This window comes from Ascaphus truei, chromosome 4 (assembly GCF_040206685.1).
Source record: "Ascaphus truei isolate aAscTru1 chromosome 4, aAscTru1.hap1, whole genome shotgun sequence".
Classification (NCBI taxonomy): domain Eukaryota; kingdom Metazoa; phylum Chordata; class Amphibia; order Anura; family Ascaphidae; genus Ascaphus; species Ascaphus truei.
Window position 1 is genome coordinate 31625096 of NC_134486.1, and position 144179 is coordinate 31769274.

Sequence of the window (144179 nt, forward strand, 5' to 3'; positions counted from 1 at the left end):
AAAACATGATACTTTTTCAACATTTATTTATCCACAAATGATTCAACATTCAATATCCATGTGTGAAAAAGTATGTGAACCTTTAGATTCGGTACCTGGTGGCGCCCCCTTGAGCAGCAATGACTTCAACTAAGTGTTTCCTGTAACTCAAACAGGAAAGAAAAAGAAATTAGGTGGAGGCGCAATAGCAAATGGAATCAACTTTACATTCACCTTCAGAGTGAGTGGTCAATAGTATTGTAAATAATACATATATAGTGCACTGCTAATACAAGAACATACATTAAAAACATAAACAAATGTTAAAAGTGATATTGCTGAATATCATATATGTGAACTGGTAATAGTGTGTAAAGATCAGAGTTGCCTGTGAGTACGGTGGTTGCCTTAATTGCTGCTGGCTGTCAGCTCCTGCATGTTCCTTCCTCTGTGGGGTTAACACCTGGACAGTCCTGCCACAAAGCTGGATCGGGCGCTCACACTGCTGGGACTCACTACCTCCGTGAGTAGGCGGGGGCCGTGGGTCTCCTTGGTGTGCGCCGTCAGATGGGACCGTCCTGGGTGTCTTCCAAATTTCCTCCTCAGGTTCACCTCCAGAGTCACCGGATTACAGCTTGGAAAGGTAGCAGACTGATCAACTTGCTTTGCAGCAAATAACAAGATATTCCGCTCACAGCTTACAGCTCACAGGTCATGGCTTCCTCTGTGTTCACTTCACACTCTGCTGACTCAATGCTGGCTCCTCCTACGCGTTTCTCCACGTGATGTGGCTCGTCAGTCTCTCACATCGGTTTTGAGGAATTGTGCTCCTTTCCTCCTTACAGAATTGCTTCAACTCAGTGGCATTTAAGGACTTCCTGGCATGGACAGCTCGCTTCAGGTCCTGCCATAATATTTCGGACTTTGAGTAGACCATTCTTAAACGCGGAATTTCTTCTTCGGCAGCCATTTTTCTGTAGATCTGATTGTATATTTAGGATCATTGTCTTTTTGCATGTCCCACTTTCACTTCAGCTCATGATCGGATGGTCTGACATTCTCCGCTAGAATCTTCTGATACAATGCAGAATTCATGGTTGTGTCAATGATGGCAAGTTGTCCAGGTGCTTAGGCAGAAAAGCAGCCCCAAACCATCACCTTCCCACCACCATGCTTGAAAGTTGGGATGAGGTTCTTCTGTTCAAACGCAGTGCTTGGTTGTCACCAAACATAATGTTTCTCAGTGAGACCAAAAAGTTCCAACTTTGGCGCGTCTGTTCCAGATGTCTTGTGGATCATCTATGTTTTCTTTGGCGAACTTCAGGCGGGCAGCAATGTTCTTTTTAGAGAACACTGGTTTCCTCCTCGCTATCTTTCCATGAACATCATTATTGTTCTGTCTTTTTCTGATAATTGAGTCATGAACATTCACATTAGCCAAGGCGAGCGTGGCCTGCAGATCCTGGATGTTACTCTGGGGTTCTTTGTGATTTCCTGGATGATTTGCCAGTTTGTTCTTGAAGAGATTTTGGTAGGATGACCACTCCTGGGTAGAGTGCCTGTGGCCTTGAACTTTCTCCATTTGTAGACAGTGTCTGACAGTGGATTGGTGGCACCCCAAATCCATAAAAATGGTTTTGAAACCCTTTCAAGTCTGATGAGCATCAGTAATTGCTTTTCTGAGGTCAAAACATACACAGCGAGTAAATGGTATCCGGGCAGAGTACGCTCATGCCGAGTCCACTGGGACGGTGTCAGAATTTGCCTCCCAGTGGGCATTGGATGGAGTGCTCTCCACGGTGTCCCTTAATCTGGATTTATTTATATTCACCTCCCTTATTTAGTGCACTTTATTTATTTTACAGTGCACTTTGACAAGGTTTATTTTATATTTTAGTTTCACCGGTTTTTCTTTTTACTCGTTGGATCACCAACGAGTAAGTTTGTTCCTCTGATTGGCCGGCGAAGAAACCGGTCGAAAATAGGCTGTTCATAAAGTGTCACATGAACTAAGTCACCAATAGAGAACCACACATCACACACGGTGTATGTTTTGATTTAGATCCCATTCTCTTACATTCAGAAACGCCTATCTTGAGCTTTGTGCGAATCGCCTGTGGTACCAGGATCTTTTCCAGAGCTCAGAAGGAAATCGGTCTCGTCTACCGTCTTCTTGTCACTCGGGTGCATATCACGGTGAAGATTTCATGGTACTAACTCCGTTCTCCTTTCCACGGAGTCCCGTTTGAGTAGCACCCATAGACGGGCCAAACAGGCGGTCCTATCATGATCGGTTTGTTTCCAGTAGGTGGGTCACGTGTGCTCCGTGAGTATGTACGCGTGAAAGTGTGTCCGCGATTGAGAGGCAGAGCTTGGGTATGCATGCGTGGTGTATGCAAGTCACCTACGGTGGCCTCTACAGTCCAACGCAATGCGCTTAACCACTAGGCTTTAACCCTGAGGAGAAGAACTTGGGGCACGGGGTAAGTCTTTCCTTCCAAGCCCCCTCAATCCTTAAATGATATTGATTTTTGTTTACAGCATGGAAATGAAGTTGTCCACAGGCGTTGAACCACATAATTTTCAGCTCTGGGGACACCCCAGTTACCCAAGACATTTATCGGTGTAGTTACTGGTATAGTTACCAGTGTCTCCCTCAAGGGCAGTGTTTCCCAACTCCAGTCCTTAGGGAACCCCAACAGGTCAGGTCTTAAGGAAATCCCTGCTCCAGCACAGGTGGGTCAATCAGCGGCTCAGTCATTTTGATTGGAGCAGGGATATCTTTAAGACCTGGGAAATCAAAATGGGTGCCAAATTCTGTGGGTCCTATGGACCAATAGGAAGTCATTTGATCATCAATTCCACATTCCTATTGTACAGCCATTTAAATCCCTTAAAAAAAAAAAAAACCAGGAAGTAACATGAGTAACTTCATCAATAAGAATCTCTGGGACTCAGGGGTCTCTAGAGCTGAAAAAGAGTGCAACTAAGTCCCAGAGAACCCACTGGTTCCCATGCTCTAAAAAAAATGGGGTTGCTTAGTTGAAACTTAAATGAGGACCCTGATACAGAATAACATACAAGGCAGACTTTTTCCATGATGGACTAATGCTATACGTATAACACGCAGTGGGTGCACTGAGAAATCTGATAAACTATTTACTGTATTAGAGAATCATAAATCCTTTCACAGCACCTTCCGGCAAAAATCCCCATATAATATATTTATTTTTTTCTAAAAGGGGATTTACAATATAGCTATAAAAAAATATTTCCGTTCTTTTAACACAACTATAGCATTAAACCTGTGAAGATGCAAAAAAAATCCTGTGGCCTGCTGCATTATCCCCTTGCAGAGGCCAGCTCCCTGATTCCTGAGGCGTGCTGCCTTCTCTCCTTGCAGTGTTCTGCTTCCTGGTGCCTGCTGCATTCTCTCCTTGCAGAGGCCTGCTCCCTGGTTCCTGGGGCCTGCTGCATATCCCTATTGCAGAGGCCTGTTTCCTGGTTCCTGTGCTGAAGCGCTGAATCCGCAGCGCTAACCTTTGCGCAACTTCATTTTCTCTGCCGACTGCATAGGCAGATGCTTGAGGTGCAGATTGTAAAATGGCCAGTAGATTTTGGTCATTTGAAACCCAGTGTCCAGCAATGCGGAGGAGTAGATACCCTCCACTAGTACTCATACTATGGTTGCAGGTCCTACTCGTTTTTAGGCATCCGATTGGAGCTCCTTTTCGGGGCAAGGCACAGGGGCACTATCCGAGGATGTGAACAGCTGTTCCACTGAATGCACGGTGAAGGCCATGGCTCCTGGGGTGGAAGTGTCTGACTTCGGACAGTCCCGTGCAAAGTGACCTTCTTTGTGGCAGTTAAAGCAGCGGTTGCTTTGGTTCGCATTGGAGCCAGGGTTAGGAGCCAAGCTCCGAGGCATCTGGGGTTTCCGGCGGGGAGGTTGCTGGGGGATGTTCTCCTCGGGATTCTCCTTTGCACTATGCTTCTTGGATGAGTTTCCCTTGGGAGACTCTCGAGATGTCTTGGGAGTGTGGAATCGCAATTGGACCTCATGCGGCCCAGCAACTCCATGAAGCTTGGGGTTTTCTCGGCCAGAGGGGCACCTCACATCATAAGAACTATAGGGTGAGAGGGTAGAGATCCTTTCATAAGTTGCTTGAATCGGTACTCATCCACGACTGTTGCAGGAATGTTTCTTTGAGAGTAATTCCCACAAAGATAGTTGTAGGCGTCGGACAAACATGAACAGGTCTTCTCCCTCCTTCTGCCGGAGAGCACGAAACTGGGCCAAGAGTTTATCTTCACCATACTCTGCACTATAGGCCTGGTTGAGGAGTTCGACCAACTCTTGGGCGGTGGCTTCCCCCTCTGTCTCGCGGTGCATTCTCACAATTTGTGCTGCTGGGGACCGTAGGCATTCAACTATCCGTTGCCTCTTCACAGATTCGGAACAAGACCATTCCTTGAGCACTTCCAGGGTGTGGTCTCTCCAAGTCCCAAACTCTTCTTCCCCGACGGGGGTGGGTGATATCCCAGAGAAAGCTTTTAACTTGCTTTAGTTGTGTGACTGTGAGGACTGCACTAGACCGTCCACCAGTTGCTTTATTGCTTCCCCGAAGTCTGAGCCTCTGGTTGAACGGCAACTATGGCAGCCAAACCGGCAGCTGTGAACGTACTCTGGACTAGCGTCGTCCTTTCTGGGGCTTTCGGAGGGGTATGGGAGTTCAGCCTCAAAAGGTACCTCGGGTGCTGGTTAGGGACTGAAATCCCTAATCTGTATCGGTAGGTCATTTTATATATTAACGGGCAACCCGTGGGCAGGGCTTCTGGAAAATGCAGGGCCCGGGGGTCGTCATCTTCACTCAATTCGTTGCCAGCGGTGGCTATGACTACACTCCATCGGTATGCAGGATCCCACTTTCGGCCTAGAGGCCGGGCTCTAGCTAAACCAGGAAACCACCTTAGGGAGGTGCAGACTTGATGTGGGATATGGCGGCCGGGACGTCCCCGACAGCGACCATGTGGCGGAGAGAGTCTTGGAACTCCACGGCCTACTCTTGTTTGGAGGGTATGAACATGGTTCCCTAAATTTGGTTCTGCTTATCTCGGGCACCCCAGGTCTGAATCTCAGCAGCACCTCCATCCATCCAACTGTGAGGTAGCGCTACCCCCCGTAAATGTTGGTGCACGTTGGGTACCTGCCTGGGTACCCAACAACAAAAATGTTTAGTCTATTTACACTTGATTGGGTAGACGCCACGAAAGACAAAGAAAAGAAAATGTAGTGTTTTTTCCAAACTTGGGTAAGCTTCATTGCCACACAATCAAAGGAGACAAAGTTAAAAATCCAAGAAAACTTTCAGCATACAACATGGTTTGCAACACACACACTAACCAGAAATCCCCCAATAAGAATCTAAATATTACACTACCTCAACAACCAGAGACCTGGTGCGTGGGAGGGTACCCAACAGGACTATTGATGGTACTATAATATTTGTGAAATTATATATTTTTTAATATTAAACTCAAAACAATATTATTAATAATAAAATAAAACTTATTTTTTTTATATATGTAACAGTGTTTCCTCCACCCGTGGGAGATTTGGCCATTACTACGTATGTGGTACATGATACCTGCTGGTAACAGGAGGCCTGAGTCGTCCGCCGGTGGTAGTGGGGACACAGGACTAGGCTTCTAGGGTTCATACCCTACATTTTCTTTAGCAGTGCAGCGCCTCCATCTGCCGTAGGCTCCAGGGAACTGAAGGTGATCTCCTACGGTAGAATGATTACCTCTCCTCCCAGTAAGGTCACGCACCAGGCAGGCAGTATGACAGGAACAGTTTATTGTCTTCATTGTACAGCACAGTAACAATGCAGAGTTCTGCCTAATGCAGTCTCTCAGCTACCCACTGAAGGATGGTCCCTGGACCTTCACTACAGGCCAAGGGCACCGCAGCAGTCCCAGCTCTTCCCTGCCCCTCTAGCAGGGGCAGAGGTATGGTACACACTCACTCTCCCCCAGAGGGAAGAGGACCAGAGAAGGCCCAATAGTCAGGCTCTTGGTTGTGTGACCTGCCTCTCTCAAGTGTGAAGAGGCACTACTGAATTTGGAGCAGCACTGCCCTTAAGTACAGCTAGGAGGAGGGCACCAGGTCTGTTCCATGATTGGTCTTTCCCAGACCAGATGTCACCACCTCCCGCTGTCACTCAAGTGCGGCTCCTCAGAGGGGGAACCCCCCATATAAACTACTGGCAACCTGATTGTACCAGGACTTGCTGCCAGTTCAGGGCAGAATAGTAGCCATCAGGTGACCTGGCTACATATCTATATTATGTTATTATTATGGTGTTAATGTGTGTGTGTTTTCAGTGGCCTTAAAATAGCTGAATATAGAGAATAAAGGGGAAATAATAGTAGCGCCAACCGTATTAGGTATTAGAGTAAAATTCAGTTCCACACAAAAATGAAGTCCTGCTGCCAGAGTTTCTTATAGGTGATTCACCAACCTCTATAAGTAACAGTCATAAAAAGGGGAGGGATCCTCCGGCGCGTGATTCCACTCGTGACTCCAGGACACATGAAATTAAAAAGAGAAAAAAAACACAATCAGGAGTGGTTAGGTACACAGCAGAATATATAAGATGGGTCTTTGTAGGAAATACACTCACATTAACCAGTGATTCCTCAGTAGGGATAAGGAGACTTCCTGATGTTACCTCAAATTAGGAGAAAAGGGAAATATAGTGTGTAGCCCTGCTTCCTATCACTAGCAAGCTGCTACTATGTGCTGTGTTACCTGCTGGCTCACAAGGCCTAAGTCTCTGCCACGGAGAGCCTGGGGTGCGCGCAATATATATATTAGGTGCAGCGCCTCCACCTGCGACAGATCCCGCCAAAGGGGGAGTGAGTCTTCGCAGGACGTATATGCAAGAATTACACTTAAACAACCAAGTTCTAAAACCAATCTCTTTTACTGGCAGGTCAAACTCACGGTACATTACATGGCATGACAGTCCGGTATACAGGTACACATTATATAATACGCCACGGCGGAAGTCACCATCACTTGCGCCTCGGCGGACGCCAACAATAACTTGCGCCTCGGCGGACGCCAACAACAATCCCCCAATCCCGCCACCGGGTGAGCCCACCCTGTGTCCAATTATACTGCTCAGTCCTCCCGCTCACAACAGGCCCTACAGTATGTGTGTGTATGGGTGACTGCGCAGCCACTATGTCTTGGGTGAATGAAAGATACAGTTGGTGCACTTGATGAAATACCTGCCGAGCACTCCGGTGCTCGGAACTGCCACGATCTTCGAAAAGGGTCTCTGGGTGTCGACACCGCTCTATCTCTCTCTTTTCGCCCTAGGGTCCGGGGTGCTCCCTCTCGGACTCTGGCACTCCCAAGGGGTCTGAGTCCAGACCTTCCTCTCGACAGAATAGTCCCGGTCAAAACTAACAGTACGGGGGCAGGAACCTTACTAAGGCAGTCCCTAGCTCAGCTTTTCTCTAAAGTGACTCAGGGCTAGCTGGGCCTGGGGCACCTGGCCTGCACCGTGGTGGTACAACCTCCCCTCGCAGTCTCTCCGTCTCCTCGTCTCTCCAATCAGCTCTGACTCCACGTGCGCGCAACCACTGCCTATATATCTGGCAACTCCTCCGCCCATAGGCTAGACGCTCTCACCTGACCCTCCCCGCAGGGCTGCTGGGTCAAGGGACTGCTTCTCTCCCGCCAAATACACTTTCCTCCTTCGCGGGCTTTTGCAACTACTCTGTGCAAGCGCAACCTCCCGCTCTTTGGGGTGAGTTAGGGGTCACGGCTATAAGTGTAACACCATTTATTAAACAAAAAGTAAAAAGAGAGATTGAAAACTCACAAACAGCAAACAGTTTATGGCAATGTGAAAGAGTTCATCCAGACTCCACAAGTCGTCCTCCATAATTCCTGGCTGTCGGTGTGGGTTCTGCTCCAATTTTCAAGATGTTTTGGTCCGCAAAGATGTGTCAGCGACGGGGGCTCTTCCGGTACTTGTGCACAAACCGGTTCCTCCCTTCACTGTCCTCTTTGCCGCAGCTCCCGCTCTCACTTCTCGCGCATGCGCATGCGCATGCGCGTCAGTCGCAGTGCTGCCTCCAAGCCGGATGAAGCTACAACTTCTCAGTGCGGTGGCCTGTAGTGCCCAAAATTTGTCAGACGTGTTTTGCCCTTAGCTTCTTCAGTGACAGTAATCCACATGATGTAACAACAATATATATACACTTTTAATTACATAATTGATTTAAAATTCCACATTTAAGTTAATTCTATGAATCCTATTATACATTGATTTTGATGTCTATCATCTTTCACTGTATTCTAAGTAAAACGAAGTTTATCTTAAAATAATACATTATATACTCAATTAGAATTTACATATTTAGCTGTGTTTGTCTGTTTTGTGTCAGTGGGGATAAAAGCCTTCTTTTAAGCATGATATATTCATACAGTACTGTTTAAAAGGATTTACTTCAAATAAAAGCAGTTCTTTCCATCTCTATATGTAACCCCTTAGGTGCTAGGGTTTGAAGGGTGAAAATCCAGAAAGATTCTCTTTTAGATATTTTTGGAATAAAATCACCCCGTCCCCCCCTCCAATCTACCTTTACTTGCTCGATGCCCCAACATTTTAAACATGCTGGGTCCTTATTGTGTTTGTTCTTTTAGTGATTAGATACACTGTGTGTTTCTAGACCATTAGTTATATTCCTAATGTGTTCGCCTATACGTGTTTTTAATTTCCGGGTGGTTTTCCCTACATATTGGAGATTGCATCTACACTGCAGAACATAGATTATCCCTTTACTATTGCACGTAACATGTGATTTTATGGGGTAGTCAATTAATGAGACAGAGCATTTAAATGAAACTGTTTTTGTGTCCAGCTGTGTATTATTTGTAATCTCTACGGGGCAGGGACGGTGTCTGTAAAACGCAATGTAATACTAGCAGCGCTATACAAGAACAAAGAACAGGCTATTATTCTATTATTATTCCTTTCTCAGCCATTGTTTCATACAAAGTTAACTCATGTGCCCCTCATTCTCTCACGAGAGCTGACAGGGCCCTATCTCTCCCTGTCTCGATGTGTCACTTGTAAATACACTTGGACACCAGGGTGTATAGTACATGCTGATGGTCCTTTAATACGCAATCATAGGATGAGTCTCCAGAGAGTTGTATATGGAGCATGCTTTCTAAATGGAGGTAGAGTGAATGGATTAGATGTGACTAGCTGAGCCATTCTCTTCTTCGCTGACATAATAACAGTCTTACAGACTTGGTTAACCTTGGATTTCCTTTTGAAAGCATTAAAATATGATGTGGTCTGCCCCACAAACTGTATTAACACCGGAGCTGAATGCCACAATCTTACTGTTCAATGAAAAATGCCGGTTGATTCATAGCATTTATTTTATTATAATTATAATTATTATAATTATTATTATTTCTGCTTGCTGTAGATCAGGGACGCTCCACTCCAGTCTTCAAAGTCCAGAAGCCCCCCAAATAATATAAAAGAACCCCCCAAATACATAGAAAAGAAGCCCCCCAAATACAAAGCCACACACACCCGAAATACATAGAAAAGAACCCCCCACCCCAAATGCATATTTTTAAAAAACACCTCCCCAAATACATATAAAAGAAGCCCTCCACCCCCCAAATACATAGAAACGATGCCCCACCCCCCACATACGTATAACTCCCCACCGCTCAAGTACATATAAAACAACACCCCACCCCCTAAATGCATATTAACCCCTCCTCCCCCCAAATACATTTATCAACCTTCGGGATGGTCAGGCGGGGCCCGACCGGCGCTGCAAGTTGGCTGGCTCACGCCGGCCGCCCTCTCATGCCGGTGTGCATTGGAAGCTTAGCCCGGCGCGCACCAGCATCAGAAGCTTGGCGTTGGACAGAATGAGGGAGGCCTGCAGCTGGGGAAAGCCTGGGCCCGGCAGCGAAAAGACCGGCAGCCGGTCGCAGCCAGAGGTCGGGTCCAACTTGCACCTCTGGCCAGCCGAGCCCCCTGCAGCCACCTGGCCCGGGTCCCGGCTTTCCTCCCTGTCGGCGGACCTGGCTTTAGCACAGGTGGCTCAATCAGAGGCTCAGTCTCTGAGCCTCTGATTGCGTAACTGTAGCCCTCTTACCCCCACCCTAAGTGAGATTGGGGTGGGTAGGTGTATCTGACTACTTATCAGTGTGGTGCGGTACCTGTTTGGCAACCAGGAGGGCTGAGCTTCCGCCACGGGGAACCTGGGGTATATACTTACACTCGGTGCAGCGCCTCCACTGATGAGGGATCCCAACGGGGTGGGAGTGTGGCCTCACCAGAACAACCATACAGTAAATACACACCGTGTGAATAAACAGTATTTACTGAGCATGAACTGTAACTTCAATGACACTCTCTTTGCATAACATCAATACATCATCATTACATGAATAACATTGCATCACCCTGAATGCGTACCATCCCCTTACCCACATGTCCATCATCACATCACCCTCAGTCTCTTGAGTGTCCACAACAATAAAGAAAGTGTGAGTGTGAGGGATAGCGCTTCCCTGTGTTGGGGCCCGGTGGTGCACGTAAAGCTGCAGTTCAGTCTATATCCTGCATGTGTGTTTTTTTTAATAAATCAGTTCTGTAGTAAGAAAAAATACTTTTAGCATTTTCTGTTTACAACTTTGAAAGACCAATTTTCTTGTATTCTATTTTAACAGCCATTTGCTAAGGCACTGCCCCTTCATGTCCTGTCACAAGCCCTGGCACACCCCTTTGTCAGCCCTGCCCTCCCTCTAGCACATGTCAGTGCAGAGGTGCACATGAATATTCATGAGCTTCCACTGAGAGACAGAAGCAGAAGAAAAACATATGCCAGCTCTAATTATGTCACCAAATTTTGCCTATCAATACATGGAGAACGAATTGACCTGCAGCTATACAGTTCTTTAGGTAATTAGAGATTGCACACATAAAACTATTGAAGTAAAAAAAGAAATAAAAAAAAAAAAAAAAAAAAGACTGAACTGCAGCTTTAATATATACTACCTCCCTGATCAGGCCTGATCAGGAAAATCCTTGGAACTCAGCAACACCGCACAGTGATCCCACGCCGTGCTGCGCTGCTCTCTGCAGGAATGGATACACATGCTGACTCCACAGGGGAGGGATTTCCAGCCGGAATGATCCTTAATCACAGTCTCTGCTACACGCTGTACTGACAGTCAGGCACTGTCAGGCAGCATTCCTCTTCCTCTGAGTATGGTGAAGGAGTCCCTGTCCTAAGGCCGACCCTATACCATACAGTTTCCCTCTGCAGTCAGGCACTGTCAGGCAGCATTCCTCTTCCTCTGAGTATGGTGAAGGAGTCCCTGTCCTAAGGCCGACCCTATACCATACAGTTTCCCTCTGCAGTGTCTCCGGGGACTAACTGGGCCCTGGGGTATAACTCTACCCTAGTCCCTGCATGCAGTAGATCTCTTCCTGTGGATTCTGTCTGATCCCAGACTCTGGCAGCTCACCACATACAACTGGCACTGGTGATATACACACACTGAATACCTTAGAAAACAACCCCCCCTTCTTCCTATGAGGGGAATCTCACTGACACAAACAAAGCTAACTGCTGTGGCTGCACTACAAAGCCACACTGTCTCTTCTTGTGAGAGCACACAGCACTGCAGCTGTGTCACTGACAAGACTTACACACACCTAAGGGCAGGGTCCCTACCTAAGGGGCCTTCCATAAGAACTTACCCACTAACCTAGTGGGGAGTGAGACCTACCTGGGGCCTGGGGGTAACCTGGCCTAGTGTAAGAGCCTTGCTCCTTACACACTTCCTCCCCCTTCCTGCTCCCAGCTCTAACTGACAAGCGTGGTCCCTGCAACATTGTAGCCTTCTCCCACAGGAGAAGCTGCAAACAATATTTGCTGGCTGGCTGCACGTGATGTGGGTGAAAGGGCAGTCCCCAGAGGCTGCTGGGAATTGTAGTCCACTCAGGACCTCTTTAGCATTGGGACCGCGTGCGCTATCCTTACTGCGCCTGTGCGAAGCTGTAATGGCCGCCGCTATGCTTAACTGCGCTTGCGCGACCTCTAGAGGGCCTTCCTGCCTCTCTGCCTTCTCAATGGTGAACCGGGGAGCCAAAGGGGACCTGGCTACACAACCTATGCTGAAGCTGGGATACACTGAAAACCTGACCTGTTGGATGGGCTTGAGGACTGGAGTTGAGAACTCGTGCTATAGATAATGCACCATCTTAGTGGCCCTTTTTTTTGTGTGCATAATCTGCAAGCATATTAGCCCCAATATATATATATATATATATACTATACATATACAGAACCAGTGCACGAGTATTCTGCCCCCTAGGCAACCTTCAGCCCTGCGCCCCTCCCCACCCCTTTTGGAATTTAGTTTTTAAATGTTACACAGTAGCCCCTCTCTTTCACACCAACACATTTTTTCTCACCTCCTTCTCTCATCCCCACCCCCTTCTCCTCCTCTCTCACCCCTTCCTCCTCCTCTTCTCTCACCCCTCTCCTCTTCCCTCACCCCTCCTCCTCTCACCCCCTCCTCCTCCTCTTCTCTCACTCCCATCCTCCTCCTCTCTCACCCCCCTCCTCCTCTCTCACCACCCTTCTCCTCCTCTCTCACCACCCTTCTCCTCTTCTTCTCTCACCCACCCTCCACTTCCTCTTCTCTTACACCCCTCCTCTTCCTCTTCTCTCACCCCCCTTCACTTCCTCTCCTGTCACCCCCCTTCACTTCCTCTCCTCTCACCTCCTCCTCCTCCTCTTCTCTCACTCCCCTCCTCCTCCAATCTCACCCCCTTACTTCTCCTCCCTCACCCCCTCCTCCTCTCTTACCCCCCTCCTCCTCTCTCACCACCCTCCTTCTCCTCTCTCACCACCCTCCTTCTCCTCTCTCACCCCCTGCTCCTCTTCCTCATCTCTCATCCCCCTCCTCTTCTCACCCCTCCTCCTCTCTTACCCCCCTCCTCTCTCACCACCCTCCTTCTCCTCTCTCACCACCCTCCTTCTCCTCTCTCACCACCCTCATCCTCCTCTCTCGCCCACTCATCCTCCTCTCACTCCTGGCTCCTCTTCCTCTTCACTCTCCTGCCTCCTGTTCCTCTACTCTCACCCCTCCTCCTCTCACCCCCTCCTCCTCTCTCACCACCCTCCTTCTCCTCTCTCACCCCCTCCTCTCTCACCACCCTCCTCCTCTCTCACCACCCTCCTTCTCCTCTCTCACCCCCTCCTCTCTCACCACCCTCCTCCTCCTCTCTCACCCCTCTCCTCTTCTTCTTCTCTCACCCATATATATATATATATATATATATATATATATATATATATATATATATATATATATATATATATATATATATATAATGTAGCCAGGTCACCTGATGGCTACTATTCTGCCCTGTACTGGCAGTAAGCCCTGGTATTATCAGGTTCCCAGTAGTTGATGTGGGGTTTTCCCCTTCCGAGGAGCTGCAATTGAGTGACATCCGGTGGTGACATCCAGCCTGGGCATGACCAATCATGAGACAGACCTGGTGCCCTCCTCCTGGCTGTACTTAAGGGCAGTGCCGCCCCAAATTCTGGAGTGCCTCTACCTATTTGAGAGAGGCATGTCACACAACCAAGAGCCTGACTATTGGGCTTACTCTGGCCCTCTTCCCTCCGGGGAGAGTGAGTGTGTACCATACCTCTGCCCCTGCTAGAGGGGCAGGGAAGAGCTCAGACTGCTGCGGGTGCCCTTGGCCTGTAGTGAAGGTCCAGGGACCATCCTTCAGTGATAGCTGAGAGACTGCATTGGGCAGAACTCTGCCGTGTAACTGTGCTGTACAGAAGACAATTAACCGTTCCTGTTTGCAATATACCTCCTGCCTGGTGCGTGACCTTACTGGGGGGAGAGGTAATAAGTTCTAACGTGGGAGATCACCTTCAGTTCCTGGAGCCTACGGCGGATGGAGGTGCTGTACTGCTAAAGAGATATGTGGGGTATGAACCCCAGAAGCCTGTTCCTGTGTCCCCACTACCATCGGCGGACGACTCAGCCCTCCTGTTACCAGCAGGTATATGCACCGTACACCGCAGTAATGGCCAAATCTCCACACAGTTTTATATATATATATATATATATATATTTGTTCGACAAACCTATACATTTGCTCGCCCCGGGCGAGTGGATTTAACCCCCGGGCGAGTAAATATTGGCCCAAGCAGCACACGTTTGGTACTAGGTGGCGAGTAGATTTTTTTGTGTGGCGAGTAGATGTTTTGGTGATTTGTCAACCACTGTATATATATATATATATATATATATATATATATATATATATATATATATATATATATACACACACACACACCCCTCCGGATTCCCTATGTGACTCGTGACAATCCTCCGGATTCCCTATGTGACTCGTGACAATCTGGTGCATTATGAAACTGTACAGTTAAAAAAAAAACATTTAGAAGACTACACAAAATGAAGTAAACGTATAGCAACCTCCACAACTACTCCCCCCTTATTTATTAATGAACCCCGCTATTTCTAGCCTCTAAGGCTTCGTCCTGGGTGGCGCTGAGCTGGTGCGGGCGCTTACGCTCGCCACGATGAGACACATTGCAACAATGTGTGTGGCCTGCGTGATCGCCCCCCTGCTGCGCGTGCCCGTGAGCTGCAGTCGGAGCTCAGATTCAAGAGTTTCAAAATTTTTAATCTGTAGCTACGATTTCAGATCACATGACTAAATTTACCCAATCAGAGGACAGCAATGCAAAACCAATGCAATACAAGCATTGGGTGCTTGTATTGAATTGCATTGGTTGCTGTGCTCTGACAGGGAGGGGTGGAGGCACACAAAACAGGGTGGTGACACGAAACGGGGTGGGCACATGATACGGGGGGCACACAAAACAGGGGGGGCACACAAAACGGGGGGCACACGAAATGGGGGGGCACATGAAACGGGGGGGCACACAAAAAGGGGCGGCACACAAAACAGGGGGGCACACGAAACAGGGGGGCACACGAAACAGGGGGGCACACGATCGGGGGGCACACGAAATGGGGGGGGGGCATGAAACGGAAAACGGAGAGATGTGAACGGGGGGGGGGGGGTTAAAACGAAGTGGTGGTGTGGGGGGGTGGGGGTAAAACGAAGTGGTGGTGTGGGGGGGGGGGTAAAACGAAGTGGTGGTGTGGGGGGGGGTAAAACGAAGTGGTGGTGGTAGGGAGGGGGGCAAACAAAGTGGTGGTGGGGGGTGGGGGCAAACAAAGTGGTGGTGGTGGGGGGGGCAAACAAAGTGGTGGTGGTGGGGGCAAACAAAGTGGTGGTGGGGGGGCAAACAAAGTGGTGGTGGTGGTGGGGCAAACAATGTGGTGGTGGTGGTGGTGGGGCAAACGGAGTGGTGGGGGGCAAACGGAGTGGTGGGGGGCAAACGGAGTGAGGGGGGTTGGGGGAGAGAGAGGAGGGAGGGGGGAGAGAGAGGAGGGAAGGGGGGGAGAGAGAGGAGGGAAGGGGGGGAGAGAGGAGGGAAGGTGGGGAGAGAGGAGGGAAGGTGGGGAGAGAGGCGGGAAGGGGGGGAGAGAGGAGGGAAGGGGGGAGAGAGAGGAGGGAAGGGGGGAGAGAGGAGGGAAGGGGGGAGAGAGAGGAGGGAAGGGGGGAGAGAGGAGGGAAGGGGGGAGAGAGAGGAGGGAAGGGGGGAGAGAGAGGAGGGAAGGGTCGGGGAGAGAGGGGGGAGGGTCGGGGAGAGGGAGGGGGGAGGGTCGGGGAGAGATTCGGGGAGAGAGAGGGGGGAGGGTCCGGGAGAGAGAGGGGGAGAGTCGGGGAGAGCGCGGGGAGGGAGAGAGCGCAAGGGAGAGAGAGCAAGGGGGAGAGAGCGCAAGGGAGAGAGAGCGCGGGGGAGAGAGCGCGGGGGAGAGAGTGCGGGGGGGGAGAGTGCAGGGAGAGAGCACAGGGGGGGGGAGAGCGCAGGGGAGGAGAGAGAGCGCGGGGAGGGAGAGAGCACATGGGGTGGGAGGGAGAGAGCGCAGGGGGGGCCAGAGAGAAAGCACGGGGGGGAGAGAGCGCGGGGAGAGAGCGCAGGGGAGGAGAGAAAGCGCGGGGAGGGAGAGAGCGCAGGGGGGGGCAGAGAGAGCGCAGGGGGGGCAGGAGAGAGAGCGCAGGAAGGACGGGGGTGGGAGAGAGGGGGAAGGGGGAGAGAGAGGGGGGGAAGGGGGAGAGAGAGGGGGGGAAGAGCAGGGGAGAGAGAGGGGGGCAGGGAGAAAGCAGGGGGAGAGAGAGGGAGGGGGAGAGAGAGGGAGAGGGAGAGAAAGAGAGGGGGAGAGAGAGGGGATATATATCCATATATATATATATATATATATCCATATATATATATATATATATATATATATATATATATTACTGCAATAGATGCCCCCCCCCCCCCCCGTCCCACTGACACGCCGCTCGCCGCTCGCAAATTTCCTCTAGCAGGACAGGATTTGTCTCCTGCTTACATGCAGGTGACGTCACTGCTCATGGGCGCCAACTCGCTCGCTCCGCTCTTCGCTTCACCCTGGACGAGGCCTAAGAGATTGAACTTTTTTAGCTGCTGGTATTCTCCCTGTAAATGTAAAGATGGCCGCTTCGGTCATCGAATAGGGAGCTGAACTGTCGCCCACCGATGATGTTCCTGCTTCCTATTGACTAATGTTGATTTGGCGGCCATTTTAATTTCCCAAATGGGAGCAACAACATCTGTAACTAGAAAAGTAAAATGCTGTATCTTGGGGACCAAAGGTTATCAAGGCATTAAAAATACCACAAGATACTTTCAAGCTCCAGAAAACACCCTATAGCCCATTCGTTTGAATAGCCTGTAAGGTGCCTACCGGCAACATAAGGTGTCTCTTGGAATAGCACCTATTAGTAAATATGAGCCAGGTCACTAACCTCCTACTACTGGAAGCGGTATATATTTTATACGCCATTATATATGTAACCCATATTCCCCCCCTCCCCAGACACAGATAGCATATCTAGGGTGTAGTGAGGGCTGGCTACATGTGCTTTGGTGGTGCATACCTGCCGGTAACAGGAGGGCCTGAGCTTCCCGCGGTGATGTTGGGGACACAGGACCAGGCTTCTGGGGTAGTTGCCTCCATTCTCTTAGTGATGCAGCGCCTCCATCCTCTATAACTTCCCAGGGATGTGGGGTAGGACCCTTATAGAAGAATAACCCTGGTCCCAGGGTGAATGCTCCAGAATAACACAGTCTTATGTAAAATCAGCAGCGTCTTTATTGTCTCTTTCTGGCACACAGCAGCAGTAGTACACGACAGGTCATATGCCCAAGCACTCCAAATGTACACCAGACCTCCTCCTCCTCTCCTCTCCTCCAGACTGTACTCCTGCAGGATGGTCTGTGGGGGGCCTCAATACCCCCAATGCCCACCTCAGAGGGTATCCTCTGGGTGGGGGTAGATCCTCCCCCTCACCCCCTCAGTAGGGTGAGGAGGGGCATTGGTCCACTCTAGCTCAGCTCACTCTCCAAACTCATAGGACCGTAGCCTCTCTCTCCTGGTCCCAGGGCAGAACTTCTCTCCTCCAACTCCCACATAACAAGCCCACGTCCTCACAGGAACTGGCTACTAAATAGTCAGCCCCACCCCTCATGATGTCAGCAGGACCTCCCCTCTGTCTCATGCCTGCAGCAGAGTCAGGGGCCTGCATCTATCACTCAGGGCAGGGCGTGAAGGGGGAAAACCCATGATTACTACTGGCGCCTGCCCTTAACAGGACTTACCACAGTAGGAGAAAGATATATAGCCCGTTCTGTTTACAGGGGGCTACATATACTTATTTTATTGTGCCTATTTCCTGAGTCTGTAAACTAATAATCATACCTTCAACCATGAGACTAATGTTAAAAACAGAAGGAAAGCTGCTATGTGGGTAAGAGCTTTCACCTTACTGCAACTCCAATGAAAGTGGGACTGTGAATTGCAAGAATTCTCATGGTTCCTGTAAGAGATGTGTGCAGAGGTACATTTAATGGAGACCGATTAGGGTGAAATGAAATCCTGGCCTTATTAAGCCTGTTCCTTTAACAAGGCAAAACATACAAAAAGAAACAACATAACCAAACATCTACTCCTATTCAGGAGTCTGACTAAACATTTACTCCAGCCCTTTCTAACTGGGTGGGTAGCTAAGCTGGTTACCACCCCAAACATGGATTCATACAACAGTCCAACAAGAAAGTCTCTTATCTATTTCCGTAGGGGAAGGCCTCTCTGCTCTCCTGGGTGAGCACCCTGGTGTGCTATGGGGTGTCTCTCTGCTCAGTCCTCTCTCTCCTCTGTCAGCACCCGTGTGTGCAGGAAGAAATCTTCCTCTCTGTTTCTCACGTGAGGCTTTTTTTTTTAGAGTTCTAATTAGCCAGTTGGAGTTTGGTTAATTGCCTGGCTGCAACTAACCAGCTCCCTGCTGGATTTAGAGGCAGTTTTTCTTAAACAGGGATAAGTCCCTGTTACAGCTCCCAAAACTGTTAATGAATGGGACTGCACCTTTAGCCTTTATTGCTACCAGTTGAGCAAATGATTGTACCCTATTTAACACATCGCAGGGCTATCTGGCAGAGAGGGGGTTTAATAGAAGTTACTTATTATGCGTCGGATGCATAATGCCAGCAAGATTGCAAAGGACAAATGTATATTGTACACTGCATAATGTTACAGATTCAGAGAAAAGACGACTGGCATCTCGCTATCTACTGAACCATATGATGAGTCAAATGTTCCCAACCAGAGATTGCAGGTAAGCGAGAATTGCTCATTCCAGGCACAACCTTCTGAAATCTAATATTTTTTTTTTCCAATGAGGAACACTCTTCATAAAAAAGGAGGCCTGTCAAAATAAAGAACTCTAAATGACAGATAATGCACATATTATGCCCAAGTTAAATATAAGAACCCACTTCTAGTCTTTGATGTACTGCAATAATACAATGGATGCTGACACAGAAAGGCATTCATCCAATCCAAGGAGTAACGAATATGTGTCCCATGTGGTCTTAATGGACAATAAACCCGCCAACTGGAGGTGGTAACCATGCAGAATGTTTAATATTAAACTGCCCCAAGGTATTTTAATAAGGTTCCCCGTTTGGAAAAGGGAAAAGTTGGACGCTTAAAAAAAAAACATTCAAACTTTTTCTGGCGGTGCATAACAAGATGCAATTCCTGCTGCAGGTATCCTGCTGATTCTTCTCATATATTAGTACATAAAGCATAGGGTGATTCTTTTCAAGGTCACAAATGCTAAACGTTGATGCAAGTTCCAAAGCTCCAGCTCTTGCTTGAAATGTTGCTGTCATTTTACCAGAAGCGATTAACTGAAGGTTTTGTGGTCATTTTTTAGACCGTATTTTGTAGTATGCACCAGATGGTTTTTTTCATGCAAATCTGTAAAAACTTCCGGGTTGAACAGCTGGGGCGCGCTCCTCCCCGGCAGTCCTCCTGTGCCGCCCTGCTCCACTCACATGGTCCTCCGTCCTCTTCTTCCACCACCTGACGTCCTCCTCCGCTGCTGCCCTTCTCCACTCCTGCCGTCCTCCAGCTCTCCCACTGCTGCCAGCTGTCCTCCTCTTCCTCCACTGCCGCCGCCCTCCAGAAATGTGCCGCTCTAGGCTACCGCCAATGTCGCCTAGTGGTAGCACCGGACCTGCCTGGGACACCAACCTCAATCTCCCACCCGCCGTACCTACCTGATGACATTTAACACCCTCTATCTAACAAGGCGTACAGACCTATTAGCCAACCTTGGCTTACAGGCCTGCAGGACCAAATTCACTACAGACAAAAACATTGCCATATAAATGTATCCCCCCTGCTAGGGGTAGTTAAGAGGTTAAGGACCCTAGAGGGTTACCTGTTTGGGGTCACACACAGAGTTACTGTACTTGCCTCCTCATCATGTGATGATATCATTTATATTATCCACTGATCTAGCCCTGTGTACATGGTTAGATGTACAATCATGCTCATGCATTGTTGCCGCTCCATTGGTGATTATCAGTAATGTTTGTGTATATAAGTTAGGTTCTTATTTTCCTATCTTTGAATGATTACACTCACTGTTGATTTCCTCCATTTAGAGACTGTAAAAAGAGAGACTACAAGTCTGAAAGAGGAAGTTTCAGATTTGGCTGACCAGGTCAGTGAATGAGAAGCTTCACGAGCTAGAAAAAGTAAAGAAACTATTTGAACAAGAAAAGTCAAGGACGCAGTTAGCACTGGAAGAAGCAGAGGGCGTCTTGGAGCAGAAAAGAGTAAAGTCCCTATGTTTCCAGTTAGAACTTTCTCAGATCAGAACAGACTCTGAAAGAAAGAGGAGAAGTATTCTAACAATTCAGAAATACTACAGATTTATTATCCAGGGACGGAGGGAGAAATGTATCTGTGCAAACGCTTCGCAACTGTCTTCATACAGGCTGCCTACAGAGGGACGAAAGCTCGTCAGCTTTACCGCCGGAATAAAGCAGCCTGAGTTCTGCAGTCAGTTTGGAGGATGCAAAGACAAAGGAAGATGTATGGACATGTGAAGCAATGTGTGATTGCACTCCAGTCGGGCTACCGTGCCCACGTGATCCGAAACATCTTCCTTACTATGAAAGCAGCCACTATAAAGATTCAGCCTGTTACTAGAATGAGACAGAAACACACGCGCTATCTCATGCTGAGACGGGTGCCACTGTTTGTCCAGTGTGCTATCGTCTGAATAAATTAACGCATCGCAAAAGAGAGGCCCAAGACTACATGTCTGCCGAGTGCCAAGGAAGGATGGATGCCACGGGGCACAGTCAGAATTGTTGAGAACTCCGTCAATGTTGAGGTGCTGGAGATTAATGGTGCTGAGCTAAAGTTAGGGAGGGTACATTAAAAGGTGTTGAAGGGAAGTACCTTAGACCCACCTGGTCTTTGGGAACGGACAAGAAGAAGGGGTTTACCCTCCTAAACTTTGCCCCCCTTACTCCCCTTTTTTGCTTTTTCCCTTTTCCCCTCTCTCCCCTCTCATCGCACAGTATTTATTGACTTTACGGCTGTCCCTGTTTTACTTTTATTAGTGTATTTTGTATGTTGCGAACCCATTTCTTATACATAATAGATTTTGGGGCATATCCCATTTCTCCTTTTGTTTTCTTTGAGTGCCGGGAAACGCTTTTTTTTTTTGTCTTATTAATGTCTCCAGCCTGGTGGATATGTGCAGTAATGCATCCAGAATGCACTTCCATGAGGATAAGACCTCTCGATTACATATCTTAGCCAAGCGCCGACGAACCGGTCTGACACAAGTCATGTGGTGTGCCTATAAGGAAGAACACTGCGAGAACTCGCGAAGTGCTCAGAAGCACAGTGCACCGTGGCTACATGAAGGAATCCAACAGCCCAGTTTAACACAGAAACAGGACCCCTTCATGCAGTGAAACGGTCATCAAACCACATGCAAATGGATGGAATAACTCCCTACAGACACAAACCAACAGATGAACGGATATTTATTGTATTTTTTATTGCACTTTTTTTTATCGAATGTAAAAACCAACTAGGCCTCCGCTCAGCTAATATACATGTATGTACTTTTTTTTTTTATCTGCGAAGAAAATCAATATATACTGTATGTATACCTTCCTCTGCGCTCTCTGACTTTTTGGATATTTTGCATTTTGCACAGCTGCCTGTACTTTAGATGCGGGGAAAGAAAAAAAAAGCTCTTCCTTCAGGGATTTCATTTATGATGAGTCCTAAGATGACAGACTAAAAGTGTGACATTTCAATAACTGAGCAATGAGGCGTGACATTACTTTCCCGTCGGGTTTTCCCTTGGTGGTATCTTGAGCAATAAGAGGGGTCATTTAAATCTCTCCCCTCTAACCCTCTATTGCAAGCTGGGCCAACAACCCAGTGCCGGGCAGTGATCATCAGTCATTAAATAGTTTAACAATTGCCTTTACTTTGACAGCAAATACAAAATCTTACCTGCGAGCACAGGCGCATGTCTCAGACAGGTCGTCGCACAAGTAATATTTTGTACTCGCTGTAGGGTGGAGGGGTTTTTGTCACTTTGTCACTTTGTCATCCACCATAACTTAATGTGTCTTTCTTTTTAGAAATTAGCAATGGTTTCTCACCTTAAAAAGTTGTTTAACATTGAAGGGGCTCACAAGAAGCTTTAGTATGCTCTATTAAACACAAACCTGGTTTAAACTGATGTTCCCTGGAGTGAGATTCAGGCGTAAGAGTGAATTGCAAATTTTATGTGTTAATGTCTGTTTTTCGTTTATAGGGACAAGAGAGATCTAAGAGAACAATAAATCTCTGCCTTGGGAGTGTATATGTAATGCCTATAAGGAGGTATATGTATCAAAAAGGCTAAATGAGTACAATGCAGGTTGTCAGTAAAATATGATATCACTAAGTGGGCGATTCACTAAGCAGTGCTAACTGCTTTTAAGTGTGACAAATGCCCTTTAAGTGCGATAATGCCGGCGGCGCGATTCACAAAGCAGTGATAACAGTGCAGTGTCGCACTTAAAAGGCTTTTTTTCACCAAAAAAAAAGTCTGTGAAAAAAAGTCGTCTGATTAGACCAAAAATTGCAAACCCGCCGGTTTTTGCCGGTCAGCGCGATTCACAAAGCAGTGATAAGTGAATCGCGCTGTTAAAACCCAGCATTTCTTTTCACCAGCTAAAGGCTGGCGCAAAAGAGATGGAGCCATGAATAAAAGCATTGTATATGTTTTTTCAAGCACAGAATTCATACAAGAGGCTGGCGGGTGGTCCCCGCGGGTGTCTGGGGGACTTCAGGTGGTCCCCGCGGGTGTCTGGGGGCCCTCGGGTGGTCCCCGCTGGCTTGTGGTACCAATCCTGTGCCCAATAAAACACAACAGCCAATACTTTCAAATAAATACCTGCCTCTAGAAACCGTATGTCAAGGGCTGAAGTGTCAGCTCTTGGGTCTAGTTGTGCGCCATTTTACAGTCCCCTGCAGGAATGTAAGCTAGGGGTGCCGGGTGTAGTTAGGATCCCTGTTAGGAAATTGCTGCAAGACAGGGACTTTGGGAGCAGGAGATTTAGGGTGGATATTAGGGAGCAACTAAGGTTAAAAAGTGTATTAAGTGTTGCTGACCGGGGTAGCCGGTAGTACTGTTATGTTACCCGCAAATAGTGTATAATTTGCAGGTACCCGTCTGTACATAAGGATGGGGTGGGCTATGGAAGTCCAATGTAAGCCTATGGGGAATCTGCGCTCTGCGACCATGTTGTATTTTCAGCCAATGTTAAAGCAGAGTAAAAAAGTGACCTGTTTTGAGGCTTTTCGTGTTCCCAGTGTCCTAGAGACTTGAAACTTCGGGAGTGTAAGTTTTAGGTGGGATATTTGGGTCAAAATGTATTCCTTTTGTTTGCATGAGTTCGGGGGACAAAGTTACTGGAGGTCCAGGAATTCTCCCCGACGTGCAGGCATGATATGTGGGTACGCAAGGTGTCCCCCATAATCCTGGTTTTCGAGCCCAGATATCCCAGACCCATTTCCCTCACAGGTATAAGGTTCCCCAAGGTCTATACTTTATTAAAGTATGTTTTATAATGTTTTATTCTGTATGTATAAATGTCAATGCAGTCAGCCTGTGCATTTACATAGGTGCCTGGATGTCTGTGTAGCGGTGCTTCACCGCCCTCTGGGAGATTTTGCCATTACATGGTGTGGTGTGGTGTGGTGCATACCTGCTGGCTCACAGTAGGTCTGAGTCTCCTGTGTTGTTGTGGAGGAGAACAGGACAGGCTTCTGAGGTAGTATCTGATTCTTTCTCACAGTGTCAGGCCTCCATCTCTTGCAGGCCCTGGGGATGTGGGGACAATCCCTGCAGGAGAACTTACTTCCACTCCCCCTGATAGATTGCACACCAGGCAGAAGGATATATTGAACAGATTCAATTTATTCAGGCACACTCAGATTTAAAGCATACACAGCATAATACACTTCTTGGGGCTTCACCCACCGGATGTACCCTGGACCTCCATTCCAGGCCAAGGGGCCCTGAAGCAGTCCTTCCTCTTCCTTTACTCCCTGGTGGAGTAAAGGGTATAGTCTCCCCCTCCACTCCCCTAGGGGAGTGAGTACAAATTGGCAGCGCCCTGCACAATTGTTAGGGTAGACCAGCCTCTCTCAAGGAGGTAGAGGCGCTCACTAAATTTAGCAGTGTAGCTTCTTAAGTACAAGGGAAACAGGTACCCGGTCTGAATCCGTGACTGGACACACACAGGCCTAGTCCCAACGCCTCCCCTGTTACTCAAGAGAGCTCCTGTGAGTTGGGAAAACCCATGATAACTCCTGGCAGCCTGCTCTTACCAGGATTTACTGCCAGGGAGGGCAGACTGGTAGCCAGAAACCAGCCCTGGCGACATCTGCATAGACATAGAAGTTTAAAGGAGGAAGGAGGACCAGAGAACAGGGGGCACACCACTGGGCCCCTTTGTGACTGCCAGACCTGATGGAGCCTGCTCAGCGGGTGGGATATGAATTAGCTGGGGAAAGTTGCTGCTTGTGGGCGCATTTCCTATTGGCTAATTTATATTTCCCGCCCACCCTGTTTCCAACCCCAGACCCCACAGTAAGTGCGTATTCTGTCTGTATTTTGAATTTCATTGTGTGTACGTGGGTTTACCCGAATAACCCTCATTTTATTCCACCATCTTGTTTTGCCTTGTGAATGATCCCAGAAAAATATAAATGTGTTAAGAGTCCTGGTCTCCCGTGACAGGGCATTAACTCTGCCCCTCCTCTCCTGTCTGTCTGAACCACCTGGATTCCTATATACCACAAGGAGGAAGGATCTTGGTTGTGACACAATTTAAAATGTCGTGAGACACTATGTTTTGTCAAAAAACAATTTTGATGCTGCGAACATTCTCAAGGACCCTCCTTCTCAAATGCCTCTTGGTCCTCCCAACATATTGGAGGCCACAGGAGCGTTCGAGAAGGTAGACCACGAACATTGGTAGTACAAGAAATGCAGTCTTGGGTGGCAAAACCCTCCTGTGTTACAGAAGAAATCAGTTTTTCTGTCTGAATGAAGGAATTTACAGGCAAGACATTTGCCACAGGAAAGATTACCATGAGGTCTGGTGTTAGCCAGATTGAGCCTGTAGTCGTTTGGGGACCCCTCTCAATATCACTTGGTGCCAAATAATTTTAAGTCCCAAAATTGGGTCGTTTGCCAAAACACCCCAATGTTTTTTTAATTATTTGCTGAATGGCTGGATCGCTAGAATTTATATTTGGTAATAAATGGAATTTTTATTTTATCAGAAACTGTGCAATGATTTAATTGGTGGATTGGCTTTCAAACCAATGAAATCACTCCTGTCTAACTTGGACTGTTGCTATTTTACATCTGAGCCGGTATCCATCCGGGCAGCTGCCCGTCTACCCATTTAACTACGGTGACCATCTCCCTGTCTGGTGTTTGTGCCGAGCTTGGACCTACTACTGCTGTGAGAGCTGGCTCAGTTGTAATGTGGGACTTTCTGCGCCTGACTGCTCGCTGCACCTGCGGTGGTCTCGAGCCGGGCCTACCATCACACCTTACAAGGCTGGACGCTGAAGTGAAGACCCACTCCAATGTCCAGGCTTATGGTTTTTATACCTCAATGCTTTTAACTGCTGATTTTTTTGCACGTCTTCACTACACCCCCCCCCCCCCCTCATCCCCTCTCTTTTGTTATCACTAAATATTTTCAATACTGCATTATGAAGGTTTTGCACATTTCTTACGCAATCCTGGGTATGTTGGCTTGCGATGGTGCAGGCACACAGTGGGACCTTGTTGTGTTCTAACTGTTGCAGGCCGGTGCTTCGGCACCGCTGCCCTTTATAACAGTTGAGGGTCCCCTCTGACGGTGCTTGAACTCTCATCCACGTCTGGCACTGCATCTCTCTGCTCCTGCTGCCACTCTCTGCATAGCTTGACCGAACCTGATAGCACTCAGATCTGCGCAGATCTGATTCAACATGGCCGCCCCCCTTCTTTAAAGGCCCCTCTCCCTCATAGTCGATCCTCTTCCGAAGCTACTATTATTGGCTCTTCTCATGTCCATCACAGTCACATGTCCAGAGCACAGTGGAGAGCAACCTGCCAGGGGGCAGTGTGAGTGTGTGGCTTATCACACAAGGGGGTTGCAACTGCATAATGAGAGAGTAACACACCATGTGCCGGAAGATCATTTACAGATTTGCAGGTTAAAAAGAAGACTTTGTTTTTGTTATACATTGAATCTATAGTACCAATCTATCATGGGAGTTTCCATAGAGCCCCAATACGCACTATCACAGTTCTAACTCAGTGCTTATAATGTTATCTAAAGTAGTAATAGACATTATTTTCCCTGAGGTTAATGCACATCCTCAAAGCTAATTATATGCAAAAACATCCCGCCGTTGTGTATCTCATTAGCGTAGGCTTAACATCAGATTAACTTCCAGCAACGTGACGTTACGCATGTGTTGGCCATCTAGGCTCTGACATATAGGTTTTTCCTGGAGAGCCGAGAGAGGAGAGCGAGGCTTGTAGGCCTCTTGTTGCATATACAGTAATGATCACTAACAGCCGTTATTATTTAATGCAAGATGGCCGCCGGGCTACGTTTCTTGCCGGGACTGACCTGAGCCGGTGTCCTCCCGGTTTGGCCGGGTAAGAGGGGAGCGGAGGTTGGAAGAGATCAGAGGAGGATTTATTTATAAAATATTTTACCAGGAAGTAATACATTGAGAGTCACCTCTCATTTTCAAGTATGTCCTGGGATATCAGGTTCGGGATAGACTCATCACTGTTGGATGCCGTGGAGCCGATCAGATAAGAACAACTGTAGCCGGCAGGAGAGAGGAGGAGAGTCTAGCTGCTTAACCACTTCTGAGGTGCTTCTCTCTAGATCTCCCGTTGGTTGTGTGTGTGTGTCTGTGGGTGTGTGGGTAAGTGTGTGTGTGGGTAAGTGTGTATGTATGGGTGTGTGTAAGGGTGTGCATCTGTCGGTAAGTGTGTGTCGGTGGTGGGGGGTAAGTGTGTGTCTTTGGGTAAGTGCGTGTGTGTCTGTGTTGGTAAGTGTGTGTATCTGTGGGTAAGTGTGTGTGCCTGTGTTGGTAAATGTGTGTATGTGTGTGTGTGTATCTGTGTGTGTGTGGGGGGTAAGTGTGTGTGTGTGTGTGTGTGTGTGTGTGTGTGTGTGTGTGTGTGTGTGTGTGTGTGTGTGTGTGTGTGTGTGTGTGTGTGTGTGTGTGTGTGTGTGTGTGTGTGTGTAAGTGTGTGTGTGGGGGTAAAGGTGTGTGTATGTGTGTGTGTGTGTGTCTGTGTTGGTAAGTGTGTGTCTGTGTGTGTGTGTTGGTGTGGGAAAAAGAGCTAAAACAGTGATAAAATTGCCCCAGAAAAATATTTAAAAAGCACTTCTAGGCAAGGAGGAAGAGGGGAAAAAAGCCTTGATGTATTCCTGTACTGTATATCACCTTCAAAACGGTAGGGGTCGTATTATGTGCAAGGTCGCACTATATTCGGGCCAATACGGTATTTTAATAATTTAATAGGGTGACATCTATCGGAAAAGGTAACTATTACACGCAAGTAGAAATCTATTACGTTTTTATGACTGGTTTCATTTTAAGCTCAGGCATTTCACGTCAAGGCACTAAAATACGGGACAATTCTGCGTCCCGACCTTTCCAGGACAACGGGACAAATCAATGAAATAAGGGACGTCTGGCGTCCCTACACTTAGCGGGTGCTGTGTGAATCAGTGTGTGTATCTGGACCTCCGTGTTGGATTCCCCAGTAAAGGTGCAGCATCGCACACAGATTTTGTGGATCTGGCTCCCTCTAGTGTCTATGATATGAAATATTTCAAAATTAAATAGTTATTTACTTGTCCACGTGTAAAAAAAAAAATATATAATACAAATAAAAAATAAATAAATAAAGGAGTACTTAACCCTTGGAGTGCCACGGACCCCCTCCGGCAAAGCGCTGTCCTGTGACTGCGACGGTCCTTATCCCGGAAACATTAGAGGAGGGGAACGCAGGACGTGACCTAAGCTAGAAAAAAAACGCCGCTCCTTGGGCTTGGCATAGCCACTACGTAACGAGGCCCGCGGAGTGGAATGGGACATTTTGGTCGCGCCCGTTTCGCCGCGACCTGATGACCGGTGGCAGATGGACCCTCCGCTGCAGCCGATCTGCCGCTGGAACCTCCGCTGCCTGCCGCTTCTATAATAAGATAAGTTTTTACCACTTACGGGGTTAACATTAGAGGTTTTAGCGACTAGGGTAGGGGGGTTAACTTTAGGGGGTTTTTTTTAGGGTAAGGGTTAAGGTTAGTCACTTACCTAAGCGGCGTAGTGACTACGTCTTGGGGCACCCAAAGGGTTAAAGCAGCAATCCCAGCTGCCTATTCCACCCCTCCCCCACCCCTGAAATGTATTCCTTAACAGGATTGGAACCTAAGAGTCCTTCGGTCCACTCTATTTTCAGGTTTGTGAACCTTCCAGTTCCCCAAATACTTTGTGTTAGCTGCTGATCTTCTCCGCCTTTCCTGGGGAAAGAAAATGGCCGCCAAGGCCAATAGGAGAGCCACTACAGGATAACCATCGACATCATCTTAAAAGAACTAGGCTGTGTGCACCAGCAGCTAAAAATGTAAGTATTTGGGGTAATGGAGGTTTCCTCTGAGCTGAAAATAGACAGGTGCAGCCCACCCTGGACCCCCAGTTATAATCCTGTTAAAAATATCTATTTACGTTTTCCTGTCGGTTTGCTGCCTTTCATCGCAGTATTTGTACATATTCCTAAATGGGTGGTCTCCCAGTGATCAGAAACTGGGATATATGAACATAGATATCAAATAATCATTTTTTTTAGGACCTTTAAAAAAAAAAATACGTCAAGCAAGGTCAGTCCGGCAACACAAAGCAACACTGTGTACGGGAGCACAGAGAATGGAAATAGTAGCACGATGCACCGCTAGCCAGCTGGAAACCACTGGTAATTACAGCCAAATAAAGCCATAAATCAGGCACATTCCTGCATCATTGCTTTATTTAATCAAGTAACATCCACCCGTACGTTATATAACAGCCTATTTATTATCCGGCGTCCAATGCATTGTACTTTACACGTGTGTATTTATATGATACTCCCCAAATGTATCTTTCTTTTATTTATTTTTTAGGCTAACCCTACTCACATAATGAAAGCCAGAATGGTGATCTTATATGCAGTATAACCCATATATAGTGCATCAAACTGCGATGGTGCTAGGGGGTATGGAAACCACCATTTTTTTTATTTACAGTCCCAGAGTGCCACTTTATACACTTACAGTTCTACTGTAAAAATGGATCTGCTGCAGGAAGCTTCTCTCCCATTTATACAATATTTATGCTTACTTAAATGTACCTTTTTTCTATGTCCGTACATTCCAATTTGGTATTGGTTGTTCATATTTACATACCACCTTTTTTAACGAATAATTTGTATACATGCGTTTTTGGATAGTTATAAATGTATTTGTAATAACAGAATGTTGTTATTAGTTATTTTTTTTAATGTATTCCAATGGTATTTATAAAATTGCTGTATAGCCTCTTATATTGCCACATTCCTGTGCTTCCATTCCCTCTACCAAGATGGCCGACATATGTTGTCGCTTCACCTCACCCAAGATGGCCCAAATAGCCTCAAGCGCCCCGATCCAAGATGGAAACTGTAATTGGCTACACCTGTGTTAGGCCGTGTTTATAATGGTGGCTCGCTTGCGTGCGACGCCAGAACAAACATATGGAAAGTAATGAAAGTGCACGCATTACGCGCGACCGCACGCGAACGCCGCGTCCAGGCGTGCGATTTTTGCACAGATTTCCGAAATTGTTCTCCCTGCGCGACGGCCGCGTCACGTGACCAGTTCAGCCAATGGGGGCGAACCACTCACGTGACATCACGGACACGCCTCCACCACGCCTTCGGATGCCGCCAACCAGCAATGCAGGTTTCACGTGCGCCGCGCCAGTGACGTCATGCGATCACGCGTGCGCACAGCCTGCTCTACTATAAACGAGGCCTTTATAAGGAAGGCAGGTGCTCTCAGCCAGCGCGCGAGCCAGGGGATGTCTGTCCTGAGCCTTTACCTGTCTTGGATTCTATTTGCCTCTCTCCTGCCCTGATCTGAGAACACTGAGGATGATGACACAACTCAGGAATTAAATGATAGAAAACAGGGTTTCATTAGGGCAGATGCAAGCCATCCTGGGTAAACAGGAGAGCAGGCAAGGTAACAAACAGGACTGGGAAACACAGTTGGGGTAATGATAGGAAGAGCGTAGGGGAGCGCAAACCATAAGGAATGAAAGAATGAAATATGCAAATCAATATGAGCATAGGATGCTTCAGTTATACATTGTACAGCTGAAGGAGAGGAGTTCACGGATGTACAACGCAGTGGATGAAGCTGCATGTGTACAATAGGGTTCCCCGGACTCAATCAAACAGGAGAAGAGTAATGGCTGAGGTGTGAATAAATAATGATAATAATGACCCATGTGGTGTCGATACTTGCTCCTCTGGGCAGGCTCTCCCCTCCCTCGCGGTGGATGTATCCCCGTGGTATGGAGATATAGGTTCCCCGTGCGAACAACAATAGATACGGCCAGAGAACTGTATTATAAAACAGTTTTTATTTTAAAAATGTAAGCACAACAGTGAACTTACATATAAGGCTGGACTCCGTCGGTGGTGGCAGCTGCTCCGATCGCCGCGCAGCAGTGGCTTCACTGTTCACCGCGTCCGGTATACAGGGCTGAAACACGGCTGATACTAGGGAACTACGGCAGCCGCGAGGGTCAGGAAAGTACACGCTATTCGAACAACGCGTTTCGCATCAATGGATGTTTTGTCAGGTTGGAGTAAGCAGGAAGTGGGAGACTTCTAGGCTGCAATGCCTCAGGGAGTTGTTGTCTTTTTGGGCTTAAATTGCAGCACTGCAGCCAGAATAAAGTTAATGAGGGCAGGTTTTCCTAGCGCTGCCAATCCTGGCTAATCGCCAACGTACAGGTCTGACACCTGACCATGGGACTGTGACCCTGACTACGCGGCTTCACCCTGCCTGTGACCTGGATATTCTCTTTGATCAGGACCCAGTCCCAAAGCCTATGGTCAGTTCCCATATCATGCCTCAGCCCTGCGGGTTGGCGTCCTGGTTGGAGACGGGTATCGTCACAAGATTCTGAATGACCATTTGGAAAAGGAATGGTATAGAATCATGGATGAGCACTCGTTGGAACTAATGAGGATGATCATATATGAACGAAAGCAATTAATTAAAAATTAAGCCAAACAGGTTACCAAAATACAGGAAAATATGAAATATTTATCTACTCTAGAAGAATATGAGACATTGGATAATGTTCTCAATGAGAAAAATTAGAAATGGAACTAATGTTTAATAAACGTAAGAAACTCCAAAGAGATAAAACAAGATTATCATTGTGACGGTAAGGGGTAGCCAGTCTTCATAATAAAGGTGAAGCCCAACTGGTTACCCCTGAAAACCGTGGGTCCTTGGCAGCTACACTATATGTATATGGAAAACCTGTCTTGATGATGTGTTTTACCTTATGCAATTTCGGGAGTGTAAGTTTCAAGGGGGATATTTGGGTGAAAATGCATCCAGAACTTATGTAGGGGTTCGGGGTACAAAGTTACCGGTAGTCCCATAATTCTACCCGACGTGCAGGCAGGCTCTGTGGGTACGCGAGTGGAATTACACAGTGGCTGCATAGTGTCCCCCAGTTTATTATGTTTTATGAAACTGTATTAATGTCTGTGCAGTCAGCCCGGGCATCTACATAGGTGCCGGGATGTCTGCATGGACATCGTAGATCAAAGGGGAGAAGGGATGTTAAGAGGTGTGAAAAACGTTTGGTGAGCAGGGAAGGGCAGAGTACCAGTTCCGGATAACAAGGGCACCCCACTGGGGCACCTTTTGGACTGCCAGACCTGGTGGAGCGTGCCCAGTGGGTGGCAATGGGTTGGCTGGGGGAAGACGTTTGCCATTGGCCAATTCATATTTCCCACTTGTCCGGCTTTTCGAGCTGGCTTGGCACGCCCCCTCCTCTGTCGTCACCAGCCAGCCGATCCCCCATTCTGATTGGCTGGCTGAAGTACGATCCATTCACTGATTGGTCGCCAGTCTCCTTTCCATGTTAAACATAGAACAGCGTAAGGAGACTGCCCATCAGAAAACCAGACGATTTTGTGGCTTGAGTCGGTGAGGCACTGGCAGGCTTTTCAAAGTTGCTCTGTTACGAATAGCAGAGCAACCGGCTTCAATTTTGGAGCTGGGAAAGCCTGCCTAACTGAAACAAACTCAGACGCGAGGACCAAGTTCCCAGAATAGAACGAAGTGGTCGCGGTTGTGCGGTCTCCCCGAAAAGAGTACCGCATAGCCCAGGACGAGGTCCCGGTCAGGGTAAGCCTTCCGAAACAGGTGCCCTGCACCTATTTGGGGATAGTTTTCACCCCCAGTAAGTGTGTATTCTTTCTGTATTTTGTGTATTCATTGTGTGTCCGCGGGTTTCACCTGAATAAACCTAATTTTATTCCACTACCTTGTTTTGCCTAGTGCAGGGGTCTCCAAACCTGTCCTCAAGAGCCGCACACAGGCCAGCTTTTATGGATATCCCTGTTTCAGCACAGGTGGCTCAATCAGTGGCTCAGTGCTTGACTGGGCCACTGATTGAGCCACCTGTGCTGAAACAGGGATATCCATAAAAGCTGGCCTGTGTGCGGCTCTTGAGGACTGGTTTGGAGACTGCTGGCCTAGGGAATGATCCCATAAGGTAAAAAGTGTTAAAAGTGCTGGTCTCCCATGACAATCATCTCAAGAAGCAAAATAATTGGGATCAAGGAAAAAGGATGTTCCAATACCAGTGAGAACAACAGTTCAAATAAAAGTACACAGTAATAACAGACTATGATAACGCGAACACACTCTTTGACAAAGCCCTATGCGCGAAACGCGTTAGAGTTTTTCCTACCTGTACTCCACTTTGTCCACCACGGAATAAAGGTGATTTTATTATAGCTTTTTGGTGTCCTACTATAGCCCCAATTTGTGTTGCAGCTGTGCTCTGCTTTTTTCCATTTGGAATTCCTTCTACTACACAACGCTATGATAACTTTTCTCAAAATAATTATGATAGACAGACTAAGTTTTTAGACCATTCGAGAAATCATTTCAAAGACATCAAGATTTTAAAATATGTGATAAATCTTTGACATTGAAGAACGGAACCAAGAGAATAATGTTTTTAGGAGTAAAAGACCCAATAACGTAATTAGTCAGAATGTTGAATAGAAATCACCAGGTCAGAAATGTAATCAAGGAAATAATAGAAAAACATTGATGCTGGACGATGACAGAAAATCTTTTTTAGAGAAACCCCTCCCACTAGGCTGGTCACATACGGACAAAGTCTTCCCAGTTTGGAAAGAAGAGAATTTGATAGTTTCCCTGCTGGGAAGAAAAAGGAATTCCCCTATAGATGAGGAAAAAGGGGAAAGACAAAGAAATGTAAAAAGAAAGACAATAATATCATCCAGGTAAACTAAATATTCCCGAGGATTCATGTCTCCAATTGTTTTCTCCATTAGGCGTTGGAATGTTGCTGGAGCCCCGCAGATGCCTTGGGGCATGCGTGTAAACTGGTAGAAGCCCAGGGGGCAGACTAAGCCAGTCTTCTCCTGGTCTTCTTTACTCATCGGTACCTGGTAGTACCCAGATCGCAAGTCCAGAACACTGAACCACTGGCTCCCAGTTAGTGCGTTGAGAATCTCTTCGATGCGGGGAAGATTGTATTGATTGGGTACGGTACGGTTGTTCAATGTCCGGTAGTCGACACACAATCTTACCGATCCATTCTTCTTTCTCACCACCACGAGGCCTAGAGACTCCGAGATTCGTTCACAATCCCGGCTGTCTCCATCTAGTGCAAGACGTCTCTTACATCGTCCACATCCCGAGGGGCAATGTGACAAGAAAATTCTCGGAAGGGTGTAGTTTTACTCAGCCTGATGATGTGCTGAGTGCTGCAACTGCAACCCATATCCATTTCGCTCGTGGAGAACACAGCCCGGCGTTCTTACAAATTGGCTGTTAGCCGGTCTCTCCACTCGGCCGGTAGGGTTGAGTCTCCGAAGTTAAAGGTCAGCTCGGCTGGCTGCTCGGACACAGCAGCAGCATTCACCTGAGGCATTGTCTCCACTGGGGTGACGGGGTATATACGGCGCAATTTTCATCCTTGATCGAAAGCCATTGGGTACGGAGAGATATTTTGGACAAATACGTCAATTCGGTGAGGGATCTCGGAAGTCCATTCCCGTACTTCTGGTATTAACTTGTAGCCTCACTGGGCATCTTCCTCCGGCGTGCTTTCCAGGGAAAAGAGGTGATCGGTCTCATCTTGGTCAGGGTAGCAGCACCATGCTGACATGCGCTTCACTCCCCCTGGTGGAATCTCTGTTAGCCCTGCTCGCCGGTTGAAGAGATCTCCATGATGGTCTAAAGCAGATATCTTGCAACACTCTTCCAACAGGATGGGATGGAGGTTTAGGCTACACAGAGGCAGTTCACCGACTTCTTGTAGGTAGGCCCTGATTATTGTCCGTACTAAATCAGTGTTAGTTCCCAGGATAATCGGGTACTTGGGCTGCTCTTGGGGCTCGGGACACACTAGGGCCTCCACATCCATAGGGTGCGATTTGCCTGTGTTCAACTGAATTATCTCCAGACGAACATTCACAATCCCGTCAATGGGGTAGTCCTCATTGCTCAGCCCCCTCACTTTCATATGCTCCACCAACTGCAAGGGACGTGGGTAAGGTGTTGGTTATAGAAACCTCGGTACACGATGATCACTTGGGACCCAGTGTTCAACAACGCTGATGAGTATGCACCGTCCATAACGATACGTATGGTAGCGGCTGGTCCTACCCGACTGTAAGCATCCAATGGTGGGGTTCCATCGTTGGGGCTTTGCTCAGGAGGGTCATCATAGGGCGGGGAAGTGGTCTCGTCCAATGGGGCAGAGGCTTTGGCGGTGTAAACCCCGCAAATCATTATGTTAGGGTGGGAATTCTTAATTTGAGGTTTTTTTTGTTGTTCTTTCTCCTGGCATTCATAGGAGAAGTGTCCCTTCCAACCACAGCTGTAGAAGATGAGGTCCCTGGGAGCGGTGCGGCCTTTATAGGTAGGAGATACTCTCTCGGCCGGTTTGGACTTGGCAGCCAATGACTTTGATTGAGAGTCCTCCTCTATACTATAGGGTTCCTTAACCTTCGGACCGGATGCCCCCTTGAGTTCACCCTTCAGGGGTCCTTTGGTCTTCTTAGGGGCATGGAAGTGCATCTGAACTTCGTGGTTCCTGACATGCTGCATTAAGTCCATGTAGCTGGGAGGTACTGGGCTGGCCGCAGCGACTCGCATCACAAGGGCTAATTGGGTGGGAAGGTAGTGATCCCTTCAACAGTTGCTTGAACCGGTACCGATCTATTTCTGTAACCGAAATAATTCCCTTGGCAAGGAGTGTCCCCAAGTATAGCTGGAGCCTGCGGATGAAGGCGGACAATTCCTCCTCTTCCTTCTGGCGGAGAGCCTTGAACTGGGCCATGAGCTTATATCCTTGTCATCTTTGCTCATGTAGGACTGGGTCAGCAGTTCCACCAACTCGCGAGCAGAGACTTCTCCTTCTGTGTCCCGATGCGTTCGTACCAATTGGGCAGCCAGTGGTCGGAGACACTCAACCAGCCTCTGTCGCTTGACGGCTTCCAAACACGACCACTCATCTAGCACTTGGAGAGCGTGTTCCCTCCAATTCTCAAACCCTTCTTCTCCTAAGGGTGTTGGCACTATCCCGGAGAAGGCCTTGAGCTTTCGGTAATTCTGAGCCTGAGAGGACATTGTTAGAGCGTCAACTAGTTGGGGTAGCGTTACACCCAAGCCGGAACCACCCATTGATAGGCGATTGTGATAGTCCACCCTCGTGGTGGGAGTCAGCGTAGGACTACTCACATTCCTACTGGGGGTAGATGGTGGTTGTAGAGTTTCGGTTCTGCGGGGTATCTCTAGCGAGGCACTGGAAGTAAATGCCACCCGGGGTATGGGTGAACTTACAACCGAAGTAATGCTCCTCCACGGGGTGAAAGGGGTATGTAAGAGTTCAGCCCGATAGGGTACACCAGTGACGGGTCCGGGGTAGAGGGCAAGGGTAATGTGGCCAGAGTTGGGTATATCACTGGGCAGCCCGTGGTTGGAGCGTCTGGTAAATACAGGGCCTTTGGAGCCCCTTCTGCGCATAGGTCATGGTCGGTAGCCACTAGGAATATGGTCCACCGGTGCATAGTGTCATACTTGCTCCCTAAAACCCATGCTTTGGCTAAGTCAGGGAGTTGGCGGAGATACTGACAAAGTTCGTGCGCGGGGGTAGTGCTGGGAATATCTCCCACTGCGGGCACGTGGCGGGGACTCACGTGCAATCCCAATGCCCAGTCGCGGACCTCTTTTTTAGATGGTACAAACATGGTGTTGAAGTCTTATTAATGTAAGTGCTGAGTAGGGCACCCCAGGTCTGAGATCTCAGCAGCGTCTCCAAATGTAACACACTTTCCCCCACACCCTTGGGAGATGTAGCTACAGTGTATGTGTGGTGCAATACCTGTGGCTCACAAGAGTCCTGAAGCCGGTGGACTCCTGCGGCACCTCTCTGTAGGCAAACAGGAGGTGCAAATGAGCTTCCCTGTCCCCACCTTTGGCTTCCACAAATTGACGCAGCATTTGTTGCTTTAACCCCTCAAGTAGCCCAGAGGCATTGGAGCACTTCATACATGAACTGGGCTCCCTGGTCGGTTAGAATCTCGCTGGGAAGGCCTACACTAAAGAACACATTTATGAGTGCATACTGCCTCGGTGTACCTGGTGACAAAGTCCACTACAAACAGGATATACCTTTTACCCGACTGACTCAGGATCGTAAAGGGCCCCACTATATCCACTACTACCAACTGGAAGGGTTCTCTATTGACGGTTAGTGGACTCAGGAGTGCCTTCTCCCGTTCCCTGTTTGCCTACTCACTGGCAGGTGTCACAGGAGTGGTAGAACGTTGCCACCACCTGTGCCACCCCGGCCAGTAAAAACTCTGGATCAGACAGGCTTTTGTGTGGGTGTCCTGCTGATGGCCAGCTAGCGGGATCTAATTGCCTAAGTGTAAAAGCTGAGCCCAGTATGCCTCATGTAACACCAGCTGTCTCATCCTGCTCCATGGTTGGTCCGGAGCCTCAGAATTATTTTTTCCTGTACAAGAGCCCACGACGCTAAAGGAGATGCTCGGATCTAACCGCAAGACTTCCCGGAATGTGCAGAACACTCTGCTCCGTACCCTAGTCCCTTGTCACACAGTCTGGTGGGGGGGAAGGGGGGCAGGGTATAAGTCACTTCAGGTACTCCCAAGCTTACCTTCCTGGTCTCCACTGGGACATACTTGAAAACGAGAGGTAACTATCATTGTATTATTTCCTGGTAAAACATTTTATAAATAAAATAAATAAATCTACATGCATAGGCTCCAATTTTCTGGGAGCGATGGGTATGTGCTCATCTTCCCTAATGGCCGAAGCATCCTGGCTGGCAACAGCCTGACTCTGGCAGTGGATAACACGGCAGGTTCTCAATGTCAAAATAGTCAAAGTCGCAAACTAGCCGACCCAAGTCGCTACCCAGCAACATAGCCCTGTCGAGCCCTGGGAGCCCCCTCACATCTCGGTATCCCCAGCACGCACCCCAATTGAAGAACACACTGGCAATCGGGATAGACCAGGGGGCTCCATCAGCCATTTTTACTTGTATGCCCGGACCGGACAGAAGGTCATCTGGTTTGAACATAAGTTGGACCAGGGTCACAGTAGCCACAGTGTCCAACAAGCCAGCTGCCATCTTGGCACCGGTGATCACTGGGCACACATGCATCTGTCTCCAATTGTGGAGCTTGAGCATGATGGCGGCAACTTGGTGCCCCAGCACTAGTCACCAGCTGGACCACCTGATGCTACTCCATCGTTAGAGCCAGCCTCACATAGACGATCGGATGGGGGATGTGGCCCAAATTAGGGTTAGCTGTCTGGTCAGCATTTGGGCAATCAGTCCACATATGTCTGAACAACCACACAGAAAGCACTTACGCTCATGTGCAAACTCTGTATGTTGGGGACAGGAAACGTGGGGTGAAGGAGAGCTTCTTCAAGCTGAAGCATCCAACCCTGGGTGCCAAACTATCAACAAAGAGACTGTCTTTGCTGGCCAATAAGAGACTAAGGGCTGATGAACCAATCAGGGCCGTGGGAGGTGACAACGCTTTAGGACGGGCTTAAGGAGAGTGGAAAATTCAAACTGACCAATGGGAAATCCAGCCTGTAAGGCTAGGACCCAGACCTCGGTTCCCATTTTCAGCCCGATATCTGCCGCAGAGATAGGTGCCTCAGTGTTGCGAATGAACAATGGCTCAGCTTTTGAAATACATGCTCCCCTAACCTGAGTCCACAACCTCCCCCACTACCCCAGTGTTCCTAAGCACTTCACCTTCCCAGAACAATGTATTCTGGACGAGCTGAGTGAATTACCAGCCCCACATACAATAAAGCCTGACAAGATACACAAAGTAAAATACACATGGGGGAAATAAAACAGTCTTACATGGGGGAATCACAATTTGTATTTGGCAGCCATTTTGGCTACCTAAGATGGCCATATAATCAATAACATAGGCCGCCATCTTGAAGGTAGAGGCAACTAGTGGACTTATCCTTTAATATGCATGCCAGGCTGTCCCTACCGCCACATCCCTTCATGGGAATATTGAACCATAAAGTTGATTTATTGTTGTAGTTGCATTTATATTGATCTGTGTATCATGTATACACTCATATTCACTGTATTTATCATTTTTTAGGTTAAGGGTGTGATTTCATTACACCAATATACAATTCTACATGTGTTACACATATTACACACCAATAAGGCACACTATATATATTCCCTTTTGCTTTTATGTAAATTAAAAAAGTAAAATATACGAGAACACAATCATACTACAAGAAAGCATGGGGAACAGGGAGACTTTCTCCACGAGTTTACACTCTCAGCTGTTTGAAATATATACCTGCTAAAAGTACCCGGCGTGACTGGGGAAGTCTCAGAAAGCCAAAAAATAAAGACTGAGATTTATTAATGAATAATTACATTTTGAAATTTCTTAATTAAATTTTTTTTGTAGGTATTTTTATTGTAATGCTGTTCGGTAAACTATATTTTTGTTTTTTCCATCAGGAGCAAAACCATACCTTTGTTTTTTCATTTCCTATCCAATATAAAGTTGACCCTGGATTTTCTAAACTGAGTCCAGCTACTTTAAGTGACTGTCCTTGAGATGTATTAATTGACATTGCAAAGGCAAAGCTTCACTAGAAACGGAAGTTCCTTGAATTGGAAAGGGATATCGGTAGGGATGAGTGGGATTCCTGTGTAGCCATGTACCCCTTGGCTACTAAATTCCTCTGCCTAACATATAAGTCCTGGTGCCAGCGCAGGCAGTGTTAGGGTTAATCCTTGCCCTTGCTGCAGTAAACAACTCCCTAGTAGTTACAGGAGGGGTGTTTCCAAGGCCTGGTACTGCCCATTACTGGGGCTATGACCTGGGACCGTCCTCTGGTAACAAAAAGAGGTTGCAGCCTAAATTTTGTGTCTATGTTCTCCCTTCAGGGGGAAGAATGTGTGTTCTTCTTCTTGAGCCAGGATTGGTTATGTGCTATCCTCTCCCCTCAGGGGGAGAAGCATGTGTTTTGTGTGCGGAGCCAGGAAGCTGGTTCATGTCCCCTCCCTCAGGGGGAGAAGCCCGTGTTCTGTGTGCGGAGCCAGGGAGCTGGTTCATGTCCCCTCCCTCAGGGGGAGAAGCCCGTGTTCTGTGTGCGGAGCCAGGGAGCTGGTTCATGTCCCCTCCCTCAGGGGGAGAAGCCCGTGTTCTGTGTGCGGAGCCAGGGAGCTGGTTCATGTCCCCTCCCTCAGGGGGAGAAGCCTGTGTTCTGTGTGCGGAGCCAGGGAGCTGGTTCATGTCCCCTCCCTCAGGGGGAGAAGCCCGTGTTCTGTGTGCGGAGCCAGGGAGCTGGTTCATGTCCCCTCCCTCAGGGGGAGAAGCCTGTGTTCTGTGTGCGGAGCCAGGGAGCTGGTTCATGTCCCCTCCCTCAGGGGGAGAAGCCCGTGTTCTGTGTGCGGAGCCAGGGAGCTGGTTCATGTCCCCTCCCTCAGGGGGAGAAGCCTGTGTTCTGTGTGCGGAGCCAGGGAGCTGGTTCATGTCCCCTCCCTCAGGGGGAGAAGCCCGTGTTCTGTGTGCGGAGCCAGGGAGCTGGTTCATGTCCCCTCCCTCAGGGGGAGAAGCCTGTGTTCTGTGTGCGGAGCCAGGGAGCTGGTTCATGTCCCCTCCCTCAGGGGGAGAAGCCTGTGTTCTGCGTGCGGAGCCAGGGAGCTGGTTCATGTCCCCTCCCTCAGGGGGAGAAGCCTGTGTTCTGTGTGCGGAGCCAGGGAGCTGGTTCATGTCCCCTCCCTCAGGGGGAGAAGCCCGTGTTCTGTGTGCGGAGCCAGGGAGCTGGTTCATGTCCCCTCCCTCAGGGGGAGAAGCCTGTGTTCTGTGTGCGGAGCCAGGAAGCTGGTTCATGTCCCCTCCCTCAGGGGGAGAAGCCCGTGTTCTGTGTGTGGAGCCAGGAAGCTGGTTCATGTCCCCTCCCTCAGGGGGAGAAGCCTGTGTCCTGTGTGCGGAGCCAGGGAGCTGGTTCATGTCCCCTCCCTCAGGGGGAGAAGCCTGTGTCCTGTGTGCGGAGCCAGGGAGCTGGTTCATGTCCCCTCCCTCAGGGGGAGAAGCCTGTGTTCTGTGTGCGGAGCCAGGGAGCTGGTTCATGTCCCCTCCCTCAGGGGGAGAAGCCTGTGTTCTGTGTGAGGAGCCAGGAAGCTGGTTCATGTCCCCTCCCTCAGGGGGAGAAGCCTGTGTTCTGTGTGAGGAGCCAGGAAGCTGGTTCATGTCCCCTCCCTCAGGGGGAGAAGCCTGTGTCCTGTGTGCGGAGCCAGGGAGCTGGTTCATGTCCCCTCCCTCAGGGGGAGAAGCCTGTGTCCTGTGTGAGGAGCCAGGAAGCTGGTTCATGTCCCCTCCCTCAGGGGGAGAAGCCTGTGTCCTGTGTGCGGAGCCAGGGAGCTGGTTCATGTCCCCTCCCTCAGGGGGAGAAGCCTGTGTCCTGTGTGCGGAGCCAGGGAGCTGGTTCATGTCCCCTCCCTCAGGGGGAGAAGCCTGTGTTCTGCGTGCGGAGCCAGGGAGCTGGTTCATGTCCCCTCCCTCAGGGGGAGAAGCCCGTGTTCTGTGTGGGGAGCCAGGGAGCTGGTTCATGTCCCCTCCCTCAGGGGGAGAAGCCTGTGTCCTGTGTGCGGAGCCAGGGAGCTGGTTCATGTCCCCTCCCTCAGGGGGAGAAGCCTGTGTCCTGTGTGCGGAGCCAGGGAGCTGGTTCATGTCCCCTCCCTCAGGGGGAGAAGCCTGTGTTCTGCGTGCGGAGCCAGGGAGCTGGTTCATGTCCCCTCCCTCAGGGGGAGAAGCCTGTGTTCTGTGTGCGGAGCCAGGGAGCTGGTTCATGTCCCCTCCCTCAGGGGGAGAAGCCTGTGTTCTGCGTGCGGAGCCAGGGAGCTGGTTCATGTCCCCTCCCTCAGGGGGAGAAGCCTGTGTTCTGTGTGCGGAGCCAGGGAGCTGGTTCATGTCCCCTCCCTCAGGGGGAGAAGCCTGTGTTCTGCGTGCGGAGCCAGGGAGCTGGTTCATGTCCCCTCCCTCAGGGGGAGAAGCCCGTGTTCTGTGTGCGGAGCCAGGGAGCTGGTTCATGTCCCCTCCCTCAGGGGGAGAAGCCCGTGTTCTGTGTGCGGAGCCAGGGAGCTGGTTCATGTCCCCTCCCTCAGGGGGAGAAGCCTGTGTTCTGTGTGCGGAGCCAGGGAGCTGGTTCATGTCCCCTCCCTCAGGGGGAGAAGCCTGTGTCCTGTGTGCGGAGCCAGGGAGCTGGTTCATGTCCCCTCCCTCAGGGGGAGAAGCCCGTGTTCTGTGTGCGGAGCCAGGGAGCTGGTTCATGTCCCCTCCCTCAGGGGGAGAAGCCCGTGTTCTGTGTGCGGAGCCAGGGAGCTGGTTCATGTCCCCTCCCTCAGGGGGAGAAGCCTGTGTTCTGTGTGCGGAGCCAGGGAGCTGGTTCATGTCCCCTCCCTCAGGGGGAGAAGCCTGTGTTCTGCGTGCGGAGCCAGGGAGCTGGTTCATGTCCCCTCCCTCAGGGGGAGAAGCCTGTGTTCTGTGTGCGGAGCCAGGGAGCTGGTTCATGTCCCCTCCCTCAGGGGGAGAAGCCCGTGTTCTGTGTGCGGAGCCAGGGAGCTGGTTCATGTCCCCTCCCTCAGGGGGAGAAGCCTGTGTTCTGTGTGCGGAGCCAGGAAGCTGGTTCATGTCCCCTCCCTCAGGGGGAGAAGCCCGTGTTCTGTGTGTGGAGCCAGGAAGCTGGTTCATGTCCCCTCCCTCAGGGGGAGAAGCCTGTGTCCTGTGTGCGGAGCCAGGGAGCTGGTTCATGTCCCCTCCCTCAGGGGGAGAAGCCCGTGTTCTGTGTGCGGAGCCAGGGAGCTGGTTCATGTCCCCTCCCTCAGGGGGAGAAGCCTGTGTTCTGTGTGAGGAGCCAGGGAGCTGGTTCATGTCCCCTCCCTCAGGGGGAGAAGCCCGTGTTCTGTGTGAGGAGCCAGGAAGCTGGTTCATGTCCCCTCCCTCAGGGGGAGAAGCCTGTGTCCTGTGTGCGGAGCCAGGGAGCTGGTTCATGTCCCCTCCCTCAGGGGGAGAAGCCTGTGTCCTGTGTGCGGAGCCAGGGAGCTGGTTCATGTCCCCTCCCTCAGGGGGAGAAGCCTGTGTTCTGTGTGCGGAGCCAGGGAGCTGGTTCATGTCCCCTCCCTCAGGGGGAGAAGCCTGTGTTCTGCGTGCGGAGCCAGGGAGCTGGTTCATGTCCCCTCCCTCAGGGGGAGAAGCCCGTGTTCTGTGTGGGGAGCCAGGGAGCTGGTTCATGTCCCCTCCCTCAGGGGGAGAAGCCTGTGTCCTGTGTGCGGAGCCAGGGAGCTGGTTCATGTCCCCTCCCTCAGGGGGAGAAGCCTGTGTCCTGTGTGCGGAGCCAGGGAGCTGGTTCATGTCCCCTCCCTCAGGGGGAGAAGCCTGTGTTCTGCGTGCGGAGCCAGGGAGCTGGTTCATGTCCCCTCCCTCAGGGGGAGAAGCCTGTGTTCTGTGTGCGGAGCCAGGGAGCTGGTTCATGTCCCCTCCCTCAGGGGGAGAAGCCTGTGTTCTGCGTGCGGAGCCAGGGAGCTGGTTCATGTCCCCTCCCTCAGGGGGAGAAGCCCGTGTTCTGTGTGCGGAGCCAGGGAGCTGGTTCATGTCCCCTCCCTCAGGGGGAGAAGCCTGTGTTCTGCGTGCGGAGCCAGGGAGCTGGTTCATGTCCCCTCCCTCAGGGGGAGAAGCCCGTGTTCTGTGTGCGGAGCCAGGGAGCTGGTCCATGTCCCCTCCCTCAGGGGGAGAAGCCTGTGTTCTGTGTGCGGAGCCAGGAAGCTGGTTCATGTCCCCTCCCTCAGGGGGAGAAGCCCGTGTTCTGTGTGCGGAGCCAGGGAGCTGGTTCATGTCCCCTCCCTCAGGGGGAGAAGCCCGTGTTCTGTGTGGGGAGCCAGGGAGCTGGTTCATGTCCCCTCCCTCAGGGGGAGAAGCATGTGTTCTGTGTGGGGAGCCAGGGAGCTGGTTCATGTCCCCTCCCTCAGGGGGAGAAGCCTGTGTTCTGTGTGGGGAGCCAGGGAGCTGGTTCATGTCCCCTCCCTCAGGGGGAGAAGCCCGTGTTCTGTGTGCGGAGCCAGGGAGCTGGTTCATGTCCCCTCCCTCAGGGGGAAAAGCCTGTGTTCTGTGTGCGGAGCCAGGGAGCTGGTTCATGTCCCCTCCCTCAGGGGGAGAAGCCTGTGTTCTGTGTGCGGAGCCAGGGAGCTGGTTCATGTCCCCTCCCTCAGGGGGAGAAGCCTGTGTTCTGTGTGCGGAGCCAGGGAGCTGGTTCATGTCCCCTCCCTCAGGGGGAGAAGCCTGTGTTCTGTGTGCGGAGCCAGGGAGCTGGTTCATGTCCCCTCCCTCAGGGGGAGAAGCCCGTGTTCTGTGTGCGGAGCCAGGAAGCTGGTTCATGTCCCCTCCCTCAGGGGGAGAAGCCCGTGTTCTGTGTGCGGAGCCAGGGAGCTGGTTCATGTCCCCTCCCTCAGGGGGAGAAGCCCGTGTTCTGTGTGCGGAGCCAGGGAGCTGGTTCATGTCCCCTCCCTCAGGGGGAGAAGCCCGTGTTCTGTGTGCGGAGCCAGGGAGCTGGTTCATGTCCCCTCCCTCAGGGGGAGAAGCCTGTGTTCTGTGTGCGGAGCCAGGGAGCTGGTTCATGTCCCCTCCCTCAGGGGGAGAAGCCTGTGTTCTGTGTGCGGAGCCAGGGAGCTGGTTCATGTCCCCTCCCTCAGGGGGAGAAGCCCGTGTTCTGTGTGCGGAGCCAGGGAGCTGGTTCATGTCCCCTCCCTCAGGGGGAGAAGCCTGTGTTCTGTGTGCGGAGCCAGGGAGCTGGTTCATGTCCCCTCCCTCAGGGGGAGAAGCCCGTGTTCTGTGTGCGGAGCCAGGGAGCTGGTTCATGTCCCCTCCCTCAGGGGGAGAAGCCTGTGTTCTGTGTGCGGAGCCAGGGAGCTGGTTCATGTCCCCTCCCTCAGGGGGAGAAGCCTGTGTTCTGTGTGCGGAGCCAGGGAGCTGGTTCATGTCCCCTCCCTCAGGGGGAGAAGCCTGTGTTCTGTGTGAGGAGCCAGGGAGCTGGTTCATGTCCCCTCCCTCAGGGGGAGAAGCCTGTGTTCTGTGTGCGGAGCCAGGGAGCTGGTTCATGTCCCCTCCCTCAGGGGGAGAAGCCCGTGTTCTGTGTGCGGAGCCAGGGAGCTGGTTCATGTCCCCTCCCTCAGGGGGAGAAGCCTGTGTTCTGTGTGCGGAGCCAGGGAGCTGGTTCATGTCCCCTCCCTCAGGGGGAGAAGCCCGTGTTCTGTGTGCGGAGCCAGGGAGCTGGTTCATGTCCCCTCCCTCAGGGGAGTGGGAGCTGTTACCCCTTACTCCACCAGGGAGTAGGGGAGTTAAGGAGAGACTCCTGGGGCCTCTTGCTCCTTGGGTTGGCTCCAGGGACCCAGAAGATGTGCTGTATGTATGTATGTATGTCTTTATTTATATAGCGTCATTAATATACGTAGCGCTTCACAGCAGTAATACACGTGACAATCATATAAATAACAAATAATACAAATGACAGAACATGGGAATAATTGCTTGTGACAGTAGGGGGGTAACCAGGCTCTCAAATAAAAATTAAGCCAGTTTGGTTACCCCTAATCCGTAATAAGGGTTCAAGAAGAGTCAGCTCTTGAGCCCAGTACTGTGTAATGCATAAAATGTATTGTGCAACAATAAAGTATTTTAAGTGTTTTTACCTTTCCAGGAGTGCCGGCAAGCAGAGAATGCTGTGGTATGAGTTTCAAGGGGGGGGGGGGGGGTGCGGAGAAAGTGTTGTCAGAATGTGCCTAGCTAGTCAGGGACCAGATTTGCTGGTTCCACTAAAAATTTACCCAGGAATCAGGTCTGATTCCTGGATACATGTAGGCACATGTCCCGGCAATATCTCCCCTTGAAAACGCTGTTGTGACTCACAGGGTTCCCTGCTTCAGCACAGACCAGAAAGGTAAAAGGGGCATAGTGATGTGAGGTGTCCCTGAAACAGTCAAGTGGTCCCTAGGTTAATGGAGATACCCAGTAAATGCCCAGGTTTGTGGGTGCCCCAACCGAATATGAGGTACCCCAAAATGTATGCTGTAATAAAGTATGACTTATGGTGTTTTTTACAGTTACTGTAAGGCTCTATGCAGTCAGCCTGGGCATATGTTTAAGGTGCCAGCTAGTCTGCATAGAATCCGTAGGATGAAAGAGGAGACGGGATGTTGAGAGGTGTTGGGGTGCTAAGTGGACGGACCAGGGCGGAGTACTGCGTCCAGAGAACAGAGACCCCCTGTGGGGGGACCCTTTAGTCTGCTAGACTCAGTGGCGCCTGCCCAGCAGGGGCAATGGGCTGGCTAAGGAAAAGATGGCGATCGTAGGCACTTTTCCTATTGGCCAGAACATATGTCCCGCCCACAGGGCATCCTGAGCTGGCTCAACCCGCCCCCTGCCTCTGACATCATCACCCAGATGAGATGCTGCTACGATTGGCTGCTGAGAAAGTTCTCACGCTTCTGATAGGGCTGTAGGATTCTGTGAATGAAACTCAGCAGTATTATAAACCCCTGCGCCAATCAGATTTTCAGTTCTCTAAGATTCTAAGGTTTCAGTTTCAAGTCTCCAGTAAGAAAGAGGGCGGGCAGGTCTTCCAAAAGTGCTGCTTCAGCAAAATCTGCCTGGAATCTAGTCATCGGGGGAAAATCCTTATTTAGGATTCAATGCACCTAGGAGAAGCTATTTTTTTACCCTAGTTCCCAAGTAAGTGTGTCTTTTTGCCTGTAGTTTGTGTATCATTATGTGTACGCCTTTTCTTGTGAATAAATGTACAATTTATTTCATTAACTTGTTTTGCTCAATGCATGATCCTGGTAAAAAGGTGTAAATTTCCTGGTCTGCCGTGACAGTACTTCAGACATAAAAATTAACAGTTAGGAAGAGGAGTCCCTGCTCCGAAGAGCTTACAATCTAATTGGTAGGTAGGAAGAACGTACAGAGACAGTAGGAGGGAGTTCTGGTAAGTGGGCCAAGCTTTCTGTATCAGGTCTATAGTATTAGCCACGGAGCTACTCATATGCTTCGCTAAGCAGGTGTGTTTTAAGGTGGGTCTTAAAGGTGGATAGAGAGGGCGCTAAAACAAGAAACAAAGAAGTCCAGAGCAACATCCAATGTGACAAAAATACACAGTGAAATACTTATATATCTCTTGAAAAAGGGTAATTTAGTTAACCCTTTGGCCAAAGCATATAAGCCTGCGAGCCACTTTCAAGGCATGACCATAATATCGCAGGTCCTAACACTAACTGATTCAAATCCTTATTTACCTCTATAATTAGAGGAAAGATGGTCCGGGAAAGGAACCTGTCGCAACCAGCTGCATGAAAAGAAAACCTGCTTACCTGGACAGTGGGGAGGGGCGAGCTTTAAACCCTGGGTGGGAGGAGCCACTAACCTCCAAAACAGCGGAGACCAGCTGGACAAAGTTAACAAACACACAGATACCCAGCAAGCTCTCAGAAATGACCACAAAATAAATATATGTACAGTATATAAGTGTCAAAAGGAGTGCTACTGGGCGTGGCTAATTGTATAAAACAAGAAACAAAGAAGTCCAGAGTAACATCCAACGTGACAAAAATACATATCTTTCTTTTGATTTTGTGTGTATTTTGTTTTTAATATTTTGTTTGCCAGTATCTTTGGGGGGTTCTCTTCGCCTTGGCCCCGCCCACTGTCTTCACATCCACTTCGGTTGGATGGGGAGCTAGTGATGTCACACGGAGGCGGGCGCTGATGTCCCGGCCCATGGCTGCTATATCTGGTGTTTGATTTGCAGCATGGGTCATGTGGGAAGGGACACCAGAGCTCCTGATTACAGTCTCCACACACGTCCTCCATGGGGCCGGCGGTGATGATGTCATATGGGGGCGGACCTTTATGCTTCTACCTTTGACTCTCCTGACCCACTCCTGGTTGCCTGTCTAGTGGTGACGTCATGAGTAGGGTGGACCCTAGTGGTGATGGAGTCCCCTATTTATACTGGCATTATGTGAGAGGAACCATACTCTTTGACAAAGGGCAGGCCAGACCAAAACGCGTCAGAGGTTCCTCCCACAAGGTTTTTGTGAACGTTTGGTGTATGTCCTGACAATAAAAGACAACGTTTTTATCTACTTTTGGGTCCAGCCATCGTCATTTTTTTCATTTCCAACAAGCTGTGCACTGTTTACTTCCCCTCCTGGGCAACTATTCTCCCTTAGCATAGCCTGTTAAAATAGTGGCCTGATGACATTAGGCAAAAGACTTTTCACTATTAGTCGAGTTCCATTACATAGTCTTGGAGCATCTAAATTTCGCAAAAGCATGATACGTTTGCCAATTTTAAGCATTAAGTTATGTGACGGCATCTCAGATGGTTCGAGTGAATGACCAAGATTAAGTGGTAGCTTGGTTGTTGTGTGATGGGATCATATAATTTGTTATGTCTTTGCTGATGTCATCAGTGATGTCATTTGTGAATGGTGTCCAAACATAGCCAAAAACCTGCTCCTTGATCCCAGGAACCATCATCCTAAATTTGGTTACAACATCGTAAGAGGTGTCCAAATGCAGAGCGACCAGACAAACAAGCTATCAGCTTTCCAAAATATATACAGTAATGTAGTAGAGAAATGTCTAATTTCTTCAAATCAAGCACCGCATTGCTATTTTTTAAGGCACTTTGACCCTTGCTTTACACTGGGGTCAATAAGCTATTTCTTTGGGCTATCTTAAAAAGTAAAAGCATGAGATCCTGCAGCTAGGATTTTGTTAACCATCTGTTAGGGTTATTCACGGCTTGGCATTTACCATTTAACATTGGCCATTCCGTTGAATGATCTTGACTACCAGATCCCTAACAACCACATGGGTTATTTGCTAACCAACATTTGCTATACAGCTCCAGTCGATATTGTCGCATCCTCAGATAATTTTACGGCCTTAACCAGTGTCAGATTTCACCTTTTTCCGTCCATAGGCTCATGCTGATAGCGGAGGTGGCCCTCCTGCTGCAGCGTAGCCGCGTCATGGCGGCATGTGATGATGCATTGTCATGGCAACGCGTCATCAAGTGCCGTCAGGTTGCCATGACAACGCGACGGTGGAGGAGGAGGGCTGCCTGGAAAAGGTAAGACCCCCTCTCAACACACAAATTGCCGTTCCCAAAAAAAATTGCTGCTCTAGACTAAAGCCTAGTCAGCCTTGTGGGAAATCCGTCTCTGGTCGTAAGGCTTAGTATAGTTCAGTAAATATCTTTCCGCGTATTTTCATCTGCCACCAGATGTCCTTGATTTCTACATTTTATGCTCAAAATGCGGCTGGTTTTAATTTATTTTTATATCCTTGCAAACATGTATTTTATATCCAGGAGATGCAAAGCGACGTACAATGAGAAATGTGTACAACTTAAATGTATGAGTTAAAAGAGGTCAAATCAGGGTATCGCTGGGATTTGAACTAGAAGAGTTTTCTTAAACCTTTCACTTTGGCTGGAATTCTGAAGCAATCCCTTTGCCACAGATTTCAGATTTTTGGTGGAAAGGATACAGAATCTTAAATATTGCTGCTTACATTTTGCCATGTTTAGGAGGGCAATAAATACTAGATTTTTAAATTTTTTGAATTGCACCATTTTTGCGAAACACAATTTTAAGTTAGAATGAACCTTCCAGTGATATGGATATTTCCACTGAGTGGCCATAGCCACGTGTCATATGTTGAGCCTTTTCCCCATTATACCCAACGAAACAGCCTCCAACCCCAATTATAAAACTTGCGCTAACTTTTCATTTGGGATTGGCAGAAACCATCTGTTTACCGAATCCATACTTTTTGCCAATACCATTTAACAAATGCCGTGCTGTATTAAGCTGCAGTAAGGTGCACCTGGGGGCACGTAAATCTTCCTTAGCTGAACTATTTGACGCTAAGCTGTTGAGCAGAGGCATTTACACCACCTCTGATGTCAAAGGCTGTGGAATGTCTGCATACAAGCAATGGAGATCTGTGGGACATTTTCAATGTTTGTTGGAGACCTTATTGTAAAGTGCACATTAATAAATGTGAGCATGTAAACATTCTACTCTGTTGGTTATACCAAGCATTGGTTGTGAGGATTCCTGCTGCACCTCAGCTGTCACCTATATGTACTTCAGACTAAGGCCCTCATTTAGTATGCTGTGATTCCATTTTACCATCCATAGAGATATGAAATACAATTCCTTGATCCATTGATGTTAAGAACATGCGTGTATTTAATATAGCATGTGCCATAGGATCACTTCCTAAGTAAGACTTCAAACTGGACGTAAATGCAGGAGACCGACGGGTAAAAAAGTCTGCAAGACCCATATAAAGTCCAAAGAACAGATTGGTCCCCTAGAGCTAATAGCAGTCCACATATGGAAAAAGAAATACAAAATTGTAACCTACAAAACAGAAAAGCTCATAACAGCCAATGTCAATTCATGAAATAAAATTGCGCATGACAATGTCCCGACTCTGATAGACTCACCTGACTCTGAAGCACGAGTGGCCAACTCCAGTCCTCAAGGGCCACCATCAGGTCAGGTTTGAATGATATCCATGCGTCAGCACAGGTCGCACAATCAATCGACCAACTTTATCTTCGACTGAGCGTTACAAGGTAAGTGAAGGATGAAATCCCACACAATGTAGAAAAAAGTAGTGGATCGTTAAATAGTCTACAATCATAATGAGTAAGGACGTTCTGGAGCACCGTAGAGTGCTCTAAAAAATGATGAAGGAGATTCACAAAGTTCCGTTCGCTAACGAGAAAAAGACGGTGTAAAATCAGCGCTAAAAAATACAATATTAAATCCTAATAGAAATACCCCTTAAATAGTGAGCTAGGCTGCCTGGTAAAATACTGATTGTACAATCAAATAACAGATGCAAGAAAAAAAGGAAACCGGCGCCTTACAAGTCCAATATGGTGACTATAGAAGTCCAATGGATAAGAGATGGTGTCCCAATGTCAAATCATATGAAGTCAGGTGGTCTGATATGGCTCCCTCCGTGCGTAAGTACGTTATGTGGAAAAAGCACAAGGAAAATGATAGTGCAGTATGCCAATGAAGACTTACAGGCTAACATATGAGCCCATGACAAATAACAACACTCAGGACAAAACACTACAGACAAACAAGACTAACAATACAAACACTAGCAAGGCTTATTATGAATAAAAGCTAATTTAATATATAAAACAACATAAATGAAGAGTATAGGATGACTGAGAGATCACCAGGTCCGGATGTGGTAAAATCAGGACCCTAATCACAAGATTTCAATTGCAAGAAGGCAATAGAAGTCGATGCTGGAATGGAACAGAGTCTCCTGCTGAATTTCTACGGAGTGTTTCTGGTAAGCCCTCCTGTAGTTCCCCGCGTGTCTGGGGCGGATGCTCCGTCACTGGGGGGGGCGGATCTAGTAGATGAGTGCTCCTTCCGCTTCAGACCTGTACCGGCCGCGTCACCCACGTCTCTCCTTTACGAAAATGCTCTAAAAAGCACACAGACCTTAAGCTAATAGAGCTCCTGTCGGCGTCCTCGTGGTGTCTCTGGACTGCAGCCCGGAAGTCCGTCGTCACGGACGCCGCATCACTGCGTATGACGTCACCTACGCGTTTCATGTCAAATGACACTTCTTCACCATCTAGCCTTGGACTCTTTCCCTGTGAATACACTAAGGGATTGCTTAGGACTTTCTGACCGTGGGGTTCTGTTTAGCAGAACCTGACCCCCTGTGGGTGTCACGGACCATTAGATTTATGTGATCTTTACCTGTATGTGGTGTTATATGTTTTTGTTAATTTAACATATAAAGATTTTGTGTACTAATTTCGTTTTTTGTTTCTTTCCATGCGCTCCTATTTTTGTGTTTTATGTGACTGAGTATGCCCCGCTGATCACGGGAGATTAGGAACAGCAGGGAGGACCAGAAAATTAAGGGAGGACAATAAAGGGACAGCGCGCACAGTTCCTTCCTGGTGGAAGGACTGACCCTAAATAGCATGGACAGCCAATATGGGTAGAGCTGCACATAAAGCAGCATCAAGGCAGACTGCAGTGTAAGTCCAGAAACAGCTGTTCACAATCGCTCAGTTCAGGGAGAGATTTGCCTGGAACCTCTACAGACATATACATGTGAGTTCCAGCCAAACCCAGGACCGGAACCCTTACAGAAGAACAGTGGGAAATAATATTGGAGCACATTTTCAATATTGAGAAGGAGCGGGAAACCCACAGAGTTTCCAAACATTGCAAGGAAGTGCATAATCAAAAGGATTAAAATATGGATATTGACCATGTAAGACAAGACTAGAGAGGAGGAGACACATTCAACAAAATGTCTAAGAGATAAACATTCTGATCTACAAGTTGAAACCATGAATGTCCCGTAGACTCAATTTAAATAGAGATCTAGGGGCATTTCTGTAGTCTAGTCCTAGGGGGCGATGCACTAAAGTGTGTTAGTGTCAAACTCCTGTACCATTCAAGTCAATGGGAGCTTCCATGAGTTGGCGCCTAGTCATCACTAACGCCCTTTAATGCACCCTGGTGCTAATGTCTCAAGTAAAAATAGGGTGGGAACCATTGGGCACAACCCTATTTATTACCCTTTTTATATCGTCAGGATGTTAAGGATTCCATTTTATTTGTTGTTTTCACGGATTTACTATTAGCCTTTGCACTTTTATTGGGGTATATTAGTATGCTGTAGTAAATAGGTAAATAAAGGTCAGTTTTATGAGTGAACTGGAAAATCAATTTTATTCTCATTTCCATTTTCCACGTCTCTACCAAGTCTAATAACTATTTTATATCAGAAGCATTCTTTCTTTCGTCTTCGCTTCTTTCATCTTAATGGCATCATATGTTTTCTATTCAGCATTTTAAACACGTATAAAAAATAAAGGTAAGATTTAAATGACATATATATTTACATAGCATTGGGAAAACCATACTCGCGATGATCACCTCAATACAGTATTTGTTTACAACAATAAAACAATATATTGATTGTGACGGTAGGGGCAGCGTGGCATGGTACAATAAAGGTCAAATTTAGGCAGCTGAAATAGTTTGTTGTTTTGCTTCATTTCAAAATATATCCATGTGTTTTACAAGTGAAACTCTTCCCTCTGTCTTATACACACACTGAAGATTGAACTCAAGTTCCCTTCCTTTGTTCAGCTCGTTAAAGAAAGCGCTACATTTATTTAACTTAAATTTCACCTCTAATTAACTTTTTCTTGCTGGGCTAAATTATAATTGAGAACAGTGAGGCATTATTTCGCCGCTGCACTTTTTTTTTATTATCCCTTTATAATGAGGACTTATCTAACCATGGGGGTTTTTTTTTATTACTCTTTCCTTTAAACGATTTAAAATGCGCTGTCCATCCTTTCCCACTAAAGAGTGTCCCGTGAATTTACTGTCTAGGTGCTTTCAGAACAGACAAAACAAATGCATGTTTGTATATCTTCCTTTCCCCACCCCTCACACACACATATATTGACAGCATTGTCACTCTCTACATAGTTACATCGTTACATAGTTACATAGTAGATGAGGTTGAAAAAAGACATGCGTCCATCAAGTTCAGATACTTTATCCTATATCTATACTTACGTATTGATCCAGAGGAAGGCAAACAAAGAACCCCAGTGACATATCATCCAATGATATCTCATAAGGGAAAAAATACATTCCTTCCTTACTCCAAGAATTGGCAATCGGATTATTCCCTGGATCAACCTCCTTCCCATGTTTACTTATTTGGTATATCCCTGTATACGTTCCCTTTCTAAAAACATGTCCAACCTTTTTTTGAACAAATCTATTGTATCTGCCATCACAGTCTCCATGGGTAATGAATTCCACATTTTATCTGCCCTTACTGTAAAGAAACCTTTCCTTTATTGCTGGTGATGTCTCCTTTCCTCCAACCCTAAGGGATGATCCTGAGTCCTTAGTACTGCCCTTGGGATGAATAGTTCTTTTGAAAGCTCCTTGTACTGTCCCCGAATATATTTGTATGTAGTTATCATATCCCCTCTTAGATGCCTCTTTTCTAATGTAAATAAATCTAATTTAGCTAGCCTCTCCTCATAAGTCAAATTATCCATACTCTTTATTAATTTGGTGGCTCTTCTCTGCACTCTCTCTAGTTCCATAATGTCTTTTCTATGGAGTGGTGCCCAAAATGTTACTCCATATTCAAGGTGTGGTCTTACTAATGCTTTGTAAGGGGCATAATTATAATTACTTCCCTTCCATCCCGTTTAATGCAAGATAAGATCTTGTTTGCCTATGCAGCTACTGCATGACATTGGGCACTATTGCTAAGCCTGCTGTCTACAAGCACTCCTAAATCCTTCTCCATCAAGGATTTCCCCAATTTATCCCCATTTAATTTGTAAGTTGTCTGTTTATTCTTGCTTCCCAAATGCATAACCTTACATTTATCTGTATTAAACCTCATCTGCCATTTACCTGCCCACGTTTCCAGTCTCTCCAAGTCCTTCTGAAGAGAAATGACATCCTTCTCTGATTCTATTACCTTACACAATTTAGTATCATCAGCAAAGATGGAGACTTTGCTCTCGATCCCATCTGTATGTAACATGGCCTCTCGGCAGTTACTTCTGTTTCTGGGCCTTTCCTCTGTCAGTCCTGTTAGAGCAGGCAGTGGAAAGGTTAAATCCAGTTTTAGGCCTGTATGTGTATTTCAGCCTTGAATGTTGTAGCAATATTCGAGGACGGGCCTTGCAACTCTGAGGTTGTCAATCTAAGGGGTGGATATTGGTTGGAACGCCCCCTGCTGCGTGTGGGCCAATCTGTATCCGGCTCTGGCTTGTAATGAGTCAGAGTTAGAGACACTCCCGTAAGATGTTCAAATTGGGACATGCCTCCTAATTTATCAGTTATTGTTAGTTGAGAAAGAGTCAGAGAGGGGACAACATATGAAGAAACCTGTCTCTCCCTTCCCCCATGCTGAGGGGAAGAGGGGGGGAAGAATATCATGCTGTGCAGGCATAGGAGGAATGAGAGATATGCTACTTCTGATTCTCTGTGTTAGAGCTGCCACCAATAAATACTGAAAAGACATTGCTGCGTGGATTCCTGTCTCTGGGAATGAAGGAGTGTCAGTGGGGGTCCATCCCGTGAAGAGCCCAGAGGATCCTTACTGGCTGGAGGCACTGCACCATCAGAGATCACCATAATCTGTCCCCCTGTCCTGGTTTTCCCCACACCACCACGGAGCCCTCAGCCCTCCTGTTGCCAGCAGGGTGCAGCACCCAGACCGCTTGTAGTAACCCAGAAGGAGAGCACCCCCCATCTCACTTAAGGGGGGATGGGATAAATGGTTACATGTATTAAACCTCATCTGCCATTTACCTGCCCATGTTTCCAGCCTCTCCAAGTCCTTCTGGAGAGAAATAACATCCTGCTCTGATTCTATTACCTTACACAATTTAGTATCATCAGCAAAGCTGGAGACTTTGCTCTCGATGCCAACCTCAAGGTCATTAATAAACAAGTTAAAATGCAGGGGTCCCAGTACCAATCCCTGAGGTACTCCACTCACGACTTTAGCCCAACCTGAAAAAGTTCAATTTATGTTGTCTATCCTTCAACCAGTTTTCAATCCAGGTGCATATATTTTTACTGAGTCCAATTTGCTTTACTTTGTACACCAACCTCGTGTGGAACAGTATCAAAAGCCTTTGCAAAATCTAAGTAGACCACATCAACTGCATTACCCTGGTCTAAATTCCTACTTACCTCCTCAAAGAAACAAATAAGGTTAGTTTGGCATGATCTTTCCTTCATAAATCCATGCTGACTATTACTAATAATTTTGTTTTCCATTACGTATTCCTGAATATTATCCCGTATTAAACCTTCATGTAGTTTCCCCACTATTGAAGTCAGGCTTACAGGTCTGTAATTCCCCGGTTGTAATCTAGCTCCATTTTTAAATATAGGCACCACATCTGCTTTACGCCAATCTTGTAGTACTGAGCCTGTGGAAATGGAGTCCTTGAATATTAAATGTAATGGTTTGGCTATTACTGAACTTAACTCCTTGAGAACTCTTGGATGTATGCCACCGGGTCAGGTGTCTTATTTACTTTAATTTGTTCAAGCCGCCTATGAACTTCTTCCTCAGTTAACCAATTGTTCATTAATATGGAGGTTGTGGCTTCCTCCTGCGGCACTACAATTGAAATTGATTATTCCCTGGTAAACACAGAGGCAAAGAATTTGTTTAATACCTCTGCTTGTTCCTTATCTCCAAAAATCTGCCTGCCAATCTCACACTGAAAGGGTCTTATATTTTCTTTTCTCATTTTTTTGTGATTAAGGTACTTAAAGAACTTTTTAGGGTTGATCTTATTTTCTATTGCAATCCTTTTTTCATTATCCATTTTTGCCAATTTAATTGCCCTTTTGCAATTTTTGTTACATTCCTTATAATTCTGATACGATGTCTCTGTCCCTTCTGACTTCAAGTATCTAAACGCCTTCCTCTTCTTGTCCATTTCCTCCCCTACCTGTTTATTAAGCCACATTGGTTTTGACTTATTTCTTTTGTACTTATTACCCAAGGGTATACACTGATAAGTGTGCTTGGCTAACAATGTTTTAAAGACTGCCCATTTATCTTCTAGCTTTTTCCAAGCAAAAACATCATCCCAATGTATTACTTGTAGATTAGTCCTCAGTTTATTAAAATCTGCCTTTATAAAGTTAAAGGTCTTTGTTGAACCCAAGTAATCTGTTTTTTGATAATTTATTTCAAATGAGACCATGTTATGATCACTGTTACCATTTCAGACAGTCCAGGGGGAGCACATATGGGAAACAAAAGACAAAATATAGAACAATTTAAGTGCAGACGTTTAGGATATAGAGATCAATGATGTGTTGAAAATTTTGGCTCTAAAGGTGAATCTACAGTACTCACAAGATGGTTGTGGTTATAAATGCAGTTAGCAGATAGGGCTGCTGCCCATAAGGATAAAGTGGTGTGTGGGATTCCCTCCAGGCACGTCTCGTCAGTTAGGAGATGGTATATATAGAGAAAGACAGCAAAACATAGCGCGATCTGATAGAAACTTTATATAAAAATAAACATATAAAATGTGCACTTACAATGTGCTAGTTAAAAGTAAGCATTTATCACAATCAATGTGAATTCTGTGGGTACTGTGCAGCTCTCACCGCCTCCCCTCGCCGTCCCGGAGCTCCTTCGCCTGCACCTCAAGAGTCCAACTCCTCTCAGTGTGTCCTCCGGTGCGTGTGACGTCACGGCTCTGTGAGTGGTGAAGCTACGGGTCCCTCACTGATCCAAGAAACCACTCAACGCGTTTCGCCCAGCTCTTGGAAGCTGTGTATGGCTTGTGAATGTGGTTTGCTGCTGTCCTTTCCCCATAAACCACAGTCCAAAGATAGCTGGTAAGATGATAATCACGACTGCCTCACTGTTACCCAAATGTTCCAGGACTTGAATATTTGCTATTACTTCTACATTGTTTGATATTACCAAATCCAGTATTGCCCCTCTCCTGGTTGATTCCTCAATAATTTCGGTCAAATAATTGTCTTTAAGCATCCCCAAAAACCTGTTTCCTTTTGTTGTAACGCTAATCTCATTGCCCCAGTCTATGTCTGGATAATTAAAATCACCCATTATGCAAACATGACCTAGTTTTGATGCCTTCTCCATTTGCAAAAGTATTTTAGCTTCCTCAATCTTGGTGGTTTGTAGCATATTCCCACAAACATTTTCTTTATACTTTTACCTCCACTGCTAATTTCTATCCACAAGGTCTCTACATTTTCATCATTCTCTTCATAAACATCATCCCTTATAATAGGTTTTAGATCCGGTTTAACATATAAACATACTACACCTCCTCGTCTATTTGCTCGATCCTTCCAAAAAAGGGAATAACCCACTAAATTAACTGCCCAGTCATGAGTTTCATCCCACCATGTTTCAGTAATGCCTATGATATCATGCTGCTCCCTTGCAACTATTAATTCAAGCTCCCCCCTTTTATCTTCTTGCATTAGCAAGCATGCATTTAAGTTTTTTTTCAGCCTGTACTATTTTCTTATCTGCTCCTTCCTTTCTGCGCCCACTTAGTTTAGTCTTTAGAAGTTTTCTAGTATTATCTGTATTTACTATGGGTGTCTCACTGCTTGTCAAACTCGCACTTGCCCCCATTCTACCTCCATAACCCCTTGTATCCTCCTCTATTCTATTTAGTTCATTATCTGTTTCATTCCCCTCCCCCCTCCATCCTAGTGTAACCCCCTTTCCCTATGCCTAAGGGAAACTGTGGGCGATTACGCGTGCTGCTAGTACCTCTACGCTCACAGGAGGCCTGAGCCTCCGCTTCTGGGAGCCTAGGATAAGCTCTCTCTCTCTTAGTGCAGCGCCTCCAAATATGAGAGATCCCAGCATTGGCGGGATGACTCCTCATAGGACCCAATACAATCAGTAAAAACAATATCACACCAGATATATATAACTCGTGTAGCCCTGGTAAGAAATTGGGCTATAGTTCTTTCCTCCTTCTGGTATAAGTCCTGGTAAGGGCAGGCTGCCAGAAGTTATCATGGGTTTCCCCCACTTCAAGCACTGCTCTGAGTGGTGGAGGTAGGTCACCTGACCCTGTTTCTAAGGCAAGAGACATGGGGGCGGTGCCTGCTGATATCATAAAGAGCAGTGCACTTCCTATTTAGAGTTAGTTAAGGGAGAGTCTGTTCAGAGTGAGTTTAGAGGTGGCACTGGCTGGTCCAGTGTGACAGTTAGTAAGTGTACAGTTGGAGAAGGAGCAGCCTATGAGTAGGGCTGCTAGAACTACAGTGTAGTAAGGTGGACCAATGCCTCTCACCCTGTTTAGGGGGTGAGGGAAGAGCTAGCCATACCCTTGGTGCCCTTGGCCTGGGGTGGTGGCAGGGGACGATACAATCCTGAAGGGGAGCAGTCTGGGTGGAGTATACAACCTGTACCTGCCTGGTGATCTTCCTACTGTGTGAATAAAGAGCTGCTGCTGCTATTTAAAGAGACATTCGTGTGAGACTGGAATCTCTCATCCCTGTGTGGGAATACTCTCTGTAAGGATTCCACCCCGCATTCCTGGGGCTTACCAGAGATGGAGGCGCTGCACCACTAAGAAAGAACGAAGGCATTCACCCCAGAAACCTGTTCCTGTCATCCCCCATACCATTGCGGGTCCTCCAACACAACTCCCCTCACACCTTATCCAGGGTGCGGTCTGCGGTGAAGTCTCCAGCCGGAGGATTCCTCTTATCTGCTGCCACGTGCAGCTCTGGTCCCAGGTCACCGTGTGGATGTCCGTCCACCTGCACAGTAGTGCTGCTGCAGCTGTAATGGGAGAGTCACTATCTGGGGCCTTCCCTACAATACTCCGCTCACAGTGCGGGGGCTATTTGGGGCTAAGGGGCAAGGTCTGGCCTAGTCCAGGAAGCTGGCTGCTCCCTGGACACTACCTTCCTCTTTGCTGCCTCCTTTAGGACTGCCCATGCTGTGTCCAGTCCCGCAGAGGAGATCTGGATCTCAAAAATGGCTGCTCACTCCCAATTGGCTGAGATGGCCCATGTGACCAACCCCGAGGCTTCTGGGAGTTGTAGTTCCGCTCCTTACATGCAGAGACATTCCAAGATGGCCACCGCAACATCTCCCGATCCGACGGAGCAATGCAGGGGCGATGCCGAGGCAGCTCTCCCTCCTGTGAGCAGGTAAGGAGGGTCCTGCTACACTAGTTTAAAATCTCCTCCAACCTTTTTAGCATTCTCCCCCATAGCACAGAAGATCCCTCTTTATTGAGGTCCAATCCATCTCTAGCATAAAGATGGCACCTCTCAGAAAAGGAGTCCCAATGCTCTAAAAAACCCAAACCCTCCTTCCTACACCACTTTCTTAGCAATGCATTAACCTCCCTAATCTCTGACTGTCTCCCTGCGGTAGCATATTGCACTCGTAGTATTTCAGAAAATACTACCTTGGAGGTTGTTGCCTTAAGCTTTTGGCCTAGATCCCTGAAATCATTTTTTTAGGACCCCCCATCTTTCTCTAACTTTGTCATTGGTGCCAACATGTACCAAGACCGCTGGGTCAATCCCAGCCCCTCCCAAAAATCTGTCAACCCGATCCGCAATGTGCCGAACCCAAGCACCCGGGAAACAACAAACTGTTCGGTTCATGCGGTCGAGGCAACAGATTGCCCTATCTACCTTCCTAATAATGGAGTCCCCTACCACCACAATCTTTCTTGCTATCTAAGCATCTTGAGTCCCCTCTGTGCTGGAGGAACTATTCCCCTGGCTGCTAGAGGAATCAGTCTCCCCCAGCCTTGCCATTTCTGCCCTGACACTCCCAATATCTTCACTCAATGTGGCAAATCTATTGGGATGGGTCAGCTCAGAACTGGCCTGCCTCTTACTGTTGCCCCTGCTTCCCCTTCTAACAGTTACCCAGCTCCCTACCTGCCCCTCACTAACAGCGCCACCATCTGCACCACTAGTCGAAGCAAGGGTCTGCTCAGTGAGCTCTAAACCCCTTTCAAGATTGTCAATTTCCCTCAATATTGCAAGTTTCCTCTTCAGATCAGCAATCTCTCACTTTAAAGAGACCACCCACTCACACCTCTCACAGCGGTATGCTCCTTGTAACCGCTGCTCCAAGTGCACATACATGTGGCAAGATGTGCATTGAGTGGCATTCTCAATCCTGCTCATTATAGCAACTATGAAGTTATAAGTACCAACAATTAACTGTACTTCAATATACTATACCTTGTTTAACCCCTTCATTTTTCAAACTCCTCCTGGTTCTAACTGCACAATTAATACAACCAGCACTTGATTTTTTTTTTCTAAAAACACAGGGTATGTACAATGCTGCAAAGGAATATTGAGGTGGGATCCCCTCTATTAACTAGTGCTACAGAGCAATTAGTTCCACTTGTAGAAATGAATTACTGCATCCGGATCACATGTTGTAATAATAAAATGTTGTGAGGAGCTGTGTGGATTAACCCCTAGTTGGAACACGGTCTGGCAAGGATAAGACGGGTTGTCTGGGGGAAGTCCTGAGACCCACCCGGACCCCTTGCATAAATCCATCAACTATGTGAACCAGTGAACCTGAGGAAGCTCCCACTTGAGTAATAAAAATAAAGTACTCACATAAGTCCGTTTTCATCCGGGTGTGTGTGCTCCTCGCTGTATGCAGAGACAGGACAAAGTCACCCTTACCAAGGACGGAGGTGAATCAGCGGGCACGACTGCGCAGAAAGAAGTTGCACAAGGCTGGACTGGGCTAAAAAATCTTTATTAGAGCATGGATTAAAAAAACACACGAGGAGGGGTAACAGCCCCCCGCGCCTCTTAGAGGCTCTAATACAGATTTTTTTTAGCCCAGTCCAGCCTTTGCAACTTCTTTCTGCACCATCGTGCCCGCTGATTCACCTCCCTCCTTGGTAAGGGTGACTTGGTTCTATGTACAATGCTGTGTTCTTATTTTTTTTTATCAATCTTTAGAATTAACCCAATACACGTAAAATTACGATTAATTTCTTTCCTTTAATAGGAGGATAAGAAACGGTTTTATAGAGGCAATCCAAGCATGCGATTTTCTTGCCAATTTTTTTAACATAGGATTGGAGCATGGGGTCTCTGGAGCTGAACCCCACTAATTTCAGCTCTGTGGACACCCTGCTTCCGGAGATGCAGGCCTTGGTAGGGGTGCCGGTAGCTACTCCGCGGCAAATGTGTGAGCTTTAGTTTAGCAAGAACTTAGACTGGTGGTGGGTTTGAGAGTCTCGGGGAGGTTATTCCAGTTGTAGGGTGCACGGTAAGAGGAGCAGCCGGATACTTTGTTAAACCTTGGGACCATGAAAAGTCCCTTGGAGTCAGATCTCAGATGATAAGTGCTGCATGTGGTAGGGGCGTGGAGCTTGTTCAGGTGGATGTGTAGCTTGCACAAGAAGTATTTGAACGCAAGACAGGAGAGATGAACTTTGCGCCTAGACTCAAATGATGGCCAATCTAGTTCTTTGAGCATTTCGCAGTGATGTGTGTTTTAGTTACATTGGAAGACAAAGTGGCATATTGAAAAGTAGAGGGTGTCTAGTTTGCTAAGGTGAGTTTGGGGTGCTGTCCCCATAGTCTATAATTGACATTAGCATCTGCTGTGCGATGCGCTTTCTGTCCAGAGTGCTTAGGGAGGACTTGTTCCTATAAAGTACACCTAGTTTGGCATAGGTTTTGGATGTCAGGGTATCAATGTGCAACCCAAATGTTAAATGGGAGTCAAACCATATGCCCTGATATTTAAAACTAGTAACAGGGGCTAGGATGGTATTAGAGCTGGTTCTTATCTGATGGTATGTTATTGGAAGCTTTAGAAATGTAGCCTTGGTCCCAAATACCATTGTTACAGTCTTGTCAGTGTTTAAAAACAGTTTGTTTTGGTAAATCCAATTATTAAGTCTCAGAAAATCAGATTGAAGTATGTGTTCAAGGTCAGAGAGGCGAGGGCTGCGTGCATATAGGATTGTGTCATCCGCATACATGTGTATTGAAGTTGTAGGTAGATCATTGATGAAGACTGAGAAGAGTAGGGAGCCCAGAACAGAGCCTTGCGGGACACCGCAGGTGGAGTTAGAGCCCAAGATAGACACATATTGGTATCTACCTGATAGGTCGGAATGAAACCAGTTTAAAACATGTTCCCCTATTCCAGAGCACTGAAGTTTGTTTTGCAAGATAGCATGATCCACCATAACAAATGTCTTTGCAAAATCTAGAAATATTGCACCAGTAACTTGTCCAGTTCCATTCCACATTGGATCGCATTGCAAACATTTAGGAGGGTAGTTACTGTGGAGTATTTGGGGCAAAAGTCAGATTGGAATTGGCTAGGCAAATTGGTGTTGGTATAGTAATCGCTTAATTGTGAGTGAACACATTTTCCCATGACTTACGATAGTATTGGGAGAAGAGATTGGCCTGTAGTTTGAAACAGTTTTTTTGTCTCCATTTTGAAGATTGGGACAACTCTAGCCGTTTCACTCTTCCACTTACAAACTTACTCTCTCATAGTCCTCCCTCCGACTTTCATACTCTCACTTACTCACTTACAAACTTATTCTCTCACACACTTACTCTCCCCTCCGACTTTCACACACTCCAATCACTTAGAAACTCACTCTCTCACATACTGACTCCTCCCTCCGACTTTCACACACTCCAATCACTTAGAAACTCACTCCCTCACATACTGACTCCTCCCTCTGACTTTATACACTCCAATCACTTAGAAACTCATTCTCTCACATACTTACTCTCCCCTCCGACTTTCACACACTCCAATCACTTAGAAACTCACTCTCTCACATACTTACTCCTCCCTCCGACTTTCATACGCCAATCACTTACAAACATACTTTTCTATCACTCTCAAATTTGCTCTCCCCTACTTACACTCCTCTCAGATACATGCATTAAATGATATTGCACGCACTCACCTTTCCCTCTCACACAAACACTCCCCACTTACATACATGCACTCTTTCGCAATAAGTTACTCATCTGTTTATTATATAGGAGCATAGGTCTACTGTATGTACTATAAAATGTGTGGCTTTCACTCGCATTGTCACTCGCTCTCGTCTATCACTCACTGTCGCACACTCTCTCTTCTCAATCTCTCTCTTCTCCGTCGCACACTCTCATCACTTCCTCACTCTCCCCGCCTCCTGTTTCACTCCCTCAAATCTCTCACAGACACACTCACACACAGCCTTGTTTACATGTCCACTATAGCACCCATACTCCCACTCTGTCTTGTCTGTCACACTCTCTCTTTCATCTCTGCCTCTAATTTCCTCCTACTTTCTCAATCTCTACGCCTCCTGTTTAAGCTCCCTCAAATCTCTCACACACAGCGTTGTTTACATGTCCTCTATAGCATCCATATTCCCACTCTCTGTCGTCTGTCACACTCGCTTTCATCTGTCTCTAGTTTCCTCCTACTTCCTCACGCTCTCCACCTCCTGTTTCACTCCCTCAAATCTCTCACAGACACACTCAGCCTTGTTTACATGTCTCCTATAGCATCCATACTCCCACTTTCTGTTTTGTCTGTCACACTCTCTTTCATCTGTCTCTAGTTTCCTCCTACATCCTCACTCTCTCCGCCTCTTGTCTCACTCCCTCACATCCCTCTCAGACACACTCCCATATTTACATGTCCTCTATAGCATCCATACTCCCACTCTCTGTCTTGTCTGTCACTCTCTTTCGTCCCTGCATCTAGTTTCCTAAGTTTTATATACTTTTATATACTTCCTCACTCTCTCCGCCTCCTGTTTCACTCCCTCACATCCCTCTCAGACACACTCACACACAGCCTTGTTTACATGTCCCCTATAGCATCCATACCCCCACTCTCTGTCTTGTCTGTCACACTCTCTATCGTCTCTGCCTCTAGTTTCCTCCTACTTCCTCCCTCTCTCCGCCTCCTGTCTCACTCCCTCACATCCCTCTCTCAGACACACTCACACACACTGCCTTGTTTACATGTCCCCTATAGCCTCCATACATCGCCCTCCCCTCCCCCGGAAGTGAGCTCGGGCACCCCTCCAGCATAGGCATTTCCTGTGACGTCGCCGGCCGGACTCCATTAGCGCCGCAGCTGAGGGGGGAAAGCTCCAGCCTCTGACAGTCCGGAGAGGAGCCGTAGCCGGACTTCCCCCCCACCTCCCCATCCCCCCCTGACACCCCTCTCTCCCTCCCCTCGGGGGAGAACCCCCTCCCGTCCCCCCCTCCGACACACCACCCCCCCCCACACTCTCCCTCCCCCCCCCCACCGGCCACCAACCACGGCCGCTCTCGGCGAGGCAACTCTGGCCTCCGCTTCCTCCTCCTCTTCCTCCTCTTCCTCCTCCTCGGACACCGGCGGAGCGTCCCCTCCCCCGCGGAAGAAACTCCGAGCCTCGGCGGCCGAGGAGGAAGAGGAGGCGGCGGCAGCAGCAGCAGGAGAGCCCGGGGCCGCGGCAGCTCTCGCAGGCCTCTCCGCGGTCGCTCCCGTGTTGCTGAGCAGGAGCCCGGGTGTGAGCGGCGGCGGCGGGAGTGACATGCAGGCTAACGGGGCGGCGGCAGCGGCGGCGGGGGGACCGGGCGGACAGGCCCAGGATACGGCAGCGGCGGCGGCGGGGAGCGGGTGTCAGGCGGCACAGAACGGGGAGTCGGCGGCCGGGGGAGGGGAGATGTCTCACGCCAACGGGCTGCTGAGCTCCGCCGGCCTCGGTAACAGCAGCAACCTGGGGGTCAGTAATAACGGGTTAGTCCCCGGGGCCGCCGCGGCCTCCTCCGAACAGCCCGGGGGCGGCGGTGGCGGGGGCCTGAAGAAGAAGAAGCGGCTCTCCCAGGCCGACGAGGACGTGATCCGGCTCATAGGGCAGCACCTGCACGGCCTGGGCCTCCAGTGAGTCACTATGTGTGTATATATATATGTGTGTGTATAGGGAGATATATACGTATACTGTGTGTGTATAGGGGAATGTATACTGTACGGCCTGGGCCTCCAGTGAGTCACTATGTGTGTATATGTATGTGTGTGTGTATAGGGAGATATATACGTATACTGTGTGTGTGTGTGTATAGGGGAATGTATACTGTACGGCCTGGGCCTCCAGTGAGTCACGGGGTGTATACAGGGGGATATATCTATATACTGCCCGACTCCAGTGAGTCACTTGTCTATTTTATATATGTGTATACAGATCTACACACACACTGACAGTCTGATCCTAGAGTGTGACACTGGCAGTGTTTTTATATTTCTACGTGTAGAGAGAGATCAATACACTGCATATCTTGCCTTTATATGTGCAGTATATCCATATACTGCTAGGCCTCAACTGAGTCACTGTTTATGTACATAAGGATTTCTGTGTGTTCATGGGAAAAGATGTTGATCTGCTGCACAGCCTGGGGCTTAACCAGTTACTGTTTATGGCTAGAAAGGAGATTGTGTACTGGTTGTCAAGTATCTAAATGAGGTGTCAATATACGTGTGTGTGTGTGTGTGTGTGTGTGTGTGTGTGTACACACTTATCCCATTTTGATGTACTACACAGCCAGGGCCACAAGTGATTGTTTATAATTACACATTGTGGGACTTGTCTGGCATTATGTGAAAAATACTTGCCTGTGTCTATCAATATTGGCCTGACAGCTGTTGTCTCTCAATGTCAAAATATTGAGCAGCACCTTGTGCTGTGATTGTGGTTGGTATACTCTTGTCAGCAACTTGAGTTGTATCTATAGATGTTTACCTATGTCAGTATACCAACCAAGGTGTACTATCTATATACCTTTTCTGTTTGTCAAAACACTACACTATTGATGACTCTCCCGGTGCAAATGTATTCTGCTGCGGCGTGACACTGTGACAGCCAATAACAATCTGGTTACAGCTCTAACATAACACAAAGTGGCACTGCAGCAAGGAGGGCCCTTTTCCAAGGAGCTAACAGTCACAGGTTATCACGAATGTCACATTTTTGCCAACACAACATACAGTACAGCCTATGTCTGTATGCACATATTGTCTGTCATCCTGTGAGAGCAGTGTGGGTCTGAGAGCAGAATTTGCATGTCTTTCTGTGTCCCTATTTTGGGTAATCTTGGATAGCAATGTGTTTCAGATCCTTCAAGCTCCAAAGAGGTTAATATCTGCCAGCCCCCTGCGGGTGGTTAAGGGAGGGTGATGTTTACATCCAGCACTGGGATGAGGAAGAGGAGGCCTTACAGGGCTCTGGTGACAGTCAGAGGAGGGGGAGCTAGTTGTTTCTGTTGGATGTGGGGGAGGTGCAGGATTAGAGAAATCCTTGAGCCCCAGGGGCTATCTCTGTCTGAGGGAGAGAATCCTGTTATTACGTATCCAGGCTCCACTGCAGTATTATTTATTTAAAAAGCGCCATCATAAATACGGTCTGGTGGGAATGCAAGGTTTATTTCACACTAGTGGTGATGGTAACTGCCATGTGAGGCCCACTGTCAAGAAGTGTATATCTTTCCATTTTTAAATGTAAAAAGATTTCTGTGTATACATTTGCATGGTGACCTTTGTAGCTGCTTGGCAAATATCCATGGGCCACTGATTGTTACCTGCCCACTTGACTAGCATCAGGAAGGCTGGCTTTAAATAAAGTAAATATCTTTGTTTGGATGTATCTAAATGTAATACAATATATATGTAATCCTAAGGACTGACCAAAAACTTCCTTTGCAATTTGTATGTTAGGATACATTGTACCCTTTTTGGTGCCTTGTTAAACATTTAATTTCTGCTACAGCTTCATGTATTGGGCAAATGCTGTAATCCACGCACTGCAAAAAATGACCAGATCATGGTAAGATGAACAGTATTTGACACTGTCTCTCTCTTACAGTCAGACAGTTGATCTCCTCATGCAAGAATCAGGATGTCGTTTAGAGCATCCTTCTGCTACCAAATTCCGCAATCATGTCATGGAAGGGGACTGGGATAAGGTAAAGCTGGTATTATGACACTGCATCAACACTTTGCTTTATTGTCCTCCTACACTACAGTATAGGTTAGTCCAACAGCAAGCAAAGAAGTTGCATCACTTTTCGACGGGCAGATTGTTGCAGGTGCTTTCTTGGCTCAGTGTTAAAATATATAAACAAATAATGTAAATGCAATTTCTATCTTCAGATGTAATTAATTTAGTTATAGCACTAAAGTAATGTTCCACTTTGTTTGATTTTTCCAGGCAGAGAACGATCTTAATGAACTAAAGTCTTTAGTGCACTCTCCTCACGCTGTCATGGTAAGAAATGCAGTAGATATTGTCTTGTCTCAGAAGTTACATCTAACACGTGGCAGAAATCTAAACCAATGATTTTTGACTTAAAAGCACAACTATACCAAACTTCTTCTGATACAAATACAAGTAATGTTTGTGACTGTTGCTTATTTTATGATTTTTAAGCATGATCAAACTCGGTGCACAGTATTTGTTATTTAAAGAACTGGGACTTAAAAAAAAAAAAAAAAACCTGTGGAACACTGTGCAGCATAACGTTCTTCTGTGCTTGGTTTCTTGTCCTGTGTGTCAGGTTTTATTATTTTCTCCATGTAGTAAGATCACGGTTTTTGAACAATGTCTGGGCAATCTTAATGTTATATGTAGGTGGTATGACAAATTATGTCAGATTTGGATTATAACCGAATGGTAATGAAAGACTTGCTTGCAGCATTCATGTTGGACATTTCACCCTTTCACTAAAGGTTCTGTGGAGGAATGTGTGGCTTCTGATGGCTTCCTATAGAGAGTTCTAAAGACCTTGAGGATTTAGAGCCTGGAAAGTAGAAAGTGCCTGATTGGCACTAACGCAGACACTCGCCTTCGAATCGATGGGAGTTTCTGTGCGTTGGCGCTTGATCGGCACTAACACACTTTAGAGCTTAACCCCTCAAGTGTTCCATGTACTGTCCTGATGCTTAATCCACTTTAACATAAGAGGCCTAGTAAGTAGCGCTACTTTTGGCATTATTAACATCAGCAACCAAAGCCCCTGTACTCATTCCTGCAGTAATCTCACCTGTCCTTGGCCTGAGTGAAAGGAGGAAATGCTGGTCAGTGTGTAAGTATCGGAGAGACTTGCATACACTGTCAGGTCCTCTAGTGCAGGGGTGCGCAAACGTTTGAAGCTGCGCCCCCCTGCCTGCTCCCTGCACTGCTCGCACCCCTCCCCCATACCTCTTTGGTCGGCGTCATGTCGTTTGACGTCGGGCAACGCGTCGCACCAACCATCTGAATCACGGTAAGTTGAGTTGCAAAGGCCTCAAGCGATTCCCCCGGCATTTCATTTTAATGGCGTGGGGACGAGCATGGGGCCTCTGCAACCGCCCTCGCATCCCTGCTCTACTGTGAAGGAGCAGCTGAGCGGTAATGTCACGTTTTATTTTTTTTAAGTTGGTGACCCTTGTTTAGGTCCCAGTATTGGCTCTCCTTGTCACCTTATCGCCATGTGCCTCCTATAACAAAATTAGATTGTAAACTCTACTGGGCAAGGGACTCCAGGTGCCTGCAAAACTCTGTGTTCAGCTCTGCAAACACTCGGGACTATATAATACGCAAACATTATTATTATTATTATTATTATTATTAGAGCCAACCCCTTCCAAAAACGTTATACACTTCAAATTTGTCGCTGCACTACTTTCAGGTTGCCTGGTCTTTTTCCCCTTGTCTTCCCCCCCCTCTCTACCCCTGCCTATCAACAAAAAGGTGGCCCCTAAGTTTCTAAACTGACACCCCCCCCCCTGTTATGGCATAAAGTAATATCCCTGTATATAGAATAACATTTGTGAAATGTGATTAGGAAGAAAGATTAAACATTAAAGGTTACAAGTGTGGGTCTTTTTCCTCCCTCTTCTGTAAACCTTTAGAAACTTCAGATCACTTTGTCATTCAGCACAGTTATAGCTACATTGGTATTGACTCTCCCCCCCTCATTCTGCATTAACAAGCTTTTTGATAGATCATATTAAGTTTATAAAGGCAGTGAATCATACCTCCTTGTTTAGCGTGATGAGCCCTTTCATTCTTCACAATGGGAATGTTTATGGACAATTCTATCTAGAATTTTAACAAAAAAGACTAAACTTCCAGATTCCCCCTCCCCCCTCCCTAAAGCGCACATGCTTTTGTCATTGTTTGGCAGGGGGGGGGGGGGTTGAATGAAATGTTGGTAATGATTGTTAGGTTTTCTTTCAGTGTAGGTGTTGAATATAAATGTCTGTGTTGGAGATGTTTCTGGGATTCTTCTGGTCTCATTTTTTTTCCCTTGTGGCTGTCTGCCTCTGTAAGATCTGTTTATAAATGACAAAAGTGGAGCCTAATTTGCACCCACAGCAGTCATTTGAAATTGGTCTTATTCTGCAGTCAGCAGCTGCTCAGAACTGCAAATATCCTCTCACCGCTGACAGCTGTAGAAAATTGCTATTCTTAATAAGCTGGGCCATACCTGAGCAGCTGCTTTTTAATGCTGAAAGTCCCCAGAAGTGGGGGGGGGGGGGGGGGGTCAGATGATGCCAAGACAGTGGTGTTCTTGCCCCCCAGGAGACCCCCATTTTATTGTGTGTGTGTGTGTGTGTGTACACACACACACACACACCTATTAACTCTAGCAATGTAATATTTTTTTCCCTTCCGTACTTTGAGCTATGACTGCTCATACTACATTCCTCCATAATTCTCTTTATAAACGGACAACTCTACTTGTTACTGAGCACACACAATGTACCTGTATTTGGCAGACCTGGCAAGGGACTTCTGAAAGTAACATTTCCATTGCAAGTGGAGGATACCAGCAATACTATTTTTAAAGCTGCTCTTTCATTATCATTTCACATGCTAAACTTCTACTACACTAGATGTATGCATTCTGGCTCCTTTTCTAACTAAAGTGGCTAAATGGGAGGACAGAGAGCATGAATGCTGTGGTCCCAGTAGGAGTGTATATCAGTGCGGCCTGTAACTTTAAGATAATCATTGTTCTGTAAACAGAACATTTGATATACTGTACTCATAAATATAAAGCCCACTATAAGATACAGGCGCCAAATGGACCGGGAGACTTGCAGCAAATGGCACCAAGAGAAAGTATGTCCAGATAATCTCTCAAACAAATACTCATTATTGTCCCAAAATAGCCAACGTTACGGTATTGTATCATTTGGAGTTCCCGGATTTACTTTATTTTACAAACCTAAGTGGTGCGTTTCTTGTAACAAAGCTCATTTGTTTGGGGTGGTGGTTTAAAAAAATGGACACGAATCGCTACTTCATTTAGTAATCTCTCTGCAATCCTTAAGTAGATTTGTGTGGGGAAAAATAAAATAACTTTTTGTGAAGCGACTTTACTTGCAAAAACTGTTTTTATTGTAGCTTTTTTTTTTTTAGATCTGAGCTCCTATTGAGTTTATTATGGAAACCATACGTGCAGACGTGTCCTTTACGCTGTTGTGTTGTATACCGCCCACTTAAACACACACAGAGCGCAGCAAGGTTAATACAGGACCTTTTAACTTCTAGCTGCAGGCTTCTTCAAAACTTATATGGACTTTAGTCCAAGTTCCTACAACTTTGCCAGCTGTACAAAGACTCTAATTTTCCTGTCTGTACAGGCTTAAGTCCTAGGCAAAACGGCTTCTTTCTCTTACCTCCCCCTTCTCCCAATTTCCTGGCCAAAAAGAAAATCAGAACCATATATTGTATGTTCCTTTTTCTGTCCTGTGTATGCCAGGCTCTTCTACTCAAAGGTAGTAGTCACTCTGACACTATATATGGCAAGTGGGGCTGCACTGTTTAAAGGCCTAGTATTGTAAACAAGAGAATCAGCTGACGGCTGCCTTAGCTTTGACTTCCAGCTGATTCGTTTGTTGATAAACGGGCCTCTTCCTGCCTTGTGGGGGAGGGGAGAGAGGCGGCACAGGCAGTGATGTAAGCAGAACAGATGTTTTTCCCAAGCACAGGACATAAGACTGTTTTTGTGTGTGAGAGGGGGTCAAAGTCTATTGTAACACACTTTTTATATGTAGTTCTTCAAAAGCTACTTTTTCTAGAAAAGTATGAATGCATTTATTAAAACCTATATTCGCTGCATAATTTTGACATAAATGGTGAACGCTGCCAAACCTTGTAGCTTAATTTATTTGTAATTACTGCAATTTCTTTGCTGCCACATGAGCCTGCTAGGAGACTCCTATTTCTTTTTAATAAAGTATTCTTTACTTGAACCAGTAGCAGCTGTGATTTGTTGGAGAATAAAGTGGTTTCCTAAAACATCCTTGACTTCAAGCCAAATAAGGGAAGTGTCCACAAGAATCCATAATTAATCTTTCCGTTGCCGGCTAGAATTGATGCAAATATCAGTTGTGTGTGTTTTTAAACATAGCTATATCTGTATCTCACAAATTACAATGTCTTACAATGTTGCTGCTTTTTCCATCCATGATCTGCGTACAATAATCCACCCTCAACTTTAAAGATCTCACGCTGGTGAAGGAAAACATGGAATCTTTATAGAGGTTGTCCTTGTAATTGTCAGAACCACTTCAACACTAAACCTGTTCAGCTATTTGGTGCTGTTGTGTTTGTAGAACCTAGCACCCCCCACCCTGCCCTTCTTTTTTTTTTTTTTTTTTTCTTTCTTCAAAAATTTAGGGGGTAAAATAATAGCATGTTCTTGTATAGCGCTGCTAGTTTTACGTAGCGCTTTAGAGACATTTTGCCTGCACAGGTCCCTGCCCCGTGAAGCTTACAATCTGTTTTTGGTGCCTGAGGCACAGGGAGATAAAGTGACTTTCACAAGATTACAAGGTTCCCCTGCTTCACACTCAGTGCCAGTCAGTGTCTTTACTCACCGAGTCAAAATAACAGCTTTTTTTTTTTTTTTTTTGAAGGGGTAGGAGGGGGTGGCGGCTTTGTCAACACACTGCTTTTGCATGTCATTACCCAGAGTTCTTGCAGTGAAAGTGCTGTATGCCGAGTGACTGTGGGTGGGAAAATCAGGTTTGTGGACCTGTCGGAGATGTGAATGTCTTTATTATTATTATTATTATTATTATAATATTTTTTGATGAGCCTAAGGAATCCTTGTCTTTTCATTCACTGCACCCTACAGGAATGTCAGAGAAATGTATGCTGTATAAACTAGCTGTGCATACATGTACAGCTTTAAAAGCGCAGTCCTTTAGACTGTAGGAGGGTTCCCAGTAGTCCTGGAAAGAACACAATAATTGTATAATAATACTGAGTGTCTTTATATTACTATAGCCTTCCACAGCTGCTCGTGTGTACAATGCTGTTACCAGCCCACATTGGTCACACCAGTGTTATTTGATATCGAAGAGTTGTACTCCTGTTTGGAGGGAGATAGAGCAGTAGGGATGTGAGGAGGGTCAAATCTTACCCAAGGTAGTAGTGTGTTTTTTTATTTTTTTATTTTATTTTTAAATAAAGAGGGCAATATTTAGTTAATTTTAAACCTAGAGTTTTTATTTTGATCCCACTTGCAAAATAATTACATGTTTGTTCTTCCCCACCCCCTTCCACCATCCTCTACTTCTGATCTGACTCCCATAAGGTTAATGGCAAAATAATCTCCATTTATTTCACTTTTTGCTCTTTAAGTTGATTTTAAAAATTGTCCTGCTCAAGCCAATCCTGAAGTGTTTTCAATGCTCTCATTGCCAGGCATGTCGCCCACCTGTCGGAGTGTCAGGGAGTGAGCATTCCTCTGTGTCCTGCAGCACTGCAGATGTCATACGGGTGAGCAAACCTCCCTACGTGGTACTCGGGGGACTTCCACTGCGTTGCTTTACAAAGACTGCGAATAGTGAAAGTGGTAGTCCCCAACCCCCTGCCCGCCCTTCTTTTTTTGTTTTGGTGTGCGTATATCTATCTCTTAACCGGGGGGGTCCTCAGGAGCTGAGCTGTTCCCCCCCAACATCCGGGGGAATTGCCGGTTCAGAGTATGTTTTTTTTCTCCCCTGTGTGCGTCACACACACACCTCAAATATGGCTATGGGGGTCACCAATAGAAAGTTGCAACATCCTCTCCAGATAAGAATATCGAAATGAAGTGTTACCTTGTATGCAATTGAATGTGTTTTGGTTAGAACAAATGTTTTTTTCTATGAAGCGTACAAAAATATAGTAGGCAGATGACTAATTGATTTTGCAGTTGTACGTACATATAAATGAATAGAAGATGCATAGAACAATGAAGACCAGTTGATTCGAGAAATTTTAAATGTTAAAAAAAAAAATGAAGGCTGTTTTAAAACGGGGTGGCCAAGCCAACTGCTGTCCTCAAGGGCCTCCAAGATGTCGGGTTTTCAGAATATCCCTGCTTCAGCACAGGTGATGCAGGTGGAGCCACTGATTGAGCCACATGTTAGTTTATTTATATATAAAATGTGTTACCAGGGAGTAATACATTGAGTTACCTTTCGATTTCAAGTAAGTCCTGGGCACAGAGTTATAATGACAAATACATGGTTACATTAAGTGAACAGGGTTATATATATATATATATATATATATATATATATATATATATATATATATATATCTCAAACCGTTGTATGCGTGTCTGTTTGTCCTGTGTCTCCCTGTCCCACATTGGACCTTTGGCCCGTCACTCCGCCTCAGGCCTATGAGATGGCTCCCTTGGCCTGCCCGCCCCCGCACACCTCTCATTGGCCTGAGGCGGAGTGACGGGCCAAAGGTCCAACACACACACACTCCCTCTGTGTCCCGTCTCTCCCCCCACCCCCCCCCTATCACGTGCGCCGCCCTGCACCGGCTCCCGGACGGAGGGGAAGCGCGGCCCTACTGCCCCTGCCGCCAACTTCAGGCTCCTCCCCCCTCGCTCTTAACCGGCTCCCGGATGGAGGGGAAGCGCGGCACGGCCCTCCTGCCCCAGCCGCCAACGCTCACTTACCTCCCCGGCGCTCCCTTACCTCCCCGGCGCTACCTCCCCGGCGCTACCTCCCCGGCCGCTGGGGGGCCAAGCAGCCTCCTCGGATCTGCGCCAGTCCCACTCTCCACCACCTCTCATTCCCGTCGTGTGTGTGGAGAGGGACATTTTACTCCTGCCAACAATTTGTGCCTCACTTTCACCCCTACCCCTGCCCTTCACCCCCCCTACCCCTGCCCTTCAACCCCCCCCTACCCCTGCCCTTCACCCCCCCCACCTACCCCTGCTCTTCACCCCCCTACCCCTGCCCTTCACCCCCCCTACCCTTGCCCTTCACCCCCCTACCCCTGCCCTCCATGCCTGCCCTTCACCTACCCCTGCCCCCCTACCCCTGCCCTTCACCCCCCCACCCCTGCCCTTCACCCCCCCTACCCCTGCCCTTCACCCCCCCTGCCCTTCACCCCCCCTACCCCTGCCCTTCACCCCCCGCCCCTGCCCTTCGCCCCCTGCCCTTCGCCCCCGCCCTTCGCCCCCCCTGCCCTTCGCCCCCCACGCCCCTGCCCTTCACCCCCCACGCCCTACCCCTGCCCTTCACCCCCCACCCCCTGCCCTTCACCCCCTACTCCTGCCCCCCACCCCCTGTCCTTCGCACCCCGCCCCCTGCCCTTCGCCCCCCACCCCCTACCCCTGCTTTTCACCCCCCACGCCCTACCCCTGCCCTTCACCCCCCACTCCCTACCCCTGCCCTTCACCCCCCCACGCCCTGCCCTTCACCCCCCACCCCCTACTCCTGCCCCCCACACCCTGCCCTTCGCCCCCCCTCCCCGCCCTTCGCTCCCCGCCCTTCGCCCCCCCTCCCCGCCTTTAGCCCCCCCTCCCCACCCTTCGCTCCCCGCCCTTCGCCCCCCCTCCCCGCCCTTCGCCCCCCCCTCCCCGCCCTTCGTGTCCCCCCCTTCGCCCCGCCCCCCGCCCTTCACCACCCTCCCCTGCCCCCTCCCCGCCCTTCGCCCCCCCCGCCCCCTCCCCGCCCTTCACGCACCCCGCCCCCTCCCCGCCCTTCACGCACCCCGCCCCCTCCACCCCCTTCACGCACCCCTCCCCTGCAATCCCGGGCAGCGCCGGGTATATCAGCTAGTACATTATATACAAGACATTGCATGCACAGTTAAAGATAATGTTATAGGTGTATGTAACAGTTACAGACCAGATTCAAATGTGAGACAGCTTTAGTTTTGAAAGAACTTTAGACTGGTGGCAGCAGTGAGTCTCCGGTAGACTGTTCCAGTTGTGAGGTGCTGAAGCTGGGATATCCTTAACCTGACCTGTTGGTGGCCCCTGAGGACTGGAGTTGGCCACTTCTGTTTTTAAAGAGATCAATGTGTCCAATAATGTCAGACTGACTGATAATTGATTCCACAATCTAGCATCCCAGAAAGCCTGATGCACGGACAGAGGTTTGAGCAAGAAGATGCCTATTGCCACTTCGGTAATTCATCAATAGATGAGAGCTAAAAATACTATGGGCGGTAACTTAAAATTAACACAAGGGAGTTTGTCGTGCGCTTCAGTGTATTACACAGGTCTGGAGGAATCAGACACTGGAGTAGGTATGAGGGAGCTATGCAGGGCCACAGAAATAACCGGTGCAGGAGGATAATATTGTTACATCACCTGCTCCTCCGGTTTGGGACCCACTCTCCTCGCCTACTCCTGCGTGGCACCGTCAGAAACGATTCAGGGAAATGGAGGAAGTTCGGCGCAACTGCGCATGTCTGAAAGAAGGCTCCCGGATGTCTCTTCAAAAAACTTTATTGTTCACACACCATGGCTACTCCAGCGTCTCCCCCTCAACGCGTTTCACCCTTACACAGAGGGCTTCGTTGAGGGGGAGACGCTGGTGTAGCCCTGGTGTGTTATTGGTAGATACATTCCTAAAATTTAAATGAATCATTAAATTGACCCAATGAGGAATGACAATCAAAACAAGTTCTCATCAATTGCACAACTGGAAAACCGGCTAAACCAATTCTTTGAATGAGCCCAATGGCCAAGGGAGACGATACATCGCACCGTTGATGACTTGCATCAGGGCTATTAGTAATAATAATAATAAAAGTAACATGTAAGAGCTTAAAAATGCAAAAAAAAAAGCAAACGACACCAATAAAGGCTTTCATTTGTGAGGAGGGGTTGTCAAGCTGTTAAATTTTCTACAGTTATAGTGGGGATAATGCTTAATTTACAAGCGACCTTATAGTCAAGGTTGCGACGGTAGCTGTACTTGTTTGTGATAATCTCCATGTTTTTGCTAGAGCCAATAACAATGTGTCCCTTTTAAAAATGTAATCTTAAAGAAGTTTCCATGCAGAATGGCGACTTTATAGACCATATTGTAATCGTTTGTCATTGTTTTACAACTATCAGTATGAACTGAATTGGGATAATAATCCATAGTCGTCTACCTCATTTTAAAGATGTATTTATAGTTGAGAATTTCGCCCACATCTAAAATGCTTACTTGCACATTCCCAATGGAGCAAGATAAGGATGGACGAAAGCAGCCAAGCTATCTCAGCCAGGGCAGAAATAATCACTTAAACCGCATTCGAATGAAATGTCCTGTCAAACTTACAATGCAGAATAGAATATGCAACTCCTCTGACAAAGGCCTTTGTTGGCTCTCTGGCACGTTGGCGTAGCTCCCAAGTCTAGTAGGGCCGCTGTGCCCGTTTTTATAGGCTGCCACTTAAGGGAGTGGATTCCAGATCCCCAGTGGATTGCCCAGTGCCGGTGGATATGATGGTAGGCATGCAGAATGGTCTTATTGGGGTGTCTGAGAGGCATCGGGAAATGCTGTAATGTGTATGAGAGCGGTTTGCATTTTGAATCCATTATCTAGCAATGTTTACTGTTCATACTTTGTTTTAAAGCAGAGCTCCTTTGTCCCCGAGAGAAAAACACCTGGCAGTTGCTAACACCTAACTAACCAGTTATCCTAGCTTTAATTATCACCAAGACACCTTAATTGGGGATGTAATTAACAGAGAACCTGGTCTGCTGGTTGCTAAACTTGAGCAGCCCATTTCTACAGCATAACGCTTTTGTTTTTTTTTCTCTCCCAGTACAATGTATCCTGTTTGCATGTCTGGATTGTTATAGTTCTTAAATATTGCTGCTTGTGCATTTTTTTATTTTTATTATTGTTTTGGAAGTTGTGCTTTCAGGCCTGAGATGTAACGCTATTAAGCGTATCTTAAAGCGGCAACCCCCTACTCGTTTTTGTATCAACACAAAATTCAATCCTGCACTGTTTGTAGCTCCAGTATCCTCGAGATAATTATCGGTTTAGTTGCCAGTGTTTCAGCTCAGCTGCAGGAAATCAAAATGGCCACCAAATCCAGATGGTCTCAACGGCCAATAGAATGAGTGCAACATAGGGTTGGGGGGGCGGCAGATGGGAGGGAGTGACATTGGTCTTCCAATAGGAAGCCACACAGGCACCATGTTTGAACATCCAAGAAGTAGCACACTGGTTTAGTTGCTGATCTTTAGCGCTCTGGTGCCCCCGGTTCATGGGATTGCTCAGTTCAGCTTTAGAGGGGGACCCCGTTGGCATTCAATGGGAAAAAATTGGTAACTGACGGTATTGCTGCTTTTTAGGTGCTTTCACTTTCTTTGTAACTCCAAAATATGTGAACTGAGGATGGGCATACAGCAGAATCTGTATTACATGCGATAGTTTAAGTGATGCTGGGGATTGGGGCTATTTTCTATGAGGAACTTTTGACCACTGGATGTATGAAAATATTTCCATATACTGTCCACGTGTTAATGTTTAATTCTAAAAATGGCCTTGATAAATATGCAGTGCAACTTTTTTACGTTCATCGGGGCAGACTAGGTCGATTCTTTTCTTTGTTATAAAAATGGAAGCAAAAGTAGACTGACCGTGGTTATACGCGATGCGCAGGTACTTAAACCACATTGCCGTTACCTGGCAAGATGAAAAATATCAGGCGACCTCATTTTACTGGGTGATGAAACTTGTGTTGCAATTTCACTTACACATTTTAATTATCTAGGACATTGACAAGTTTTTCCTATTTATAATTTGTATTTATCCTTAAGTTCAGACTGCGTAACACAGATTGATTTTACGGTGTCAACCTGATGACGGCAGAAAAGTCTGGAGTTCATAATCCAACAGCAGCCTGATTTTATGAAAGCGGCATTGTCTTGCCTTTTTATTGTTTTTTTAATAAATGCAGCAGTTTTACACTTTTTTAAAAAAAAAAAATTTTATTGGGGTTAGGGCGATTTGTAATGATGTAATCTGCCGATTTGATCACTTCTCCCGTGATCGGCAGAGATCCTGCTTCCCCGGGTTCACACGATGACCGCCTATTTCAAAAGATGAAGTGCTGTGCATTTTTAAATAGTTGCTATAGCAACCCAAGGAAGCTTCATATATTAAAACTCATTTAAAAAGGACATGAAGAGTAGTGGGGGGAAAAAATGCAGCCAGTATTATCCAATACTTCACAACTGATTTATTTTATAAACCTGTAGGATTTTGGAAATCGTGCTGCTTTTATTAAGACCTGTGGAACTATTCGTGCGCGCTCCAGTGTAAAATGTAGTATCATTTTTGAATTACTAAATTAAAATGACAAAATAAAATTATTGGGTCCTGAAGAAGGAGATATCCGTTATTACCAAATGTCGTGTCTGGGCTTTCCTGGTTAGCTGACAGAGCCACCGTTTGGGAAACCACTGGATTAAGGAAAGGGAATCTATTGGATACAAGAACGTTTCCCCACTGACCATTCGATAAAAAGGAGTACAGCTATTTCAGAGGGGCACCCCTGAGCTGGGCGACTTGTTTCTTACATGGAGGACCTTGTTTCACAAGATATTTAGTGCATGCAAAAGACAAGGCAGTAATTGCACGGGGGATTGTGTCGGACAGCTCTCCTTATTACTTGCTGTAACCCCAGCAGCAGTTTTCCTGTTGGATTTTTTTTTTTTGCATGGCAACATCAGTAGTGAATTTGTTTTTTGTTTTTTTTCCCCATCCATGAAGTAGTGAAGCGGAGTACAGGAAAGATGTGTAGTTGTGGGCCTCTAGCACCTGATTTTTGTGTATGGATTTCTGCTACTTATGCCATGTTTAACTCTTGGCATTCAATTTTTATATATTTTGTTTTTTGCTCATTCTATAATTGTATGTATTCTGCAAATTATACCATTTCAAATTGTTTATTAAAAAAAAAAAAAATCTGTGGGAATGCCAGAAATTGGTTTTATTGGTGTTCAATTAAAAATAAACTGAAAGGTACATTATAGTGCAAATTCGGAAACTGGGTTGAGACGAGTAACAAAGTACTTAATTGGTACTAGCCACATATCTTGGTCTTTTCCTCCAGTGGTCTCTCTTTAATTTGGTTCTGACATTTTGGAGACTAGTTTGCACAAATTTTTGCTTTGGTTCCCACTTTGAGATATTTAATGAGATATTTTCATGTATTTCATATCTGTACATTTCTGGTACTGCAAAAGTACTATCCACTCTTCTAAAATCTTCCAGATGGACTTCTCAATCATTCACTTCAAAATAAAAATATATGTTGGTGTGAACATTTTTAGTTGGGTGACTTTCTCTAGCTACTTTGGGTTCTTAACATAGTTTTTTGAGTAGAAAACCATTTACGCTAATGGTGACCATGTTTCACCCCCCACCCCCCTTTTTTGTCATAGATGTGCTTGTAAAGTAGACAGATGCGGACATGTATATTTAAACACTACCTTTTTTTTGTAAATATGAAATGTTTCAATATATTTATTATGAGATGTATGCAACTTATTCGTGTGAGAGGCAGCGTTGCTTTAAACAGGCTTTCTGTCATGGACCATTTATGCAACGTTCCAATAAAAAAAACTAACCGCATGGCAAGGGGTGCACTTTCTGCCATGGCACCGAACGGCAGGCTACACGTATAGCCTTTTAGTACTCCAATAAAATAATGGCAGAATACTATAAAGGTTACCCCCGCATCTGCTAATGGATAATGTGATGATGGTGCTTCCTAGGTAGGTATATGAACATGAACTAAACAAGAAAAGGTAGCCCAGTACGGGCACTCGTCCACCTCCTGGATGGTTAGTGAATGATTTAAAACATAGACATTGATAAGGATCCAAATTAAAATGAGTGTTAAAACGATAATTAAACGTAGAGGTGTTCCTAGAGTATGAACATTATGATAAATGTTCTGGACCTTACAAAAGCTACTAGAATAGTATACCGTGAATGTATAAGTTTATTGGTAGCAAACACGTGGATCTAAATATCCACTGCCCTTAATTAAGAGCACAAACTGTAGAATAGCTAAATAATCACTGCTGCTGAGGTGATGCCTTGTGTAAACAACCCCCTAAATCCTAAATCAGTGTATATGTTGGTAATAGCTTAGAACCCTTGCCTGGTCTGAATATATATTTATTTATTTATTTATTGCTGAAGCCTGATGCCTCAATGGTGTAGCAAAAGGAGCACTACTGTGGAACAATACAACCAGTAGCTCAAATGTCTAAATATAGTGATATTAACAGGTCAAGGTAGCGAAGCATAGTGTAAGTTCACACTGCTGGATGATGTAGGGATATTTTGCATCAATAAAATGTAAGCAGGCAAGCGAGCGGACTCGAGTATTCGCGACCCTACAAACTCTGGTGGCTATCAAGGAAGCCGAGGGGCTGGTGGTAAACAACCTGTTGTGCCCCGTATGATGGAGGCTTAGATAGCTAGTGTAGTAATACCGGCACTGATATAATGGAGTTGGCAAGCGAGCGGACTCTATATGAGCCTATTCGCATCCCTACAGAGTCTGGAAGCTATCCAAGAAGCCGTGGGGCTGGTTCTGAAGCAAACCTATTGTACCCGGACAATACAGGCTAAGATAGCTAGAGCACACTAAGACATAATGTATACAATATAGGGATCCGTACCCTCTACGTCTTAGGAGATGATTATATATATATATATATATATATTTTATATAAACTAATAGCCAACTGTAACCAGACTGAGGATAATTGAGTCTATAAATATATGCCCATTGATGTCAGCGGAAGCAGTGATGTATTCGCTAGACTGATACACGCCCCTTCAGACCATCGGGTCTTGTGTACAGGAGCAACAAATAAGCACACGTGCAGTTGCCGGCAACTGTGTTGCAAGCCGGTTCCTTTCGGGAAGCGTGGGAACCCCGCGCGCGCACCCGAGATGCCGATGTGCACCTTGATAAAGTGCTTAGGCACGAAACGCGTAGGTGCGTTTCATCTAGCCGTGCCATCTTACCTGAGCTTATAATAAATTGATCTCAGAATAAGAGTTGCCCTGGATTTTTTATTCATCTGAATTTTTGGCCTCTCTTTGCTGTGCTCTGCATTTCTCTACAGCTTATTGTTTACTTGCCTTAAATACAATCCTGTGATCAGTTTTGAGTGTTAATGATCTTGGTTAATTATAGTGCAACAAAGATCCCACACAAAGTACTACCACACGGCATGATATTTTTGTATAAATGGGTAAGGACACACTTATTGAACATACTTAGACCACTATGTGGATATGAATGTACCCTTAGTCTATACACTCGTGTGCAGCTACACGCTACATGCTGCAATAAGCACAGGGGGTACTTCAAGGGTTAATAGGATGCAATTACATACAATTTTAATGTGGGGCTATAAATAAATGCACGTATCCAATGGGACCCTGCCCCATATTTGCCTTGAGAATGCCTGTTTCCGCGAAGCGGCATCTCGGGTGCGCGCGCGGGGTTCCCACGCTCACCGCAAGGAACCGGCTTGCAACACTGTTGCCGGCAACTGCACGTGTGTTTATTTGTTGCTCCTGTACACAAGACCCGATGGTCTGAAGGGGCGTGTATCAGTCTAGCGAATACATCACTGCTTCCGCTAACATCAGTGGGCATATATTTATAGAATCAATTATCCTCAGTCTGGTTACAGTTGGCTATTAGTTACATATAGCCACTTAAGATATAGATCATCTCCTAAGACGTAGAGGGTACGGATCCCTATATTGTATACATTATGTCTTAGCTAGAGCACACTATCTTAGCCTGTATTGTCCGGGTACAATAGGTTTGCTTCAGAACCAGCCCCACGGCTTCTTGGATAGCTTCCAGACTCTGTAGGGATGCGAATAGGCTCATATAGAGTCCACTCGCTTGCCTACTTCCATTATATTAGTGCCGGTATTACTACACTAGCTATCTTAGCCTGTATTGTCCGGGTACAATAGGTTTGCTTGGGGACCAGCCCCACGGCTTCTTGGATAGCTTCCAGACTCTGTAGGGATGCGAATAGGCTCATATAGAGTCCGCTCGCTTGCCTACTTCCATTATATTAGTGCCGGTATTACTACACTAGCTATCTAAGCCTCCATCATACGGGGCACAACAGGTTGTTTACCACCAGCCCCTCAGCTTCCTTGATAGCCACCAGAGTTTGTAGGGTCGCGAATACTCGAGTCCGCTCGCTTGCCTGCTTACATTTTATTTATGCAAAATAACCCTACATCATCCAGCAGTGTGAGCTTACACTATGCTTCGCTACATTGACCGGTTGATAGCACTATATTTACACATTTGAGCTACTGGTTCTATTGTTCCGCAGCAGTGTTCCTTTTGCTACACAATTGAGGCATCAGGCTTCAGCATTATTAAATCAATATGGCAGACCAGGCAAGGGTTCTAAGCCATTACTAACACATACACTTACTTAGGATTTAGGGGGTTGTTTACACAAGGCATCACCCCAGCAGCAGTGATTATTTAGCTAGACTCTACAGTTCGTGCTCTTAATTAAGGGCATTGGATATTTGGATCCACAATGTTCATACTCTAGGATCACCTCTGCGTTAAATTATCGTTTTAACACTCATTTTAATTTGGATACTTATTAAAGCCTATGTATTTTAAATCATTCACTAACCACCCAGGTGGTGGATGAGTGCCCGTACTAGGCTACCTTTTCTTGCATAGCTCAGGAAAATAATGGCCGCCTGCTCGCTCCCATTGGCAGGTTTAAGAATGGTAACTTGCCTCTTCGCAGTTAAATGCAGCCAGTGAATCTGTCCGGAAATCGAGCTGTTTCGGTGACCACTGTGTTGCTTCTCCGCACCCCAGAAAGTATTGGCCATGAGCCACCTGGCATGCGTTGGCCCCCATGATGTTCAGTCATTGCATCTCTTCTCATTTCGGTATCTTGCCTGCATTTTCACGAAGAACTTCTTGTTCCTGTGGATGGGTGATCCCTTAATGTACATAGGAAAAATGGTTGCATAGGTTACGTGTTTTAGTTTACCTTTAATATAAAATATCTAAAAATGGTTCAAACAAATATAGAGGGTTAAATAATGTTTTTATCTCCTAAAAAGAAAAGGCTAATTGTAAATGGCCAACTGGTAGCCCATCTACACTGGTGAGATGTCCCTGCTAAACAAGCAAGGCTTTCATACTTGTACTTCCTCCTGTATTAAATTGTTCCTCACAACACAGGAAAGGGACCGTTAGACAGCAGAGATCTGCCAAACATGGCAGTGCACAGAACGAAAGTATAAAGTCCTTTTTTTGTTTATGGTTTAAGATCATGATGTTTAGTGATTTCTTGATATTTTAAACAGTCATGAACACTTTCGGGTTACTTTCTTGTATTTTGGATGCACCCGGAGTGCTCATTTGCATGTCATTGCCCATAATCCTTCGCTGCAATGGAAGCCACTATTGTGAAACTCAGAACCAGTGATAACCAAATAACTCATGAGAATCAGTGATTGAGACCCATGTCTGCTGCTGCTTCTACTTCCCATTACAAATAACGGGGGGTGTACTTGTAATTTTGTAAGACTAGAATTGTGCACTGTAGTCATTTTCTATACATTAATGCTTATTATGGTTAAATGAACACTGCTTTTGACATTTCTCAATAACATAGCCCCTTCCTTTTTTTATATCCTGTTAAAATAAAACTAACTGCTTTTTCTATGAACAATAAGGAAGTGAACGTACTGTGAATCGCAACTAGAACTGATCACACTCATCCTGTAACCTTAAACCAGCATATGTGCCCCATTCTCTTAAAGATTAAAAGCAGCGCATGAGTCACAAAGTACATATTGGACAAAATAATAACTGTGTGTGTGTGTGTGTGTGTGTGTGTGTGTGTGTGTGTGTGTGTGTGTGTGTGTGTGTGTTTTTTATATTACGCCAGACAGTTCAGAGCAATGGACGTAGAATCCCCCTGGGAAATGATTAAGACGTTTGTTCAGATAAATGTGATTTTATACAGAAATATAAATGAATTGGGAGCATTGCCTCTAAGCTAGTTTTTGTTTTTCATTTGTTACATGGATGTGAGAGGGTACATGTATTGCTATATAACATGAATGTGTGTATTCTGTAATGTGTATAACGTTCTGAAATATATATACTTTCATATTGTCCACAACTCGTGGTGTTTCTCTCGGTTCTGCTAAAGTGTCAGTCTGACGCACTGCTGGCTGTTCTTCTTCAGTCTCTGTCACCATCTAATAATAATGACACTGCGTTCTCAGCAGGGACGGTGCCCGTGTGTCCTATTGCTGAAAAAAAAATTAAAACCTTTTTGGGGAGTTTCACTTGCTGACATTTGGGCTTTAACTTGTTTCTGCTGGAGACTCCATGCAGAAATATTGGGGGCGGGATACTCCAAGCTCTGTTGGGTGTTTAGAGCTCGATCTGCATATTCAAGTCAGTGGCTGTTTAATGCCAATCGAACCCCTGATACCGGAGCTTCTTGAAACCCACTTGGTCTTCTGTAGTTATAATACAAGCCATGAGTCAGTTATTTATTGGCAATCGCTTGTGATGTTCGGGCTTATTGATCATTTTGCCTCACTGGTCTCGAGGCGTTTTGGTTCCTCTGAATATTTAATGGACTATTTTCAACACTTTTTGTTTTGTATTTTTTTCTCCCTACATCCTTCTTTTTTTTTTCTTTTTTTTTTTTTTAATAAGGGCTTAAATTGAAATAAATCGCCTGACTACTGAAGTTAACTGGTAGCTCAGTGTTTCTCTTCTGCAACCTGTGCTATCACATGCTTTAGAAATGCCTGATGCATATATAACATGCAAGTACCTGTACTTGGCTTGTGACTGGGATATGCACCCAGGACAGGTGGCACAGCTGGATAAACCAGCTGTTCCTGTGAGGCCAAAAGATACAGGAGCTAAAACATACGGGGAACCAAAGGAGTGTGCACATGTATAAGAAGTAATTGCCATATATTGTTTAAGCATATTGTAAAATACATTTTTCAGTGTCTGATTGGTCTTGTGACCTATTTGGACAGGTCGCCCACTCATCAACTAATCTTTGTGTATACATAGCAGCAGAGTTTGACTTGTTTAGTGGCTATTCCATTGGTTTGTCTGTTAATCAGCGATGCTGGTTTTAGTTCTCCCCTTGAAAATGTTACTGGTCTATTTCCTGTTTTATGTAGGTGTTTCTGTTGGATTTTGTGATAATTGTTGGTTGTAGAACATCCAACTCATTAAACCGGCATTATCGAAGTTTCTTTATTATTGACATTACTTTACAAAGTAAGCAACTGAAGCAAAGACATTTTATATCAAATATAATAATGAAACACAATTTTTTTTTTTTTTTCTTTTAAAGATTGTATTTAATGTCCATTTTCCACTGCGGTTTCCACTTGTTGGCAGTGGACATGTGTGTTTTACAGCGATGAGAATAAGCAATTTCCTAAGGAAGCACTTTAATCAACCTGCTTGTTTGCCATTTTATACTTTATGCAAATTCCTCAAATATGGAATAGTGCTTTTATATAAACCCCGAGGAAGGTCCCAGAGGACCGAAACTTTTATTTCTGTACCTTGGACGATAAAGATCACATTTTGATACTCGTGTGTGTCACCGAGCGCAGTAATTTCACTCTACAGATAAGCAGCATGTTTGACTCCAGTACTGTAACAATTAAACAAAATCGTTGTGACTTAGTTTTATTGTCCGGTTTAGCTGACTAAGAGCCATTTGTTTTAGCAATCTCTACTTATTAGACTGTACTACATCTTTTTGTACTTCTGGAAGTCGTAAATAATTTTTTTCTAAAAGCATGTGAGCTGCTATGTCAACAGTTTAATTATGACAAATAGATCTGATGCTACCAGCTGAAGCCTTTTGAGATTATACTGGAAAGGGCATTGTGGTTGTGTTTTTATTTTTTTCTAAGAGAGCCTGCAAATATATGATGACTTTGTTCCTATAGCTAGGTGACTAGAGTAGTTCAGCAGGGAGGTGAAAATGTTGTTCTGGGGTTTCTTTGGTCTCTTAGCTGTTTACTTGCCTCACGGAGCCTGTGAATTAGGAATTTAGCTCGGTCACGTGGTAAATTTCACTGACACTGACGCGCTATACATATCCGTTTTGTGCAGCAAATTTCTGCACCTTGCATTTGTATGTATATCTATCGATCTATCTCATCTCTATATAGACACTAAAATGTGTGTATTTTGCAAGAATTGCAAGCAGCCATCTTGAGCAACTGCTTCACATTACTGTACATACAGCAGTTTTCAGTGAAGCAAACTGTGGGTAGGACCTAAATAAGCTCTCCTCCTTTTTCTTTTTGCATCCACGTTCACCTACCCCATGCCTACAGAGTAAGTAAATGTGTCACTTGCAATTATATTACAAAGCTGCCCTCTGCTATAAGACCCTTTCTGGGGCTAGAAGACTCCTTGCAGCCTATTGATTTGAGTAAGTGTAACGTTTCTTCTATCACTAGATGGGGTCTTATGTCTTGAGATGAGCAATTGTTTTGCAGAAATTTGAATCTGCTGCAGATCTGTCTCAAAAAGTTAGAATTTTTTTAATATATAGTTTTTATCTCCAATGAAAATCCGCAAACTGATTCGGATTTAGAAACATCCGACTTCGTTTGCAGATTCAGAATCCCTATTTGGTATGTTTCTGTGAGATAAATTCTCCTAACAATTGCAACAGCATTTAAAATCTAACTACGTTGTATGTTTCTGTGAGTTGATTAGGCAAAAACCCCTTCCTTAATTGTTTGTTAAATGCATGTGATCAGAACATTTAAGACAGTCTATCCTGGCTGTGTGTAACATCTTAAGTTTTCACTCTTTCTCTCTTTCTCATTCTCTCCCGCTCTCTCTTTTTTTTTTTTTCTCGCTCTTTTTTTTTGGCCTATTTGGTTTATTTTTATTTTTTGTTTGTTTTTTCGCTCTCGCACATGCGCAAACTTTTCAGTATTGTCAAGGTGTGAATTATAGGGGGTAGGGTATAATGATTTGCACAGTATATGGGTAACCGTTAAACACAGGGATGTGGGGGTTAGTGGGCGTCTCTCAGCCTGTGGCAGGTGCTGATATAGTGTGCAGCCAGTTCTGTTGGGGTTTCATCTTCTCCTGAGAGGATCGCTATTTTTTTGGTTCTCTTCTATATTATTAAAGTTCTGGATAAGAGCTGTGAGTTTCTCCAGGTGGGCGCTCCTCACTTCAGAGTATTGTGTACAACGCATCAGAAAGTGTTTCATCTTCTACCTCTCCTAGCTCACATCGCTGGCACAGTCTCATCTCCCTGGGCTTCGAGTTCTGTCTGTGTCTGCCTGTTTCTATTTCCAGGCTGTGGACACTCATTCTGTACTGCCCATGGTCTGTCTCTGCTTTGGATCTTTACATTCAGTAGGTAGGATACCAGAGTGTATTCTCACTGCAGGCCAGTGCCGTCTTAACGCACGGCACGCTTGGCAGTTGCCCGGCGGCCCCATCAGCATAGGGGCCCCATGCTAATCTATGCACAGACCAGAATTTAACACTAATTTTCCGATCACCCGCCTCAACATTCAAATCTCCCGCTAACTCGGTAGAAGGAGAAATTACGACTTGTAGCGGAGAGTTGGCATGTCTGCATTCGCGAGATAAATTTTGCCGTTTTTATTGCTTGCAATGTTATGGAAGCTGAATATTGTAACGGATTTGCGGGAGGCAATTAATGGCTGGGGACAACAATGGCTGTGTAGGCAGGGCCCAGTGCACTGCTTTGCCCGGGGCCTATAATGCTGTTAAGACGGCCCTGCTCTAGGCTTTGGTAGGTCTCCAGCTCTTTAAGCGCTGGATATAATTTTCCCAAAGACATACTGCTTCATTTCGCTGGCGATTGAGTTGATTTTGTTTTTTTGGCAGGTGGTTGTTCTGTGTGGGGTTTTGTTCTTGGAGTGAGAGGACAAGTTGTTTGATGGCACAGGGTTTAGTGAGGAGGTCCTGGTTTTTCATTGCTCTGCAGCAGTAAGGTAGGTGGAAGGACTATGAGCACTGCAAAAAATGTATCAGGCTGGCGGCAGCGTGCAGAAGAAAAACTTTATTGTGGCATATAAACCCTGATTAAAACGACATACAAAACAATTCTCTGACGCGTTTCGTCTTTACTACTTTATCACAGAGGGTAAGACGGAGGATGGCTGTTGTTTAGGTGGGCCCAGAATGTCAGTGCTCTCTTCTGTACAGTGAGCAGTAGAGGAAAACAGCCCAGCTCAGCCCTGCATGCATTGTTTGATGTACCCCTGTGTACTTGGAGAAGGTGTTTGCAGAATTCCAGATGCGTATTTTGGTTGGGCCATACAGAAGGATGGGTTTGATGATGCTGTTGAATATTTTCATCCAGATTCTTATTGATGTTTTGAGGTGGTACATCTGTTTCCTTATTGCATTGGATGTTCTGTGGGCCTTCTCCTTCAGTGTATTTGTGGCCAGGTTGAATTTTCCTGATGAGCTGATTGTTAGACCAAGGTATGTGTAGCTCGCTGTCTGTTCCAGTGCATTGTCATTCAGTGTGAATTGCGATATGGTTGGATGGTTTTTAGATTTTGTCTGGAATACCATGATTCTGGTTTTGTCTAGGTTTTGTTTTTTCTTTCTTAGGGTGTGCCTGTAGTGCTTCAGGTGTTGGTGGTACCTTGTTCGTAGCTCTGTATTGTTAGGGTCTCTCTGTTGTTGGTCTGATATTGTTCACAGGCTTTTTCCAAGGTTGTTGCATTCCTGTTATTCTGTTTTGTATCAAGATGTTTCCAGGTTTGCCAAAAAGTTTTCTCGCTCTGGGGAAAGGGGGGGGGAGGGATTAATTAGGGGGGGCCCTGCTCCTTTAATTTGACCTGGGCCCCAAGCTTTCTTTTTGCGAATATGTGTACTTGGGGGGTCTGTGTGTGTGTGTATTTGGGGGGTTGGGGGTGTGTATGTGTTTTTTGGGGAGGGTATTGTTTATATGAGAAAAGAAATAAAGGGATTTATTATTGTGAGATGCATTTTATTCCCCCACATATTTTGGTGTATGTTAATTCTTATACAGTATATACCTATTGGTGTGTACAGTATATGTGTGTGTTTGTGGGGGTGTAATATTCATTAATGTGTTGCGGTTCTCTGAATATTTTGGAGGAATAATTTTTTTAATAAAATGGCTCTTCAATGAGAGGTTGCAGGCCCCTGGTTTAGTGCTTAATCTTCCAACTGTTCAGTCCCATGAACCACCTTGACAAAGGTCCTTTATGGGACTGAAATGTTGGAAGATTGAGCCATTAACAAACCTTTTGATGGCAACCCTGGCGTGCATACTCTCTTTGGACATTCCTTTAAAAGCAGACGACTTCTACTTCTGGTTGTCGGTTCAATGTGCGTTGTAAACAATAAGGAGCACCCCTGAGATACCTGTGAGATGCCAATAGCCGGATTAGCAAGACCTCAAAAGACTGCTGTAACAGTGGCATTACCCAGTAGCTGGTTTGGCTCACACTACTAGAGCTGCTTTCCAGAATGGCGAAGGGTGTGGATTCTGATCCTGTTGGGCCTGATACCAGTACCCCCTTCCTCACAAGGTGCCTTAGTCTTGTCAGTATAGTTCTTATAGAAATCCTTTTAGGAAGTGTGGGATGTAATTTAAATATACTTTGCATATCCTGTTACTGTATTATCTGTAGGCTCTTTTTGAGCACAGGTGACTCCTTATGTTTTGGAGGGAGGTTTTAGCATGTGCTTGGGACTCTCCTTGATTTATATATTTATTTATTTTAAATGTTCTTCGAAATTCGCAAGTGAATTTAATATAACATTTAGATGGCTGACTTCACAAAATCCGGGGTGAAACGGATCCGATGGCGGATTAAGCTGTATCCACACACAATATGTTGGACCCAATCTGTCCTCTGGCTTTCTGTGTGCGGTTTGGATGTTGGTAACAAAAAGAAAATCAGTTGATCAGATTTTGACATGTTCGCCCGTGTCTTCTTGTGGCAGAAGACTGCTTGGTGAATATGGGTCCCTAATCTCCTGCTGTTTTAGTGTATTTGTGTCTTTTATGACTATGGATGGGTTATGTTCTGTCATGTATGTAAATGTTTCCTGGGAATGGAAGGCCCCTCTGATTGTGATATATCGTGCTGCAGAACGATGCAGCGTAATACGTTGAAAGAACAAAGCAAGTGTGTGTGAATTAGCTGCAGTATCGGCTCATAGGAAATAATGTTTGCCAAATAATTACTGTAAATAAATCGTTTCTAAGGACAAAAGTAAATGGACTAACAAATATTTAGTATTTTTGTCGTTTGAAGGATTGCACTTTCTAATGTTACTATGTAGGGTGTAATATTTAATATTATTTCCTTGTTGCTTTATTTTCTTCCCTTCTGCTCTTTCAGAGGATGAAGTTTTTGCTACTGCAGCAGAAGTACCTCGAATACCTGGAGGATGCCAAGGTTCTGGAAGCACTCCAAGTCTTACGCTGTGAATTGACACCCTTGAAATACAATACAGAAAGGATTCATGTCCTCAGTGGGTAAGAGATTGCCTGTCTGCCATTCTGGCTACACAAAGCCCCCGGTCTCCCCCTTCTGTGCCAGCAGCAGTGCATTCATAGCATATTGCATCACTTGTTCTAGAACGGAAAGGGTATCACCACATTTACTACTCGTATTCCCTCCCCTTTGAACATGAACACCCTGTGATACAATGCAGTGTATGTCTTCTGCACACTTCCAACTGCGACAGCGTCTTCCTTTCCGTGGGATTTCATGTTTGCATATCGAGCAAAATTACAAAGTGTTAGCACTTTTTTTTATTATTATATAGTGTTTTCTCTTATACCACATACAGTGTATGTGTGTGTGTGTGTGTGTAATATATATATATATATATATATATATATATATATATATATATATATATATATTAATAATATTTGCTTTTGATATTGAGGATCTGTTTTTAAACTTGCTATATATGGAAATACATTCCCGTGTGCATTTAACTTGCCAGATCACTGCCCTCGTGCCTTGTAAAGGGGCAGTCCCCTCTAGGATCTAAGCCGGGGTTGGGCAACTTCAGTCCTCAAGTGCCACCGCCAGGTTTTCAGGGTACCCTTTCTTCAGCACAGATGGCTCAGTCTTTAACTGAGCCACTGATTGAGCCACCTGTGCTGAAGCAGGAATATCCTGAAAACCTGACCTGTTGGTGACCCTTGAGGACTGGAGTTGCCCACCCCTGATCTAAGTGAACTAATGTCTGTGGCTTGTCTAATGGGTTAATTCTAGATGACTGACACCCAATCCTATGGATGTTTTCATGATCTTTGCCTAATTTTTGTTATTTTATTTTTCGTGTGATTTGTTCTTTTGTAAACTGTTTGTGTACACAGGTAAATTTGTTGATCCACGCTTTTTTCCTTTTGTTGTTTTGTTTAAAACTAATTATGCTGCCACCATTAGCCAAAAGAGATAAAGGGGAAGAACAATTTCCAGGTAAGATTAGAATTGCATAGGCCTGAAGATAACATGCTAATTTTTACACTGGAAGCAAATATGTGAACATTTTACAGGTGATTGACGCGATTTAAGGAAGCCAATTACATAGATACATTGTTTAAAATCATGTTGTCCCTGCTAAGTGGGGGCTGTCCCTTTTCAAGTTATTGCATATGAGAAGTCTCTGTGCTCCAAGTGGTTATTATGCTCTGTTTATTGCTGGATCATGTTTCCAAGTAACTGGAATTGCATTGGCTGTGTTTCTTTTTGGGTCCCATTGCATGGTTTAGGCTTTCCGTAGATTGCATGTTGTCAAACAATCAGTATTTATCTGTGTTTCACCAGGTACTTGATGTGTAGTCATGCAGAAGACCTACGCGCGAAGGCGGAATGGGAAGGCAAAGGGACGGCTTCACGCTCCAAACTTTTGGATAAACTCCAGAGTAAGACTTGTGTTATTGATGCATCACAAACATCCCATGATTTTTCACCCTTGACTTATTGAGCAGGCAGAACCGTCTCGGGATCGTTTAGAGCTGCACAATATTCCGTTCCATTGTGACGCAGGTCTATTATCTCATTGTGTGGTAGGGGTCACTCTGTATAGTGAAGAAATATATAATTAGAAGATAAAGTATCTTTCGATTCACACCAAGGAGCAGGAAAATACAAATGGAACAGGAGATTGCCCACAACCTGCCGATATTGAGTAAAAATCAGCAAACCTTTATTCTGTTCATCGAAATACCAAAACTACTAAAAATGGGTGGTGGTTCGGTCAAAATCGGTCCTTTTTCCAAGCTCCTCCTGTAGTCTCCGAACGGCCTTAAATAGTGTGATAGGCGGGGCAGGCTGCGCTGGTATTGCCGCTTCCCAAGTATTGAAGAACCAAGAGTGTTCCCAGCACTCAATGGAAAATATGAAAACACCACTGACTGAAATGCAAAAAAATAATTTTACTAGCACGAAATCAGTGCAGATCTAGCAAACAATATGCAATAGACAATGACGTTATTCTGATCTATATAGCATAACCTCAAATGGTATCCAGATCGTGCACTGTGTAATTGGCAAAAAGGAAGAAAGGGTAAGGGAAAACAAGGAAGGGAGGGGGATAAAAACGGGAATAAGGGGAGCAACGTTTCGGGGCTCCTAGCCCCTTCTGGCCCATTCCCAAAGACCAAAAGGATCTTGGTACTTCCCTTACCCCTATAGAGCAAAAACTCCCTTGAAAAGGCAAATTAAATAACCCTGCAATGTATGCAACAATCTATCTACTAGTAATGTTATAGCCACATGGTAGCCAATTAAATCAAATGGCAGAGCTGGAAAAAACCTGCAATATGTGCAACAATATCCATCAGTAATATTCCAGCCACAAGTTAGCTAACCTAACACACAGCAAATTAAGACAGAATTTAAGACGTCCTGCACTTCTAGAAGTCTTGCCTACTCTCAGTAACACGTTGGTCTCACATTGTGTGCTAATCTGACTCTTGGTGTTTGTCAGGGCTGTTCTCTGCTTGTATACCTATGGTATTATTTAACCTTGTACATGTAGACAGTTGTGTGTTAATTTGCTATCTGTTGGGTTAGCTAACTCGTGGCTGGAATATTACTGATGGATATCGTTGCACGTATTGCAGGGTTTTTTCCAGCTCTGCCATTTGATTTAATTGGCTACCTTGTGGCTATAACATTACTAGTAGATAGATTGTTGCATACATTGCAGGGTTATTTAATTTGCCTTTTCAAGGGAGTTTTTACCTTCTGCTTTAGTTGCTGGTGTTTCTGAATAATATTGGTGTTTTGATGGAGTAAAGTTGTGAATCAGAGCAGATTAGCGGTTTCCATAGTAGATACGTTTTATCTTAAAAGTTTGACTTTCTTTGAAGCATACTTACCACCGTCGGTCATGCTGCCCCCAAGACGTTTGCAAACTCTTCTACGTCAAGCTGTGGAGTTACAGCGGGACCGGTGCCTCTACCACAACACCAAACTTGACAACAGCCTGGATTCTGTGTCCCTGCTTATAGATCACGTTTGCAGCAGGTAAGTCGAGACCGGTATTAATCAAATAACTATTGACCAAAGCTTCTGGGGCACAGACGATCATATCTTCATTCTGGGTTAAAGTGATATTGGAGAAGGGGGCGGGGGGGGGGGTAGTAAAGACAGGATCTCCCCCCCAACCCCTCTTTTTATTTTTTTATTTTTTTTGTCATTAGGCCGTGTAAGGGATTTACAGTTTTTCCCTTTTTATTTTTATTTGTTCTCTTTTCTTAAAGGAAACAGTTTCCGTGTTTCACACAGCAGATCCTTACAGAGCATTGTAACGAAGTTTGGTTCTGTAAATTCTCCAACGATGGCACTAAACTAGCAACAGGGTCAAAAGACACAACAGTTATTATATGGCAGGTTGACCCAGTAAGTATGACCGGTTTTATTCTATATGAATCTGTGCTGGAGGGACTTGCATCACATTGTGCTTTTATTACAAGCTGTCCGAGTAGAAAAATCTGCGAATGGCTACATATTGCCACTTATTAGTTGGGCTAAGCTTGTTGGGATCTGTGACTGTTGTGCACTTCTAAGTTTGGGATATTGTGCTTTGTTTATAGCGGGTCACTACAAATGCAAACTTGTGAGGAGTTTTACATTTTACAAAACGTCAGAATTTCTTCATAAATCCTGGCTTATTGTTGTTTGTGCTGCAGACTAGATTGATATCCTCTTTATAATGCTTGCGTAGTCTACAGCTGCATGCCACACAATTGGGGGGAAGCATAGGCAGGACCTTGCATTGTTGATCCCTTAGTCTTAGTCTGTGATTTTAAAGCCGAAAACCATTGTGCAATATTTGTTCCTGACATATGGAAGTGTGTGTTCAGCTTTAGGCAGCTTCCGGTTTTACTTTGAGCTCCCGGGATAAGGGGACGAAAAGCCCAAATCTAATTGTAATAGACAATCGCAAAATGAAAGCAGTAATCCCAGATTGTTGACTTGCTTTGTTGTAGCATTCACAGTCCTGGTCACAAGTGCTTCTTATACCTTGTAGTTGGAGAGAAGTTTATTTCCTTCCGACATTGCATTCTCCTCGCATAGTGGTGTGAACCCGTAGCACTGTATGCAGAGGTACGTGTAAGGAAACGGTCAGTTATAGCCTTCCAAAAATGGTTTCACTGGCTCCATTACCTCCATGTAGTATTGCAGCTGTTCTTGTTTGTTTTTTGTCTGGTGGTGATCTTGTGTGGATGCTGGGTAGATAAGAATCTGAATGTAATTAAGTCCTATGTGTTAATTTTAGGTGTGCTTAACTAGTCCTCAGACGCCCCCTGCCCCAACACATCAGGTTTTCAGAATATCTCTGCTTCAGCACAGGTGGCTCTACCAGAGGCGCAGTCTTCGACTGATCCTGTAATTGAGCCACCTATGCTGATGCTGGGACTGATTGAGCCTCCTCTGCAGGGATATCCTGAAAACCTGACTTGTTGGGGGGTTTGGAAATCCTGAGGACGTTGGTTGAGCACCTCTGTGTTAACTAGTTCTCATTTTGCAGCATCTGATATTTAGGTTTGTTTACTTGTTGTTTGATGCCGGTAAACTGTACTTGGCACACTTCGACACACAACTTGCTGTTGGGAAACTTTGTGTTTGTCATCAAAGGGGATTAATCGCAATATTTTGAAAGATGTCGGAATGTTCTCTGTCTTTGTGTCCACATTTTAATAAGAGCTGTAAGTGGATAGGAATGTTAATTGTACGTTGGAATCTATCTGTTCAAGAGGTGTTATTAAATGTAAGCTGTGTCGTAGGAGGTGCCCAGATACGGAAACAAACCTTCACATCCTGATCGCCTTTCTCTTGGAGAACAAGTCAATCTACTTGGCTTTGTGTTACTCCCTTTCAGGTTTGTCTGCTGCCCATTTCCCGAGGCTTGCTCAGCAAGGCCGGTCATTTGACGCTTGGAGAAATGTTTGCATTCACACACCTATCAAAAGCTTTAAGTAATTCATCTTTTTGGTCCTAAAATGGGGCAGTGATGCTTTAAATTCAGATCTAATGGGAACAAGAAACGCAGAACAAAACGCATCGCTTCCCCCCACTTTATCCTTCTCCTTCTCTCCTTTTTGCTGAGCAGGAATGGGTTTGTGAAGAGGACTTTGGACATGCTGGCATAGTTCTAGGTCTACTCCTGTTTGTTTTGTTTTTTGTTTGCTTGATACATCTCTTGGCTCCAGATTACAATTCAAGGTCTAAACATTTGACTGAAGCTTTTCTGGTGAGACTTGTAAATAAAAAGTCAAACTTCTTTTAGTTTGAGAGCGAAGCACGAGTGTCGCGAGATTTTCTGTAGTAAAATAAATAAATACTAGGCTACTCTTGACACCTCCCACAAATGTTTGGCCTTCTCTCTTTCATTGGTTGGTCGAGTTGTGACCTAATAATTGGCATTGAGTCAATTGGGCCAGGCACAGCGCCTCCCTCCCTCCACACTGATCGGCCATGCAAGAACTGGCACGTGAGGAATCACATTGGGTGGGAAAGTTGGGATGTCAAAGAGGTTGATTAGTGTGAAGAACAAAATGATTGAGGGTGCACTTGTTTTTTTTTAATGGCTCAATGTGGTGAACCTGAAAGCTGATGAGTAACCTCATCTTTTATTTATGTTTATTTTATTGTGAATGTAATTTTTTTTTTAAAGGGCCCAAGATTGACAAACGCAAATACAGAAAAAAAAATAGAGGTGAAAACAGTACAGTATGTTGGTGACCTTTTTTAAAACAAGGAAATGGGCAGTGCCAATGCAATTTTTTTTTTAACTGGTTGAGTTGTGCCATATACCCATAATGTTTTGTATCTTGCCTGCAGCACTTTTCATGATCCTATTCTGGGCCTGTGTAATAGACATGGGGTGCTCAACTCCAGTCCTCAACCCCCCCCCCCCCCCCCACCTGTGCTGAAGCTGAGACTGATTAAGCCACCTGTGCTAAAGCAGGGATACCCTGAAAACCTGACCTGTTGAGGGGGGTCTTGAAGGCTGGAGTTGAGCGCCCCTGTAATAGACCTTTGAGAGATGCTAAACCGCAGAACCCTGTCTCTGCGCCTCTACTTAAGTGTTCAGCTTTTCTCCAACCTCATTAAAATGACTGTTCATGAAAAATACTATGTGGTGAGGTTCCTGTTTAAAGCATAGCCGAGCCTTTTGCATTCAATCCTAAAGACCTATTGTCCTGTTTATTTTTTGTGTCAATTGTTACTTTTATCAATTCTTCTGTACAATAGAGGACTGCTTTCGAAACTCTGTGAAGTTGTATTTTTTTTTTTTTTTTCTAACTTTAAAAATGTTTCTCCCCAAAATCTTAGCAAAATAGTTTGTCTGCCCCTCAACTGGACTGGATTTCTCTCTCCAGAAGTCCTATATATTTAATGCTCCGTCGCCGGTGTCCGCAGCGGCGAGCCACACACAGGGTACAGCTCTCCAAGATGCAGGCCCCAGTCTGCGTGTGCGTGCGCACAAGGTGTGATGAGTGATCGCCTTTGCCAAAAGACAAGATTTTTGTCTTTTGGCGCATTGGCCACAGTGGCGGTTCAGCCAACGAGGGCGAACCACAGCCGTGTGATGTCAGGGCCGTGCCCCCGCTACACTCTCTTCTCCGCCCCCCCCCCCCCCCCACATCGGATCTCCTGCTCTTCAGTGGAAGCGCAGTCGCAGACCACAGGTCGCAGCTGAAATTGCCGCACGTGCCGCCAGAGGCTCCGGTGCACACAGTGACTGGGGCCTAACGCTTACGAAAGTACCTTAACATGGTAATGAAGTAATAATCCCTGATGTACAGGGCATTACCTGCATTGGCGCCTCAATGAATCGGCCCAGACCCGGCGCTTTGGCTGCTGTGGCAAAGCATTGTGGCAGATCCTGAGTTAGTGGAACATTACTACTGTGCAGCGCTATGTACATCAATGGCGCTATACAAATAAAGACATACAATACATGGCAGCTCTGTCCACTGATTTGCTATAATTTAACATTTTTGGTAAAGCACTAGTATATCCAGGCATTGCTGGAAGAATGACTGGAAATCAGCCAATTGGCTCTTAAAAGGTGATGGTATGAGGAGTGGTTTGGGAATAAACAAAAGTAATGCAGGCCAGTGAGCTTTAGATAAGCGGGGAATTTTTTTTCTTTTTATTATTATTTCAAAGGCTCGACGCTTCGGTCCTCACGTGCACCTTTTTGTCAAGATGTACTGACCGCCAGAAGCTATGTATGTATGTGCACACGCTCCGTTATTCTGATCAGTGACGCAAAACTGGTCACAGGACCGCAAATATAGTTGGCGCCAAACTAAGAAACGGGCCAAGTGTAAGTGCTGTGGCTTTAGTGTGTGAAAGTGGAGTGCAAATGTTGTGAACCGGTATGTGGAAGTCTGTGGGAGAACCGGACACAGACTGTGTAATATTGTTATTCGGTTACATTATTAGCCTGTCCAGTTACGCACGGACTTGCACACATCACCGGTGCGCAACATTTCCACTCCACTTTCACACTCCGGAGCCGTGGCACTTACACGTGGCCCGTTTTTTCGTAACCACGTATACATGTGTTTGACGCCAACTTTAACCCGGCACAGGTCCGTGTTGGGACCAAAACGTCGATCCGTTGAAAAAAATATATATTTATTATTATTATTATTTTCCCCATTTTTAAAATCGCATTGGAGGAGGGGTCAGTCTTACTTTTGTTTGTTCCTGATACATACCACACCAGTGGTTTACAGTGCACCCGTGGCAGATATTTGTGAGTGCACTTATTTCTATTCCTATGATCAGTGGTTTAGCCAGTTATCACTATTTAAATTCTGTTTATCCCAAATTCGTATCACTTGTGCTTCAGTACATTACGTGTCTGCGGTATATGTATGTATACTGTATTAATATTATAAGAGGCTGGGGACTATACTTTAAAAGGGCTGTTCTTCGTTATACTCCATATGATTAACTCTAGATTGATGAATTACCTATTGTCATTTTAATTCTCTGTGGCAAAAAAAACAATTGATCCAACCCAGGCTTTGCGGGCATCAGGTGGCATACCTGTATAAGAATGCAGTGGGATCTTGATGGGCTTTCTGTTTTGTCCAAAATTACTGTGCAAGACTAAAGGGTTGTGTGTGTTCTTGTTTTTTTTTGTTTTCAAGGATACACACCAGCTTAAACTGCTTAAGACATTAGAGGGTCACGCATATGGGGTTTCTTACCTTGCCTGGAGTCCAGATGACACTTACCTTGTTGCATGTGGTCCAGATGACTGCTCAGAGCTCTGGCTTTGGAATGTACAGGTAAGCATCATTCTAAATAACACACTTAATGGCAGCTAGTTGCAGACGATTGCTGTAAGAACATAAGCAAGGAACCACTAGATGGTTAAAAAAAAAATTGTTACAAAATGTGCCCTCTTCTAGCTGTAATGTGCCAGCTGGCACTGCCTGACCGGGATATATTGAATTATTCATGTTGAAACCATCTTGTTTCTATATGTTGAACTTTTGTACATTAACTGTAAAAGGTCTATTTATAATTAGGTTATTAAAGTAATTTTTCCTTCAAGATCTTGGCTTTTCTACAGCTTTGTCAATGTATTATTTCTTGCCGTGGCCAACCTTTGTAGATGTGTTTTATGAGACAGATGACTTCCTCCTCATAGGTTAGACAGTTCATCCTTTTCAATATAACATTACATTTTGAAGACCTGAGTTAAGATGGGACCAATGTAGCTTGTGGACATTTTCATTAATTGAGTCTTGCTCTCTTTCAGACCGGTGAACTAAGGACAAAAATGAGCCAGTCTCATGAAGACAGTTTAACAAGTGTGGCTTGGAATCCAGATGGGAAACGCTTTGTAACAGGAGGGCAACGCGGGCAGTTCTACCAGTGTGTAAGTCTGTTTCTGCGTCATGTTGGCACAATTCCTTTCCTATCTGCCCACCTGGTACTTCTCACCCGCTCAATACTTCTGTCCCCCATCATTTCTGCCTTGGAACAAGGAGTTCATAGTGCATTGAATACAAAGGCCATGTCCTCACTGCTATAGTGGTAATACCGATTTGTCCACACAATCCGTCTAGATCCTGCTCGCTTATACAGGTGAAGGTGTTGCACAGCTTGTTGTATTGTATCTTACACAGCTCCCTGCAATCTGATGCACTATGACGGAAACAGCTCTGTGGGCTGCCACCTGAAGCATTTATTTTGCACTAAAAGCCTTTACTATCAATGTGGATGATGAACATTATCTATAATGGCAAACTATAGAAATGCAGAAATGTGTAGTAATGACCCTTACACAGACTTCAGCTGATTTCATGTGTGGAGCACATTGGGCCCTGCTTTGTCTGACTCCGTCCCTATTTTGAACTTCTATGTCAATTGTTAGTTTGCCATCAGAACTGCATTAGTCAACATGGGGTGCTGTCTGGGTCAATTTTAAGAATGATTAAAAAGAAACCAGTGCTTCGGAGGATTGGCCAAAATTGACCATTTGCCACAATGTTGGCATACACAGGTGCCAACCCCCTATTTGTACAAATACATATTGGCACATTATAAATATTGGCACATTTCCGAATTTTGTTACTGGCTCATCTGGAAAAATGTTATGCCCTGCTTTGAAAAGGTCCTTAAATCTGCTTGAAGCCTGGTGGATCTCCTGGTGATGGCGAATGCCTGATGGGGTATCTCAAAGCAGCAATGTTGATTTTTTTTTTCTTAAAGCCGCCCTTGACACTGTACCCCACCCCTCTGACTGTTTTAAAAAGCAGAAGAGCATGTGTTTGTGTGCGTTTCATATTATTAAAAAAAAGGAAAGATTCACAGTGTAAAAGATTAAAAACCAGAAACCTGCTGACAAAATGGCCCATTCTCCGTTATCTACTCCTAGGGCCGCTGTCATTGTTTTCTCTCTCCAATGCAGGATTTAGATGGTAATCTGCTGGACTCCTGGGAAGGTGTAAGAGTGCAATGTTTGTGGTGCTTAAGTGATGGCAAGACCGTTCTTGCTTCAGACACGCACCAGCGAATCCGGGGCTATAACTTCGAGGACCTAACGGACAGAAACATGTGAGTAATGTCGCTGGTTTTTGCGTTAAACAAATGACGGTGATCCTAACGCAGGGTTGGGCAGCTCCAGTCCTGTGGCCACCAACAGGTCAGGTTTTAAGGATATCTCTACTTACGCACAGGTGGCACACTCAGTCTTTGATTGAGCCACCTGTGCTGAAGCAGGGATATCCTTACAACCTGACCTGTTGGTGGCTATCGAGGACTGGAGTGGCCCCCCCCTTCCCTGTCCTAAGTCCTATACAGGCGGCATGGTCGTTAACATGGGGAAGCGGCTTCACACCATTTTCAATAAGGGCCTACGGCCGTGCTCATGGTGACAGCGCGGGCGCACGCTGCCGTGCGCACACGCCTGCTGACCAAGCGATGTGTGCACTAGGCTGCAGGAGATTGGGGGGGGGCGTGGTGAACGCGTCACTGAGCTGGTTCGCCCACACGCTGAACCAGCTCACATGATGCTGATGTCACGCGGCTGCAGCCCGAAATCACAGATTTACTTGTCGGGCCAAAATGTAGCAGCGTCGACGCGCTACAGCGCCGTCAGGGGCACTTGCACTACAATAGGAAATCAGGTCAGCGGCCCGGAAGTGCGCGCAGCGACGCCGCCACCATGAGTTCGGCCTAAGACTGCAAAATATGAAAGCGGGTGCAGTCAGTTATAGTGGGATAGGGCAGGCCACCAATGTCCTGAGCAAAGCAGAATCTGATTTATTTGTTTTCTTCTTGACAAACTTGCCCAATAATTTTGCCCTCGCAGTATTACGGTTTGCTGTCAGACAGGCCTGCAGTAATCTTTCTCTGGTGTCGTCAGCTTAGGGATTGACATGGGGTGTGCTGGAGTATCCCTATACGTGCAGAACACAACACACATCCACATCGGCGCGTCAATGCTGGCTGACTACATAAACTACTTATTAAACATGTTTAAAACAAAACCTGCTTCTTTATTACCCAAGAATGGAGATTTAATTTTATATTTTGGCCTCCATGTCAAGGTAAACACCTGGTCTTCAATAGAGCTTCATTTTTATTATGGATGTGATGTGTTTTTTTCTGCGCTATATTAAGGCATTAATATTATTTCTTGTTGGTCACCAATCATTTATATTTGGCATTATGTGAACATTTTGTTCTACTATACATTTTTTAATCCAGAACTATTGTTATTTTATTAGAAACTTGCTTGTACATTCTGTAATATGCTATTGTCCTTAGGCCTATATAGGATATTTCACATTGTGCTTTTTGTTGTTGTTTTGCTAAAGTGGAATGATTTATTCAAACCTCTATTTCCCGAGGATCCTCACGGGTTGCATGGTGTAGACCTGATGAGTATATTCTGTTTCTTTTTCAGAGTGCAAGAAGATCATCCTATTATGTCATTCACAATATCAAGAAACGGAAGATTAGCTTTGTTAAATGTAGCAACTCAGGTAAAATCTTGGTGTGTGTTCATGGGAGCCCATAGGGTTCATAGTTTCTACTGTGGCCATAAGCCCCGGGTTAGTATGCTAATGGGCCTGAACTCTCCCCAGCACACATTCACCCCATATTGAATAAAGGGCATAGATGGGGCTATGTAGGTGGAAGACCTACAAATGTTTGGCATGAAGATACTACAGTATATTTAACCTATTCATTGTCAGGGCAGCCTGCAATGCATTGCTTTGTAGTGTGTTGCTGGCATTTAAGGAGTTAAGCTCTTTCAATGTTGGAATTCCCTGCAATGCAGTGTGAAACCGTGTTACAATCATTCAGGGCTCCCTGACCCTAAAAATGAGCGGGCTGCAGTATAGCACAGCACTGGCTTTGGGGGTTGTATGTGTCTCGTCATTCCGTCCTCAGAAGTACAGATGCAAGACACTGAGTGGTTGAGCCCATTAAATGCTATAGAAATATAATTATTGGAAGAATGTGCCCCACAATCAATAATACAAAACAAAATAGACTCCATTGATTGTAGATATGGCAAACTTTGCAGGTGTGTCTAGTAAGACTGCTTGAGACAGCAATTATTTTTATTTTTTTAACCACCAGGCTAATCATTATGAAGTTATATCTAAAGTTGAATCCCCTTGATCTTCAGCCCTCCGATGTCAAGTGACGACACAAAAGTCTGCCGACTTCCAACCAATCCTTCTTTCCTTTTGAAGTGTCCTCCATCCATCTGGAGAATGACCATTATAACCTCTTCATCTTGTAGTTTCCCTTTAAGTTCCATTTTCTACCCCTGAGTGGGGGCAGGGGGCTTTAATAGGCGTCCCTCCTCCTCCCCCCCCCCTGCTCTGCTTGAACTGCAGCTTTGCCAACGAAGTTCCCACTTCTCGCTGCGTGTCCGTGTTGATTAGACACTTGATAGAGGTTCAATAGTGCACACGTGACAGGCAATGAAACGATCGTGGATATGTAGTGGCAATTCCAATTCATTTCAGTCACTGCAAGACACTTTAAAACTATTAGTAGCAAATGTAATATTGCTGTTATCTATTCGACATCATTACATGCCATTGTGTTCATTTTTTTTTTCAGGGTGTTCATTTATGGGACTTGCAAGATAGGGTTTTAGTGAGAAAGTACCAAGGCGTGACGCAAGGGTTTTACACAATTCACTCGTGCTTTGGAGGTCATAATGAAGACTTCATCGCTAGTGGCAGTGAAGGTAATACCTTGTTGTATTATATTTATTTTATTGTGTGTGGTCACAGCTGTGATCCAAAATAACTGCACTGTAGTAGAAAAAAATAAAGCATTTAAGTCCAACAAACAAACATTTAGCCTTGTAAAAGTGATTTTTTTTTTTATTATTGCTGCTCATCCACAGGGAAGCACAAACAATGAAAAATAAAAAAAAATGTTACAAAATGCAGTGTAGTCATTTTTTTAAAATAATTTGTGTTGAAACAGTGTCACTTTGGCTGTGATAATCAAGCCTTGAAATCTCCCATCGACAATATCATGGAGAGAGGTCATAAAAATTCAGTGTGATATTGCCTTTATAAAATGTTTACTTGTATAAATGCACTTGCAAACATTTAAAAATTGTATAGAGCCTCTAGTCATTGTTGATGACACTGTCCGTCTGAGCTCTATGTGCCCCACTTTTTGTCTCGTGGCTGCAAACATGCCCCCATTTCCTGTCTCGTGGCTGCAAACATGCCCCCACTTCCTGCCTCGCGGCTGCAAACATGCCCCCACTTCCTGCCTCGCGGCTGCAAACATGCCCCCACTTCCTGCCTCGCGGCTGCAAACATGCCCCCACTTCCTGCCTCGCGGCTGCAAACATGCCCCCACTTCCGGTGGTGGCTACCAATTGATGAAACGCGTTTCGGCCAAATTTGGTTTTCTCAAGGATCCATAGAAAGTTCAGTCACTGTTGTGGGTGTGTATATATACCTTCCACCTTAGTGACGTCAAGACACACGTATAATAAATTCTCTCAGATGGAATGGCATTCTGTCAAAATATATAATCTCATTAGTACAAAAAATACACAACTTATCTCAAGGTATACAAAGAATAACAATAAAAGGTAACGTTTCTATAAAAAGGTTGTATTAATTTCCATGTAGACTTTTGACTAATGTGCATACACAAGCTGCACATTAAATATTAAATGTTTAAACAAATAATTGTATTTCTCGTAAGCTATAATAAAAATTTGTATATTTACAAAATGTATGTATGTCACATGAATTTATAAAAAAAAATATTTCATTTAAAACAATATTTGATTCAATATGAAGGACAAAAGTTGGACCCTATTGACTATAGCTACATCCAGCAACTGTTTTGGATAGAGATTAATAATAAAATTAAAACATCCAATGCGCTGCTTTATATAAAAAAAAAAAACAAAGCAAAAAAAAAAACTGGCTATTTTTCCAGACCCCAATTTTCAATAATAGAAGTGTTCTACAAAATAGAAACCAATTAAAACTACCATCAGACATGTCTGAAACGGCACCGTGAACTTTCACATGTAATGTACGAAGGGAATAAGATCTCATCTAAATTGAGACCTGATGGTGTAGTTCTTTTTTAACTTATGAATCCAGACGGTGTCTAATTTAGGAAGTACTGCTGCTCAATCACCCCCTCTTTAATTATGTTTTACTTTATACCCATGTATTTCAGACCCATGGGACCACACCCATGTGTTTTTGTTTTATTTTGGGTTTTTTTTTTTAAAGAAACCGGCGGGACACTGAATGTGTCAGATCTCCGATTCTAATATTTGTACCGTCCGCAGGACCCTGAATTACATCATTAAACATAGATTGGCAGGACACATGATAATTTGAGTCTAAACAGGCTTTCCAGCTCATTGTGTTATTATATATTTTATTTCTATAATATCATTATGGGCAAACTGCAGCCATTTTAAGTGTAATCAGAAGCCTAGGAATCTATAAGGTTAACGTGTACATTTACAGAAGGCAAATTAAAGACTCGCTGCAGGCACAGATTGTTTTAGCTTTTGTTGTTTTTTAACATTATTGGAGGGAGTAACTTATTTTGCCACCAGTAAGGACTTCAGAAAACCAAGGGACTTTGCTTTGACCTAGGTCAGGGGGTGGGCCACCAACCGGTCAGGTCTTCAGGATATCCCTGCTTCAGCAGAGGTGGCTCAATATTTGCTGTGCTGAAGCAGGGATATCCTGAAAACCCGACCGGTTGGTGGCCCTTGAGGACTGGAGATGCTCACCCCCTGACCTAGATAGTTTGACTTCCATGTGATTATTGTATATATGGAGAGTAAAGTATTTTGTATTATTAACCCCTTCCCCCCCACCCCCCATCTTCTAACTATCCCTTGATGTTTTTGATGCAGACCATAAAGTGTATGTTTGGCACAAGCGAAGCGAGTTGCCCATTGCAGAGCTGACTGGGCACACACGCACGGTAAACTGTGTGAGTTGGAACCCACAGATTCCTTCCCTGATGGCCAGTGCTTCTGACGACGGTACTGTTAGAATATGGGGACCAGCACCTTACGTAGACAACCAGGAGTTTGAAGGTAATGGCACACGCTGTGGCATTTGGCTTTCCCTTCTTTACGTAGGTATATGTAACTGCTGGCTAAGCTTTGTATATTTAAACCAAATGTGTTCCTCTTCAGCCATTTTTAACGTTTTTGGGACTGGTCACTTTTTTACAAGTCTGTATTGGGGTTTTACTAAACCCTTTTACTTCCAGGACTGCATCTGGCAGCGAAGGGGTAAAGTGAGTGGATGGACACCGTCTCTGAAGACTTACCATGTCATATATGTGACAGCTGGTGTCAAGATAGGTGGAGCTGAGCCATTGATGTCTAGGAGTCCTGTCGGAGAGAGCGATTGTTTTTTTACACAAGTTGGATTTGCCAACATATAACGGGAAAATTAGTGTTTTGAGTAGAAACTGTATAATGAACTGTGAGTTCATATGGCCGCCGTTTTAAAAGTTAGAAAGAGGTAGGATCAGTTTCAATATATCAATTTCATACTCTGAACTGAGCTACTATCAGAAAACACTGGTCAGGGAGGCAACGGGTTTGTTAAGCCAGCAGTGCGCAAACCGGGGGGCGCGGCTGCGTGCGGGGAAACCTGGGGGCGGGCAGAGCTGTGCACGGGCGGCCAGAAGCTCCGTGCTGAGGCTGCTGGTTCTCTGCTCTGTCTTGCAGAGGGGGCGGGGCTTTCCTTCCCTGCACACAGACCTCCCCTCCTCCTCCTGTGTTATCCGTCCCAGTTTTCAGCAGCATGGGGGACAGGAGCAGACTTTTACAGTAGTACTTCCTCCCCCCCTACCCTCCCCCCCCCCCCCCCCCCCAGGTGAAAATCTGTGACTTATGACTTTGTATTGTCTGTCTGTGTGGTGTGATTGAGTGTGTGTGTTGTGATTGCATGTATGTGGGTTTTTTTGCGCAGCACACACTGCCCCCTACCACCCGGTGTCAGCTGCTGGGGCAACGTGGGGCTGGGGGGGGGATGATTGGTGCGGGGCTGGGGGGATCGGTGCCGGGCTGCTGGCTGGGGGGGGGGAGGATTGGTGCCGGGGAGGGGGGGCGGATCGGTGTCGGGCTGCTGGCTGGGGGGGGGGGGAGGGTGGATTGGTGCCGGGCTGGGGTGTGGAGCTGCTGACTGGGGGGGATTGGTGCCGGGCTGGTGTAAAGGGCTGTTGGTGGGGGGGGGGAGGGGGGATTATCAGTGCCGGGCTGTGGTGCGGGGATCAGGGGGGGGGGATGGGGAGAGGAATCGGTGCTGGTAGAAGTGAGGCTGCTGGGGGAAGTGCAAGGGGAATGCTGGGGGAAGTAAGGTGGCTGCCGGCGCCTCACTCCATCTCTTCCCCCCTCCTCCCGATCAGGCGCGCGGCGGACATTTTGTTTAAAATTGGCGCGACCCCGGTTATAGCGCGGTCGGATCGGGTGGCCCCCGAGGACCGATCTATAACGGGGCTGGGCTGTATTTGTATTTACATTGTATACCGTTTAATAAAGGTTTTTTTTTTTTTTTTCATGTGATTGATTACATCAGGCAGGGGGGGCCCAAGAAATTTCATGGATGAAAAGGGGGGCTCAGCATAAAAAGTTTGCTCACCCCTGTAAATAAACAATAGGTTCTGTAAGTTTCCCTGAATGGAGCGTTCCTGGGCAGTGTCCTATCCCCAGATTTAGGAAACTTTCAGACCGGTTTTGTAAAGTTTTTTTTGTCCTCCTTTGAGTGGGCTGCCCCATTTAAGAACTTGTATAGCCCAGGTGGGCTTGCCAGAGGATTATGTGCATTAACTAATGTTCCTGTCATTTGAGGCTGTAGTGTTTTTTCCAATTAAAATGGGGTTTAATAGATTTTATTTTTTTCTGACCCATGCTCTTTGATTGGAACGGCTGTGTAAAATCTGTTTTTTTTTTTTTTTTTGTTTTTTTTTTTTACCTAACGTTAATAAATTGGTCCTCAGTCTAGTTCAGGGGTTTCCAACCTTTTAAGACCTGCAGAACTCTTGAGAAAGTGTGTGTGTGTGTGTGTGTGTGTGTGTGTGTGTGTGTGTGTGTGTGTGTGTGTGTGTGTGTCTCCACTGTTCTAGTTAACATTTCAGTTGTTGATGATCATAAACCTTTTCTCTCTTCTTCCCCCTGTTTGGCACTTCTAATTCCAGAGGAATGCAGTAGCATGGATAGTTGATGGCGAACGTGGAGCAGACGACTTCTCTAACTTGAAATTAGTCGTATTTTTAAATGGCTTGGGATTGGTGCAAACAAAACAAGATTGATAGCTGGACAGACGCTTGTCATGAAGAAGAAAAGGAAAAAAATATATATATACAAGTCTGACGCCCTCTCCGGGCCAAACATTTACCACCCTGCTTCATAGTACCCAGCTCAGATGAAGCACGTCGTTAGAATGTTGTTGGACACCGTGTTGAATTCCCTCCTCCCTCCCTCCCATCGGTTGTGAAGAACTGTGCTATATTCAGGCTATCCATTGAACTCAGTATATTTTTCCCTTCTGCCTTTTTGTCTGGCAGGCTACCATCCTTGTAGCTCTTCTGTGTAATGAAGTTTAAATGCTTGTTTGGAAAAGAAAAAAAAAAGAAAAAAAATTATTTAACAGTTTAGAAGGCTTGATAGAGTGCTTTTAGTCTGAGTATCCATTTAATAGGAAAGTATTTCCTTCTCTTGTTTCACGAAATCTCTCCGCCTTATTTAGCTTGAGATCTTTCCAGCTTGGTTCATGGATAGTAGCCTTACCCTATTTTTTTTTTTTGTTTTTGTTTTTTTTTTCCGCAGAGATGACCGCAGATCCGAGTTCTAAACCAGTAAACTATGTTAAAAGTCAATCAAAATATCACATTTGACAAAAAAAAAAAAAAAAAATAAGTTTTGTACTTTTCAAAAGAAAAAAAAACACAAAAAAAAACATAAGTGTGTTATCCCCCTGTAATGGGTTAACAGCACAATTTTTTTTTTAAATAAATTAAGTATTTATAGGACTATATTGACTTCATTTGTATACGTTTGAAATTTAAACCAGCTATCGTATCTACTATTTAGACACACCATGAGGCAGTTTGTCTTCTGGACAACCCTCATTGCACAGGCAATAGATGCAAGCGGGGAATAGGGGGATTTTTTTTTTTTTTTTGGTTTTATTGGTTCGCTACAGTAGAAGTCCAATTTTTGTTCAGCAGCGGATGTCTCGAGCGCCCCAAACTGAGGCGTGAACTCGGAAGACCAGCAGTGTTTCCCCTTTGCGCCATGTAACACATCTGGTCTGATTCAACATGCAAGGTTCCATGTATGCTTTTTGCTAAATAGAAGCCTGATCACAGGAGTGGGTTACGCAGCCTGTCCTGAGCAGGAATTTATTTGTTATTTTATTTTTTTAATCACCTGACCCCTTTTTTTTTTTATTTTATTTTTACTTGGTACAATTTGCCCCATCACACACCTCATACCATACAGTATCAATAAGCAGCATACTTTAATTGTATCAAACGCCTGGGGGAGAATATTAGGGTCAGTGTTTTTTGTGTAGAGCAGGGGTAGCCGCCAACTCCAGTCCTCAGGAGCTACCGACAGGTCTGGTCTAGAGCTGTTGCCATAATTCTGATCTTCATAAACGGATCTTGTATATGCTAGAACATTTTAAGTTGCAGCTGCTAACACTAGGCATTTATATTCAGGTTTGGTTTTACACCTTACATTTTAGGAACGCCGAAGGGGCCCCTATCATGTACACAGAACATTTGTTATATTGCTGATGTATTCATTTATGCCAGTGGTTCCTTTACACAGTCTTTAATTCATTTCCCTCTGCAGAACTGGCACAAAATATTTTATGAACAGAGCACTTGATAAAAAAAAATCAGTTTTAAAAGGTGAACCTTTTTTTTTTTCAAGCTAGTGGAATTATTTTTGTTTTTAATAAAGAATCTCTTGGTTAAAGTATATATTTTTCATTCATGTTCTTATAGTAGATTTGCTGGCCATACATACCATGTGTAATTGGGATTCTTCTGAACTTCAAGGCATGTTTAATAGATGAAGAACATTAGCTCACATTAAAGAGTCGTCTTCTCCCCTCTGAAAATGTTTAGTTCAATATTTAACACTACTTTGTTAGAGGAGTTTGTGTAGTGTTCTTAGACTGTGCAGAAGTATGACCATTTCCTCAAAATACTACTTACTATATCTCTGAAAGAAGAGCCTTTTGGGTTTAGACTGGGGAAGAAGTCTTCTAATTGATTAGAAATATTAATTGGTGTATATTGAAGCAAATGACACTTGGACACAGATTAATAGATGGCACCATGCTGGATAGGATTTCAGGCATTTTAAATAGTTTTTGTTTTTTGCCATTCCGATCATCTCCATCACCACGTTTTTTGACGAGGTTGCAAGCGCTCCTGGTATTTTAGGGCTTCAATACAGTAACCGGAAGCCATCTTAAATAGTTTTATATTTTAGCAATGTTAAGGTGGCACAGGATGGGCTTTGATATCACTATGGGCATTCAAAGAGAACAAGATTTGCTGGTCTAAAAATTAAGATTTAATCCCTTCGTTGCCGGAGTCCTATGTAGCCAATTGAGCGGTTAAGCAAAGCCTGCTGTTGCCTTTGTGATGGCTTCTAGGGACATAAAAGCACTGTGAGTGGCTGTATTGAATTTCACATCGAATCTATGCAATACCAAAGGCAGCTTTATGTACCCACACTGTCCTCTTCTTGCACAACTCTTGCGTGCGAGACCCTTCCCAAAGCTATGAGAAGCGGCAGATACTGCACAGCATTATCGTGCTAGTAATGGCATGTAATACGTTCCGGGAGCTTGCACTAAGCAAAGTACAACATGGCCCTAAATAACAAGTTGGCTGGATAAACAAATAAGATCAACTCTTAATCCCATGCTGGATAGAAGTCGGACTCAGTTTATTTTGTCTGAGAATTTGAGCTGCAATAGTGTCCCATTCTATTTAAATGCCGTGATATACCTTCTGTAATACACAGGGCAGTTTTTCTGCGCCCAGACAAGCAATCTGCTTTCTGAAAGTTACTATTCAGGTAAGTAGTTTCGTCTAAAAGCCAACATCTAGAGTTTTTTGGGGTTCTTTTTTTTCTAACAGGCACGAGACCTTGACATCCACACTTTAATTTAATTCATTCATAATTTCCCTTTAACATTGAGCTTTCAACTTGGTGCATGCCCTCTTTAGGAATTATAATTTCCAAACCAATCAATTCATACTTCAATACCCAAATTAACCGGACACCATTTTGTATTCGAGGTCTAGAAATGAAGCCTTAATACAATATTCTTCCCATCATAGGGGCATTAATAAACCTTCCCCCCCCCCCCCCCAAGGTTGACTTCTGTCATTCCGACCATTTGTACGGCCCTGCTGTACCACATTTGGCATTCCTAGACAGAAGACGTGAGTACGATCGTGCAACCTTTCCAGAAAGGAGGGGAGTTATTTCATGTTAATACCATCCTCTCGAGTGTACCAAGGTCCTCTTCATTGCAAAGGGATTCAAATTGTACAATAAAAGCATTTGTAAGTTATTTAAAGATGTTGCCCTACTTACCCAGTCCAAAAAAGTACATATTCTGCCTTTTTTATTATTATTATTACTTGGTGCTGATCACTGCGACTTTGCAAGTCCTTCTGCATTCTTTCCTCTGCTCGGTACAGTAAATGTATCTTTGCACAAAAGCAGCGCGTATTGTATATTCTGTCTGTTTTTGTTCTTGTTGCTATGTCCGTTTAAATATGTCAAAGAAAATATGCAGTGACCTCATTTGCTAAGCTAGTCAACATCCCTACATTCTGAAATGGCCATTTAAAAAAAACAAAAAAATAAATGGAAAAGGACTTTTTTTTTTACAGCATCAATGTCGCAGGTCAGATACAAAAACTGCAGCACGTTCATCACTGAAGGCGTGCTATTCAGGGCAAGGGGCTTTTTTTTTTTCTTTTGAAAAATAGCCTGCCATTTTCTGCTCCCGTTCTAAGTAAATGACCTCCAGTGTGAGTTGCCAAGTTGGACTAAAACAGTAGAGCAGCGGCTGTCTTCAAGGGCCACCAACAGGTCAGGTTTGAAGCATATCCCTACTTCAGCACAGGTGACTATCGTTGATTGAGTCACCTGTGCTGAGGCAGGGATAGCCTTCAAACCTGACCCGTTGGTGACCCTTGAGGGCTGGAGTTGCCCACCCCTGCAGTAGATTGTTGTATTTATCTTGGTAGCGAATTGGATTCCCATCAGTGCTTTTAGAGTTGAAATGGCTCAATATTAAGTAGTCCGCCTTAATTTATTAAATAGATAACCGGTCTCGCCTGTCTTTTTGTCGGGCAACAAGCTGCCATATTGCCAAAAAGCAAGCCCTATTTTTTTTTTGTTGGTTACCCTCCTTTGTAACCCAGATAATGTGGATCCGGTGACATGAGCAGTGGGTTATACTTCCACGTGCAGCAGCAAACGTGGCGCCAGCTGCTTCGTGCATGTCACGTTTCTGAGCCACGCCATGTCTCAAGTGTCCACGGTGACTCCAGTATATATTTTTATAAGCTTAGATTTACAAGTGACACCATCTCTTATCTGTTAATTTTACTTTTTATTTTATTTTTTCCCCCTAATGTTGGGAATAAATATTCTAAATTTAAATGTTAAGTATTGAGGAACGGGTGCAAAAAAAAAAAAAAAAGTTATTGGCTTCATAAATAAAGAGGGTGGGGGGGGGTTAAAAAAAAAAAAAACCCACAATGGATCATAAAGCATGTACGTACTTAACGAACCAAGCTGTAGGGATCAAGAAAAGAACTTTATTGATCTCAATATTTTAAACTTGTCAAGATTTGTATGGAGTTGTGGTGGAACTAGTTAACACTTAGAGCTTTTGGTATGTAATGACTATTTGCTATGGACTGATATTAAATGTTTCAAAAGATTGCGTTAAGTTTTTTTTGGGGGGAGGCTGTATTACGCAGTTTCAATTTCTTTGTAATCTTATCGCATTAAAACAAACTTTGCGTCTCCAATATTTATTTTCACTGTTTTACTAATTATTTAGGAAACACTTTTTTTTTTTTTTTTTTTATAAATGTGTAGTATTTTAAACATTATATATATATTTTTTTTTTTAATTAAGACTACATACATTTTTTTTTTTTTAAACTACACTTTTCCATGTCGGTGCACCGCACTAAACAAAAATCGTTTGTATTCCCTTTCTTTCAATTCAATAAACAGAATGAATAACTGGACTGAAACAGTCTCCATACCCTCTCGTCCTGTGTTTTACATGTGTTCAATGTGCTGGTTTTCCTATTTTGCAGCCATCATTTTATAGTTTTCTTTATTTACCCGTTCGGAGAAAGAACTGTTCCAAACGAATGTTATACATACATCTTCATGTCATTGTGGTCATTCTGTTTCTGTGGCTTTTATGCGTTCTAGAAACGTACACTGAAAGGGGATGCGGCAGCCTCCCAAATTGGGTAATCCCATTGGGATTAGAGAGCATACATTGAAGCTGGAGGTTGGTAGATTCTACATAAATGTGAGGATCTCTTCTATACTAAAATAATAGTTGGTGATGGGGTCAGCCTTCCAAGAGAGTGTTTTAAGAACTGGAACACTAAACGGGTCTTTCACGACTCTGGAATCCGAGCTTGCCTTTGCCAGATGGTTTCACCAACCTGCCAGCTGATTACAACTTTGCTTTCTATCAGGTGCATCTAGACAGTTTTTTTTTTTCCAACAGGTTTTAAAAAAAATAATAATATGGAGTGTACACAACTGGTGCCAGCACAACTTTTTCTAATAGGCAGTTGTCCTTGAATGTGGGTGTAATTGGAAATTAATTCTTCCCACCGCCAAAGGTTTCACCTGTTCTTCCTTCAGAAATGCACATACCAGCAGAAGTCCAATTGTGTGTGTAGTCTTCTGGTGTCAAAACCGATAACAGTGCACACACCTGGGGCAATTGCTCCTTTAGGCAGACATAGATAAAAACCAATACACTTATTTTTAATTTAGAAACACAACACGCACGTTACACTGGTTTTGCTTCTGCGACTTGGCCATCTTGTTTACCTAAATCCTTATGAGAGCGATGTTCCTAAATCAAAGTATCATTATTTATAACGATTATTGGGGTCCTAAAGATTTATGGAACCTTGAATAGCAAAGTATCCCATCTTGACCATTTATTTTGGTGGAAGAAGTGTAGATGTGTTGTAGGTTGCTACCGTTTAACGGCCGAGCATGAAAATGTACTGTACTGTATGTCCTTTTTTTTTTTTTTTATATATCTGCATATATAAAATCCTCATACTAATCTTAAACTTTTGTATATGACCCCTTTATTTTGATTCACGATACAACATGCAAATACTTTGAAAAGTACCAACATGGCCGTTTAATATATTACAACACTACTCCCATGTCCTGTAGCTTTAGCACGTTGATGCTACATTACTATTCCCTCGGCGCCTAACATTTGTATCTGCTGTAATAGTGTCGCTTTTCTAACTATTCTATTAGTCTGCTAAAAAATGGAGAACTTTAAAGTGGCACCACTTTGTATTCTCCCAGTTGTGTGGTATTACATCAGCGGTAGGCAACTCCAGTCCTCCAAGACCACCAACAGGTCAGGTTTACAGGATATCCCTGCTTCAGTACAGCTGGCTCAGTCTGTGACTGAGCCACCTGTGCTGGAGTGAGGATATCCCTAATGCCTGGTCTGTTATTGGCCCTTGAGGCCTAGCGTTGCCCACCCCTGTATTAGATCATTCTTACTGCATTTTATGTTTGACTTGTGATGCCCTTTAAGTATTAAGCTTCCTAGGGTTGCTATAAGAAGCCACAGCACTTTTGCTTTTAAAATAGGTGGCCATATTGCCCTAGGAAGCAGGATCTTTGCCAGAAGAAGGGAGAATTGATCGATAGATAATTGCATTGCTGTAAATATAAGGAACTGCTGCATTTATTAAAACCAAACAAAGCCCCTTTTAATAAGTGATTTTTTTTTATTTGCATTTGCTGAATATATTTGAAAGCAGCAGTCCACGCTGCTGTTTAAAAAAAAAAAGATCCCTTTAATATGTGCATTAATACAATCCACACAATGATAAGTAATTGCTAAGTTGCTGATCGATCCGTTCTCGTGTGACCGACCGTCGAAGATTCGGCCCAGGCGTTCACTAAATAGCTATCAGTGCAGCAGAAGAGAAACAAAGATGCAAAGTTCTGTGGGGAAGATCATGTGACCAGGCAGTTACTAGATACAATTGGTGCACTGCTAGAGAGAGGGCAGGGCTCAAAAAGGGGTGTGCCAGAGCCTGTTTCAGAAGAGGAAGGGGATGTGACTTATTAAATGGTTGCTATAGAAACAAAAAATGCTTGTTACATTATAATACATTAAAAATCTAATTCAGAGTTGTTTAAAAAAAATGCTACAAGTATTTTCTCATAGTCCAAACTGATTTATAAATAAAAACAAAAAACACAGGATATTGCTTGGTCTGCAGCTTTAAATAACAGAAAATTGCTGCACTTAGATACTCATCCACCGCTGGGTTACAGGGGGAGGGGAGGAGCAAAATGGTTCGCTGCCCTAGTCCTGGGTCGCCTACTGGCTCCCCAGACACAACCGTCTTCTCCAAAGGTCCCACCAGATCTGACGCGCAGGTCCCACCAGATCTGACGCGCAGATCCCAGTCTCCAGAGGATATCCTGTCCCTCTAGCCCTGTGGGAGTAAAAGTCAGCGGAGCTGCATCAGCTCCCCCTAGAGGTGCAGAGGACTACCCTGCTACACACATACACACGGAACACATACACTAATACAGTGGCTTTCAACCTGTGTTCCAGGAATCCTGGGGCTCACAATAGGTTACTAAGGTTTACCAAATATGTCCAGTGTTAACATTTTGTACCCAATCATTTTATTTTGCCATAAAAGGGTATTCAATGTTATCCTGCATAGGATACAAGAGTTGGGGTACTAAAAACAAAACACAGATTTTTAAGGGGTTCCACTGAGTTATCATATACCTGTGGAGGGTTCCATAGACCTTACAAAGTTGAAAACCCCTGCACTAATACGTACACGTGCTGAGCTGAGTAATCCGACTCTTCCCTACAGGCCAGCTGCACTCGCCACAGACTGCCATGGGAAATATAGCTAATCACCCAAATCCACTCAAAATTACAAAGAACTTGGACAGTTTGGACCTGGAGAGCCCATCTGATGCTGCACGCCTCTTCACCCCCCCCCCCCCCCTGGAGTTTTCCCAGGTACCCAGATCAAGTCTGTCCAGAAACCCTAAACCGCACTGATTTTGCTTCTTGGAAGGTGACATTTCTGAAACTGACTAAGCATTGCTATTCCACAAGGCCCCTTACTGTCCATCCATGTGAATAAGGCAGATGATGTTTCCGGAAGTAGCACCAGAGTAGCACCACTTGAAATATGAACCTTTGTGCCCTTGCACAAGCATTTTACATGCAGTTTGGCTATACCCCGTAATACTGGCCTGACAAGTGTGTGCGGGCTATTATTAGACTCAATAAGAAAACAGTTTGTGTCACGTCCTCACTGAATGTTTCTAAGCTTCTCAGTCTCCTTGGATTGCTGTCTCTGCCCAGACACCATAGTAGTGAGATTCATTTAAAACAGCAACTGCATGACTCAAAATTAGATTATTTCTTCGTCTGGTATCTGCAGCCGCCCCATGCTCTAACATTGTGAAATAATCTACATTTAGCAGTGTTGGGTGCCCGGGACAGATTAAACCGCTTTCTGCCAGACCCAAAGAAAATGGATACAGATTGTTTTTTGGGGTTTTATTTATATATACTGTTACCTTGGAAACAATTAAATTATACATTTAATTACATAGATCTCATTCATATTAACACAATGAGAGGGAAAGGTAACAATATGCACAATACTGTGCATAGGACTTTTTATATTTACAATGGGTTTCTCCCATTCCATTCCAGAGAGGTAATACCGGTATACACATACATGTCCACAGAGAGGTAATACCGGTATACACATACATGTCCAGTATTACCTTTCATTATTTACTGGACAGTGTCCAAATACAGGACAGTCTGGTTCAATACCGGACACCTGGCAACCCTTTCGAATGCCAGAGAGGTGGGGGCAAGGGAGCGAGTTGTTGAGGGGTGGGGAGAACAGATAAGGCCCAGGACAGTACTACCAGCAACCCCCCCCCCCCCCCTTGATGGTGTTTGTCAGGTAATTGTTTTCTATAATCTAAGCTCATTCTGTCCTTGTCAGAGTGAATAAAGATAAGAAGAGAGGGAGAGGGGGCCTTGCCTGTGCAATCTTCTGTTCAGCACATATCATCACACAACAAGTCCCTCAGCTCATCTTGTTTACAAACTAAATGTACAAAATCATTTAAAAATACTTCTAGGTGTTATATTTAGGACCTGGGCAGGGTCCTCCTTACTGTAACAATGTGTGCTAATGTTTCATAGTTCCTTGTTGTCGTTCTCCAACCCTATTGTACTGCGCTACGCAACATGTTTGCGCGTTATAAATAAATGATAATAAAATGGCCAGCCCTTAAAGGTGCCACTGCCGGCCAGGTCTGAATCTGCTCCCTGCCAGGACTCTCGGGTCTCTGAGTCGACACCCATCTTGAATGCGCCCGGCTCTGTGATCCAGCTTGTTAGCGCACCGGGGATGAATCACTAGACTCTGTACATGTTGTTGAACAGCCAGGGCACCTTCCCCGCCTCTGCGCCAACGACGTCCATTTTAAATGTGCCCGGCCCTGTGATCCTGCTGGATGGCGCACCGGGGGGGGGGGGGGCGGGAGCTGATGCTGGACCCTGCACTTCTGTCCTACACGCTCATCGCCTCCTTATCCTGCATAATGAAACATTCTAGATAATGGAGGAAACCTCCCTCTGTCTCTGCTGGGCGGCAGGGAGATCTCAACTACTCCTTAGTCACGTTAACCTTTTGCCATTGCTGATTACAGTCCTCCTGGCTAATTAACCCGTGTGTCCAGGTTTCATCACTTCCACGATCGTGCTAGCAGAGGTCTCATTTCTATGATGATTGTTATTACTTTAAACCTGTTCATTTATATTGGAACCGTGCTAGTAACTGAGCATTGTCTCTCTTCTGATTAAACAGGGCCTGTTATACAGAGTGAGAGGGAAGGAAGGGGGAGGGAGGTGTTACAAACTATATTGGAAATACCTCATACTATACATCATTGTTGTGAGCATTTAAATCCTGGGGGTTTATTTAGAAATGTGTAAGCGAAAAGGATCCTAACCCTTTTCATGTGATCTTGCTTGTGTATCTTGGTATAATTAGAGGGATGATTTGTGTAGTAACATATTCTCACACAGAATCACATCCCTCAGTCAGAGTGGCTGCTGCATTTACTTAGTCACACTCAGTATTATGGCTTATGCCAAAAGGACTAGGAACCAATGTAAGAATCGGGAAACGAAAAGATGGCTTTATAATAACATTTATTGAAAATAATACATATATAAAGCCCTTACTAATCTCAATTATGTTTATTATTCTAAACCGCAGGTTTGCTTTACTTATTTTGTTATTTAGCCAATTTCCTAGCGTTCGTTTCCTCCGATCCTTTTCACCCCTCGTGTTTTGTTAACTGTATAATCAACTGTCAACATTTAAACGTTTATCTGGTGAAACATGTCAATGTTAAAATAGAAGAAATGAATTTAAACAACTTAACAAAAAGGCACACGAGAATGACTGTATATTTCTAAGGGACCTGTATCTGGATAATAATGTGATTGTAATGTACCGTGCTGGTAAAGTAGTTTGTGCGGGTTGCATGCGTATCTTTTCCTCATAAAAAGATATTTAAAAACAAAACAAACAAAAAAAAAAAAGATGTCACTGCCGTTCGTTCACTTTAGCCTTAAGAAAGATTGCCACTTGATATAGGGGCTTTTCAGATGAATAAATATCCCTCTAGTGCCAAAAGTCGAAGACTGAGCCACCTGTGCTGAAGCAGGGATATCCATAAAAGCTAGCCTGTTGGTGGCCCTATAGGACGGCGTTTGAGACCCCTGGGTTAAACTATCACATGCATCAGAAAAAACGTCGACAAGATCTGATGACCTTTAAATTATAAACAGGTCTACTGCCTCCAACGAATGATACGCAGGGGGAGCATTTTATGAAATGACAACCTCAAAGCAGTTACAACAGCGCCACCTAAAACAACCCCTACGCCAATTGTACAAGGAGGCGAGTGATCTCACTCCCACCAACCAATAGGAAGTGGCAATGTCATTAGGGCATTATCGGACGGCTGCCTCAACCTTGACAGCCATGTTTGATTTTACTTTAATTTACTGGCACATAAAAAAAAAAAAGTGTGTGCGAGATCCGTGGTCCATGGGGCGAGGAAGAGTGCGGGTTCAGAGCCAGGGTGCCCCCGATTCCAATTCTATTTTTTAAAGGAGCGCCAATGGGAGATTGCAGCTTTAATGGCTTGAAATCGCTAAAATCGGTACCTTTTCCTGGAGAAGTATTTGTAAATATTTGAAACTTAGGCTTCGTTCAATATAGTGTGAAGCCATCTTCTCTCCTCCATCAGATAATCTTTTAAGATTCAGACTATTAAAAAGTTATCATCATGTCTACCTTGTGTTTCTTTGTGAACTCCAAGGGCCAACACTGGGCCAGCCTCTCTTTGTATATAAGTAGGACTGAAAGCTTCCCTGACAAAGATGGCTTTACAACATATTTGATTCAAGGTCCTTAGTTTCTAAACATGGTCAACTCAGACTAGGCAGAGGTTTCATATTGTGGATACCGTGGATCGCAATTAAACTTAAACTAGTATTTTTCTGTTTATATATAATTAATGCTATTTTAGCTTTTATTAGTTCAATGAAAACAATTAATGCACATCGATACATCAAAGTGTGGAACAATTTTACTTGGTTTTAGCCATGTGTATTAATATTGATGTATTGTATAATTGTTTCGTATATTGATCGAAGCTGCATTTTTTTAAATCGCCATAAGTCTTTCCAGCCAACCAATCCGGTGTACTGGGAGCCTATTTAAAAGCTATTCAGAACCTTTAGAGTAAAATCTCTAACGACCCATCAAAGCGAAACGCGCTGGATTGAGCCTTACAGACCACCATTGTCTGTGTGATGTGTTGAATCTCCTTGGACCAAGCAGGAACCGGCAGCTCGTGAAAGTGCTCGTGAGCAGGACACGGGCGCGCCCCTGCAGGCATCGCTGGCTCCTTACCCCTTCCAAGCTGGGAGAAAGTAGAAGCTGTGACCTTTCATCATTGGAAGCCGAGCTGCACGCAGACCAGAGCAAGGAGGGACAGAGATTGTCAACAAAAGCTGGGAAGCTAATCTGCAACATTGCTGTTCTGTGAGTGCGATATTGTTTTGTTTCAAAACAAGTCCTATTATTAAATGTATTGCACCATGATACCTTCTCTTCTGTCACGCTAACTACCCCGAGTGAAATAAGAAAATACCTCAGAGTTCCATTTGGGTTACAAGTATATAAAACATCTGCCATTTGGACAAACCAGAGGATTAAAAGTTGAAAAATCAGGTGAAAGCGATTTCAATCAATATGTCAACCTGAGATCTGCTTTGAAGTGTAACATTGGCCACAATTAGTGGTGTCACTTTATTGATTAAAACGTCAAATTCAGTGCGACTGTAACTTGAGCAGGACCTGTACTCTAACAGGGAGGCAACAGGCCTGGGTGAAGAACATTTGCCATACACGGCCCTTAAGGTTTCAGCTTAAATGAAAAACTTTCAGAAGCAATTAATTAATAGATCTAATAGATCGAGCTATGCGAGCAAAACGTTCAATAATTGCACAGGTTTAAACGCAAGTTACAAATATTTACCGGCCACGGGACCTTATTGTTGCAAACTGTAATTAGAGGATTTTCCAACCACTTCACGATACGAGATTCATTTATTGCAATACCCACTACAGTGATTTACCAACAAGGTGAGCACATACCTAGCCGTCATCTCCCACCTATGCCCCAACATACTCCGAACTGCCCTTTACCACCGCTGCCAAGTGCAATTCAAGGAACTGTTTACAAATGACCTCAAGGGCTTTGATAGTCTCTTGCTGGATTAGATTTCCCACAAGCAAAGAAAAAACACACCAACTTGCTGAACGTTTGCTATAACCGTTCATGTGTGTGATCCCATCACCGCTACCATTTCCCCATACCTCGGGAAACAGGATATTGCATTATAGACTTTAACGTCGCCAGGGAAGCGTCGCCCGGCCCTCTCGTAGAGAAGCAAGGTCACTCACATTAGACTTTTTTTATTTTTTAAATACTTTATATGTTAAAAAATACAGCAAAAAAATATTGTGCTCAAATAGGAAAAAGGAAAAAAATACTATGCATGAAACTGTAGTTTAAAGTTCTTGTTCGTGACGGCTCTGGTACATCTAGTGTTGTTCCAACCCGGGGTATGGGGACTTTCTTCTTCTTCCTCCATTTCCAGTTCTCAATCGTTTATTAAGGCCAAAATCATACTGCGAGAAACAAATATATTCCAAGAGTTAGAAACGGAGCGTACAGCATACAGCATACTAGCAACAAACCCATCGTCTCTGTGTAGTAAATATACTGTTCTCAGGCCTTTACACAATGATCAATTTACATTAGTGACAGACTCGGCCATGCATTGCACTTCTATCAGTGGCTCCGGCCATTGAAACAAATCTGCATTTATGCATTCCTATGGTCAGGTCGCTTTACCAAACCAATGACCGCAATGTCTTTAACAAGCAAAATCTTCATAATTTACTAATACACGCACTTTTTTTTTTACTTTTAAGTTCAATCAAATACAGGCATACCCCGGTTTAAGGACAATCACTTACTTGCGAGTAAGGACATAACGCCCAATAGGCAAACGGCAGCTCATGCATGCGCCTGTCAGCACGTCCTGAACAGCAATACCAGCTCCCTACCTGTACCGAAGCTGTGCGCAAGCGGGGAGACTATAGAGCCTGTTACACATGCATTATTTACATCAGTTATGCACGTATATGACGATTGCAGTACAGTACATGCATTGATAAGTGGGAAAAAGGTAGTGCTTCACTTTAAGTACATTTTCGCTTTACATACATGCTCCGGTCCCATTGCGTACGTTAATGTAGGGTATGCCTGTATACATTTTTTTTAAAGCCGCGTTCCCCACTATTTGAGATTGGTGACCCCACCACACTTTGTCGCCCGCCGTCAGCTGTCTTATGTCACAGGGGGGAGAAAGCCTTTCTTCTGTGGTCACGCCCTCCGATGTCTTGGGTACAACACCCAATGAGCCCACACTCCCTAAATATCACAAGGCCGCCCTTTACACGCTCTGTCACATCTAGCGTCAAGGAAACGAGCAATGGAAAGTGTCAATCCCGTTCCCCTTGAAAAAGCCTGTTAGGAGGCGGCAGGTGGTGAACAGCAGTATAAAAGCAATGGCAAGTCTGATCACACAGTCACAACTTATTACTTTATTAAAGACACCAGCTGCTGACCCCAACTTCACCTGTCCGTAATGTACTGCAATCCTCAACAGAGCATGGAGAGATATCTTGCTGCAGGTTGCGATACCCTTTAATGGGTCGTCATGTGAAGAGATCACAGTAGGCGGTGTAACACTATGAAGAGCCCATTTACATCAAATGCATATTCCTGGTGTGTTACCAAAAATGTGATGGCGACCAAATATTTTAGATACAAACGGTAGGATGTGGCATTCATGAACACAGATTTCCCATAGTTAAGAAAAAAAAAAAGTGCTATAATGTCATCTAACAAAACTGTGTCACTGGGTAATCAGGAATATAATTGTATAGTTTCAGCTTTTAGTTCCTTACCCTCCCAGTATAATGACCTGTGACAGTCGTGTTTCAGTGTGAATCAGGCAGCTGACCTGGAAACGCGTTTGCTTGTAATTATGGCACATAGACACCCCCTTTTGGCAGCTTACAGTAATGCTTTATTTTGGGACATACAGGCTCCAACGTAGTGTATCATACAGCAAACAATATATTTACTAATAATAATGCTCTTCTACAATGATGCAACGTGTGCTATCAAATCGGTAACGGTCTCCGTGAAACGCGTTAAATTACCCATTTCTAAATGACACGACATCTTACAAGAATGTTAAGCCCTTTTCTTTCCGATTGTATTACAAATCATAGAAAAGGAATTAAAGGATAAGCGGCAAAACCTCCAGCTACAAGTATAAAAAGGTGACCGTCGCATTTACCAGACGGATAAAAGGAACACCCTTCACAATTGTGAAGCAAGGAAGTAATAGAATGCATAGAACCGTATTTTATTAAGAGACCGATTGTTATTTATTCATTGTGTGACATCCCCCAGGTGAAAGGTGAGAGGAGCACTCCAGTGGTTAGTACTTATTCATCCCACGTCTCGTTCCAACACAGCAAGGTACCTCGAGAAGGGTCTGCCGTGATGGAACGAAACAGTGGATGAATACATACAAACACTTGACTACTTCTCTGCAGTGCTACTCTTTTTGCTTACACTAGATGGCATTTCACCGTTGAGTTTCAAGCAACCACAAGTATTTTTATTGTTAATGAGTGCACGCATATTCTCATTAATTATTGGCTCCCCAAGGAGAAACAATGATTATAATGAGCACAATTAGAACACTGCTTTACTGGAGGGCACAGCCAGAGGGCAGTGTTTGTGAATGGCAGGGGCTGGTTTCCATATCACAGACCCTTTCAGTGATGATCATTGCTTGGCGGGGCACCATACCTGCACGTCGCTCTAGCCATTAATATTTACATATGCATAACGTGTACACAAAATACTGGACGTGTACAGTATCTAAATATCTGGTACAAGAAAAGGTAGACAGAGGGGAGAGCTGCCGGAAGTACATTTTGAAAGGGACCACCAGTAAAGTCTATAGGGGACACCGTTTGACTTGAGGGTACTCATTTGGAGATGCGTTTAACACTGACCTGTAAAGGTAAATGAAGAAACACAGTAGATGAAAGCCAAGTTTGATCATGGCTTCTTTCATGTGAGATTTGAGCTGCCCGCGGTTGTGAATCTCTGTTGGGTCAAAAACACCCAAGTTCCCGCTTGGCACCATAATAAACCTGTAATTCCAAGAAATAAATCATTATTATCAGCAGCTGGCACAATGTCTGCCAGAAATGAGTTGCAGGTATTGCTCTCCATTGGATCAAGATGGTCAATTGTGGGTTTACCATTTCTCTGTGAGATGGGCAGTGAAATGGTTAAAAACAATACGCTCATTCGTGTGTTTACCGAAAATGTTAATTCGCTAATGTCACTTCGACCTTGTTCTGCGAGATTACCTAGAATTTGTTGTGGTTGCTAAAAGTTATTGGCACAAAACTTCAAGGATTAAAGTGAACCATCTGTTTGCTGAGAAAAAACATAACATTTACACAGCATTTTCCTCATCACTCAGACCAGAGTAGCCACCAGGTTTGTTTTAACACCACTCGACAAACTTATACATCCAATACAGACAAAACTACTAGAACCGACTGCAAGCAGAACATAAAACACAGCTTGCATATTATGCCGATCCTCTTTTTGAAAGAATCCCATGGATGGACTGAATATAACAGGTCTTATGTTGTTTGTTTATACGTGGAAGGATCACGCTACAAAAGAGTTCAAGAGCTGGAGGCGACAGTCAGCGAACGCCTTTCCTTACAAGGTAATCGACCATACTTTGTGAAAGACTAAGGCCGCCTTTATAGTGCTGGCGATGGCGACCGATTACGTCACCCGTCGCCATTAGCGAAAGTTGAACTTTAAGTTTGAGCGACGTCGCTGGCGACAAGGCCAGTGATGTCACCAAGGGGGAGGGCAGAGTGCAATAGGCACTCTGTGATTGGTTTAGCGTCACGTGGCGATTCTCTCTCCCAAAATCAAATTCTACCGACTACAACATTTTTGGTCGCTACTTCGCTGTCGCGCCTACTATAAGCGCGTGCGACAGATTCAATGTATTTGTTTTGGCGCGGTGTCACCGTCGCCAGGTACTATAAGCACAGGCTAAGGCCCGGGCCATAGAGGTGTGGGGAGAGCGGAGGCGCGCTAACGCTGAGGCTCGCCTGCTTCAGTCAGCGCGATTGCACGGACTTGCAGGCGAGCCAGCGTGCGCGGGGGGAGGTGGTTGGAGGGGGGCAGTGACATCGCTGGGCCAATTGCCCGCAACGCACTGACGTCAATGTCACGGCGCCGACGTCACGGCGCCGTGACGTTAACGCTGCTGTGCTGTGATTGGAGGTTTTCAGCCGACAGCGCGCTGAAAAACAGCTTGGCGCTCGGCTGAAACCTCCAACTCCTTAGCCCGCCTGCGGACGCTCGCGTGAGCCCCCTCTCAAGGCATCCTCATTGAGGATGCAGGGGCTCAGCGCGGAGCGTCCGCACGCCTCAGCACGGCTGGTCCATCTACGGACGCAGCCTTATGAAAGTGCCCAACGCTTGGCAGTCTGAAAACCATGGCAGTAATCGTACGATCATATGCATTGCACATCTATTAATGTAACCTCTGATCCATGCATCCCGGTGGAAGGGAAAGGAGGTTGGTCACAGATGTATGTGATCATGTATCTGTCTCTCGAATAAATGCTGGATTAGAATACACTATATAGCCATATTATGCCTTATATTGGAAGCAGGACTACAAATTAGATCATGTGTAATTATTATTTTTTTTGTGCTAAACCCCAATAATCAAAAAAACAGCAAGTGTGTTTCATTAGGAGGTAAGGAAAGGGCAAACATCACCATCTTTCAATTGGTTAGGAAGATTCTGCTGTGATATACGGTAGAAAAAAACAAATATACGGGAAATAAGCATATATAAGTACATTTCATTGTGAATCCAGCCATTCAGTCCCATCATAGGAACGTTTATAATAGAGGTTCCACAATACGTATTTTAGTTCTGTAGCTCTAACCACATAAGTAGTGGTTTATAAAATAGACATTACAATATAAAGTGCATCAAACGTAAGTGCACACAATAGAAAAAGGTTATCATTGTCACTACAATGTAAGCAATATGTTGGAACCGACAATAAGAGATAGTTGGATCAAACCATTGGATAAAATTAGTTTTAATTAACTTCTGTGTCAACAAATATTAACACAAAAGACAGGAAAGACCAATGCTACATCCAATGTGACAAAAATACACAGTGAAATACTTATATATTTTCTTGATAAAGGGCAATTTAGTTGAATCCTTTGGCCAAAGCGTTATAAGTCTGCAAGCCACATTAAGGCATGACCAGTGAGCAGGTCCTAACACTACCTGATAAAACCCTCATTCCCCTCTATTTGGAGGGAAAACGACCACATTGGGTCTGTCCAAACACAGGAACATGAATAAGACCTGCTAACTTAGAAAGTGGGGAGGGGCCACAAACTTCCAAATGTACTATATAACTAAACTCCAATAATCAAAAAACAGCAAATATAACTAATATATTAGTTTCAAAAGGAGTGCTACTGAGCGTGGCCAAATGCAAACAAAAGACAGGAAAGCCCAATGCAACAAAAATACACAGTGAAATACTTACAGTATATATTCTCTGTCTTTTGTTCTATACATTTGGTCACGCTCAGTAGCACTCCTTTTGACACCCACTCACCCACACACACCCACATTCTCACCCACACCACACCCACATTCTCACCCACAACACACCCACAACACTCCCACAACACTCCCACAACACTCACACACTCACACACTCACACACTCACACACTCACACACTTTTGGGGTTTCTTGAGCTTGCTGGGATTTTGTGTGTTCAACAAATATTAGGAATGATTTTTTTTTCTTTTTATCATGTAATTGGTGCAGGTATATGTACTCCCATCTGTACCGACAAGGTTTGGATTCTTAACTGGAATTATAAGACGTGCGACGGTAGACTTTAATTATTTCCTTAAAAGTGCTAAAACACTAATTGCATTAGCGGTTCATCAGATCTTGATGACCGATATGTTAAGCAAAGTATCGTTTTTAAAACCGCACGCCTTTACTAGTAAAGTATCAGATGTTCCGTAAATGTGGTATTATATTGTAAGCGGCTTGGGGCAGGAACCTCCTTCCTATTGTCTCAGGTTATATGTACTGTGTTATATAATGTTCTTGTCCTCGCGACGCACGGACGCGACAATTCCTTCTCTGACATTGGTGATTCCAATAATGATAAAAAAAAAATATTTCACATTATTTATTGTAAAACACATTACATACTAGGAGGGGAAGGGGGGCGCACACACGCCCATCAAGTTCGCCCTATGTTACATAGTTGACGGAGATATGATTGCAGGAAGGCAAACAAACGTGAAACATTAGCCAAGGAGGTCTCATTATAAGAGGATGTCTTGGCAGGGCACAGAGACCTGGTTATACTTGTATGGGTGCACACCAGCCAGTTATACACGGTCATTGCTAGGGACACACAGAGACACAGCAGGCACTCGCATGTCATAGTGGTGATTAGTGCACTAAGAAATTACCAACTATTTTGAGCCGTGAGCCTGCTGGCTCTAACACCACCCAAGACACACTAACTAGTTTCACTAGTGCCCATGATTAAAGATTAAGATTCTGTGCACTAGTTTGTCATGATAATATATCATGAGATACTATGTATTTTAATCCATCTGGTGCTTCAGGGATTAAAAAAAAAAAAAAGGTACAACGTGGGTTTAAAAATACAATGTATTGGGTTTATGACAGGTCCATTCTTGTCAAGGGTGGGTGCAGCGCTTCAAACAGAACTTAATTGGGGGGGGGGGGGGGGGGGGCGCTATCCTGTATGGCGCACTAAAAGTGGGTGGTATGGAGCGGATAATCGAGATAAGGACAGTTGTTTTGCTAGAGAAGGGAATAAAATATGGCTCTCCTGATAACTTTATACAAACAGGATCCTTCTAGAGCTACCTTCAAAGCATTCTCTGGAGGGTTCTGCAAGGTTCCGGGTTTATGGCTAAGAAAGTATTCAACCCAAGAGTGATTTTATTAAAAATGAGACTATCATGTGACGTCATCTCCTCTGCATAACAGGTACATATTTATAACCATGACAAGAAGACAAATCAAACCGTACCACACATTACATAGGTAAGAGGTGTCAAGGATAGATATCCATTTGTCGCTCAAATTTAGGATTAAGACTGTCATATTTAGTCTCGTTGCGTCCGCCATGAGCGCCTGAATCCTTTGATGTGACTCACGTGTGTCCAAGTAATACAGAAGGGAAGTTATGAGTGCGTTTAGATATTGAGAAGTTTAAACGTTGTTTTTAGAGGTTTTTTTGCGGTCGTAAAACTGTCAATCTAACAGCTGATTTACGATGGGGAGGGGTTTATGTTTTTTCCATGGGGAAAGAATGTACCTAAAGCTTAGCAAGGGTTTATGAAAATCAGATTTTCAACAGAGGCGAGTCTCAATTTTGCACCAGTGACCTCTGGGAGAAAACATGACACATGGTAATGTATCAGGTTTTCTTAGATGTTATATAACCTTTTATTTTGAGAAACTGTTCTGCATCTATTGTAATTGTATGTTCTTGTAATGTTTATTTCTGTAATCTAAGCACTGTCTTTATGTATATTAAAACATTTAATAAGTAATGCTTTGGGCTCTGAATGAACTGTTGCACACTGGAGAAAGTTTACATTTTCAGACACATTTTGTTAAAGTGCATAGTTTTTTCTTTAATAAACAGGAACCTGGGACCCTAGCAGATATTAATTTGACAACTTTTATTTGCATAACTATCTCGGGTTGTGGCAGCATATAGATATGATTGGAATTGAGTAAGGGGTTAATATTAACTCATTGGATGCACCTTGCGCAGGCAAAAGGCAAGTTGGCTAGAGTAGCCGTGTGCATTAACCCTGGTTGCATATCTAAGTCACGTGCCAACTTGTGTGCTGTTCGTGACCGGTGGTATATGGGGACAGATTGGGGGAGATATTGTTCATTTGAAGGACCTTCGCGCAGGTGAAAAGTGGGGCAGCATGTGAGCTGTGTATTAACCCGTGTCCCGCGTGCAGGTCATGTGCTCACGTGTCATATGTGACAGTTTATATTGGTATATTTATTATTATTATTAATCGTGAAAAGCCTCATTTCTCCCACCACTGCTTGTAGCATCTAGTGTCTCAAATTAGGGGGGAAAACAACAGGTGTGATTACATTGCAAGTGCTCGGAGGAATTAAATGAATGACTGGTGTTAATTTCTTTGCAGGAGTTTGCCACTTTCATTTGAGATGCTAATGACGACAGAAATAAGACATGTCGTCAGATATCTGTTCTCACTGAGCCGGGTACAACACCTGGTGAAAGGGTGAGGTGAAAGGGTGAGGGGAATGGACAGGTATAAATGTATGTATGTTTAATGATATAGCGCCATACAGGTCCATAGCAGTTTACAGTGCACGTGACATAATATTACAACACAATAGGAATAAGCGCATCGAACATAAAACAAAAGGCCAGAAGAGCTTACAATCTAACTGGTAAGTGGGGAGAACTTACAGAGACAGTAGGAGGGTGTCCTGGTAAGTGCGTCTGCAGGGGGCCAAGGTCAGTGCCTCCGAGATGTACAGTATGCGTGAGAAGTGATACTGTTCCCCCACATCACAGCATAACTCAAGGGTGGGCAACATCCTCAAGGACCACCAACAGGTCGTGTTTTCAGGATATCCCAGCTTCAGCACAGGTGGCTCAATTAAGCAACCTTTGCTGAAGCAGAGATATCCTGAAAACCTGGCCCTTGAGGACTGGAGTTGCCGACCCCTGGTAGAACTCATAATAATCACAGAGTTACCACAGGATTCAATATATCCCAACATACCGCACTGCAGGGAACACAGAAACCTGCTACATCTGTATGTAGCCCTAAAGATCAAGTCAGATAATAATGCAGATTTTGCCACCAGCTATGACAATTGCTCCACTGCAAGTACAGGTTAGTGGACGATATTGGAGAGACTGGATTGAGGTTGGGAAGCAGTGCTAATGTGAATAGGTTTTCTTTATCCTTCATAGTAAGCCTGAAAAGAGATTTCTGGTACATCATACTCACCGATATATATTCCATGCGGCTACAGGTAAGTTTAGGAGGAAGATGAACCAGTGCAATGAAACGAGCATTAACACAGACACAAGTGTATGGCCAATTAACTCAGGGAGCACCCACTGCAAGAAAAGAAACAATTCAGTCAGACATTTTTACAGTACTGTATAGAAGACAATGGTTACAACAAAAGCAGCATGTCTATCATAACCAACTAAGGCACCTATTCGATAATGATTGTATCTCTGTACATCAGCGTGTTTCTGTATATGTCTGTATGTCTAATGTATGCGTTTTATTTTTTGTCCCCCAGCACATTGAAGGTTACAGACCATGCTCCCTGTTGGGGGCTACATATCCAAGTAGTTGTTCGGCTAAACTAGTGAAATTAACACCTCATTCAGGATTGTATTTCATATTTTGGTGCAGCTTATCAGTACAGAGATTCGATATGTGACCCCCCATAAGGGGAATTGGCTGGTAGGGTTTAAGCCAACGTGGGAGAAAAAAACAAAAACAACTGGCCTGACAGAATGTACAGGCCATTTAGAAGGACAATGTGCGGGCTTCAGAGACACTAACCCAGGGGTCTCAGACTCCAACCCCAAGGGCCATGAACAGGCCAGCTTTTGTAGATGTCCCTGCTTCAGCACAGGTGGCTCATGTTAAGTGTACATGTAGCCGTTTGGAAAGTTATCTTTATCCTTGGGAACTAGTGCCGCTTACAAGCCATTTTCTACATTCTCCCTGAACAATGTCCCCATTGTCATCATAGCGTGACTGCAACCTTTTATGAGCCTTCTACTTCACCACCGCCAACCCCCCATAACCCTACTCCAACTTTTATTTCCCACCTACCCACCCGGAACCACTATGTTTTATTGCACACACCCCACTCCCAACCTGGCTAATCCCAGCACCAGAACAGAGATCAACACATGAAAGAGACGAACTGTACCTTATTTAATTTGGAGCAGCACGAGCGAGCATTGATGTAGTCACATTCTAAGTCTGATAGAGTGATTATCTAGGGCTCAGGCTAAGGAAAATGTTACGTTCATCTTATCTATGGAAAATAACTGGGCAAACTATGAGGAGAAATATCAGTCTAAGGTGCAAAGGCTGCAAACGGTTATAAAATGTAGTAATAGGAACGACGCGTATCCCTTCAACGTGTGATGTACTCGTACTCAACCAAGTGCAGTAAAGGACGTCCCACGCTATGAATCAACAGCTTCCATTTCCGACATTTCTTAGATGTTAAAAATGTGGCATGGGGATTTTTATAGGAATAACATAAAAAAACAATAAATGAATGAAAGACTAAAGACCCATGTTTGGCATGGTGTGAAGCCTTTTTCCCCAGTGCTGGAGAAGATATTCGTTCCATTCATTTCAATGGAGCTGAACTCTTGCTCAGCACCTTGAAGCAGCATTACAGCATATAGCAGGGGTGCGCAAACTGGGGGTGTGGAATTTCCTAGGGGGGGGCGCAGCGGTTGCACAGCCCCGTGCTCTTCCCCATGGCATGTAAATTAAATGCCGGGGAGGCGCGAGGACTCTGCAACTTCCCTTACCTGCTCTCAGCTGGGACTTCAGTGACGCAACCGCCATGACAACGCGACGGGGGTTAAATGGCAACGAGTCACATGACGTCGTGGAGCCCGCGTGCAGGTGAGGGGGGGGAGGGCGGCACAGGGAAGGGGGAGCACAGAGAGGGGTGAGCGTTGACTGACAAGTTTGCCCACCCCTGGCAAATAGAATAGTTGTCTTAATACAAAATAGCACATGAACCGCATTTATCATGATTTTCCATCAGAGGTGGCCAACGCCAGACCTCAAGGGCTACCCAAACAGGTCAGGTTTTCAGGATATCCCAGCTTCAGCACAGGTGGATCAATCGAAGACTGGGCCTCTAATTGAGCCACCTGTGCTGAAGCAGAGATCCTGAAAACCTGACCTGTTGGTGGGTCTTGAGTTCGCTATCCCCGATTTACACGCTACATAATGTTAGCAAGTCTCTCGCTTCACGGAAGAAGTTCACAATTAAGAGAAATACTATTATTGTACATCAGTATATTAAAAATTTTTTTTTAACATATACAGTCAACATAGCAATGCTAATAAGAACTTGGTCATAAACATTAACATGCTACAGCAATATTTTGGCCTGTTCCTGGTCACTTATCAGCAAATCGTAAAAAAAAAAAAAATGTAGAGGAACAAACCATCAGTATCGTCCACAATGTAATCATCATATATACGGTATTAATATAACCTCAGAGAGTGGAAACGTAGCCCCCAGCACTAAAATGTACACAGGGTCTTCACTTAACTGCTTTCATTCAGCCAACATATTTATTGTGAAATCATCCATCTGTTTTAAAGTCCTGAATACTATTCTGCCGTCTTCCTCACGAATGGGATACAACCTCACTACCTCAAAGGGTTTAAGCTCTGAAACACACCATAGTAAACATGACTAAATACAAATGTTTTCACCTGTCACAAGTGAATTTAATGTCAATAATACACTGAATGCAGGAACAGGTTTAACGTCTACAAATTCAACTCCGGCAATATGCAATAACCCTCTGGCCCAGGCGCACTAAATGCAGCTAAAGTTTACCACACCTTATTTCTCATTCGCTTGAAGCAGTCTTCAGGTCTGGCACTAATCATAATCTGGGTTTGATAACTTTAGATCATATAAATCGCTTTCTTCTAAAAGGGGACAAAGCACTTCAGTGCATGATACACAGCATTTCGCAGCCACAATAAGCCCGAGCCCGCAGAGCTTACAATCTATGTTTGGTGCGGAGGCACAGGGAGATAAAGTGACTTGCTCAAGGTCACAGAGGCGACACAGGATCTAACCCAGGGTCCCCTGCTTCAGTCAGCGTCTTTACTCACTGGACCACTCCCCAAGCCTAATGTACAAAAATAATAGTGTCAACCCTACAAACATAATGGATGTCATCGTCATCCTCCACCCCTGTGCTAAACATGGAGTTTATAAGTTCTTGTTCATCCCTGTTTAAAGCAGCAATACTACTTTAAAACTTGTTTTTCTTCATTTTTTTATTATTTGCTTGGAAGGTGCCATAGAAATCAATAGATGCTTTAAAATCCATTAAAATGGCATTGAGTTGAATAAAAATAAAATAAAAAAGTCACTTTAATTTAATACTACAGAACTTATTTCATTTTTTTAAACCCCATAAGATTTGACGTTTTTTCCGCTTTAACCGGCAGCGGGATAAATAAAAGGCCTTCTCAGCCTAACCCTTGTTCTAACCAACACCGTGAGAGTGCTAATAATCTAGGAGAAACCCATTGCCGGCTAAATAAGGGAGACGGAGGGGGTTATCTGCTGGATAAACAGACCCTTTATCAGCTCGGGAATGCCAGTCACATGCCAAGATATGCCAATTATGGGGCAATAGGGTACAGAAAAGTAGAAAGTCAAGTCCGCCACCTCCAAAAAGGTGCCAGGCACAAGTGCTGCTCTAATCACTTATTGTCCAACTTCAGATCAGGCGTTACTGCAGCCCTTCAGGATTATGCTACCTGGTGGTAACCACACTCCAAGATTTCTTCTTTGCTTTAATGATATACATTATTGAAGATACGTTTGACAGCACTGCAAATGGACATCCATAATGTTAACTAAAAAAAACCTAAACAGCAAAGTAATGAAGACTGTGGGGGTCTTGCATTAAAGTGCGGTAGTGTCAAATGGGGCACTACCTCACAGAAACTCCTATTCAAGACATTGGGTGTTTCAGTGTGACAGTACCCCGATAAGCAGCACCGCAAATTAAGGAATACCTCCCCCACCAATGGCTCTTAGGTCAGTCCAACGAGGAAAGGCCATCACAGCGATTCCAAAGCTCCAGTGATCAGGGTGCAAGTAATTAACGAGATTACAGAAAACATTGCCACAAAAATAATAATAATAGTACTAGCGATCTTTCTACACTGAAATCATTCACTGAAATCATTTATTCTTTCCCTCACACACGAGTTGATAATCAGTGTGTCAGCTAAGTGGTTAATGGCGGGGGGGTCAGTGGAAGTGACAATGGGGGAGGTGGTCAGTGGAAGTGTCAATGGGGTGGTCAGTGGAGGTGACATGGGAAGGGGGTCAGTGGAGGTGACATGGGAGGGGGGTCAGTGGAGGTGACATGGGAGGGGGGTCAGTGGAGGTGACATGGGAGGGGGGTCAGTGGAGGTGACATGGGAGGGGGGTCAGTGGAGGTGACATGGGAGGGGGGTCAGTGGAGGTGACATGGGAGGGGGGTCAGTGGAGGTGACATGGGAGGGGGTCAGTGGAGGTGACATGGGAGGGGGTCAGTGGAGGTGACATGGGAGGGGGTCAGTGGAGGTGACATGGGAGGGGGTCAGTGGAGGTGACATGGGAGGGGGTCAGTGGAGGTGACATGGGAGGGGGGTCAGTGGAGGTGACATGGGAGGGGGGTCAGTGGAGGTGACATGGGAGGGGGGTCAGTGGAGGTGACATGGGAGGGGGTCAGTGGAGGTGGCATGGGAGGGGGTCAGTGGAGGTGACATGGGAGGGGGCCAGTGGAGGTGACATGGGAGGGGGTCAGTGGAGGTGACATGGGAGGGGGTCAGTGGAGGTGACATGGGAGGGGGTCAGTGGAGGTGACATGGGAGGGGGTCAGTGGAGGTGACATGGGAGGGGGTCAGTGGAGGTGACATGGGAGGGGGTCAGTGGAGGTGACATGGGAGGGGGTCAGTGGAGGTGACATGGGAGGGGGTCAGTGGAGGTGACATGGGAGGGGGTCAGTGGAGGTGACATGGGAGGGGGTCAGTGGAGGTGACATGGGAGGGGGGTCAGTGGAGGTGACATGGGAGGGGGTCAGTGGAGGTGACATGGGAGGGGGTCAGTGGAGGTGACATGGGAGGGGGGTCAGTGGAGGTGACATGGGAGGGGGTCAGTGGAGGTGACATGGGAGGGGGTCAGTGGAGGTGACATGGGAGGGGGTCAGTGGAGGTGACATGGGAGGGGGTCAGTGGAGGTGACATGGGAGGGGGTCAGTGGAGGTGACAATGGGGGGGGGGACGACTATGTAATGTGTCACTGAGGCACCAGTAATTGATACACCCCCCCAGGTCTCTCACATCCCAGAAGAACCCACCACAACCCCCCCGCAGGCCGCCTCCCCGCAAAGGATACGAAGTACACGGAGAGAAAGATGAGCGCGCAGCAATCAACGAGCGAGAAGATGAAAAGCGCGGCCTCCATCGCGCCACCTCCGCCTCCCGCTCCCCCTGCGCACGTCACAGTCCCACCCGCGTCACAAGGCCTGACGACATGGAGATGAGGGGAGGGGAGTGGCGAAGTCGTAGAACTAGCGCGACTAACGGGCCGCAATGCCTGCTGGGAAATGTAGTTCTCACGGCGGGAGGACCACGTGACTTGGCGCTTCAGCCCGTTCAGCACTCAGCAGAGACCTTAATGCTGTAGCATAAACCTCCCTCGGTGCTGGATGGGCCGGCGCGGTGCTGCGGCTTCTCTGTCCTATGAGAGATAAACATGAGACTATTACGCTTAGGCTCCGCTTATACTGCCGGCGACAGCGACGCAACGTCGCGTCAAAAACAAATGCATTGTCGCCGTCGGTGCTTAGGCCGCGCTTATAGTGCCGGCGACGCAAACGATGACGTCGCCTGTCGCCATTGCGAAAGTTGCATTTCAAATTTAGGCTGCGGTCCCACTACTACCGTGCGCTGTGCGATCAAGTCCCGCCCCATCAGTTCCTACCTTGTCGCGCACCTTTCCCCAGCGGTGCGCGACAGGTTTTCAGGCAGGGAGGGGAAATTGAGATAGGCATTTGCGACGAAGGCGTGGCCACGCCCCCGCCGGCGGTTCAGCCAATGAGGGCGAACCAGCCGCGGGACGTCATGGCCAAGCCCCCGCAAACCTACCGCCTCGCCCCCTCCCGTCGCAAACGTTATCTCTCCCCTCAGATGGCGGTGTAGCGCTGTGGACGCGCCCCCCCCCCGCCTGGCTCGCGTGCCACAGTGCTGACTGGGGACTCAGCCTTAGGGCTGGACCCCGCTGGCTACTGCAGCGTCCGCCACGAGAGCCCTCCCCTCAATGGCGCCGGGCCCGCTGCGAGGGGGGGCCGCAGTGCTGTGGAGCGAGTTGCTATTGAGAGCAGGACTCGCTACGGAGCGCTAAGCCACGCCCCCGGCGGTTCAGCCAATGAGGGCGAACCTGCCGGGTGATGTCATGGCCGCGCCCCCATCGCTCCCTCGCCATGCCCCCCCGGTCTTTTGGTCTGGGGAATCGGCTGCACGTGCTGCCAGTCTAAGTCTCGCGGGCGCGCGTGCAGCGGAGGTACTGGGGCCTTACACTTAGGCGACATTGCTGGCTACAAGGCCAGTGACGTCATAAAGGGGGAAGGCAGAGGCACAGAGAAGCTCTCTGATTGGCCGCAAGGGGAGACCGTCACCGAAAAAATCAAATATCAGTGACTACCAGATTTTTGGTAGCATTGTCGATCCGTCACTGTCACGTGCAATATAAGCGCCGACGACCGACAATACATTTGTTTTGACGCGACAGTCGCGTTGCCGTCACCGGCACAATAAGCGCAGCCTTATAATGGGCGCGACCAAGCGACAGCGCTACCAAAAATCTGGTAGTCACTGTTATTTGATTTTTTCGGTGACGGCCCCCCCTTGTGGCCAATCGGGAGCTTCTCCGTCCCTCTGCCTTCCCCTTTTATGACGTCACTGTCCTTGTAGCCAGCGACGTCGCCTAAACTTCAAATACAACTATCGCGACGGCTGACGTCATCGGTCGCCGTCGCCGGCACTATTAAGAGCAGCTTATAAAGCAACTATGCAGCAACAACAAGAACACATTATTCTTCCTGGTACAATAATGTCATGAATAAACATTAGCAACATAAAGAAGGTGTTTATTAACACATTGTACAGAATATAGGGCGAACAGGTTCTAGGTCTGCCTTGGATCCGTTTGTACATATTGAAATATTAATATAATTAAATGTTGAACACACATGCCCAGCTAGCTCAAACTCTTACACCCACCACATCATGAATATACTGTATATGTCAAAAAGAGTGCTACTGGGCGTGGCAAGTGTATACAACAAGAGACAGGGGTGCCCAATACTACATCCAATTGACAAAACATATAAAGTTTAAATACTTCAATAATAATAATATTAACTTGGTTATTTAGATAAACCCTTTGGCCAAAACGTCATAAGCCTGCATACCAACGTCATGGTATAACCAAAATGAATGCAGGTCCTACACTGCACTGTGAACCCTTCCCTTTACCTCTGTATGAGGGGAAAGAACCATAGTAGGTCCTGTTCTTTGCAGCAAAGTGAAAAGACCTCCCAAGTTAAAAAGGTGAGGAGGAGTGAGCTCTGGGGGGAGGTGCCACCTACCTCCATACAACTGTTACCAGTCATAAATTAACTTGGGAGGTCTTTTCACTTTGCTGCAAAGAACAGGATCTACTTTATCAGGCACAGCCCCTGCCCCATAAAGCACTAGAACGAGAGCAACAACACAACGTTTTTCTATTGTGCTTGGTGACAATATTTTTTCTATTTTCATCCCATTTTTATATTTCTATTTCATATAGGAGTTGTCACTCACGTGGTCTTCGTAGAAAAGTATCAAAAACATTTATTGATGGTAGATCGACGTACCGATCCGGCCCAAGGGCCGACCGAAGCGTCACTACCATCCATTAATCTTTTTGATACTTTTCTACAAAGACCACTTGAGTGACAGCTTCTTTATTCTCTTCGACTGTCAGTGGGATCCACTTTGCTGCGGGACCTACTTTGCTGAGCACCGGTGACAAGTATAATGTTTCCTTGAGTGCATCATGCTACTGAATCGTATTTCATGTAGGCAGTGTCGGATTTCCCGTTAGGCCCGGGCCTCGGGCGGCAGCATTTTCCGGCCCCCATATGCTTTCGCTGCGCACACTGGCCTATCGGACCTGATGGGAAGGCACTTACATGTGTCGGCCGCCTCCTTGCTGCCGCCCTCCGTCCCCTTTGGAATCCGTCAAATGACGCCCCGCGACGTCACCAACGTGGCGTCACACGCCGTCAAATGACATCATGACATCGTGTTTCCATGGCCACGCGACGTCACGTGCGTGACGTCCGCAGTGTCATTTGACGCTGGGATTCACAAGGAGCAGGAGGGCGACTCTGGCAAGTTCGTAGGGACAAACAACACACAGAACCCCAGCAAGCTCATTTTAGGAACCCCTGAGCCCCCACAAAATATATATGTATATAAGTGTCAAAAAGGAGAGCTACTGAGCGTGGCAATTGTATGCAACACGCAACAGAGAAGCCCAATGCTACATCCAATATGACAAAAATACACAGTAAAATACTTATATATTCTCTTGAAAAAGGGTAATTTAGTTTAACCGTTTGGCCAAAGCGTCGTAAGCCTGCAAGCCACGTCAAGGCAGACCCAGTTTGCAGGTCCTAACACTGCCAGATAAAAATACTAATATACCTCTATTAGAATTAAAATTCTCACTCACCTCTATTAGGAGGGAGAAAGACCAACATTGGATCTATATCCAGTAGAATGAAAAAGACCTGCTGACTTGGGAAGTGGGGAGGGGTGAGCTTAACCCCTTGGAAGGAGGAGCCACTAACCTCCAACAGCAGAGACCAGCTGAAAATAACTTATCAAACAACACACAGAACCCCAGCAAGCTCATTTTAGGAACCCCAGAGCCCCCACAAAATATATATGTAAATAAGTGTCAAAAAGGAGAGCTACTGAGCGTGGCAAATGTATACAACAAGCGACAGTTTCACCCGGAGACTACGGGTTTTGGCTTCGTATCTCCGGGCTACGAGTGGCAGCAATCCTGGGCGGGCGGGCAGGCAGGCGGGCGGTTGAGACATGGCAGGCTCCGGTATCTTCCCCCTGCAACTGTACTCAATATGGCCGAGCGGCGTTAAATGGCACCGCATTGCCATGCCAACGGGAACACAACATGACATAACCGTGTCACGTGATAACCATTGCCATGACAACGAGACGATATGTGACTCCTGTTGTCATGGCAACGCGGCACAACCATATTGAGAAGAGTTGCAGAGGGAAGATGCCGGGAGGATGCCGCTGATAGGTAAGTCCGGCAGTTAAAAAAAAAATTCTCCGGGTTGGCCTTCAGTAGAAGTTGGCAAACATCTGCTCTATATAAATAAAATTATACATACATACACATTTGGGTGTAGCAATATGGCGACTTTAATGTTATTACAGTATATATCACACTTCATATACTCCCAACCTCTGGGAGTACAAAGATGGCCGACGTCAAAAGGAAGTCATTAATCTTTGTACTGTACAGCAAACAGTGACAAATAAAGCTGGGGAAATGGATGGTCCCTTTGGTGTTTATATCGGTGCATGAAAATCCTTCCCCAATATTGTAGGACACAGTTGTTATCGGTCATTGTGTAAGATGAATGTGAGCCAGCAGGAGTTCCCCAGTGACGTGTGACGAGACGTGAGCCCTGTGATCTGACAGGCAGTGCTACGGTTAGCTATGTGAGGACCCCAGCTCACACGTGGGGCTGAATGTGAAACTTCCGGAGAGACCGAGACAGGAGCTGGAGCAGCATGAAGAGCTGTCCGGGATCTCCACTCATTGATAAGAGACTCAAGCACAGGATCACACAGGTACTGAGCATGGAAACTCATACATACATACAACAAATGGAAATATTACTGTGTGCTCATTTGCATGTCTTAGGCAGGTCTGCAACCCTGACTTTCACCATTATAACCCAGTATACAGTGCTTTCACTGCATATATATATATATATATATATATATATATATATATATATATATTAGAGAAAAAGAGAAAAGAAGCGCCCGATCCTTGTGTAAAATCAGATGAACAAAGTTTTAATATCTCATGGACAAGACAAATGCACACTTACAATTTGTCTGATAAAATAAAGCATGTTATGGGACCTGCAAATCAACTTATCATGGACACATGTGGACTTAAGTATTTTTAATATTCACTGCATTTATAGGTTCATAATCGTGTATTGAATTTTTCATTGCCTATCACATGAACCCATTTTTTTTATATTTGCATTTTTTAGTTAAGTCCCAGTGACAATCAGTGTCATTTTTACCCACATCAATTGGCAATATCTTTTTTATTGCTTTTTTTTATTTTTATATGTTATGCACACTTTTTTTTTGCTTTTGTGTTTTTATTCAATAGTCACTTTTAGTTTTTCCTGCCATAATACATTTAGTTATTTTCACACCACTGTTTATTGGACATATTTGCCTGGTGCAATTTCTTGCCACATCTATCAGGGCTGCAGCAATTTAGGTATAGTGTGTGAAGGGCGCTGTCTATATTTTCTGTCATATATATATATATATATATATATATATATATATATATATACATATATATATATATACATATACATATATATACATATACACACACACACACACTCACTTTTTTTAGTTTGACGTACTGTAAAGAGACACAGACTGACATTCATACACAATAACGACATTTCCTATGTGCAGAATGATTTTCCAAGGTGTGAAAGTCCTCAGGCCGCCTTCCAAGAATTTATATTTGTGGGAACACGTAAAATGTACTCTTGCCTAAGCACTTTGGCAATCCGATAGTACTGTGTTTAAAAATAGCTTGCGGTAAGAGGTTTGTATAGAAAAATGACATGTGGTCTTCATACCCTAGATCTTCTTGTGTACAGGCTGAGACTCGCCCTCTCCCCTTTACAGACTGAGCCCCAATATGTACAGCAAGAGTCTCACTTTCATACAACTTGTCATATGGTAGCAAGTCAGGTTCTCAGTATGTTATTCTGCTGTTATCTTTGTCCCTCTCCCAGTACTTGAGCAGTAGCAAGTGTGGTGGTTATGTGGATATTGCTGTTGTGGCCGCTGATCTCCAGAGAACATACAGGTAAAGTGAATAAGCAAACTAAATAACTACTGATTTATTCCGCTTCTTTCTTGAGTGAACTTCCTAATTGCAAACCAGCTAAGGGGTTAAAGCCGGAAATCATGAAAGGGATAAAATATGTTATACTGACATTTACTTATTGCAATTAGAAATCAGATTCGAAGTTAAATGCAACAGGTAAAAAAACACTTTTCGGTGTAATTGTCATCCTCAGAAATGTTCCATCGCCCTCTAGCCTTTTGCTGCCAGATGGGCCTGTGCTGCAATGAGTTGTGGGCCCCTCCATGCAGTGCGAGGGTTGAAAAAAGACATCCATTGAGTTCAACCAAGGTTAACTTAATCGGCTGAGCCACTCATCCTATAGTTATACTTACGTTTTTATATTGTACCAGAGGAAGGCAACAAAACCCCCGAGTGAAACGTTATCCAATTATTTGTCATAGGGAACACAAATTCCTTCCTTACTCCAGTAATGGCAATCTGGTTTCTTAGTGGTTCAACATCCTTACAATAATTAATGTATTTGGTAAATCCCTGTATCTTTCCTTATGAAAAAAAATATTCAATATTTTCTTAATGCTATATATTGTATCTGCCATCAATCTACATTGGTAGTACATTCCACATTGTAACTGCCCTTACTGTAATGAACCGTTTCCTTTTTGTTGCTGGTGAAGTCTTCTTTCCTCTAATCCAGGAGGTGCGCAAACTGGGGGAGGCAAGATTTTGTGGGGGGAGGAGGGCGCAGCGGTTACAGAGGCCCCGCGCATCCCCCGAAGGCAGTTAAATTAAATGCCGGGGATCGCGCAATGCCTCTATAACTTGACTTACCTTAACTTTCCAGCGACGCATCGCCATGGCAACCCGGCGTCAGGTGAGAAGCAGGGGTCTCCGGAGGTGAACCGCTTTAGTTTCTTCTCCGGGGCCCCCCTGCTCCCTGAGATACAGACCTTCATAGGTGCTACCGGTGTCCAGTGCATGCGTTTTTAAATGTCCCGCGGCACATTTAAACAACCATATACGGGGGCCCAATCCGCAGCCCCTTTGGAGGTAAGTATCTCAGAGAGCAGGGGGTCCCCGGAGCACAAATTAACACGGTACAGCTCAGGAGAGCCCCTGCTTCTCACCTAGAGTAAAAAATGAAACCACCGCACCTGCCCCAGGCAGAAATGCACCTTTTAAGTGATTGGAGCGTGGGCCTGCAACCTCTCAAGGAAGAACCATTATATAAAAAATGTATTTCTCCACAATATTCCGAGAGCCGCAAAATGTATGAATATTACACCCCCACAAACACACACATACTGTACACACACTAATGGGTATATACTGTATAAGCATTAACATACGACAAAATATGTCGTGAATAAATTGCATCTCACAATAATAAGTCCCTTTTATTTAGTTTTTTTTCCCCATTGTTTTTCTGTGCAAAACCTTGTCATGTACAAATACACCATACATGCATACATGCATACATACACTACCCCACCCTGTCGGGGGAAGGGGGAAGCCTGCTGAGGCTCTTGTTGCCGCTGGGCCCGGCGTCCCTCAGCTGCTTGCCTGCCTCTCTCCTGTATTGTCCCACGCCGGGCTCTGTGACGTTGGGTCGCGCTGGAAGTTGCGACAGACACTTCCGGCGCGCACCCGCATGAGAGCCCGGTGTGGGACAGTACAGGAGAGAGGCAGGCAAGCAGCTGGGGAGACGTTGGACCCGGCGGCAACAAGAGGCCCGACCTGCGCCGGCCGTGCCCGCCCTGCAGCCACCGCCAGGATAGTGAAGGAAAGAGGCAGCAGCTGGCGGTCGGCACCCTGCAAAGAGCGGAAAGAGCCGCAGTTTGCCGACCCCTGTATTAGAGGGTATCAAAGCTCAGGGGTGTCAGGTTGGGGTGAGCCTGATGCAGCACATCTCCTTTTTGTTATAGTTCAGAGTATGGCAGGAGAAAAAGAAACGCCTTCAAAATCCAGGTGGAAAAAGGTAAGAGATGACATGTTGCAGCAGCAGTAAGCCCAGCTGTGCGTGATACAGCGCGGTGGCGAATATGGTCTTCTCCCTTTTTTCGTGACCTTATATTTGCTACGTTTTCACCTACTGTTTTTCTTTCACTGGCAGCAGGCTTCCATGTTAACCTCTGTTCGCTTAATATGTGCGAACGACAGCAGCCATGTAAAATTCCCAGTGTGGAAATGTTTCATAGCGCGTGTTTCTGTTCCGTCATGTCTGGTTTGCTGCCTCGGTCACAGAGGAACGTTGCTTTCCGTTCATCCAGCTGTGTTTG

At 45.4% G+C, this 144179-nt stretch overlaps 3 protein-coding genes across 5 annotated transcripts in view; 2 read left to right on the forward strand and 1 right to left on the reverse strand.

Moving 5' to 3' along the window:
• Positions 1 to 65137: 65137 nt before the first annotated feature.
• Positions 65138 to 113953, forward strand: WDR26 (WD repeat domain 26). 3 transcript variants are annotated; one of them, XM_075595512.1, is made up of 15 exons: positions 65138 to 65636; positions 67609 to 67708; positions 67954 to 68010; positions 73447 to 73521; positions 91476 to 91612; positions 92922 to 93019; positions 94472 to 94628; positions 94865 to 95003; positions 99779 to 99919; positions 100396 to 100515; positions 101551 to 101696; positions 103051 to 103129; positions 104226 to 104355; positions 106528 to 106713; positions 108828 to 113953. In XM_075595512.1, the coding sequence occupies exons 1-15, from the start codon at positions 65287 to 65289 to the stop codon at positions 108851 to 108853; spliced, it is 1941 nt and encodes a 646-aa protein (XP_075451627.1). In that variant the 5' UTR covers positions 65138 to 65286; the 3' UTR covers positions 108854 to 113953. The 3 variants fall into 3 exon arrangements, with proteins under 3 accessions (XP_075451627.1, XP_075451628.1, XP_075451629.1); XM_075595514.1 differs by lacking the exon at positions 65138 to 65636 and adding an exon at positions 65837 to 65846; XM_075595513.1 differs by lacking the exon at positions 73447 to 73521.
• An 8076-nt stretch (positions 113954 to 122029) lies between these two features.
• Positions 122030 to 136229, reverse strand: CNIH4 (cornichon family member 4). The gene is made up of 5 exons (XM_075595515.1): positions 136072 to 136229; positions 131830 to 131898; positions 130881 to 130993; positions 124737 to 124877; positions 122030 to 122261 (listed from the first exon to the last, which is right to left on the reverse strand). Exons 1-5 carry the CDS (start codon positions 136138 to 136140, stop codon positions 122234 to 122236), a joined length of 420 nt encoding a protein of 139 aa, XP_075451630.1. The 5' UTR covers positions 136141 to 136229; the 3' UTR covers positions 122030 to 122233.
• A 4088-nt stretch (positions 136230 to 140317) lies between these two features.
• NVL (nuclear VCP like) overlaps positions 140318 to 144179 on the forward strand; it is a 75419-nt gene continuing 71557 nt past the window's right edge. The window contains exons 1-3 of the mRNA XM_075595516.1: positions 140318 to 140612; positions 141827 to 141900; positions 143826 to 143878. Of these exons, the coding sequence (XP_075451631.1) occupies positions 140553 to 140612; positions 141827 to 141900; positions 143826 to 143878 (187 nt within the window). The 5' untranslated portion in view covers positions 140318 to 140552. The remainder of the gene's footprint in view (positions 140613 to 141826; positions 141901 to 143825; positions 143879 to 144179) is intronic.

Bases quoted from the DNA above. Each gene is read 5' to 3' on its own strand.
- WDR26 (XM_075595512.1), top strand. From the start codon at position 65,287: ATGCAGGCTAACGGGGCGGCGGCAGCGGCGGCGGGGGGACCGGGCGGA. The intron at 94,629-94,864 runs GTAAGTCGAGAC...CTTTTCTTAAAG, and splicing joins ATAGATCACGTTTGCAGCAG to GAAACAGTTTCCGTGTTTCA. The intron at 103,130-104,225 runs GTAAAATCTTGG...TTTTTTTTTCAG, and splicing joins TGTTAAATGTAGCAACTCAG to GGTGTTCATTTATGGGACTT.
- CNIH4 (XM_075595515.1), bottom strand. From the start codon at position 136,140: ATGGAGGCCGCGCTTTTCATCTTCTCGCTCGTTGATTGCTGCGCGCTC. The intron at 131,899-136,071 runs GTATCCTTTGCG...CCTGAGCCCTAG, and splicing joins TCTTTCTCTCCGTGTACTTC to ATAATCACTCTATCAGACTT. The intron at 130,994-131,829 runs GTACAGTTCGTC...CTTTTCTTGCAG, and splicing joins GCTGCTCCAAATTAAATAAG to TGGGTGCTCCCTGAGTTAAT.